Source organism: Bubalus kerabau, chromosome 5 (genome assembly GCF_029407905.1).
Source record: "Bubalus kerabau isolate K-KA32 ecotype Philippines breed swamp buffalo chromosome 5, PCC_UOA_SB_1v2, whole genome shotgun sequence".
In the NCBI taxonomy this organism is placed as follows: domain Eukaryota; kingdom Metazoa; phylum Chordata; class Mammalia; order Artiodactyla; family Bovidae; genus Bubalus; species Bubalus kerabau.
Genome location: NC_073628.1, coordinates 66,091,659 through 66,235,837, shown reverse-complemented (window position 1 = coordinate 66,235,837; position 144,179 = coordinate 66,091,659). Strand labels below are relative to the sequence as shown.

Below are 144,179 nucleotides of genomic sequence, written 5' to 3'. Positions count from 1 at the left end.
CCTTTAACTGTAAAGGAGGCTCAAAAACTGAGTTTATATCTCTTACAGTCTATGTAGAAGAAACAGGAATGAGTTTTAAAGAGACAAACAGCAGCATTTGACACATTAAGATTAGAACATCTGTGCAACATCCATTTGAAAATTAAGAGTATGAACGGAGGAATATATAGATGGCAATCAAACCCTCAGGAGTGAATGAGATAGATCACTCAAGAAAAGTGGTTACAGTGAAGCCCAGGACAGAAGTGTGGAGAAAGGAACATATGCACACACAAGGAAAAGAAGACACTATGAAAGAAAGTGAGAAAGAAGAAATAAAGCTAAGCAAAAACAGGAAAGTCGATGCCAAGGAAAATAAGTAGGTATCGATCAGTATGGTATTCTATGGGGAAATATAAGTGATTCAGGATTGCTGGAATGTAAACAACAGAGGGTCTGATAGGACTACAGTGCTATCAAAGGCGACAGGGCAGATCCTTAAAAGTCTCATAGTATCTGCTACCACAGAAACACAAGGATCATAATAGAACACTGCTGCTGCTCCTGCTGCTGCTAAGTTGCTTCAGTTGTGTCCGACTCTGTGTGACCCCATAGACGGCAGCCCACCAAGCTCCCTCGTCCCTGGGATTCTCCAGGCAAGAACACTGGAGTGGGTTGCCATTTCCTTCTTCAATGCATGAAAGTGAAAAGTGAAAGTAAAGTTGCTCAGTCGTGTCCGACCCTCAGCGGCCCCATGGACTGCAGCCCACCAGGCTCCTCCGTCCATGGGATTTTCCAGGCAGGAGTACTGGAGTGGGGTGCCATTGAACAACTAAATGACAACAAATTGGACAACTGGAAGAAACGGATAAATTCCTGGAAAATTTCATGAAGAAATAAAAAATTTGAACAGACCAATTATTAGTAAGGAGATTGAATCAGTAATCAAAAATCTCCCAATGAACAAAAGTCCAGAACCAGATGGCTTCACTGGTGAATTCTACCAAACATTCAAGGAAGAGTTAATAGCAACCCTTGTCAAACTTGTCCAAAAAATAAAATAGGAGGGAACACTTCTGAACTCATTTTATGAGGCAAATATTACCAAAAAAAGGACACTACAAGAAAAGAAAAGTACAGCCAATATTCCTCATGAACATAGATGCAAAAATCCTCAACCAAATATTAGCAAACTGAACTCAATAGTACATGAAAAGGATTATACACTATGATCAAGTGTATCATCGCTGGGATTTATTCCAGCGATGCAAGGGTGGTTCAATATTCACAAATCAATCAATGTGATACACTACTAAACAGAGTGAGGAATAAAAATCATTGGATCATCTCAATAGATGAAGAAAAAGTGTTTTATAAAATCAACATTCGTGATTTTTTTAAAAAACTCAACAAAGTGGGTACAGAGGGAACGTAGCTCAATATAACAGGCCATATATGACAAACCAGAGCTAATATCATAGTTAATGATGAAAGACTAAAAGCTTTTCCTCTAAGAAGAGGGACAAGACAAAGATGCCCACTCACATCATTCTATTCAACATTGTATTGGGATTCCTAGCCAGAGCATTAAAGAAATAAAGAAAAAAATAGCAAGAAATAAAAGGCATCCAAATTGGAAAGGAAGAAGTAAAACTGTCATTATTTGCAAATGACATGATATCATATGTATAAAACCCTAATCACACCACCAAAACAAATGTTAGATCTAATGAAAGAATTTAGTAAAGTTGCAGGATACAGAATAAATACACACAAATATCTTGTATTTCTATACACTAATAATAAACTATCATAGACAGAAATTAATAATCCCATTTATAATTTCATCTAAAATAATAAAATACCTAGGAATAAAGTTAACCAAAGAGATGAAAGACCTGTACACTGACTACCATGATACATTCACGAAGGAAACTGTAAGAATACCCAAATAAATGCAAAGTTATTCCATGCTCATGGATCAGAAGAATTAACATTGTTAAAATGCCCATACTATCTAAAAGGAAATGATACAAATGAACTTACTTATAAAACAGAAAGAGACTCACAGACTTAGAAAATGAACTTATGGTTGATGGGGGGAAGGGACAGTTAAAGGAGTTTGGGGTGGTCCTATACACACTGCTGTATTTAAAATGGATAACTGACAAGTTTCTACATGGAACTCTACTCAATGTTATGTGTAGAAAGTTACATGTAGAAATGTTATGTGTACACATAACACACAATGTTATGTGTAGAAATGCTTGTTTCAATGTTAGGGGAGAATGGATACATATATATGTATGGTGAGTATCCCATCACTGTTCACCTGAAACTATCACAACATTGTTAATCAGCTATATTCCAATATAAAACAAATAGTTAAAATAAAAGAAAGCCTCAATACAAAGTAAAAAGTTCAAAATAAAATAAAATGTCGATACAACAACACTGTTAATCAGCTATAGTCCAATACAAAGTAAAAAATTCAAAATAAAATGTCCATACTACCCAAAGTAATCAATAGATTAAAAAAAATTGTAATGGCATTTTCACAGATATAGAACAAACAATATTAAAATTTGTATGAAAACACAAAACATCCCATATAGTCAAACAATTTTGAGAAAGAACATAGCTGGAGGCATCAAACTCTCTGATTTCAAACTATGTTTACAAAGCTACTGTAATCAAAATAGTACATTATTAGCCTAAAAACAGGCACACAGATTGGTGGAACAGATTAGAGAGCCCAGAAATGCATCCACATATATATAGTCAATTAATTTATGACTACAGAATCAAGAATATACAATGGTGAAAGGGCAGTATCTACAAAAAATGTTGGGAGAAACTGGACACCTACATGCAAAAGGAGGAAACTAGAACACTACCCTTGGGTTCATACTCTTGGGTTCGAACCCAAAATGGTAAAGACTTGAATGTAAGATCTGAAACTATAAAACCCCTAGAAGAAAATATAAGCAGGAAGCTCTTTGACAATAGCCTTGGTGATGATCTTTTTGATTTGACACCAAGTGAAAGCCACTCAGTCGTGTCCAACTCTTTGTGACCCCATGGACTACAGCATTCCAGGGCTTCCCTGTCCTTCACTTTCTCCCAGAGCTTGCTCAAACTCATGTCCATTAAGTCAGTGATGCCATCGAACCATCTTATTTTCTGTTGGCCCTTCTCCTCCTGTCTTCAATCTTTTCCAGCATCAGTCTTTTCCAATGAGTTGGCTCTTTGCATCAGGTGCACAAAGCATTGGAGCTTCAGCATCAGTCCTTCCAATGAATGTTCAGGACTGATTTCCTTTAGGATTGACTTTAGGATTTCCTTTAGGATCTCCTTGCAGTCCAAAGGACTCTCAAGAGTCTTCTCCAACACCACAGTTCAAAAGCATCAATTCTTCAGCACTCAGCCTTTTTTATGGTCCAACTCTCACATCTGTACAAGACTACTGGAAGGACCATCTTTTAATTTCATGGCTGAAGTCACCATCTGCAGTAATTTTGGAGCTCAAAAAATAAAATCTGTGACCGTTTCCACATCTCCCCCCTTCTATTTGTCATGAAGCAATGAGACTAGATGCCATGCTCTTAGTTTTTTGAATGTTGAGTTTTAAGCTAGCTTGAATTTTCACTCTCTTTCACTCTCATCAAGGGGCTCTTTAGTTTTTCACTTTCTGCCATTAGAGTGGTATCTGCAAATCTGAGGTTGTTGATATTTCTCCCAGCAGTCTTGATTCCAGTTTGTGATTCATCCAGCCAAGCATTTCACATGATGTACTCAGCATAGCAATTAAACAAGAAGGGTGACAATATAAACCTTGTCATACTCCTTTCCCAGTCTGAACCAGTCCATTGTTCCATGTCCAGTTCTAACTGTTGCTTCTTGACCCACATACAGGTTTCTCAGGAGACAGGTAAGGTGGTCTAGTATTCTCATCTTTTTAAGAATTTTTCACAGTTTGTTGTGATCCACACAGCTATATACAGTATAATGTTATTTTAAAAGTAGGGAAAAGGTAAAAATAAATGAATTTAGAGATCATTCTTTAACACATTTGTTGTATAGGTAGGGGATCCAAGTTCCAAGGCAGTTGTCTGATTCCACACTGCTGGTCAGTGGCAGAGTCAAGAACAGACACGCAAGTATGTAAGTTTTACTTTATGGCTCTTTTCCATGAAACTGCATTGGAAAATACAATCCCTATTCTGAAGGAGCATGTCTGGTTGTCCAAGAACAGATAAATTCACAACCCTTAAATAATTAGAGAATAATTCTAAGGACATATATATAATTAAGTCAAAGACATGGATTACCCTCAGACTAGTTAATTGGTACTTGAACAGTTGAATAATTCAATTCTGATGATAGCAGTTTCTTACTTTCTGAATCTAATCTTACTCTTCTAATCTAATTAAAATAATGGTGAGTCTTATTGTCATAGATTATACAACAGATTATCCTCAATTTGTTTATCTTGAAACTGCATCTCCCTTCGGGTAGCAAAGTTAAGCCAAAGGTTGAAGACATGTTCTTAAGTCAGTAGAAATCTGAACAAGGCCTGTGATGTAATATGTGTTTTGCTCAACCCCAGGGACTTAAATATCTTAAGGTTTGTTCATATTACATTAAGCAAATAATAAATGGGGGTAAAAAACATCAAGGTAGATTATTTGGTATTAGTGGGCAGGAAAAAGGCTATCAAGTTAACAGAAAAATGAAGTTCTTTTTTCTAAAAATTATAAAGAAAATGTCAACTTGAGATAAAACATTGTTTTCAAGACTTCTATAATGCAAGTACCATAATTAAACCTCCATTTCAAAATGTTTCTTGTTATCTCCTGTTTCTGGAGAATCTGCAGTAAACTAAGTTTGTGGCTTAACAGCCTCTCAGATTTGTATACAGGGTTTCAACTGCTTTCCAATTACTTATAGTCAGTTGGATTCATTACATTTAATTCATTTTTACCAACACTGCAAAACCTGAGGGGTCACAAATATGAGTAAGACGTAGGCTCCACCCTCATGCTTTAATCAGGAAGTCAAATATTATTTAAACTGAAGTAACATTTACTTAGAACCTTCTGTGTACCTTTAATGTGCTACCATATATTTAATAATTTCATAATATACCTCCAACATATGACGGAAGAAGGAAAATGAAACCCAGTGAGATGAATGTGGCTGGACAGAGACACAGAGGTAGCAGCAGGAGGGCTGAGATTTGAAACCCAATTTTCTTTTTCCAGGTTCAGTTACGCTTGACAACACTACATTTACCTTCAAGGAAGAGTAAGAGAAAGAGAGAAAGACAATCAGCTCTGGAGACCTGAGAACAGGAAGAATATAGATTAGGCCCTGAGGATAAAATGTGAACTGGAACCTCATTGGGCATGCTCCTCTGGGAACAAGCAGAAGCAGCAGCACTTATCAGCTCAGGCTAAGAATCCAAGTGGGAAAGGGACTTGAAGAGTTGAGGGAGGGGGTAGGTAGGAAGAAAGGATTCCATGAGAAATGGGATTTACAGAGAACCTGCCTATGAACAAGACCTTGAGGACTGGCATAATTTGGGTAAGTAAAGAAGAGAAGAAAGGAGATTGGAGATGATCCAAGGAGCATATCCTTTTTAACAAACTCTCCCCAGTAATTCTTGTGCAAACTAAAATCTGAGAACCACTCATTTAGATATTTGGCAAATATACTACTACTATGTCGCTTCAGTCATGTCCGTCTCTGTGCGACCCCACAGACGGCAGCCCACCAGGCTCTGCCCACCAGGCAGCTCCCCATTCTCCAGGCAAGAACACTGGAGTGGGTTGCCATTTCCTTCTCCAATGCATGAAAGTGAAAAGTGAGTGAAGTCACTCAGTCGTGTCCGACTCTTCGCGACCCCATGGACTGCAGCCTAACAGGCTACTCTGTCCATGGGATTTTCCAGGCAAGAGTACTGGAGTGGGTAGCCATTGCCTTCTCCACATATATATACACACACACACACACACAAAAGTACATTTTAGTTAAGACTAAAGCTTTGATTGAAGTACTTCAAAGTTTTAATATAAGTACTTTTGATGTAAGTTCAGTTCAGTTCAGTCACTCAGTCGTGTCCGACTCTTTGTGACCCCATGAATAGCAGCACGCCAGGCCTCCCTGTCCATCACCATCTCCCAGAGTTCACTCAAACTCACGTCCATCGAGTTGGTGATGCCATCTAGCCATCTTATCCTCTGTCGTCCCCTTCTCCTCCTGCCCCCAATCCCTCCCAGCATCAGAGTCTTTTCCAATGAGTCAGCTCTTCGCATCAGGTGGCCAAAGTACTGGAGTTTCAGCTTTAGCATCATTCCTTCCAAAGAAATCCCAGGGCTGATCTCCTTGCAGTCCAAGGGACTCTCAAGAGTCTTCTCCAACACCACAGTTCAAAAGCATCAATTCTTCGGTGCTCAGCTTTCTTCACAGTCCAACTCTCGCATCCATACATGACCACTGGAAAAACCATAGCCTTTGATAGAAGTACTTTGATATAAGTTGAGTTGCTGGTCTCAACTGAAATTTATTTATAGACTGTGTGTGTGTGTGTGTGTGTGTGTGTTTGCGCGCACGCGCATGTGTGTGTGTTCAGTTGTTCAGTCATGTCAGACTCTTTGTGACTCCATGGACTGTAGCCTGCCAGGCTCCTCTGTCCATGGGATTTCTCAGGCAAGAACACTGGAGTGGGTGCCATTTCTTCCTCTGGGGGATCTTCCTGACCCGGGATTGAACCTATGTCTTCTGTATTGGCAGGCAGATTCTTTACCACTGAGCTACTTGGATAGAGGCATGATTTCCATTTATATAATATCTGGTCCCAAAAGGACTATGTTAAAAGACTGATAAGGATATATTAGGTGTTTTCTCTGTCATTAAATATATCACTGTCTGTTAGGAGAGAAAGACATATAAGTGACAGTTGACTTGCAGGGTGATTAAGTGCTATGCTATGTTAGTCACTCAGTCATGTTCAGCTCTTTGTCTATGGGATTTTCATGGGATTTGCCCATGGCTGTCTGGCCAGCCTCCTCTGTCCATGGAATTTTCCAGGCAAGAATACTAGAGTGGGTTGCCATTTCCTTCTCCAGGGGATCTTCTGACACAGGGATCAAACCCAGGCCTCCTGCTTTGCAGGCAGATTCTTTACCATTTGAGCCACCAGGGAAGGCTGATAAGTACTATACACGTGACTTATGTACAGTGTGGAACAATGGAACTACAATCATCTCTGTTCAGTTCATGGTGGGGAAGGGCCAGGATTCAAGAGAGATGTTCTCCAAAGATAGACTTAAGCTGCACTCTGAACAATCAGAAGGTGTTTACGAAGCAAATAGAGGAGGAATTTATAACTTCAAAAACCAACAGGGGGAGAAAAAAATAGAGTGATTTAACAAATAAAAAAAAAAACTTAAATCAAAAGAAGGCAAGAAAAAAGACACTTTTAAAGAAATATCAATTGGATGAGACAAGTAGAAAATGAAACTAAAGTGGCAGATTTAAAATTCCTCATATCAGCAATTATATTAAATATACTAAATGCTCCAAGTAGAAGTCAAATATTGAGACCCTAGATTTAACTTTTGCTATGTATGACTTCCAAAACATAATTGTACAGAGGATTGAAAATTTAAAAGTGGGAAAAATTCAAATACTAACTACAATAATGTTGTAGTAATTATATCAAAAGCAAGAGAAATACATTACTGAAAATAAAGAGGTTTTCTTCATTATGATAAAAGATTTAATACTCTGAGGATTAACAATATGTGCTTCAAAAGAATAAATACAGTATTATTGTATTTACAAGAGTTAGAATGGGCAACATTGCATTTTATTCTTTAGAGGTACATATATGGTTTGTAAGACTATATTGAACAAGCAAGAAAGACTTTATCACAAACACCACAATAATACTTCCAGGAGAGAGGAAGGGTCATATAGTTAGTAAGGAATATCCAGGAGCCTTCAGCAGGGCTGAAAAAGTTCTGTCTTTTGAAGGGTATGTTTCCAGAGGTGTCTATGTTTTAACTGTTCACTACCCTGCATGTTTATTTTTCATCTATTGCTGTTTTCTTTTTTATTGGAGTATAATTGTTTTAGACCTGGTGGCTCAGTTGGTAAAGATCTGCCTGCAGTGCAGAAGACCCAGGTTCGATCCCTGGGACGGGAACATCCCCTGGAGAAGAGAATGGCTACCCACTTCCGTGTTCTTGCCTGGGAAATCCCATCGACAGAGGAGCCTGGTCCAAGGGGTCACAAAGAGTTGGACACAACCGAGCAACTAACAATTTCACTTTTCATAATTGCTTTACAACATTGTGTAGTTTAAGCCGAACAATGAATTGAATCAGCTATATGTATATACATATATTCCCTCCCCCTGGGCCCACCCCTCCCATTCCACCCATCTAGGTCATCATCACCAAACATCAAGCTGAGGTCTCTGTGCTATACTGCAGGTTCCCACTAGCTATCTGTTTTACACAGGCTAGTGTATACGTCAACCCTAATCTCCCAATTCATCTCTCCCTTCACTGGGTCCACACATCCATCTTCTACATCTCTATTCCTGCCCTAAAATAGGTTCACCAGTACCACTTTTATAGATTTCACACATATGCATTAATATATGATATTTTTCTGTCTGACTTACTTCACACTGTACAACAGATTCTAGGTCCATCCACAGCTCTACAAATGACCCAATTTTGTTCCTTTTTATAGCAGAGTAAGATTTCATTGTGTATAGGTACCATATCTTCTTGCAGCACTATTTACAAAAGCTAGGACATGGAAGCAACCTAAAGGTCCATCAACAGATGAATGGATAAAGAAGATGTGGTACACTACACATTTATGATTTGTGCACTTTTCTGGCATACTATATTTTGCATTCTTTAATTAAAAAAAAAATTTTTTTAAAAGACTGGCAATTGTCCCTTAGGTATTTAACGTCCAGATGAGGTTTTCAGAGAAGCCTGGGCTGAAGAGGCCAACACTGGAGCTATGCTCTGAAGGCAGCAGCAGAGCCATGAGCATGAGACTGTACAGAGAACACATGGAATGAAGTGAGCTCTCCAGACAGAGGTTTAGGGAGCACAAACATTTAAAAAATAGGCGGCCTTTAAAAGGAGCAATCTCAGAAGTTTCAGAAGAGCAAAGAGAAAGTCAATGCCAGAAACTTTTAGGGGTAGGATGTTTCCTGAGGAGGAAATAATCAACACCAAGTTCACTAGCAAGGTGAAGTCACACAAGAAATGACAGGTAATTATGGACATGGCAATTTAAAAGTCAGTGAACTTAGTAAGAATAGTTTTAATTTGTATCAAAATCAACATGGAAATCATCTTATTTTCAGTGATCATAGATCAACTGTGTGTATCTTAAAGACTCACAGGTTTTACTGTATCACATGAGTCATTTTACCTTCAATCTAAATACCTGAGAATACTGATTCACGGTTTGAAAAACCCAGCCCTTAACTTTTTGAGATTCTAGTAAAGGAAGTGTTAGTAATCCAGCAGTTTAATCGCATACTATAATGGAGATTGTCAATTTCCTCTCCCTATTCATTCTGCTTTCCTTTTATAATGAAAGTACTCCCATTTTTCAGATATATTTTGCCACCCAACCCAAAGACTACACTCCCCAGCCTCCACTGCAGGTGGGAGGGACTGATGACTAAGTTCTGGCCACTGACACGTGGAATAGAGACTGCTGACCATACCCCAGTAACCATTCTCTTTTTCCTGTGGGTAATACAAACTTCTCACCAAGTTAAATTGTAGTCACAGACAGCCAGCCTCAGACATTACACTGTTTGACCATCACAGTAAGACTGGAGTGATGTGTCAGCCTCCCAGGATGATTGCCCTGGTCTCACTACAACTACCTTTCTCCTTGTTGGCTAAGAAATAGCCACAGGCAACATCTGTGGCAGCCTTTTAACCCTCGTGTTGATGGTGGCAGGGCCACCTCACCAGCCTGGGTCCCTTGGATTACTTCATGGAGGAGAGTCCTACCTACCTGCCGCTATATGTTGACCTCTTTTTATTAAGTAATTGGAACAATCAAAATAAACATTGTGTGGTATTTCCCAGGAAGGACTTTACTTAAAAGGGAGGGAGAACTATCTTCTAACTCTCCCTTTCCTCCTTCTGGGACCATGGTTGTTATGAGTTGGGCTCCAACATCCAGGTGGAACTGTTAGGGGAACCACTGACTGACATCGTCCATGCTGGCCAGGCCCAATAGTAACTGCTTGCATGAGTTATCTTAAACAGGAGGTCCTGGTAAGGAGTGTGAAACTAACAAGCTACCACCATCCAGAAGAATTCCAGAAAGGTCAAATGGAGAAAGGCGACTCCAGTCCATATGTCCTACCAATCTTCCAGAATCTTCACTGGAATCCCTCTAGGCTGAGTGATGTATGTGCCATCAGGAAGGACCATATGTGGCAGAGACAACTTGGAAACTAACCCAATTACTATAAAACCTGAGACTGTGAGCCACGTGGCAGAGCAGTTCTCCTGGGTTCCCTTATGCTTCTGCTCTCTGCCCAGGAGCCCCTTCCCAATAAAGTCTCTTGCTTCGTCAGCATGTGTATCTCCTTGGACAATTCATTTCCGAGTGTTAGACAAGACCCCAGTCTTGGGCCCTGAAAGGGGTCCCCCTTCCTGTTGTAGAGCTCCCAAAAAGGTGACCTTGGGAGGTGGAGCCATGTTTGACAGAATAACAAACTAGAAAGAACCTCTGTTTCTGATTCCATGGAAACACCATACTGCTCAGGCCTACCTTCCTCTGCAGTTGCTGTCCTTTTTAAGCCATTCCTCTTCATGTATGGCTACTTTCAGTCTCAGGTAATCATTATTGTGTATATATAGTGATAGGATAGTCCTCTGTATGGAAATGAATGGCAACAAAGGCAAAATGTTAATTTAGCCTTGCTTCCCATGACCAAGATATACAACACAACAAAACTTATGCTATTATATTCATTCAGAAGGGAAACAGGACAAAACACTTGTTAAGAGCTTACATTTATCATTTAAACAGAGATTAAAATCTTCACCACAACTCTACAAGGTAGACAACATCACCGCTAGTTTAAAGAAGTTGAATGAGGGTGGGTGGGAGAGAGGTTCAAGAGGGAGAGGATATGGGTATACATATAGTTGATTCACTTAGTTGTGCAGCAGAAACCAACACAACATTGTAAAGCAAGTAAGTATATATCAATAATAAAACTAATAAAATTTTTTAAAATTAAGAAATTGAGACCTAGAGAGAAAGTGAGTGACTTGGCATCACCCAATGTGTAAATAAAATGGGATTTGAATTCGTTTTCATGAACAAAGTCCTACTCCACTCTCTAATTGTGGGCATGTGTACGTGCTCAGTCGCTCAGTCGTGTCCAGCACTTTGTGACCCATGGACTGTAGCTCACCAGGCTCCTCTGTCCATGTAATTTTCCAGATAAGAATACTGGAATGGGTTGTTGTTTCCTACTCAGGAGATCTTCCTGACCCAGGAACTGAACATGTGTCTCTTTACCATGTTTTATTTCCACAAAACAAAAACAGAAATGAAACAGAAGACAAATTAACTAGAACAAAGATTGCTTTTGAACACATAAAACTGGCTCCATCAAAATAAAAAGTGTTCTGACTCACCCTAGATTCAATAAGGCCTTTTTTTAAACCTCAGGTTACCAAACTTTAAAGAAATAAATTATTTTGCAAATTTATGAGAACAGAATTGTGTAGTTCCCAGAAGAGTTTCTTAGAGCAGTTTGTTTCTCTGAGTCAAGGTGCAAAAAGATCCTATTTCATCTAGCACATTGCTTCTTATTTTCATTCTAGAACAAAAGTGCCTTTTTGAACATTGAGGGTAGGAGTAGGGAACAACCACATGGGCCATTAAAATAGCCCCTAATGTCATTGTTTCTGTTACTTCATATTTCCCTTGGAATTTCTCATTGGTGAGTGTTCTTAAAGGCCCTAAATGTTATCTGCTTCCGTTAACGGAAAAAAGGAAAGACTTGGGAATGATTGCTATAAGTTTCATACCTCATCTGAGTATTAAAACAGGGCAATACATTTATTAAAAGTAATAAAATGCATTCCAATCTTTGCAATGAAGTCATGTAAATTAGGACATGATTATTTACTTTTGATCAAAATAAATACTTGTTTTTAGTCATTAGTATCTGTAGGTAGGGCTTCCCTGGTGGCTCAGTGGTAAAGAACCCGCCTGCCAATGCAAGAGATGCAGGTTCAATCCTTGGGTTGGGAAGATACCCTGGAAAAGGAAATGGCAACCCACTCCAGTATTCTTGCCTGGAAAATGTGATGGGCAGAGGAGCCTGGTGGGCTACAGTCCATGGGGTAGGAAAGAGTAGGACACAACTTAGCGACTAAACAACAACAACAAATCCTTAGGTAAGGCATGTAAGCTTTCTCAACCTTTAGTTTTCTAATCTTAAAAATTATCCAGTTCACTTTTTCAAAAATTTCTTAATGTTTAAATATACAGAATAACCAAAATAATTACAGTCGTCTTTAGGAGCTGGGGCAATGGAAAAGCACTTTTTATATTTTCTTTATTTCTAAACATTTTCTAATAGGCAAATATTACTTTTATAATCAGGAGAAATCTCTTTATTTATATCCATAGTAGTGATTCTATAGTTAGAACAGTTTCCCCATTCCAAGGATGCACCTTAACATCATTGATTATTTTCCCAAAGTATTAACGATTCCAAATTTACTTACACTTTTTGAAAAACTATAAGAAAACTAAAATAGTTGGTGCTGGCCTGGATAGTTTATTTTTCAGTTTATATCATCAAGGTTTACTTGACCATTAGGATCCTTTGTCAAATTTGAAAGCCTCTTTGTTGGAACAAAAGCTTTCAGTGGACATAGGCAGTTAATATCTCACTGCCTGAATACTCAGGCATATGATTATGGAGTTTCAGAAACTCATGTCTTAGATATAAACAATTCATTGATCTTACACAAGTACTTAAAATGATAGAAGTTTTGGAGCTAGATTTCACCACTTTTTTAGCCATATGATTTAGGATAACCCCCTTAACCAAATTTAGCTTCATGTCTTCACATGTAAAATGAAAATTATAACAGTGACCTCATACACTGTTGGAAGGAATGAAAAGTGAAAGTGAAGTCGCTCAGTCGTGTCCGACTCTTTGCAACCCATGGACTGTAGCCTACCTGGCTCCTCTGTCTACGGGATTTCCCAGGCAAGAATACAGGAGTGGGTTGCCATTTCCTTCTTCAGAGGATCTTCCCGACCCAGGGATTGAACCTGGGTCTCCCACATTGTAGGCAGGCACTTTACCATCTGAGCCACTGACAAATCTATAAAATTTCTAAATAGTGACTGGAACAGAGTTCCTCAATAAATGTAAGTTCCTCCTACACAACTCTTATAATGAAAACTTCTAACTTCCTATCAGAAAACAGCTAGAAGACTTTTGGGGCTATACCTTTCAGTTGAATTCAGTGTTAGTCTCTCAGTCATGTCCAACTCTTTGCAACCCCATGGACTGTGGCCCGTCAGGCTCTTCTGTCCATGGGATTTCCCAGGCAAGAATACTGGAGTGGGTAGCCATTCCCTTCTCCAAAGGATCTTCCCACCCAGGAATCGAACCCAGGTCTCCCACATTGTGGGCAGATTCTTTACCAGGTGAGCCACAAGGGCTATTCCTCAGTCAGTTCAGTCTCTCAGTCGTGTCCAACTCTTTGCAAACCCATGGACTGCAGAAGGCCAGGCTTCCCTGTCCATCACCAACTCCCAGAGACTACTCAAATTCATGTACATTGAGGCAGTGATGCCATCCAACCATCTCATCCTCTGCCATCTCCTCTCCTCCTGCCTTCAATTTTTCCCAGCATCAGGGTCTTTTCAAATGAGTCAGTTCTTCTCATCAGGTGGCCAATGGATTGGAGTTTCATTTACAACATCAGTCCTTCCAATGAATATTCAGGACTAATTTCCTTTAGGTTGGACTGGTTGGATCTCCTTGCAGGCCAAGGGACTCTCCAGAGTCTTCTCCAACACCACAGTTCAAAAGCATCAATTCTTCGGCACTCAGCTTTCTTTGTAGTCCAACTCTCACAACCATACATGACTACTGGAAAAATCATAGCTTTGACTAGACAGACCTTTGTTGGCAAAGTAATGATACCTATATGATGCCAAACACAGATGAAAACTAATCAACCCATTTTATCATTTAAATGTTTCTGAAGAGTAAGTTTCCATTTCATACATTCACTGAGCACTTTCTACATGCCATGACCACTAGTGTTCACGGTGCCTGTCCTGGGAGGTTATTTTTATCTGTTTTGCAGATGGGGAAACTGAGGCTCAGGGAGATTAACTGACTTGCTTATGGATACACAACAATGAAAAAGTCATGACTCAAATCCAGCTGTCTCTCTCTTCAAAGTCTATAATCTCCGAACCCAGCTTTATCTCTCTTCAAAGTCTATGATCTCAGTCCTACACCAGTTTTATTTTCATATAGTGGTTAATTCAGTGATTAATAGTGATTACTTCAGATAGAGAAGGAAAATCAGTTACCTCCCTAGCCACTTCCCCAGAAGGGGTTGCTGGAACACTGTCAGAAAGGATGTTGAAGTTCAACAAGGCATTTACAGCCAAGAATGCCCCATCTTCCTGGACTGTGTGCACTAGCAGGTGTGCCTGCTACCCGCCACAGGCCTGTCAGGCTGGGTCCCTGCCTTGGGCCAGTAATGTAGTTTGTGTTCAATAAATACTGGTTTGCTGCTGCTGCTGCTGCTGCTGCTAAGTCACTTCAGTCGTGTCCGACTCTGTGTGACCCCATAGACGGCAGCCCACCAGGCTCCCCTGTCCCTGGGATTCTCCAGGCAAGAACACTGGAGTGGGTTGCCATTTCCTTCTCCAATGCATGACAGTGAAAAGTGAAAGTGAAGTCGCTCAGTCGTATCCGACTCTTAGCGACCTCATGGATTGCAGCCTACCAGGCTCCTCCGTCCATGGGATTTTCCAGGCAGGAGTACTGGAGTGGGTGGCCATTGCCTTCTCCGAAATACTGGTTTACTGACTGACAAAAGTACTGCCTTCTATGTTACTTAGTTCTTCTCAGGAGCAGACAATTGTATTATTAACATTTGTAATATGGGAGAAGCTACACTTTACTTTTTGCTATGATGTTATAATTTATGCCTGCAATTTAATTTTTTTAAATGACTACGATGGTGTTACACAAAACATATTAAAGTTTCCTTTGATTCTGATGAGTTGAGAGGGGAAGTGTTAACTGTTTTATTTTCTGCAGTAGCAAGTATAAATGCTAGCAAAAGAGTCCATTCTAAAGGAAATCAAACCTGAATATTCATTGGAAGGACTGATGCTGAAGCTGACACTCCAATACTTTGGCCACCTGATGCAAAGAGCTGACTCATTAGAAGAGACCCCGACGCTGAGAAAGATTGAGGGCAAGAAAGAAGGGGACAACAGAGGACAAGATGGTTGGATGGCATTACTGACTCGATGGACATGAGTTTGAGCAAACTCTGGGAGATGCTGAAAGACCAGGAAGCTAGGCGTGTTGCAATGCATGGAGTTGCAAAGAGTTGGGAATGACTTAGCAACTGAACAACAGAGCAAGTGGAAGTTACTGATTCCACTGAAATAGCCTAAAATCCAAAAATACTTGAGAAATATATAGAAGGGACTCTGCTCTACATGTCTCTGCATAACCTTGGGAAATTGATGTAAATATGCCTTTCTCTGTTTTCTTCAGTGGTAAAGTGTGTTGAAAAAATGGTTATTCTCCCATCTCAAAAGGCAAACATGGACTTAAAAATTATTTAAAAAATAAAGGTGAGATGATTTTCAAAAACCTACTGAATTTCTCAGAAATGGGCAGAATACATCTATACCATGTATATGCTATAAACAATCTGGCTAATCACCAGAAGACTTTAGTCAACACTCAGCAGCTGGTTTGTGACAGAAATACTCCCCATTCTCCCTCAAATCTACTTTCTTCTCTCCGGCAAAGAAGGAACCCTCATTCTCCCTAAAACAGAGGGGTTCTGGAAGTCTTTCTACCCCAGACTTGTTCCAGGCTCACAGATTCTCACCCAGTCCTGGGGTGAGTGTTTGGTTTCAGAGTCGGGCAGCTCTGTAGCTGTTGGCAAAGAGTTTTCAGCATTAAAAAGACACAGAGAGAAAAGAGGAGAAAAGTGTGTTATAGGACAGAAGAAAAAATACTCTCCACTTACTTGTGATTTAAAAAATAAAAAAGATTAAAAGGAAAGTGAAAAGGAGCACCCAATGATGGGCTCTGGACTGCTTAGTAAAATGGAAATTAATCTCACTCACTTGCCCTAAATCTGCTAGGTCCAAGCAAGACTTTTCTGAGGAAGCAATTCAATATTTTTATAAATGTGGAAGCAGCAGACACTTAGTCTGAAATTCAACAGCATGTGGGAAGAGAAGAATCTGGTAAGCAGAACTTACTTAAAACAGGTGGGAAGAAATTGAAAGCCCAAGCCAGAGTTCAAGTTTAGAAAAAGTTGGCACTCGGCTTCATTTGCATTCCAACAAATATCTGGGACACCTTTGGTTCTGAGTCTTGGTGAACTTCTGGAGAGCAGCCCAGAAATATAACACGAGCAGCCTATAAACCAATCACTTTTTTTTTTTTTTTTTCTTTTTGGCCCCATTGTGTGACATGCAGGATCTTAGTTCCCCAACCAGGCATCAAACCCGCGAGCCCTGCAGTGGAAGCGCGAAGTCTTAGCCGTCTGGTTAGTTTATGTATTTGGTAAGAGAGAGAGCATTTCCATTTTCCTGAGAAGAAAAGAGTTCTGATTGGGGAAGATTAATTTAAAGAAGAGAATAAAGGAAAGGGAAATATATGCAGTTACAGAATTAAAAAGCAAAATATCTGTACTAGTCTGGGTAAGGCTGAACTCTGTCCACTAAGTTAAGGCAACAATAAAGCTGAGATAGCAAGAAAACAAAAAGTTCACTGTCAGTGAATATATACAGAATTTTGGTTTCATCAGTTGTGTCTCACACTTGCTTTTGCTTTCATAAATTCTAGTAAATTATTTCTAAAATTTCAATGTGCAAGTTAAGCTTCCTATGTTAGAGTTGAATATAGCTTTATTTTATTTTTTAAGGGTTCTTTTTTAATGTGGACCATATAAAAAGTCTTTTATTGAATTTGTCATAATATTGCTTCTGTTTTATATTTTCAATCTTTGACCACAAGGCATGTGGGATCGTAGCTTCCCACTAGGGATTGAACCCACACCCCCTGCACTGGAAGGCAAAGTCTTAACCACTGGACTGCCAGAGAAGTCCTTGGCGTAGCTTTACATTTGAGTATGGCTCAGGGAAGGAAGGAACCTTAAAGCTTTAAAGAGAGCCCTGCCAGTGTCAGGGTGGTGGCATAGGAAATGCAAGCTAGTGATGATAAGCCATTACAGAGGCAAAGTATCTCCTCAAGACCTCCACAATGAGCAGGACGAGAAGGTAAAAGGAACTCAAACAGGACTATGACTTTTCATTTTGGGTGTCTAGTTACCAGTAAGGGAACAGATAAGTCAGGAAGGAAGATGTGAGTGTATTTTCAGCCACAATGGTTTTGAGATTACAGAAGACCATCTAGAAAGAGAAGTTCAGCAGTAGTTGGACAGCACTTGGGAGAGGAACCATACCTTGGAAGTCATCTAGATCTCTGTGTTGAACCTGTAAGAATGGAGGAGCCTAACAAACAAAATAGAACAGTGTGAGAAGAGAATAGTGAGGAGAGGTAAGAAAGCCTTCCTCAGTGATCAGTGCAAAGAAATAGAGGAAAACAATAGAATGGGAAAGACTAGAGATCTCTTCAAGAAAATTAGAGATACCAAGGGAACGTTTCATGCAAAGATGGGCACAATAAAGGACAGAAGTGGTAGGGACCTAACAGAAGCAGAAGATATTAAGAAGAGGTGGCAAGAATACACAGAACTACACAAAAAAGATCTTCATGACCCAGATAACCACAATGGTGTGATCACTCACCTAGAGCCAGAAATCCTGGAATGTGAAGTCAAGTGGGCCTTAGGAAACATCACTACAAACAAAGCTAGTGGAGGTGATGGAAATCCAGTTGAGCTCTTTCAAATCCTATAAGATGATGCTGTGAAAGTGCTGCACTCAATATGCCAGCAAATTTGGGAAACTCAGCAGTGGCTGCAGGACTGGAAAAGGTCAGTTTTCATTCTAATCCCAAAGAAAGGCAATGACAAAGAATGTGCAAACTACCACACAATTGCACTCATCTCACACACTAGTAAAATAATGCTCAAAATTCTCCAAGCCAGGCTTCAACAGTATGTGAACCGTGAACTTCCAGATGTTCAAGAAAGGCAGAGAACCAGAGATTAAATTGCCAACATTGGTTGGATGATCGAAAAAGCAAGAGAGTTCCAGAAAAACATCTATTTCTGCTTTATTGACTACACCAAAACCTTTGTGTGGTCACAACAAACTGAAAATTATTAAAGAGATGGGAACACAAGACAATCTGACCTGCCTCCTGAGAAATCTGTATGCAGGTCAAGAAGCAACAGTTAGAACCAGACACTGAACAACAGACAAGTTCCAAATAGGGAAAGGAGTACGTCAAGGCTGTATATTGTCACCCTGTTTATTTAACTTATATGCAGAGTACATCACGCAAAATGATGGGCTGGATGAAGCACAGGCTGGAATGAAGATTGCTGGGAGAAACATCAATAACCTCAGATATGCAGATGACACTACCCTTATGGCAGAAAGTCTTTGAAGTAGAACTAGAGCCTCTTGATGAAAGTGAAAGAGAAGAGTGGAAAAGTTGGCTTAAAACTCAACATTCCAAAAAGTTAGATTACGGCATCTGGTCCCATCACTTCATGGCAAAAAGATGGGAAAACAATGGAAACAGTGACAGACTTTATTTTTTGGGGTTCCATAATAACTGCAGATGGTGACTGCAGCCATGAACGTAAAAGACACTTGCTCCTTGGAAGGAAAGCTATGATCAACCTAGACAGCATATTAAAAAGCAGAGACATTACTTTGCCAACAAAGGTCTGTCTAGTCAAAGCTATGGTTTTTCCAGGTCATGTATGGATGTGAGAGTTGGACTATAAAGAAAGCTGATTGAGACTAGCAAGAGGGGTAGGCCCAATACCCCTCGCCGCCCCAGTTCAGCAGGAAGTAGCCAGGAAGACCTCGACGCCCCTATTCCCAAAGAATTGGGCCTCCCATCTCTTGAGGGGGGAATGTTAGGTAGGTAGAATAGGGAAAAGGAGCCCAAAATGGCGGTGGCTAAAAGACAAGGAAGGTCAAAGGAAGGTCCGAGGACCAGAGTGAAAACTTCAGGCAGAACAAACAGCACTCCTGGCTAAGCCCAATTTGCATAGGGCAGGCCCAGGTGGAGGAAAAAACATATAAAAGGAGGAGCCAAAGTGCTTTCTCTGGGACTCTCTCTCCCACGTGCATGCGCGCGTGCGCTCTCTCTCTCTCTCTCTCTCTTTCTCTCTCTTTCTCTCTCTCACTCTCCTGCTATCTTCTAAATAAAATGGAGCTGTAACACTGAAAAAAAAAAAAAAAAGAAAGAAAGCAAGCTGGGCACTGAAGAATGGATGCTTTTGAACTGTGGTGTTGGAGAGGACTCTTGAGAGTCCCTTGGACTGCAAGGAGATCCAACCAGTCTATCCTAAAGGAAATTAGTCCTGAATATTCATTGGAAGGACTGATGCTGAAGCTGAAACTCCAATAATTTGGCCACCTGATGTGAAGAATTGACTCACTAGAAAAGACCCTGATACAGGGAAAGACTGAGGGCAGGAGGAGAAGGGGGCGACAGAGGACGAGATGGTTGGATAGCATCACTGACTCAATGAACATGAGTTTGAGCAAGCTCTGGGAGATGGTGAAGGAAAGGGAGGCCTAATGTGCTGCAGCCCATGGGGTCAAAAGGAGTCGGACATGACTGAACGACTGAACAATAACAAATGTGTGTTTGTGTGTGTTTATCTATATGTGTGTGTGTGTGTATCTATACATATGACTTTTTCAGGTTTGTCAACCTCACTAAAGAGCAAACTTAATGAAGACAAAGGTCATAACTTGTTTTTACTATTATATGCCCAGAACCTCATTAAGTACCTGATGCTTAGTATGGTGAGTACATATTTAGAGGACACTGTCTCCAGCACTATAATGAGACAAATATCATTAGCCTTAAGCCACCCATACCAATATTCCTCCTCTTTATTGCTTTCCTGATAGCTCAGTTGGTAAAGAATCTGCCTGCAATGCAGGAGACCTGGGTTCGATCCCTGGGTTGGGAAGATCCTCTGGAGAAGGGAAAGGCTACCCACTCTAGTATTCTCTCATGGAGAATTCCATGGACTGTATAGTCCATGGGGTTGCAAAGAGTCGGACACGACTGAGTGACTTTCACTTATTGATGGAGTAACCTGATGGTTTAGAAGCTCTAGAAATAAGATTTTACCATTTCTTATAAAATGAACATTTCTTAATATCTAAAAAGCTATTAAAATTTCTAACATTAATTTAAAAAATATTAGCACATCAATAGAAAAAAATGTATTAAATACATAACAGGCAGGTACTTCACTTCACTAGCTAAGAAATACAAATGGCCATCAAACACATAAAAGATGAACCCCACTAGTAATCAAAGAAAATGGAAATACAAAGTATGCCACTACTGCAGAGATAAGAACTACATATATTTTCATTGAAATTATTCTCAAGTTTTAAAAATAAGTAAGAACTACTAGTTGGAATCTAAAAAGCAAGACAAAACAGAAACAGATTCATAGAGACAGTGAACAAACTGGTGGTCACCATGAGGTAGGGGCCTGAGGGTGAATGAAACAGGTAAAGGGGATTAAGAGGCACAAATGTCCAGCTCTAAAATAATTAAGTCACAGGGATGTAATACAGGTAATATAGTCAATAATATCAAAATAACTTTGTATGGTGACAGATGATAACTAGTCTTATCATGGCAATCATCTCATAAAGTATATGTCAAATCACTATATTGGATAGTCGAAACTAATATAATGTTGTATGTCAATTACATTTAAATTAAAAAGAACTCTACTAGTAAACCTTGACAGTCTTTACATGTAGAAATGAACAGAGAAGGAACTTCATTGTCTAGTAATGCTATTCTGGTACTGGACTAAATCTCCTGCTTAGAAAAACTTTAAACAAAAAACAGTGGATGAAATTATCCAAGTATCAACAAGTTAATAAGAAATTACCAGGGCAAAGAAAAGAGAGATAAGAACCCATGAAAGATGCCTTTGCTCTTTACACAAATGTCAAACTTGAAAATTTAGACTAATTGTTATGGCCACCCAGGTCAACAGGAATAGAAATCAAAGCCCTGTCTTCTGCACAATAAGGATTCAATTGTAAATTCTTCCCACAAAAAAAAAATTGGACTCCAAAGTATGACACGTACTTAAATCAGCCTTTGCGCAATCCAATAGCCCAGGTCTGCACCATTCAGGAAGCTCAAGAAACTGTGGTCTTCAACATAGATTAAGCTTATTCCAAATTTGCTGAGCCTTGGGTACCTGGTATACGTGCGTGTGTTAGTCGTGTCCAAATCTTTGCAACCCCATCTGTAGCCCACCAGGCTCCTCTGTCCATGGAGTTCTCCAGCCAAGAATACTGGAGTAGGTTGACAGTCCTTCCTCCAGGGGATCTTCCCTATCCAGGGATTGAATCCACATTGAAGGCAGTGTCTTTACCACCTGAGCCACCAGGGAAGCCCTGGGTACCTGGTATAAGCAATGTAAACCTCTTCTGGAGGAAACCTGCAGCCCAGGCCTCAAAATTTTCCTACAAATAACTTTTCAAGAACAATGAGATAAGGAACACACACGGCAACTCAAGCTAGCACTAAAAGAAACCTCAAAAAAAGATCCAGTAAGATTCCAGATTTTGGAATGATCAGACTCATTATGTGGCAGCAGCAAAACCTTATTATCAAAATCAAAGCAAAGTAGTAAGAGAAAGATAAAATAAGACCAATATTACTCACAGATATAGAGACAAAAATCCCAAGCAAAGTATTAGCAAATGGAATCCCGTAATATATAAAAACACCTACTATAGCAGGAACAAATTAGGTTTTATCCAAGAAATGCAAAACGGGTTTAACATTAGAGATATCTAAGTGCTGAGATCAGAGACACCCAGGCATTTAGTGGTAAGCCTTCCTCCAAACGTAATTCAATATATACTATGACTCTATTACAACTGCATGTCTACAGTTGGCCATTCTTTTTTGACTAACTCCTTTTGAGTGAGCTATGTTCATAAAATATTACTACATTCAATTACGTTATAGCTGAGGTTTTAAAGTGGAGACTGGGTCAAATTCAGCCCACAGATGGTTTTTGTTCACTGCATGGTGTTTTAAAGGAAACTGAAATCAACATTGCCAAATTGAGAAATTCTAGTAAATCCTGGTTTGGGGGCTTCTTTCAAAAACAGAAGATCTGCAATAACAGCCCTGGTTTTCACCTGAAACAATCAGCTATGTCTGAGGAATGGCTGTTTCCCCTCAGGTAAGGTGTGAGTTCTCCTGCTCACTAGATTTCTGCCACTCCGGCCACGGGTCACCTGCCATTAATCTGTTTGTGTTCTTCTTTCTCCCTCTTACTTGAGAGAAAAATAAAATATGTGCTGTTCTATCTCACAGATGAGAGAGAAAAGGAAATTGAACAAAGAGGGGCACATATGTCAAAGAACAGTAGAGGAAGCACATATTTTTGTGAAAAGTGAAGACTATCACTTTGTGTTCAGCATATTAAACCTGATCAGCTTCACTCTATGACCTGCCTGGGTCTGCAGACCCAAGTTTGTGACCTCTGGTTTATGTCATATCCAAATGGACTAGAAACAGTCTGCCTCATTCTGGAGACTGTCTACTTCAATATTCTGTTATGGTGTTGACCTTACAATTTAACTTGCAGAATGCAATCTTATTTCCTTAATTCCACAGTTCCTGGGGAGCACTTCTCTAGCCCCCAAATGCTGACAGAACTTAGAAGTCACTATTGTTGCATATTATTTATCTAGAACCTAAACTGAAAACCAGCTAACACCTCTATTCTTTTTTCTCCTCTTATTTCTTGCCCCCCACAAGAAGCTGTTACTGAATCTGAAAAAAGAAAAATGTTGACAGGAGTATTTACACCATGACCACAACATACAATAGTAAGTCGGTATCTGAAGTGGAAGTTGATTCTCATAAACATTTGTTCAAACTACATAAATATTATTACTGCATGTGCGGCAGTAACTAGACTTCATTTAGACTGTTTTGTCTAATGGGTGGGTAATAGTTACTTATCATCATGTTGTCCCTGCTCTCTGGGGAAGTTATCACCAGTGTCTATTATAATCTCTCAAGATTAAAACCCAACCCAAGACTACAGAGCAAGACCATGTCTCTTCATCCATGTTTTCCCAACAAAGCAGTGAACCTCAGATTGAATGAGCCAGTGAATGGGCAAGCAGAGGGTAAAGCCTATTCTCAATCTTGCTTATATTAGAATACTATCATGCAGCATTTATAAAATCAGAGCTTCTGTTCTGACGTTTACTGACGCTAATATATAGAATTCAATTCTTTAAGTATTTATTTGTTTGGCTGCACCAGGTCTGAGTTGCAGCACAAGGGATCTTTTTAGTTGTGGAAAGCAAACTCTTAGCTGTGGCATGTGGGACCTAGTTCCCCGACCAGGGACTGAACCTGGGCCCCCTGCATTGGGAGTGCAGACTATTAGCCACCAGCCAAGTCCCTCAAATTTTTTTAAATGGTAGTTCTACCCCAAGGCCCCCGAATTGTTTGCATTTATTGAAAGACACATCCAGAAAGCAGCTGATTTTCATTTTGGTGAATACATTTGGAAAGAAGCTATAAAGATGGTATGTACAAACAACTGGGGGTCAGATTGGAGATGCTGCGTCAGAACGCATAGTTTATACAGCTTATACTCAGATGCTTGATTTCTTATGTTTAGACTCAACCATGAGAGCAAGAGAGGGCCAGAAGTGTGTGTCTAAAACAATGAAGCTTTAATAAAGCAGTATTTGTTTTAAGGGTTAGTTGTATAAACGGATGTGAAAGCCATCTGTTTGCCCCATAAGGGCTACTTGAAATGTATAACAAAGGACAAAGTACGTTTTAGCAGAAAACAAACTATAGGTCATAGTCACACGATAAGTTAGTAGTGTGGGAAGACTAGAATCCTAGGCCTCTCAAGTCCAAGCACAGTAGCTGGCAATATTTTGCATCAGGAAGTTACAATCTGGGAAAAAAATTTTATGCAGAAAGGTCAATGTTTTAACTGTGAAGCTGTATTTACCAGCTTTGAGCAAGTTAGCAACTATGCTCAGTTCTTAGGATGACAGTAGAGGCTACAGTGACCAAGTGATTCACAGAAGATATAAAGAGGTGACTTACGTGGACACATCGGTGTTTGTGATCGCAAATGGTCATCCAAGTAAGGTTTTTCAAAAAATCTGAAAAAGTAACTGTGTCACCAAATGTCCACAGTATTAACCACTATTCCAATTAACAACCTTGTGTGCTCTAAGAGAAAAACTTTCCAAAGAAGTGTGCATGGCATTCCAAATATATAAATTAGATATAAATTGTCTCAGTAAGGTGAAAGGTCATGCCGGCCATGTTAGAACAGAAACACTGATTCCATGTCCATAGGTGTTAAATGTGTTTGTGTGTTCAGTTGTATCTGACTCTTTGCAACCCCATGGACAGGCTCCTGTATCCATGGAATTTCCCAGAGAAGAATACTGGAGTGGGTTGCCATTTCCTTCTCCAGAGGATCTTCCCAACCCAGGGACTGAACCCAGATGTTACCTAGGTTATAGGAAATAGTACCCTTATTTGGAGACAGTTAAAAAAATTAAATTTTAAAAAATATAAAAGCTCCCTCCACATGTCATTGGAAGAAACCAGATTAGAATAACATTGAAATAAATAAACCTAAATTACAACATATTTGAAAATGTGTGATATGAGTAGTAGGAAGATATCAACCAGTGATAATTGTGGAGTTTAAAACTTTGAGTCCTAGCAATGTGTAGGAAAAAGATATAATAACTCTTTGACCAAGGAGGTGTGTAGTGAACCAGGCAGATCTGGTTGACATTAAGTATGGCAAAACATGTCATAGGCCACAACAGCCAGTACCTCTAAAAAACAAGTCCTTTTGGACCACTTCTAATGGGTCAGGAAGATCCTCAGGATAAGAAAATGGCAACCTACTCCAGCACTCTTGCCTGGGAAATCCCATGGACAGAGGAGCCTGGTGGGCTATAGTCCGGGGGTGGGGGGCCAGTCATCACAATAGTTGGGTACAACTTAGCAACTAAACCACACCACCACAGTCAACCAACCTCCTGGTCTTAATTCTGTTTTCTTGGTAACCCGAGAGAATGTACTGATAGGCAATCAGGAATATTTGGCTCTCTTGGCAGTTTTAATTGTAAAGTAAATTAATAAATTGTCTTTCAGGTGTACATTAGCCTCCTGCAAGTTTTATTAAGTTGTCTCAACTATCCAATGTCCTTATTACCTGCAGTGTGTATACTCTCAAAGCCTCAAATCATAATCCTAAAGGGCAGATTTTGGACTTTGGTAATCTCACTAGGAAACACAGCCCAACGTGGAGAGTTTGTTAGTCTCTAATCAGAATCATTATAATAACCAGGCCCCAGAGCTCATGGTTACCACTTATGTGCATTCCTTAATAACCCAGCAAAGGTCATCAGCATCTCCTGCAAAGCGTCTAATAAATCCAGACATAATTTTCTCATGGGAGTGCTTCTACTCTGTGCTTTGTAATAATGCAACTTCACCTCTTTTGAATTGTGGTGCTAGAGAAGAGTCCTTTGGACAGTAAGGAAATCAAACCAGTCAACCCTATAGGAAATCAACCCTCAATATTCATTGGAAGGACTGATGCTGAAGCTCCAATACTTTGGCCACCTGATGCGAAGAGCTGACTCACTGGAAAAGACCGTGGTGCTGGGAAAGACCGAAGGCAGGAGGAGGGGGTAACAGGATGAGATAGCTGGATGGCATCACTGAGTCATGGACATGAGTTTGAGCAAGCTCCTGGAGATGCTGAAGGACAGGGAAGCCTGGTGTGCTGAAGTCCACGGGGTTGCAAAGAGTCAGACATAATTCAGTGACTGAACAACAGCAATGTCACCTCTAGGAATGGGAGGTGGGCAAGAAGAGAGAGAGAAGGAAGAGGAGAGGGAAAAGGGGGCTGGGAGGAAGAGTGGGATAGGGAAAAAAAGGAAGAAAGAGGGAGATAGAAAAGGAAAGAGAGAAAGGGAGGAAAAAAGAAGAGACAGAAGAAGGAGGGAGGGAGAGAAGGAAAGAAGTATGAATTGAACAGTCTCAGCTTGAGTTTGAATCCTAGGACCACTCCTTACTAGCTGTGTGAACTTGAGCAAGGAACTATCTTAGTGCTTTAGTGTCCTCATCTGAAAAATGGGTATAACAGGATTTACTTTGAATCTTGTAGGGAGTTAGAGCTGCTATGTAAAAATACACAGGACAATGCCTGGCACATTGTGGATGGTTTTGCATTTTATTTCTAATAAATTTTCTAGTCAACTGCACTTTTGTATTTTGCCACAGAAACTGTAAAAGTCCTAAAACCAGTTTCTTAAGTGCAACAAATAAAGCCCAACACCCATTGATTATAAAAACATTTCCATAAACATAAAAGTAACAAGTGAGGCTGTGCTTGTTAAATTTTCATGTGCATAGGGAACAACTGGGCATCTTGTTAAAATACGGGTTCTGATTCCCTTGGTCTAGGGCAAGGAGATTCTGCATTCCTTACAAGTTCCCAGGTGATGCCTGATGCTGCTGGTCTGTGAGTAGCTAAGCTATATACAGATGGTTTGCTTCAAAGGAAAAAATAACTAGGCAGAAGAAAGTAAAATCAAAGAATATATTTAAAATGTGAGGGGAATGGTCACCAGAGGGGAGAACTCTATAATCCGCTGTATTATTATTGCTCGGAAGCCATTCTAGGTATGCCTTAGATTGCACAATAAATATATTTATTTTAAATATATGTGTTATTTGTATGTGTGTGTATATATATATGCATATTGCTACATTTGTTTGTTTTGTTCATATTTAACTGTACTTACGGAGCATCTTATTGAAAAAAATTCTGCCAATACTTTTGTTATGACAATAATTAGCTAATTTACTGATAATTTACTTATTGTTTAGAATACAAAAGTAATATATTCTGGTAGGAAAAACTCAAGTTATCTCAGAAATCTATACATTTAAAATGGAAAAAATTCCCCACTTCACCCTTAAAGTTCTAAGTTCCTAGACTGAAAACTTTGAAGAGTTTGGTATGATACTTTAAAGTATTTTTTCTTATATACCCATCTAAGATTTTTCTTCAGAAAATGAATTCTTACTACATCACTATAATGCAACTTGCTCTGTCTTCAAAAATATATCACAAACATCCTTCCATGCTAATACATAAAAATTCACCTCCTTCTTTTCAGTGACTGCACAGTATTCCAACATACTATAACTCATTCATTCTTCCCTATTGCTATGTGTTTAGGATGTCTCCAATTATTTGCAATTACAGGTGGCTCAATGGTAAATAATCCATCTGCCAATACAGAAAATGCAAGAGACTCAGGTTCAGTCTCTGGGTTGGGATGATCCCCTGGAGTAGGAAATGGCAACCCACTCTGGGATTCTTGCCTGAGAAATTCCATGAACAGAGGAGTCTGGTGGACTATATTCATGGGGCCACAAAGTGTCAGACATGACTGAGCACACACATACACACACACACTCACAAAGAATACAATGATGAATTTTCTTAAACATGAGAATTGCCAAACTGCTTTTCAAAACAGCTTCTATCACTGTTTCAGGAGCCTGTCTTATGTTCACACTGGGAAAGAGACATTGGCAATCACTTTAACTGCCTTCATAATCAGGAAAAAGGCATCCCTTTATTATCTTAACTTTCATTTTCTTTTTTTTTTTAATTTAATTTTTTAACTTTACAATATTGTATGGGTTTTGGCATATATCAAAATGAATCCGCCACAGGTATACATGTGTTCCCCATCCTGAAACCTCCTCTCTCCTCCCTCCCCATACCATCCCTCTGGGTCGTCCCAGTGCACCAGCCCCAAGCATTCAGTATCGTGCATCGAACCTGGACTGGCAACTCGTTTTATATATATTATAATACATGTTTCAATGCCATTCTCCCAAATCATCCCACCCTCTCCCTCTCCCACAGAGTCCAAAAGACTGTTCTATACATCAGTGTCTCTTTTGCTGTTTTGTATACAGGGTTATTGTTACCTCTTTCTAAATTCCATATATATTCTCTTAATCACTAGTGGGATTTGCTATCTTTTAAAATATCACTAGCCATTTTAATTTCTTCTGTGAATTGTTTGTTCATATTACTTGCCAATTTTTCTCCTAGGTTACCTTTTTCTTTTTTTTTGTAACAGCTCTCTGTATATTAGATGTTATACTTCTAATATATATATATTACATTTTTATGGTAAGATTTTATTAGCTTGCTGTCTTTTTAAGAAGAGTTTTATGGTGTATGTTATTGTACAGAAGTTTTCATAGAATCAAACATTTCATTTCTGGATTCTTTATGTTTTTTGATGTTCTATTTCTTGCTTAGAAGTTTTTCCTGACTCCCAAATAATAAAATATTCTCTCACATTTTTCTAGTACTTTCATTTTAGTTATATTATCTAAATCATTATTAATCATATCTCAAATTATTTTTAAAAATACATTTGCATGAGGCTTTTACCACTGGATTTACAGTTTAGTAGTACTATATTATTACTGTTACAAGAAAGAGTTAAAGGAGTTTATTATGTAAAATATCTGGATAGCCTAAAAAGCACTGGCCAGCGGTCCTAGCCTTTTCTCAATGTAACTTTTATTCAACCTATTATTTTTACCTTGACACCCCAAATCAACTGTCATCAAACATTACTGAAAATTAATATTCTGAATTATCACATTAGTTCTGCTCATATGCAATTCACTTTCATACTGCTGAGTCAGTACTTCAGAAAGACAATTCTCTTCATTCAGGTCTCTGCTTAAATATCATCTCTTTAAAGGGATTTTCCATGGCCATCCTATTAAGCCTCAACTCCCTCCATCCTTTTGTCCTGGTTTCTTTTTATACTTCTCACTACTACTTGAAAGATGGTATTATACAGGCTTGTCTATTCCTCGTTTTACCATGATAGTGGGGCCTTATCTCTTTCGCCAGTATATCTCCAGCATCTAGAACAATTCAGGTATGCTGAATAAATGACCATAAGAATAAATTACCAAAGATATTAATGTATTTAGAAAGATATGTCAAGACGTTAACATATCAAGTCAAAATCAAAACTCCTAGGTAAATCCTAAGAGTGATAAATCTTTAGTTGGTCAGTCACTGGCTTTACTGCCAGTAACCATGCGATAAGGAAAACAACAAATTAAAGATATGTGTGATTGACTCATCTAGGAACTGAATTTACTTTAAAAAATAAGGAACTTCCCTGGTGGTCCAATAGTTCCAATAGTTAAGACTTTGCCTTCCAGTGCTGGTGGTGCTGTTCGATTTCTGGTGGTTTAGTCACTAAGTCACGTCCTGGTGACCCCATGGACTGCAGCCCACCAGGCTTCTCTGTTCATGGGATTTCCCAAGCAAGAATACTGGAACAGGTTGCCATTTCCTTCTCCCGGGGATCTTCCCGACCCAGGGCCTGAACCAGTCTCTTGTATCTCCTGCACTGCAGGTGGATTCTTTATCACTGAGCTACCAGGGAGGCCCTTGATCCCCGGGGGGGGAACCAAGATCCCAACATGCTTTGCATGAAAAAAACCAGAACATAAACAGAAGTAACACTGTAACAAATTCAAAAGACTTAAAAAAAAAAAAAAGCATTGTTTAAAAAATGAAAATGAAATTTCTCCCTAAAAACTGAGGTATCCAGTTTGCCCATTTTATTTCTAAGTTTTATTCCTTATAAGCCTCCATGGGGACTTGTTAAATACATTAAAGTTTAGATAGTGGAATTCTAAGCAACCATTGAAAAAAGGTGTGGAATAAACATAAATACTAATATGAAAAGACATTTGGGGTAAAAGCACATGCAACATAGTCCCATTTTCAGAAAAAGAAGAAACCTATTACATGTGTGAGTGTAAACACACAGTCTCTGGAGAAATCTGTATCAGAACACTATTAATCTCTGGGTAATGGGATTAAATTGGATTTTTATACATTTTTCCTTCTCTGTATTTTCTCATTTCTCTAAAATAAACATGTTCCACTCATGTAAAAAGGAGTTATTCTGGTGGAGAACGTAACAGTGTGTGATGAAATGGATTTGTACCCAACACCCACATCGATCTCCTCATCCATCCTTGGGATGCCTTCCTACTCTGCAGACTGAAGGGCTAAACACTTAATTTCCCAGACTCTCTTTGCAGAAAACCTAAGACCTGGAGGAGACAGGTAAGGTGGAGCCACCTCCGTGGCGTGTGCAGCCATGCAGAGGTGGCGGTTTTCTGCTTTCCCACGTATGGTCACTCGTTACCTGTAGATGGTGCAGCAGTTCCCTCTCCCAGAACACAGCCACCGTAACCTGTTCTGATGTCAGGAACCCAGTAGAGAGCCCCTTGACACTGCAGCAGCAGCAGCTGCCCTGGTTGGCCAGCAATTTCACTACAAGTCATTTCTGGGGACCCAAACTTGAGCTCACGCCTCCATACCTTCTGATGACTTTGTAAGGAACTAAGTAGTTTCAAAATTCCCAATATTAATTCCCATTCCTCTTAAACTAGCTAGAGACGTTTATTTCCTGCAAGGAAGTTATCAATGATACAAAAAAGTGTCATTAACTTTAAAAATAATGTATATTACATAAATCTATTTCAGAATGTGGAAAGGGCATGTTAAGACTAACACATAAAAACATGTAGGGAAAAGGATCACTTTTGTTGTTGTTCAGGCACTAAGTCGTGTCCAACTCTTTGCAACCCCCTGGGCTACAGCATGCCTGGCTTCCCTGTTCTCCACTATCTCCAGGAGTTTGCTCAAACTCATGTCCATTGAATCAGTGATGCTATCCAACCCTCTCATCCTCTGCTGCCCCCTACTCCTTTGCCTTCAATCTTTCCCAACATTGAAATCTTTTCTAATGAGTCAGCTCTTCTCATCAGGTGGCCAAATTATTGAGGCTTCAGCTTCAGCATCAGTCCTTCTGATCAATAGTCAGGGTTCTAAAATGTTAACGTAGTCATCTCTGGTGGTAGAATCAAGAATAATTTTATTTTGCTTATCTTTCTTTAAGTTTTCTTTTAAGGGGAAAACTTTTAAAAGCCATTTTCCCCCGCTCAAACATAAGCAACAGTATAATCTTACAGGAAAAGAGCAATTTCTTAATGTATCTTGAAATGTTTGAGGCAACTAGGATTAGTAACTAAATGGCATTAATCTACATGTAATACCACAAGACACACAGGAGTATTCATCATGATCTAAATAGGGGAGCAAGTCCCCACAGCACATGATCTCAGAACAAATATTTGTCTATTCCAGTGACACAGTCAAGCTGACTGCTCTCTGCTAGAAAAAGGGCAGCTATCTTGGGAACTAAACATATGAAGTGAGACTAGCCAGTACCGCAGCTGTTGGCAAGCTTTCTTTGTTTAAAACAGTAGAAGTATATCCCTTACGACTGGCTATATTAAAAGGAATAAAACCAAATGGAAGTGCTTTTATCTACTCAATCACTAAACCGTATTTTAGACAAGAAAGGGCAAAAGTGAAATGAACAAATAAGACTTTCTTTTTAAAAACTTCAAAAAAAATTTTCCACATAACCAATGTTTATATATTATTGCTGCTAAGTCACTTCAGTCAGGCTCAACTCTGCAACGCCATAGACAGCAGCCCACCAGGCTCCTCCGTCCCCGGGATTCTCCAGGCAAGAACACTGGAGTGGGTTGCAATTACTCCTTATTCCTCTATTTTCTCCACTAGCTTCATGATTTAGGACACAGAAAAGGATAACATATTTCTTTATTCACTGCCAGAAATTATCATGCAGGGTTACAATGCATTTGCATTCATCAAAGAAGGAACCGATAAAATAAACCATTCTTAAGGTATGGACAGGCCTATCAAGGAATTTTATTAGAATTAGGTTAATAAGAAAATAACCTTATAGCTATTAATTCAGTGGCTTTATACAGCTAATTTTTTTTTTTTTAACTGGGGTATAGTTGCTTTACAATCTTAGTTTCTGCTGTGTAACATCATGAATCAGCTCTAAGTATACATATATCCCTTCCCTCTTGGACTTTCACCCCACTCCTCTAGGTCATCACAGAGCACCGAGCTGAGCTCCCTGTGCTATACAGCAACTTCCCACTAGCTCTCTATTTCACACACGGTAGTGTGGATGAATCACTCACAATCTCCCAATTCATCCCACACCTGACTCTTCCCCAGTCCGTTTCCACACATCTGTTCTCTACATCTGGGCCTCTATTCCTGCTCTACAAATAGGTTCATCTATACCATGCAAAGATGGGCACAATAAAGAACAGAAATAGCATGGACCTAACAGAAGCAGAAGATATTAAGAAGAGGTGAAAAGAATACAACAGAAGAACTGTACAAAAAAGATCTTCATGACCCAGATAACCATGGTGGTGTGATCACTCAGACATCCTGGAATGCAAAGTTAAGCAGGCCTTAGGAAGCAACACTACAAACAAAGCTAGTGGAGGTGATGGAATTCCAGTTGAGCTATTTCAAATCCTGGAAGATGATGCTGTGAAAGTGCTGCACTCAATATGCCAGCAAATGTGGAAAACTCAGCAGTGGCCACAGGACTGGAAAAGGTCAGTTTTCACTCCAATCCCAAGGAAAGGCAATGCCAAAGAATGCTCAAACCACTGCAAAACTGCACTCATCTCACACGCTAGCAAAGTAATGCTCAAAATTCTCCAAGCCAGGCTTCAACAGTACATGAACAATGAACTTCCAGATGTTCAAACTAGATTTAGAAAAGGCAGAGGAACCAGAGATCAAATTGCCAACATCTGCTGGATTATCGAAAAAGCAAGAGTTCCAGAAAAACATCTATTTCTGCTTTATTGACTATGCCAAAGCCTTTGACTGTGTGAATCACATAAATTGTGGAAAATTCTTAAAGAGATGGAAATATCAGGCCACCCTACCTGTCTCCTGAGAAATCTGTATGCAGGTCAAGAAGCAACAGTTACAACTGGACATGGAACAACAGACTGGTTCCAAATCGGGAAAGGAGTACATCAAGGCTGTATATTGTCACCCTGCTTATTTAACTTCTATGAAGACTATACATCATGCAAAATGTTGGGCTGAATGACGCATAAGCGGGAATCAAGATGCCGAGAGAAATAAAATAACCTCAGATATGCAGATGCACCACCCTTATGGAAAAAAGTGAAGAACTAAAGAGCTTGATGAAAGTGAAAGAGAAGAGTGAGAAAGCTGGCCTAAAACTCAACATTCAGAAAACGAAGATCATGGCATCTGGTCCCATTACTTCATAGCAAATAGACGGGGAAGCAACAAAAACAGTGACAGACTTAATTTTGGGGGGGCTCCAAAATCACTGTACACAGTGACTGTAGCCATGAAATTAAAAGATGCTTGGTCCTTGGAAGAAAAGCTGTGACAAACCTAGAAAGCATATTAAAAAGCAGAGACATTACTTTGCCAACAAAGGTCCATCTAGTCAAGGCTATGGTTTTTCCAGTAGTCATGTATGGATGTGACAGTTGGACCGTAAAGAAGGCTGAGCGCTGAATCAAGGCTTTTGAACTGTGGTGTTGGAGAAGACTCTTGAGAGTCCCTTGGACTTCAGGGAGATCCAACCAGTCCATTCTGAAGGAGATCAGCCCTGGAATTTCTTTGGAAGGACTGATGCTGAAACTGAAACTCCAATACTTTGGCCACCTGATGCGAAGAACTGACTCACTGGTAAAGACCCTGATACTGGGAAAGACTAAAGGCAGGAGGAGAAGGGGACAACAGAGGATGAGATGGTTGGATGGCATCACCGACTCTATGGATATGAGTTTGAGCAAGCTCTGGGAGTTGGTGATGGACAGCAAAGCCTGGCGTGGTGTAGTCCATGGGGTCGCAAAAAGAGTCGGACACGACTGAGCGACAGAAACGTACCATTTTTCTAGATTCCACATAAATGCATTAATATATTTTTTCTGACTTAATTCACTCTCTATGACACATTTTTTTAAATGTCACTTGATACTAGTTACTTTTGTTAAAAGAATCTTTCAATGACAAGTTTTTAATTTTCATGAACACTAATTTTAGATCTTTTATGGTCACTGCTTTCTGTGACCTAAGATAGTCACATGTTGTTTTGTTATAAAAAGCTTTGTATTTTAGCTATTCCATGTAGGTCTGGGATTCACCTCAAATTCATTTTTGTGAGGTAGGAGAGATCATGGTTCATCTTTTCCATGGGAATATTCAGCTTTTCTGGCTCCATTTGTTGAAAAGAATTTCCTTCTCTGTTGGATTACTTTGCTATCTCTGTCAAAACTCAAGTGACCTTATAAATACAGATTTGGTGGCTAAGTGGTAAAGAATCTGCCTGCCAATGCAAGAGACTGTGGGTTCAATCTGGGTCGGGAAGATCCCCTGGAGAAGGAAATGGTAACCCACTCCAGTACTCTTGCCTGGAGAATTCCCTGGACAGAGAAGCAGGGCAGGCCACAGTCCATGAGGCTGCAAAGAGTCAGGGACAATTTAGCAACTAAATGACAACAATGCTAGTATCACACTGTCTTTGGTCACTGGATAATACCTACTATAATACTCTTTGCATTGCTTTACAAAATACATAAAGTTGAGATACATGTATAGATCAAGATGAACCTAGAGTAATCCTTATGAAATCATTTTTAAACTGTATCATGGTTTTGAAAACACTCCATAATCACTACTGTATCCAAAGCAAAATGTATTTACTCATGAACAAACGCAGAACAAAAAATTTTATGACCTTTAATTGAAATTATGTATGAAAAATATTTCATCAATTTTACTACTCAATTTCCCACTAGGTTTCCTCATATTATTTTAAAAATACCACAATATAGTAAGCATAAAACCAATCCTTAAGCAGTGCACTTGGCTACTTGGGGATGTGTCTCTTATTTCAACAATGTTTGGACAGAACAGACCTAGGGACGCCCCCAAACTCCAGCTTTCGACTACCCTCCAAGCTTTTATTCAGTTTCAACCCTCAGAATCAGCCACTCAGTCTCCGGAACCAGCCAACTCTATTTTTTGAACTGAACTCCTTGTTACTGGAATAGTCATGAGTTCCCAGATTCACCTGATTTCACTGACAGAGAGACCATGGTTCACCACCTGTCAACACGCACCGGGTCTCTTACACTTACCTCTCTGGGCTTCTACACCCACCGCAACAATGTGGTTCTGGAGGGTGTGGGCCACTTTTTCTGTAAATTGGCCAAGATGAAGCACCAGGGACCCAGTGACTCTTGAAGAGTGCAAAACAATTGGGGCGGCCACACCCTCTTTCATGAGGTGCAGAAGCCATCCCAAGATGAACAGTGCAAAACCCAGGACGCTGTGAACCAGGCCCTTTTGGGTCTGCTTGCTCTGGATTCTGCCTGGGTGGACCCCCACCTCTGTGACTTCCTGGAGAGCTGCTTCCTAGACGAGTGGGCGAAAGAGCCAGAAGATAAGCCACCGCCTGGCTAACCTCCCCAGGCTGGAGGTCCCCAGGCTGGACTGGATGAGTGTCTCTTTAAGAGGCTCACCCTTGAGCACAGTTAGGAGACTCTGGAGCCCAGTAGCCTTTGAGAAGCTCCACTGGTGTCAGGACTTCTGCATAAAGCCCCTCTTTGCTGCCACTAGGCAGTTTTTTAACCACCCTGGGGCCCTCTTCCAAGCCTTGGACCAAATGGAAACAATAAAGCTTTTTGCAGCAACGAAAAAAAAAAAAAAAAAAAAAAACCTTAAAAAATTCATGTCTCAAATTAGAGGATGCATACAGTCTCTCTACTTATATTTAAATTTTTCCATAATAAAATACTAAAGAGTCATGGATCAATTTTATAAATGTACCTAGTAAAGAAAAAGTAGATTATTTCCTTTATAAATAGAAGTTTTATAAAATTTCCTTTAAAGTTTAACTTGAAAAAGAAGATTTAGAGCAAGAATACAGTATCATTTCATAAAATAAAGAACAAAGCAACTCTAAAAAGAAATAGCAAATTCCACTGTGGGCAAACTATAGATGGCTCTTATAAACTACTGGGCTGTACTAATTTTGTTCAAATTGGCAAACAAGGATCTTCTATCACCACCATCACCTGTCTTATAAAAAAGCAGATAATAGCCAAAATTGATCAACCTTTGATTTTTTATAAAGATACAGCTTAACAGCTTGAAAAAACATTGCCAAACTGAGTAACACCCAAAATCTTGAAGATTTCACAATTTGCTCTTCATCTAAAATTTTGCTTTGACGCATAATACACCTTCCTGAAACAATTCTACAATACATAAATAATTCCAAACACTGAAAAAAGTTTGCTAAAATAAAATTGGGATGTTTATTACTTTTTCTACTCATAGCAATGAAAATCACTAGAAATTATACTTTTGTTCTTTTCAAATGATCTGCTTAAAAATCAAGCTTTTTTAAATAATTGGTATAGAAGATAAAATCATTTTTAAATCTTCAAAATACTTAAGATACTATAAGATAGAAATATTTATTTTTTTTCATTAATGATGAGAAGAAAAGAGATTCAGTTTAATCAAGATCTGACATTTATAAATTTTAAGCATTTAACTGAGCTGGAAGATTGAATGAAAGATTAATTATAACAATTACAGGTAGAGAATAGCATTTGTCCATTTTCTACGCTCATTATGGCAATTATCTATCCAAAGAACCAACAGGAGTTCTCAGATCCAATGTTAAATAATGGAATTTGGGCCAGTGCTCTGAACACCGCTTTTATTTAGTACGCACCACATGCACATGATGCAGGTAGGGAGAGTTTATGAATCCATGCATTAAAGACAAGACAGACTGGTACTATTGCCAAACGTGCACTGAGTCAGTGAGAAAGTTGCTCAAGGTTCTTTATACTTAATGGTTTCCATGAAGATAAGTGCAGAAGCAGAAATGTATGCACATCCCAAAGCATCTTCTTCATTTGGTTTCCTGTGCTTTCTTTGCATTCTGCTTTTCTTTTGCCTAGAAATTAAAGACAGCATACAATAACATCTTAAAAGTATGTTTCAGTTCATATTAAAATGTGTCTAAGAGGACAGTCTTAAGCTAAAAGGATGTCTAAAGTATTATCTTTTATAACTTGAGACTCACAACAAACTCCTCCTGGACAATTATATAGTGATTCTTTGTCCTCAATAAAAACGATCATATTTGGTTTGCAGTTATTTCTTACCTGAAGTTGAAAATGTATTATTATAATGGTAATAATTTTAAGATAAAAATGTACTCATTCCATAAAGACATATTCATTCATAACTATTTCACAACAATATATTTACGTATGTGTCCACTTCTCATACAAACTGAGTATAAGAAATATCCTATATTGATTTCTACATATTTGAATAAATGAGTTTAACATAATAGTTTAAATGAGTTTAACTTAACTAAAGGATCACATACCCGGAATGTTGATAAACCTCACTGCTGCTAAGTCATGTCAGTTGTGTCCAACTCTGTGCGACCCCATAGACGGCAGCCCACCAGGCTCCCCCGTCCCTGGGATTCTCCAGGCAAGAACACTGGAGTGGGTTGCCATTTCCTTCTCCAATGCAGGAAAGTGAAAAGTGAAAGTGAAGTCGCTCAGTCGTGTCCAACTCCTAGCAATCCCATGGATTGCAGCCCACCAGGCCCCTCCGTCCATGGGATTTTTCCAGGCAAGAGTACTGGAGTGGGGTGCCATTGCCTTCTCCGGATAAACCTCACTAATATGACTCAAAAAACATTTTCAAGAGCTGTTCACTTGAAGCTCATAACAAGTACAGAGCTTGAACACAGTAATTATATTTCACTTTTCAGCAGAGCTAAAAGTGTTATCAAACTAATAACCTGGAAACTGTGTCAAAATGCAGACTGACTCAATAAAATGCCTGAGGATCTAAATTTCTAACAAACTCTCAGGTTATGCTAATTCTGCTGGCCCTCAGGTGACACTTTGAGAAGCAAGCTTTTACAAGACTAGAATATAATGCTCTTTACACTATGGCACTTGAATTAGAAAGGATCAAGTAAATTAAACCCTTGATATTATACAATTAAGGAAAAAACCTTCCTTGATTAGAACTATAATCTTTTTTTGTTCTGCACTAGGTAATAAAATTATTATACAACTGTATGACAAAACTGAGTGCTATGCCTTACAATATATTAAGAGTAAATACGTTGTATGTACCATATAGTTTCTTAAATTGTGTATATAAACATTTTCAATTAAAAAGAATAATTTGTAATTTGATGCGTATGATTTCTCAAAGAAGTTTTCTGTTTCCAAATAATAAAAACACAATTCCATTTTTGATGTAACTGGGAAATAAAATGTGTACTTCTTTTCTTAATGATGTCTGAATACACAGGTACCTTACTAGGATTAATAAGAATGAATTAACTGGTTAATAACAAATTTTACAACATAATTAAATAAGCAAAGACATGTAGAGTATTCATTCATGTATTAAAATATATAATTCAGATAAAACTAAAGGTAAGTTAAATAAAATAAGTTAAAAATAATTATATACTCTGACAAATAAGATCTCATTTAATCCCCAAGAATGTGAACTAAGTATGATTCTCAAATTATACATGAGGAAATAGATTCTATAGTAAAATAAATAACTTGCCTAAAAGCAACAGCTTATAATAAGTAACATTTCTGAGATTTAAACCAAAAGTTTGTATTCTGGCCTTTATTGAAAAATAAAAAATACTGTATTTCAAAATAGCATCGAAAAAATGTTCACGGTTCAGAAATATGTTCCTTCTATTTAGTGTGCTATTGAGATATTAAAAATTGTTGACTCAAGTCAGATAATTCTGTAATCATAAGTATTAACATAGATATTATTGTGAACAACTTAACTATGTTCTACCTTGTTTCTATTAAGGGCTAGAAAAAGTAAATTCTGTACATTAGTTATTTATTACCAATTGAATTATAATGTCTTTGTAAAATTTGGACAAAATTCAATACTGTGAGGTTGCTCTGAATCCCCCACAGTAACAAAATCCATGATTTTAAATTATGGTAGGTATTGGTGGCTGCTAAAAACCTGAGATAGAAAATGATTCAGAAACATATATAAAAGGTGGGATAAAATTTTTAAAGAATTATAAGTATATCTGAATCAGTAAAAGTTTAACAAGTGAAACGTTAATCTGCTGATTTTATTTCATACTTTAAGGAACAGATTTGATGTATGGCACAAGAAATTTTATAACTATACATTTTTATATTACCTCCTGAGCAGTTTTTATTTAACATACATCCAATGAACTAATCAGATAAGAATAGAAGCTTCATAGAACAAGAACACTTATAAGGCAAGATCTTAACCTAATTCATTAAAGGCATAGGCCCTTGGGAGAATCAAAGTCTGCACTCTTTATTATTTTGTAAAATGAACAGATTTTCACAGCTCAAATATTTCCAAGCCATCACAGGCAGTAAGTAAATGCCGCTGTTCCCAAAAACTGGATCCTGGACAGCTTTAGCTCTTAGCAACACTGCCAAGAGTAGCCATACCTTCCTGTTCGGTTGCTTCCACCCCTTCCACACTTCGTCCCTAATTTTTCTTTCACTTGGCATTGCAGGGAAGAAGGGTGGGTTTCAATGTAATAATCCATTTCTGAACTCTGCATGTAATTTTTTCTCAGAAGTGTTATTTATTAAGTAATTTTCACTGCTGAAATCTTTATATTGTATATAACTATAAAATTTAATCTTGATCTGTTGTTCTTAATTTTTAACATTTGCAGTTATCAGCAGAAACTGATATTTCAATACAATATGATTTTTTCAAAATAAGATGAACAAAAATATATTTGTGTACTAAAGAAGCTGATTCACTGGTAGAAATTAAAGCATCTAATTCTAACAACAGATGAGGGAGGAGGGAGGAGGGTTCAGGATGGGGAACACATGTATACCTGTGGCGGATTCATTTTGATATTTGGCAAATCTAATACAGTTATGTAAAGTTTAAAAATAAAATAAAATTTAAAAAAAAAAAAAAAAAAAAAAAAAAAATCTGAGGATGTGAAATTTTAAATGGCATAAAGTTAATATTTAGGAGCTACCCCTGTGCTTCCCCCAGAATCTCTTGCATGACTTTATTCTGGCACTTATCAGAATAATACTATACAGCACAGTACTATAATTATGTATTCCTATCCTCTCCCCAACTAGGTTGCTTAAGACAGAGATGTGTCTTATGTGTACATCTGTTGACTTTAACAGACTGCCTCAAACACAGTTTCAGTTAGATAAATGTTGGATAATCAAAACATCTCAAAAACTTTAATCAAATAATGAATCTGAATTCCCTTCAAAATCTATGCACATAACAGATGGTGCATATATATAAGAAATAAATATATCTCAATATTGCCTGTGCAGTATTAGTAGTCAAAGAACAAGAAAGTCAGTAACTACTCTTTCAGTAAAACAAATACAAATGAAGAACAGACTGGGTTGGTATTCCACTAACACCAGGCATTCATATACTGCCACCCTGTGTCCAAAACAATGTGAACTAAGGAATTATGGTTCTAATGCAAAAGTTGGAAAGTTGTTTTAACTGTGCTTTAAAAAAAAAATTATGGAAATATACTGTCATTAAAGTCAAATAAAAATGGTCCTATTCTTAAGTTGCACAAAAAAGTTTACTCATGGACCAATTTTAAAGCAAAATACATACATTTAAAATTTCTCTAAAATATTTGTCTGGTCCCTGATAATATTTATCTATATTTAATACCTGATATATCATATAATTTGCCATAGCAGTCTATAGTCTAGTATTTTCAACAGAGAAATATTTCAGTGTTTCATACAAAGAATATTAATATCTAGATACTCAGTTAATCAGGCAATCTTGAGGATTACAGGACCCTAATTGTTTCTAAACCTTTAAAAATTAGTTCACATTTTGGACTTTTATGATTTTTACTTCCTTGAGATACATGAACAGAAAAAAATCTATATGGGTAGAAGAGAAGATTTAGCAGTGTTCCTGCAACAATTTTACTTTTAATGCTAAAAGCTGAAGCATATGTTCAGGATCTTCCCTGAACATATGCTTCAGACTTCCTTGGTAATTCAGGCTTCCCTGGTAGCTCAGCTGGTAAAGAATCCGCCTGCAACGCAGGAGACCATGGTTCAATTCCTGGGTCAGGAAGTTCCCCTGGAAAAGGGATCAGCTACCCACTGCAGTATCCTCGGGCTTCCCTGGTGGCTCATACAGTAAAGAATCTGCCTGCAATGTGGGAGACCTGGGTTTGATCTCTGGGTTGGGAAGATACCCTGGAGGAGGGTATGGCAACCCACTCCAATATTCTTGTCTGGAAAATTCCCATGGCCAGAGGAGTTTGGCGGGCTGCAGTCCATGGGGTTGCAAAGAATTGGACACAACTGAGCAACTAAGCACAGTACATAGCATATTCAGGATCTATATAATAAAGTATATACAAAAACCTGAACACACATCTTGAATTATTCAGATTTCATGATGGTATCAAACAGTTGGGTTGAAATGTATCTGTGCTTCATTAACGTCAAAGTTAATAAGAAAAAACATCTACAATGTATTCTGGTCTTTAAGTTAACGGTCCAAAATTGTACTTGCCTGGTACTATCTTCTCAAAATGTGGTAAACTGACCAGCTTCATTAGAACCCCCTGGGAGAACTTATTACAGATTCCCTCCCTAAACCAGACTATCTGGGGAGGGGCCAGGTAACAAGTGTTATAAAGAGATCTACACTGTGTCACAGAAACCAATACAACATTGTAAAGCAATCATCCTCCAATTAAAAATAAAAAAAATAAATAAAAGTATCCAGTGGTCACTTTCAGAAACACTGATTTACTGTATAAACTTAAAAAACAACTACGCTTTATTTATTCAAAATTTTTCTTAAAATGCCTTATATGGAAGGAAAAAATCCTAGTAATCAGAATTTTTCACTAACCTGTAGTAGTGCAAAGGGTAATAGGTTGGGAATAAGGAAACCTATTTCTCAGGCTAGGTTATGCTTTTCCCCCTTTCAATGCTCATTCTAGTTCTAAACTCTCTGATAATTCAAATTTTTGCTAAATTAAATGAGAAACATCTATTACTTCAATAATTAAAATTAATAATTTGTTTTCAGCTAAAGAAAGAAAGACGTTTTAAATTTCATTCTAATATAGCACAATCTGAATTTCTAATATTAAGGACTCCGGAAAGCTAAAGCAACAAAGCAATTCCTTATTTTTATTTTGCAATATGACACTGACCCAGCATTTCTCAAGCTGAAAAACAAGTAAGTAAAAGCAAAGCTTCAACAAATTTTATCTCTACTCAAGTCAAGTAACATTTTTTGGAGACTCTAAATCTAATTTAAGTACTCACCAATAAAAGACTTACCTTTTCTACTAGTGGTATTAACTGCTGGTGTTCTGCTAAAGTCTTTAACAATTCCATAATGAATGGCAGATAATTGTGCTTCCTTCTGATATTTTCAATCTGAAAACAAAACACATATCAAACCACACTATTTTCACTAAGCTTCTGATATTTTAATTTTTGGATCCAGCTCAAAATAGAAATGAAAGAAAATCCTCCATTATCATAAAAAAGCATTAGAAATAATGAGATTTCCATTGCCACTGAGAATAAAGATTAATTACGATAAAATATGTGGAGAGAGTTCTCTGGGGTACAGCATCCTACTCTTGGCTTAGCAAACAACAGAGGCTTTTAAAAGTCTAATCTGAGATAATCTATGAAAACATAACTCATGAAAGCAAACTAAAAAGGCCTACAAGATAAATGAACACTTCTGCTACTACACCTATGCAAACAATAAGGCCACACTTAATAAGACCAGTTTTAGTGTGTGATTAAGAACAATCTTTCTTTGATTATTTTTGACCAAAAAGGGAATAGCTGTAGGGAAAAATCTGTGCTCCGGTGGAAAACTATGTATTGTCTACACTCTCCCAAGTTACGTGACTGCAGCCTGTCACTGTCTGGTAGAGGTTCAATTTACTTCCCTTTCCATAGGAAAAAAAAATTTTCCATCTTTTGCAAATTCATTCTGGCATTCCTACAGTTCATATAAATTTGAGCTTCTTTGACTTCTCCTTTGAACTAGTTGTGACATCTTACAGGTTTGCTCAATTAATGAAGTAAATAAAATTTTAGCATGTTCATTTTATACTGGTCTGAGAATTCTTTTTGGCTAAATTCTTTAGCCCCATTTTTGAACAAAGCATTCTCAAACAAAGCAAACATTCTAAAACTCAGTGTTATACTTAAGGCAAACATGAAAAATTAGTTAATTATGTAACAACACTACACCAGAATACATAAATAGTAGGCAGTTTTTTAATACCACATAAAAGAGAAGATAACATTCAAGCTTTCATCCCTTACTTTCCTGTCTCTGTGAATTTGGCCCTTCTTTTTCCTGTCTGGAACACTCTGGAGCCAGATCCTACCACCTCCACATAAAGAAATCCTACTTGCCCAGGGTCCATGTATTTTAACAATCACATTGTTGGCTGTTAAGTATGTTACAAAGCAGCATTCTCACACTATGGTAAACAACAGAAAGAAGAACAATCCCTGCCCTCAACTGAGCTTCAGATGAAAAGCTGCTTTTTCTACTGTGACAAACATGACAGATCACCTAAGTACTGTTTCCAACGTCCTACAAAATTAAAAAAGTTTCCTTCACTCTTCTCCATTTCTGAAAAAAGTTTATCAGACAGACTGCAAATGAAGAAAAATAACATAACTGAAGATAGGCTTGCTCAGTATTTCACCCTGAGTTATACAATGGTTGACATAATTTAAAAATTTTAAAACCCTAAAAAAAATTGGAAAGAAAATTTAAAAAATGAACCCAGCTATGTACTAAATTGGAGACAGAATGACACCAGGAGAAAAGTTTTCCAAGTGAATTTTAAAATATGCTAGTTTGACTGCACATTCAAAATGAAATATATCCTCAGGAAAAAAATTACGAGAACACTTCTCAGTTGTTAACACTACTAGCATTGCTATTCTGAACCTTTTCATACATATATACATATACATATAGCACAAAGCAAGTAAGTATATGTTAATGCTGATAGAAACCAAGATTTTCAAATGAAAAGACACAAATGCTTAACTTCAAATATAAAGCCCTTTAATCCTTAGTTCAAGTATTAACATGAATTCCAATTGTATTTTCTCTTCAAAGATAAAAAAAGAAACTAGTAAAAACGTATTTCTTAGCTCTGAAAAGTCCTGGAAATAATGAAGAATCAATATCGCTAAGCACCCTGAGCAACCAATGGTTGCTAATGGTTTCTAAACACCATTTCTCACCAAAAGCACTCAGGACTTCTTGAAAAAAATGGCCAATTTCAACTCTGAAGCAGGAAATGCACAAGATAGAGTCTGAAATATCTTATCATGCTAGAAAGCAAGGAAGCTATCAGACATGAAGACAGTCACATCCAAAGAACTTGGGAGATAGCCTGATGTGGCTCCTAACGGTCAAAGACGGGGTAATTTGAGCATTAAAAATAACTGCAGTGAACATTAGCAACAGATGTGTTAAATATCTGTTCATAATAATAACTTGAAGAAAAATAAAAAGGAAAGAAACCTTACTAGTTACCTCTGTAGGGCGCCAGGCGAATCAACACATTCTGAAAACATGTAAATAATGGGGAGAAGAGCAATCAAGCAGTTCACATCAAAATACACTACACTATGTTAAAACATTAAGGAACAAAAGAAAAACACCTACCTTATATCTTTTTAATTTCTGTACTTCCTCTTCAATAAGCATCTGATTTTTGGCAACCTCTGACTGAATAGCACTTAACATATTACTGCCCTGATCTGTATCCATGGGTTCCTCCTTGGGGAAAAGAAAAAGAACCAGCACACCCTAATAACTGAGGCTTAAGTCTAAAACATTTTTAGATGATAAACATAGTACAGTCATTTCCCAATTTTGATCTTAATATTGGTGATGGAGTATCAGCTTAATAACTGTAATATTAAAGGATGAAAGAAATACTTATTTAGGGCCTATAAGTAAGCATAAGGAAGAAGTAGTATTTCTCCCAAATTTCTGTGTTCTATAATATGTATGAATTTTTACCTAAAAACCATCCATTGTATAATGTACTGAATTGCTACAATCTTCTGTTAGCTATAAAATAAATGTGCTTAAACATACTCAGGAAAATGTGATCAAAGAAATGTAAACAGAAGTCTTTGTCTATTACTAATTCTCTTTGCCAATCATATTTACTGGGAAGATAATCATCATAAGGAATAATAAAGATTACATGTGACTCTAATGTGCCCAATTAATTCTGTAACAAATATATTCTAACTTGCTTAATTATATAATTAAATTACAGTAAATAGTTAATTGTGAACACTTGGCACCCCACTCCAGTACTCTTGCCTGGAAAATCCCAAGGATGGAGGAGCCTGGTAGGCTGCAGTCCATGGGGTCGCTAAGAGTCGGACACGACTGAGCGACTTCTCTTTCACTTTTCACTTTCATGCATTGGAGAAGGAAATGGCAACCCACTCCAGTGTTCTTGCCTGGAGAATCCCAGGGATGGGGGAGCCTGGTGGCTGCCATCTATGGGGTCGCACAGAGTCGGACACGAATGAATGACTTAGCAGCAGCAGCATTTAGTACATACTATTTGTCTGTCACTTTTTTGAAGTGGTCTGTATATATATATCATCTCAGTTATTCTTCACAACAACATTTAAGGTAAAGACTATTATTTTCACTTTACATGAAGAAACTGAGGCACAAAGAAATACACTCAAAATCATACTTTCACTAAGTGGCAAAGGCAGGAGCTGAATTTAGGAAGCCTGACTCCAGGGTGCATTATCTTAACCACCACTCAGGATACTTGATTAAATCTGTATTTTAAAAAAAGAAAGGAAGGAAAGAAGAAAAGAAAATAGTTTCCCTGAGAGAATAACTAGAACTTTGTACATAAAACACATGGCCACAAACCTCAGCAAGTTGTCTTTGTAACTCTGCTATCTTCTGTTCATATATCATTTTTCTGTCAGACACAATGGCCATTAAGTTAAATCGAATTTCACCTTCACTGTACCTAAGAAAAAATGACAGTTTATAATGTAATAAAGAAATGTAACACTGTTATAATTAAGATAATCTATTCTGATTACTCCCTTATTCTCTGGGGTAAACACAAATCTACCAATTGGCTAACCATAAAAACTGACATTTTAAAAAAGCTTTTGTAAAGAAGAGACATTACAACCAATATCACAAAAATACAAACAATCATAAGAGAATACTATGAAAAATGATATGCCAACAAATGGATAAATTCCTAGAAACAACCTTCTAAGACCGAATCAGAAAGAAATAGAAAATCTGAACAGACAGATTACTAGTTATATAACTGAATGAGTAGGGTTTTCCCTGATGGCTCAGTGGTAAAGAATATACCTGCCAACGCAGGAGATGTGGGTTCGATACCTGGGTTGGGAAATCACCTGGAGAAGGAAATGACAACCCACTCTAATTCTCTTGCCTGAAAAATCCCATGGACAGAAGATCCTGGGATTGCAACAGAGTCAGACATGATTTAAAGACTAAACAACAAACAATAACAATAGTTGAATCAGTAATCAAAAAAAAAAAAAAAAATCCCAACAAACAAAATCCAAGACCAGATAACTTCACAGGGGAATTTTACCAAACATTTAAAGAACAGCTAATATTAATACTTATATTTCTCAAACTATTCTAAAAAAAATTAAGAGGAGAGAATACTTCCATACTCATTCTGAGTATGGCATTACCCTGATAAAAAATCAGAGACACTTCAGATAAAATTACAAGCCAATATCCCTGGTGAACACACATGCAAAAACTCTCAATAAAATATTAGTAAACTGAATTCGACAATACACTAAAAAGATCATACATCATGATCAACTGGGATTTATTCTAGGGATGTAAAGATGGTTCAACATACACAAATCAATTAGTGTGATAACTGCATCAACAAAACAAAGGGGAGAAATCACATGATCATCTCAATAGAGGCAGAAAAACTATTTGACAAAATTCAATATCCACTCATGATTAAAAACTCTTTAACAAACTTTGTACATACGGAACATATCTCAACACAGTAAGGGCCAAGCCTACTGCTAACTGCTAACATCATACTCAATGGTGAAAAGCTAAAAAGCTTTTCCTCTAAGATCAGGAACAAGACAAGGATGCCTACTCTCACCACTTTTATTCAACACAGTATTAGAAGTCCTAGCCACAGCAACCACACAATAAAAAGAAATAAAAAGCATCCAAATTGGAAAGAAAGAAGCAAAACTCACTATTTGCTGATGACATGAAACTAAATACAAAATACCCTAAAAACTATCAGAAAACTATTAGAGCTATTAATAGTTTTAATAGCTAATAAAAACTACTGCATTTCTATATACTAATAATGACTATCAGAAAGACAAACCAAGAAAACAATTCCATGTACAATTACTTCAAAAAGAATAAAATACCTAGGAATAAAGTTAACAAATATAGTTAACCATATCTACAGGGTGAAAACACACTGAATAACTGAATTTATCAGCAGAAACCATGGAGACCAGAAGGGAGTGGCATAACATTTCTCAAGTGCTGAAAGAAAAGACTATGAACCAGAGATAAAGTAAACTTCAGAGTAAAGAAAATTACTAGAGAGGGACAGCATTGCATAATGGTAAAAATGTCAATCCACCAAAATCAAATAGTGATCATAAGTGTTCATGCACCAAACAACAGACCTGCAACAATATATAAAGCTTTAAAAACTGATAAAACCAAAATTAGAAACAGGCAAATTCAAAACTGTCTCTATTTGCAAATGATCTGACTATCTATGTAGGAAATGCCAAGGAATTCACAAAAAGCTTCTAAAGCTGGTGGGTGAGTTCAGCAAGGTTGAAGGATGCAAGACAAAGAAAGAAAAAAAATTAAACTTTATTTCTATACACTAACAATGATCACATGGAAATTAAAAATTAAAATACAGTATCATTCGTTATCAGTCAAAAGAACATGATCTACTTGGGATATAAATCTGAAAAAATATGTATGGAATTAGTATGCTAAAAACCACAAAATGCTGATGAAAGAAATTAAAGAAGATCCAAGTAAATGGAAGGTCATATCATGCTCATGGATTGGAAGCATCAGCTGAGTTTAAAAAAAATACCAATTCTCCTAAAATTGATGTTTGACACAATTCCTATCAATAGCCCAACAAGAACTTTTGTAGATACAAAATTACACTATAATTTACATGGAGGGCAGAATAACTATAACAGCTAAAACAACTTTAAAGAAAAAGAATAAAGTTGGAGGCATCAGTCTATTCTAAGACTTATAATAAAGCTACAGCAATCAAGACTGTGAGGTACTTGCAGAGAAGAGAAAAACAGATCAGTGGAACAGAAGAGTGAACCCAGAAACAGACCACACAAATGTGCCCAACCGGATTTTTTTTTTTTTATAAGGGTGCAGGAGCAGTTCAGTAAAGGATAGCCTTTTTTAACAAATGGTGCTAAACCAATTGAAAATATGAAGCAAAAAAATGAACCTTGACCTAACTTCACATCACACAAAAATTAACTCAAAATACATCACAGACTTGTACGTAAAATATTATCCTATAAACCCTTAAAGAGAAAAAGGGGAAAATCTTTGGGACCTAGGTCTAGGCAAAGATTTCTTAGGTTGGACAACAAAAATACATATTGGGAAAACTGATAAACTGGGCTAGACTGGAATGGAGAGCTTTTACTCTGTGAAAGACCACGATGGGAGGATGGGTCGATGGGACTGGGATAAACTGTTTTCAGTCAAGTGTCTGAGGAAGGACTGGTGGTATAAAGAACCTCAAGGCTCCACAGTCAGAAAACAAACAATTCAGTTACAAAAGAAACAAAAGGCATGATCTTCAACATTAGTCATCAGGGAAATGCAGATTAAAACCACAAGGAAATATCACTACCCACCTATTAAAATGGCTAAGAGAAAAAATTTTGACAAAACCAAATCCTAGCTAGCTTGTGGAGAAACTGGATCACTTATACTATACTGCAGGTGGAAATGTAAAATAAAATAGTACAGCCACTCTGGAAGAGTTTGTCAATTTCTTTAAAAAAAATCAAACATGCATTTACCATACAGCTAGGTATTATCTCAGAGAAACAAAAATTTATGTTCACATAAAAATATGTACACAAATGTTTACTGCAGCTTTATTCATAATAGCAAAAACCAGAAAATAATCCAGATGTCCTTCAATAGGTGAATGGGCAAAAAACAATAATAATAATAATAATAGACTATCCATACCATGGACTCCTACTCATCTATAGAAAAGAAGGTACTACTGATAATACTAAACATCCTGGATGAATCTCCAAAGAATTATACTAGGTGAAAAAAGTCAATTCAAAAAGGTCATATATTTTATGATTTCATTTATGTGACACTCCTAAAATGACAAAAATTATAGAACTAGGGATTAAGGATGGGGGGTGGCAGAGCAGGGGTGTAGTGGTTGCAGCTATAAACGGGCATCATGAAGAACCACTGCGGTGATGGAATTCTCCTGCATCTTGACTGTATCAGTGTCAGTATCTGGCTGTGACACTGGACCACAGTTTTACAAGATGTTCCTCCAGAAGGGTAGAGGGTACACAGGATCTCTCTAATTTATTTTTATAACTTAATGTGAATCTATAATTATCTCAACATAAAAATTAATTTAATAAAAAAGACAGACAGTCCTGAAACAATAAACTTCACAAAATAACTGTATAAAATATCTACCTGAACAGAGATGTGCATATTTAGCTTCTATGAAGACAAGATAACTTATTATTATGTAGAATTTAGAAATTTTTCTGTATGATTTCCTGAACACATTAATCCAAAGAAAAAGTTCAGTAAGTATTGTTAAAACAACAATAAAAAAAAAAGCCTTAAAGAAATGTTTAAAAATGAGGACATTCATTATGCCAAAGAGATAAGCTGAGCATTTACTTTTGTATCCTTTTTTCTATGACTGGCCTCACTGCGCTGATCCAATCATCTTGATTGCATGCACCTAGGAAGAAATGCAAAAGCATTTACTTCAGATTTGACATCAATATTATTTCAAAAGTTTATTCAAAGTATTTTTTATTAATATTTTGGCAAATTCATTATAGTAAAAAACTTTTTAGCAAAACTATGTTAAGCTTCAACTCTTACTTTCTCAGGAATGATTAGGGGGAAATGATAAGTTATCATAATTTGCATTGTCACATTATTGTGTCCCTTAGCGGTGCTAGACAAATGTTTGAGAAAGTAATGAATTAGGGAATTATTTCATTAAAACTCTTGTCTCTGTGAGATAAGGATGACTGCCTTTCATATTACAGATGATGAAACTGAGGGCTAAGAAAAGCCCGCTCATATGTTAGTGACAAAATAAGGATTCAATCCTTATTTGACTCCCCACCATCACAACTATAGAAAAAAAAATACTGAAATCTACACACAATGCAAAACTGATTTTACCCAGTTATTTTAGTCCTCCCTTTTTACCTATATTTTAGCATGGCCACCAGCTGTGTAGCAAAACTGGTCGTTCTGTTTTATAGTTAATGTCCTTTATAGCTGATGGATCCAATGAATAGAGAATGGCTGACCAGACAGATGCCAAGAGAAAAAATGCAGAGATCAGATCAACCCTCAACCAGAGTGAATCAACTTCTACATAATTAAAAGAACATTCTATTAATTTTCTTTAAGAAACATAGAAAAATAAATATTTTTAAACATGTAAATCTGCATTAGCTGAACTACTGGTTCCAGGCATGGGTGTGGGCAGTTAAGAACAGAATAAGCAAAATAAAACTGCAAATTTTATTTTTTAATCTGGAAGTATAAAGTTTTGTGAACAGCAAATAACATTCAGTTCAGTTCAGTTCAGTCGCTCAGTCATGTCCGACTCTTTGCAACCCCATGAATCGCAGCACGCCAGGCCTCCCTGTCCATCACCAACTCCCGGAGTTCACTCAGACTCACGTCCATCAAGTCAGTGATGCCATCCAGCCATCTCATCCTCTGTCGTCCCCTTCTCCTCCTGCCCCCAATCCCTCCCAGCATCAGTCTTTTCCAATTTCATAAAAACAGGTTTCCCTGAACTTAAACCGAACTTTAAAAAGAGAAAAAGAAAACTTAATGAGGTAAAATACGGAGTTAAACTTCTTTTGTGGGTCTGTTAGTTCATTACTAGATCAGAACCACCTCAGCCTCACTCAATAACCATTTATCATGAGCTCAAGGCTGGAGCTGGGGTGGGATCAGGACAAATCCACCCTTTGGCACAAAGGACAGCACAGTACTGCACTATTTAAATAGAAGCTTTGAAGAAAAACATTTCTATAGACTGTTGAACACTGAATTACAGAGATTCTGAAAGATCTAAATTCAAGGGAAAATATTTTACCACAGATGACAGGGATGGGATCATATTTCTTATCAATAACAAGTTAAGTTCACTGAAAGAAGTAGTTTTTAAAAGTTAACTGAAAAATCAAAAATAAATTATGTAATCTAGGGACTAAAAACACTTTTCTCATAGGAAAGAATTAAAGGTCCCAATGAAACTACAGTAGTCAACATGTCCTCACTGTCTATTACTTAGTTTCATAAAGGACTGAAGAGCTTAAGGACATCACCTCCCCTTTCAAAACCTACACAGCACTGGGACTGAAACAAAGGTGAACATCTAATCCTTTTTTCTTCATCAAAATGGAAATGCCAGAAATAGGAACCACATTACCTAAGTCAATCGGTCCTTCTCTTAATCCATCTAGTTCATACAGTCTTCCATTAACAGGAACATAACTGACAAAGTGAAAAGCATCTTCTTCTTTTGCTGCTGTCTTAGCATCAAATTCAAACATTTGCTGTCTACAGGGAAGAGAAAAACAATGAGAAACAAATCGGCAAAGATAAACCAGCAAATATTATATTTAATATAAAGTCCCTTTACCTGGCAAAACTGTTGTGCACTTGTCGGATGACATCTGAATTACTCAGCGCCAAACCTTTCATCTGAAATAAGTTTTAAAAGTAGCCTATTAAAATAAGAACCACCACAAACATGATATTTTAGGAATAATAAGATTGTACTCACAGCTGCATCAAAACTTTGTGAAAATTCTTTAAACTCTGATAATGTCTCTCCTAAATGGACATCTTGATGTGTGCAGTTCAATAACACACTTACTATGGCTTGAGTAGCACAAGCATTATTAATTACCTATAAAATATAAAAGGAAAAATATTATCAATGTGTTTAAAAAAAACCCAGCTTTCAACTGGTGACACTGACCCCTAAAATATGAAAAAAATAATAGCTTCCAAATTTTACTTAATATAGTATTAGCATAAACATAATAAACATGAGTAATTTCCATTTTTAATCTATTTTCAGGAATTTTATGCAATTCTGGAGCTGAATCAAATAAATTAAATGAACTCATAATTGAAGACTAGTTAGAGTAATGAAACCAATCTTTCCTGCTCTAAAATATACCTGATAAAACCAAAAGAGCCTATCCTTCCCTCTTATTCACTTCCTAATAAGCTTGTCTCTACCTACAAATATTCAATCCAAATTTCAGAATCCAGTGCAAACTCTAACTTACCTGTGTAATTTTAGAGAAATTATGCAACAATCTATATTAGTTTCTTCCCTCATTTGAATTCCTAAAAAACGACAGCACATACAGCAGTAGTATACTGTCCACATATTTTTCAATGCAATCTTTACAGCCCTAACCTCTAGCTATTAACTATTTATTTAACAAATTGTGAGGACCTTACATTCTACTGAGAGAAGAAAACATTCAAATAGCACTTCTGTGCCAAGTACTTTTCTAGGCTTCTTTTAATCCTGTCAGTCAACAGTTTAAGAAGAAGGAGTAATATTATTATCCTCATTTTACATTTGTGGAAGCTGAGGAACAAAGAGGTTAAGTAACTTGCCCAGAGGGCACAGAGCTAAAAGGCAGGTGATCCGGTGTGAGAAATCCCTGTACTTAGCCAACACTGGAGGCTGGCTCCATACACACTTGTGGTCTCTCCAACGAGATTATAACCTACTTATGGACAAGGGCTTCTGCCACACTCCCTACAGCACCTACTCAGAGTTGAGATTACAGAGCTGGAAAGAGCCTCAGACCATCACTGCAAACGCCAGCTAGATTCATTGTAAAGTTAAACTTGATAAATTATTTTTTAAAATACAATTTATTCCTACTGCTGTATTTCATTACTACACTGTAATTAAAAACCATTTTCCAAAAATGTTAATTCATTTATGATCTGACAATTTGATAAATTACTTCTATTTTGCCTGATTTCAAAATAAAATCCTTCAATCATCTTCCTTCATTAACTCTTACACTCTTACACTTTTTTGTGGTCAGAGACTTTTGAAATCTTATAAATATTTGTGAGTTCTTACACTTTTGACTGCAGTATGTTTAAGAAATTCCTTGATAAGCCTGCTTTTTCCATTAGAGAACACTCTCTTACTCCCAACTCTCAAACAGTAATAACACCACACTCTTCGAATTCCCCTTACAGTATTTTGTACTCAAAACTATCCTATGGTTGGTGATTAGAGAAAAGTAACAGTAGATCTAGAATCCAATTAACATTGCCACTGACTTCTTTTAATATGTATTCTGATCTGAATCACAGTTCTTCAGTAAATTTGGATGAAAATTTGTAATGATTAAAGGAGACATCATAAAGGTCATTAACTAAAATAAGACGTAGGGCTCTCTTATCTTGGGCCAAAATTATCTGGGGATGGGTTGGTAGGAGTGAAGTCAACAGACGTTAAAATTTATACTCATTCACACATTCTTTCAAAATGATGACACATTAAAGACACAGTCTATACCCAATGCTAGACACTAGACACTGAGGCTATGGCAGGAAATACTAAAAAACACTCCTATGATCTAAGAACTTCAAATCTGTAATCTATCTCTTCAGAAATTTTTTTTAAAGGATTAGTAAAGAACTCTATGTAAAATCATCAAACTGTATACATTAAATATGTAGGTTTTTTGTATATGTTATATTTCAATAAAGTTGGATTCAAAAAAAAAAGACAGAGAGAGAGAATCATGTGGTTACTGATACTCCTCTTCTGTAGTTAATAAGGACTTAACAGTATCCATGATTTATTACCAGCCTGTTTTGTGTTTGTGTGAAGAATAGTCATTATGTGTGTGCATGGGTATAAATATGCCTCTTCAGGTTTTTAAATGAGTTTAGTGCCACCAACTGGCAAGGCTATAAACAGCACATGAGTCTCACTCGGGGGATCTTCCAAGACCCCCAGGGGATGCCTCAAACATGCACAGTACCAACCCCGAAAAATAAAATGTTCTTTCCTATGCTAATGGGCTGGTAGCATCCACGAGGGGCAAAGGGATGCATCACACCCCATGTGGGATGGAGGACAGCATGAGATTTCGTCACACTATTCAGAACTGCACACAGTTTAAAACTCATGGTTTACTTCTGAAATTTTCCATTTAATATTTTCAACTAGAGCTGACCAAAACCATGGAAAGTAAAACAGCAGATAAGGGGGGGAATACTGCACAGAAGTAGCAAAAATTTCTTTTTTCAGACACTAAAAAGTGCACAGCCATTCAGTTCAAATATTTACTGAAACACCCACTGGGGGCCAGACACTGTGATAATGCTGAACACACAGTGAACGTAAGAGATGCGGTCCTTGTCCTCATGAAACATGTAAAAATCACCTTATATACATCCTTTCGGAAGAACTTAAACTTATTTCAGAAAATAATTTCTGCAGTATAAATTATGTATACAGTCCCCAACTGCTTAAATCTTTAACTAGTCCTGAGTGTTCTACTAAAAGCATTCTGACTTGTAACACACTTAAATAAAGCAGTACAGTTTAACAACAGAAGGAAGGCTAGACCAGGAGGTCACAAGAAGGGTTGCTCCAGAACCTTAGGAATTTGGTCTGAATTCCTTGAAGAGGCCATATATTCTCTAATTCATCTGAGCTCTTCCACTCTCTACCTCTTACACAAAATCCAATTCACACATTCATGCTGCCAGCTACCTGACTTCACAACACACGGGCTAGAGAACAACTTCTTATCCTGGTGTACAGAAAAGAACATGGCAGATGCCTAGAGAAATACATCTAAAACTGCTTGAAGTACTGCATTATAAATTATAGTCAATCTTCACTGAGTCATAGCTATAGGATAAATTAATAATTTTTTTAATATTTATTAACAGACTTTATTTTCTTGGGCTCCAAAATTACTGATGGTAACTGCAGCCATGAAATTAAATGACGCTTATTCCTTGGAAGAAAAGCTATGACGAACCTAGACAGTGTATTAAAAAGCAGAGACAGGACTTCCAGTTCAAGATGGTGGTGTAGAACACATACTCATCTCCCCCCTGCAAGAGCACCAAAATCACAACTAGCTGTTGAGCAGCCATCGACAGGAAGACACTGGGATCTACCAAAGAGACACCCCACATCCCAAGACAAAGAAGAAGCTGCAGAAAGACAGCAGGAGGGGCACAATCATGATAAAATCAAATCCCATTCCCGAAAAGTGGGTGACCCACAAAATAATACCAAAGAAGTTCTCCCACTGTTGTGAAGGTTCTGAACCCCATGTCAGGCTTCCCAGCCTAGGAATCCGACAAAGGAACTTAGAAACCCCAGAGAATCTGAACTTGAAGGCCAGCAGGATTTGATTACAAGATTTTCACAGGCTAGGGGAAACAGAGACTCTGTCTCAGAGGGCACAAACAAAACCTTGTACGCACCGAGACTCAGAGGAAAGGAGCAGTGACTCCACGGGATACTGAACCAAAACTACCTGCTACTCTTGAAGGGTCTCCTGTGGAGGTCTGGGTTGGCAGGGGCTCACCACAGGGATGGGGGCACTGGCAGCAGCAGTCTGGGAAGGTCCCCTTTGGCATAAACCCTCTTGGAGGTCGCCATTAACCGGACCACAGAGCCTGCAGACCAGAGGGCTGGGCCAAAAAAACTACCAGGGAGGGAATCCACTTGGATTAAAGCTTACTGAGCAAGGCCCTGCCCACTAGAGCAAGAGCCAGTTTTTCCCACCACCACTTTTAAGAGAGCACTGAAAGCATAGTAGAACCTAGAGAACGGAGAAGGGAATTCACTCTAGAAAGAGAAAAGGGTACAAAAAGGAACAAATTGAGATGAGATGTTTGATAACAATAAGTATATCGGTCTGCCTGTATTAGTATGCTTGTAGTCAAGAATATGGGGTCCTTAGTCATCTACTAAATCAGTATTGATAAGCAATCAGGAGCTTACCCTAGGAGTAAGATATTTTAAATAGGAAATAGCAGTAAAAACAGTGATTCAGAAAGGTTCGGTTTAATACAATTTACAGGAAGGACTGAAAATAGCTAAAAACAAACAAGATCCACTGGGTTGCTACCCTAATGCTGCTGCTGCTGCTAAGTCGCTTCAGTCGTGTCCGACTCTGTGCAACCCCATAGACAGCAGCCCACCAGGCTCCTCCATCCCTGGGATACTCCAGGCAAGAATACTGGAATGGGTTGCCATTTCCTTCTCCAATGCATGCATGCTAAGTCGCTTCAGTTGTGTCCGACTCTGTGCAACCCCATAGACAGCAGCCCACCAGGCTCCTCCATCCCTGGGATACTCCAGGCAAGAATACTGGAATGGGTTGCCATTTCCTTCTCCAATGCATGCATGCTAAGTCGCTTCAGTCGTGTCCAACTCTGTGCAACCCCACAGACAGTAGCCCACCAGCCTCCTCCATCCACAAGGTTCTCCATGCAAGAATACTGCAGTGGGTTGCCATTTCCTTCTCCAACCCTAATGCTCGTGGTTGTTTAGTCACTAAGCCATGTCTGACTCTTTTGTGACCCCATGGACAGTATGCCTGCCAACCTCCTCTGTCCATGGGATTTCCCAGGCAAAAATACTGGAGTGGGTTTCCATTTTCTTCTCCAGGCAATCTTCCTGACCCAGAGATCAAACCCATGTCTCCAGCATTGGCAGGCAGATTTTATACCACTGAGACACCAGGGAAGCCCCATACATAATGCTGCTAAGTCGCTTCAGTCGTGTCCGACTCTGTGTGACCCCAGAGACAGCAGCCCACCATGCTTCCCCGTCCCTGGGATTCTCCAGGCAAGAACACTGGAGTGGATTGCCATTTCCTTCTCCAATGCATGACAGTGAAAAGTGAAAGTGAGGTCGCTCAGTCGTGTCCAACTCTAGCGACCCCATGCACTGCAGCCTACCAGGCTCCTCCGTCCATGGGATTTTCCAGGCAAAAGTACTGGAGTGGGGTGCCATTGCCTTCTCTGCATACATAATGCTAGTATGAAATAATAAAGGGCAATAGGTTAATGGAGCAAACAAAACCAGGATCACGCAAATGTGCAAGTCAGAACTCAAGGTGTCAGGTATATAACTAAAAATAAGATTAAAACAAAATAAGGGGATACGAATAACAATCATACAAAACAATTTTGTAAACTTAAACTAAAATGGAGAAATTAAAAAAAAATCTTACCAGAACTAAGTCAAGAAAAAATAAGTAGCCCAAATAAGTCTTTTAACTAGCACATGGCTACAGTAGTTAAAAATACATTCACAAAGAAAAAACCAGGCACAGATGATTTCATAGGCCAATTCTACCAAAATTTGAAGAAACAGACCATTTAAATTTTATACAAATTCTTCAGGACAATTACAAAACAGAAGAAATTTCAACCCAATTCATGAAATAAGCACAGCCTTAATATTAAAACTAGCCAGTCATTACAAGAAAGGAAAATTGAGGCCCATTTCATTCAAAAATATAGATGCTAAAAAAAACTCTAAACAAATATTGAATTAAATTCAACAGTGCATAAAAAGAGAATATATCATGACCAACAGGGCTTATCTTAGATATGAAAGAATGATTTAATATTAGAAAAATTCATAAATGTAACTAATCGTATTAACCTATTAAGAGGGAAAATAAAAGTGATCATGTTAACAGATGCAGAAAAGCATTTGAAAAAACTTAGTCCTTCCATAATAAGGACACTTACTAAATTACTAAAAGAATGTCCTTACCCAAAAAAAAATATTAAGGACAAAAAAAATCTGAAATGGAAAATGGTAAAAGCATTCCCTCTAAAATCACATTGATTTTATTGGAGGTTTAAACCAGGCAATAAGATAGGAAAAATAGAGACAGAGGGATTCAAAATAAGGAAATAAGTCTGGTATTATTGATAAAGTAATTTAGATAGAAACACTTCTCTCAAACCAACAAATAACAGAGATAACAGAGTTGAGGAAGATGGCTAAATAAAATATTAAGACATAAAAATTAATTATCTTTTATACTAGCAGCAAACATCTAGAAAATACAACTGAAGAAAAGATGATTTATAACAGAGATATCAATAAATTAAAATAACTCTAACAAAATATGTAAAAGACCTTTATCAAGAAAATTATGCAACATATTAAAGATAATAAAAGCTTAAATGCACATATAAAAGTAAATAAATAAAAGCAGGTCTAAATAGAGAAACATATTATGTTTGTGACTTAATACCATGAAGATATAAATTCTCCCCAAGTTGATATATATATTCAATGTTATTGGAGTCAAAATTCCAATACAAGTTTTCATACAGTTTGATAGTTTGATAAGATGTCTGAAATTTATATCAAGAGCACAGGAAGGGTATTTCCAAAAAAGAGCAGGTAGGGGAGACATGACCTATTAGATGTAAGAACTTACAAAGGAGTGAAAAGAATTAAATCAGGGTGGTATGGGCACAGAGACAGACAAAAGTGATCAGTACAACTCAGGAAACACACACACACGTATGGAACACATATACAACAGGGGTGGCATGTCAGGTAAATAAGGAAATATGGATGTTCAAAAAAAGGGTGATCCAGGTGGGAAAAAGGTAAAATTGAAACCCTACCTCACGTGATATACCAAAATCCAATTCCTGATGAATTATGGACATAGATATCAAAAATTAAAACTTAAATGTATAGGTAAATATCTTTCATAACTTCAGATAGATAACACTTTATTAAACAAGATACAAAAAGCACAGGCTCTAAAATACAAATTTCCATCATCAAAAAACACCCATAAAAAGTAACACAATAAAGTACCAATTTGAAGAAGCAGTATCATGAATATATAAACAATGCCTATAAATCAAAAAGAAAAGTACATTAATCCTACAGAAAAGTAACTTAAGACTTTCACAGAAGAAACACATATGCCACTAGGTATCAAGACCCTATCAACAGGATTAGTGACCAGGGAGATGTAAACTCAGACCACGAAGACATACCATTTTAGAATGAGCTGGCTGGCAAAAATCAATGAGGCCTAACAATACTGCATATTGGAGTACGTGGCTACACAGTAACTCAGATATTGCTAGTACAGGTATAAACTGAAGCCTCTACTTCAGAAAGCACTTTGATATTTCCTCCTTAAGTTAAACATTTACCTATCAGATGAAGTAGTATGGTACTTCTGGTTACACATCAGGAGAAATTCACACATATACAATAGATGTACAAAAATAAGTAGAGCTGCACAGTTCAAAGTGATGCAAATGAAAACTAAAACACTAATTTATGAAGAGAAAATAATTATTTAAGCTTCCCAGGTGGCTCGGTAGTAAAGAGTCTCCCTGACAATGCAGGAGCCATGGGTTCCATCCCTGGATCAGGAAGATCCCCTGGAGGAGGAAATGGAAACCCACTCCAGTATTCTTCCCTGGGAAATCCCATGGACAGAGGAGCCTGGTGGGCTACACAGTCCATGGGGTCACAGAAGAGTTGGACAGGACTTAGTGACTAAACAACAGCAAACAACTGCTTACTCTTCATGCATGTTCATGCAATCACTATTGTACACCATGCAAAATAAGTTGGATAAATCTTAATAATATAAAATTAATCCAAAAAGTAAGTCCCCCGTAACTATTAATAAATACACAGAACATGATACTTTTTATAAAGTTAAAATTTTATACACATGCAGCCATTTCAGGATTAGAAAAAATTATATAGAGTAGAAAGCAAGGAAATGAGATATAGAATTCAACATGCAGGTTACTCAGATGAAGGGACGGAGGATGAAAGCCATGTGGGGGGACACAGGGAATGACAGATGGTAGGTTTACTTGGCAGGTTTACTAGGCTGAGTTCTGAGGTGCTTACTAGTTATAAAGTAGCCAAATGAGTAAAGTAAAGGAGGGCAGGAATGTATGTCATGAATCAGGGATAATCGTAATTCCATTTTGTGTACTGGAAGGTCAATCTTCTAAAAAGGAGAAAAGAAAAGTACAGGCATCATCATTGACTGATATGCTCTCTTCCTTAGTCACTCCCAATCGTTACACATTAAAGGTGCTAGTTACTTTATCTCTTGAGTGTTATTCAAATCTGTTCACATCTATCCCTACTAGGAGTGTTACCTACCCTGGCATGGACTTCTACAGAAGTCTATTAACTGCTATGTCATCTCATACCCTATACCACTCCTTCCTCAAACACATTGCCCACACTGGAGCCAAAGTGATCTCTTCTAAATGAAAATCTAATCGTATCACCCTTCTTAAAACACTTCAGTAACCTTCTACTGCTCTTAGGATACAGACAAAGGGCTCAAGCATGATCCGCCTCTGTCGGCACCTTGGCAGGAAGCGGGGAGTCAGTCTCTAATATCCACCTTCTCCCTCTTCCAGAACAAAGGACTCACATATATCTGGGTCCACATTCACCTGGAATGAAGACAGCTCCCCAGTCTCCTCTGCCACCAAGTACAGTCATATGACTGAGTTCTAGCCAAAGAGAAGAAAGCAGGTGGCACAGGCAAATTCTAGAAAACGTCCGTCAAAAAGGAGGGTGCTGTCCTCTCCTACTGTCGAGGATGTGGAGTTGAGAAGAAACAGCTGAAACTCCAACTGTCATCTCGGACCAAGAAGTAACTGGAATAGAAAGCACATACAAAGGAACAGTAAAAGAGCCTGCCACCCTGCTGGCTTTGACAGTGGATGGGAAAGAGAAAAACCTGTCTTTCTCATAAATTGTTGTTTCTCTACAGCTGATCATACTAAACCCTGACTCATGCGCTGCTTGTATCTCTTGCCACCCTGCCCGTGTTCTCTCCAGTCCAGCTGTACCGGCCTTCTTCCAGTACACGCTACCAGCCCTACTCCTTTCCACCATAATGTAGTAATCTGGGATGATCCTCAACTTCCTTCTCCCACTTAACACCTACTTAACCTTTAGATTTCAGCTGAATTGTCCCTTACTCAGGGAAGCTTTCTCAGATCTCCCTGAAAGGTCAGTCCCATTTTCATGTGTGTAGTGAAGAATTCAGCCTCACCCTAAGGGAGGCCTGGCTCCTGGGAGGTGACCTCCAAGCTCCTGAAGACCCATGCCTGGTAAAAGCATCTGTGTTCACCTGGGGGCTGGGCACCACACAGACAGTCTCACAATGTGACCGGGGTGGGTTCTGGATCAACAGCTCAGCCTTCATGTGGCTGGAAACTGAGGGCCAGTAAAAACTGGATCCCAGGAATCAGCTGAGATGGCCTGAACACTGTGCACTTTGTCACAATCACTGCCAGTGAAGTTGGTGCTGTCTGTGGCTCCCCTGGGAGAAGACAACCAGAAGCAGTGTACAGAGAACGCTCCTGGCCTCTGACCCACGTGTCTCTTCACATGGCTGAGTTTAATGTGTCCTCTCACTGTAATAAAGTCATCATGTGACTGAAACATAGTTTATTACACAGCTTATGGTGAGGTCTATGACTAACAAACTACAGAACCTGAGGATGGGTTTGGGGACTCCCCAAACTTGCAAGTGTCAGAAGGGAAGGTGGACTGAAGACCCAAAACCCTGCAGTTAGTGTCCAAAGTGTGTGTACTCTTAATAGATTATTTTCAAACTTCACAAGATGGTTCACTCCATGCAGCATTTATTTCCACTATAGTTTTTCATTTCACTGCTTAACCAATCTCCTCCACTAAACTCTAAACACCTTCGAGGGCAGGGATCCTGACTGTCGTTTATCTCCCAAGCACCCGTCACAGTGTCTGGCACATTGCAGACACACAACCGATCTTTCCTGAAAGACTGAACAGGTGGAGTCACACACACACCCAATACCATCACAGCATGACCTTAACAATACATCAAACAGACCTCAGCTTCTCATCGGTGAAACAGTAGCAAGACAACAATGTTTTGCAGAGAAGCATTACCAAAAAGGTCTTTCCTGGATCCTTAAATACAAATTATCATCACCAGAAGACAATTTCTTTTCTCAATATTTTGCTAATCAATGACCCCCACACCTGCATACTTCCAATTACAGCATATGATTAGTGTAAGACAGGCAGTAACATTCTCTAAATTGATGTGATTCCATATGGAAATAACTATATATTTAATTAATCCATGTGACCTTATCACAAATAGATAAAATTTTAATTAAATTTTTTAAATGTCTGAAAATATTCCTCAGAGTCCAGATTAGAAATCATTACTATAAGCTCGTGAAGCCTAGAACCAAGGATTATATATTAGGTAATATATACTATGAAAGTTTCAACACAGGCTCACAGGATACATACCCTAAAGGAACTGATATTAATGTTAAGTTACTGACCAGGAACTGTTGGCACAGTACAGAATAAAAAATATGACATAATTAGGAAATCACTAATCTGGAATATTAGTAAACATGGCAGTAATAATGTAATACAAATAAAACATTAAATTATAGTAAGGTAGAAATGCAATACAGAACTAGAAAAATATCACAGAACTCCAGAAAGTATAAATTCATACTCTAGTAACATTTTTTTTCTTTATAGAGGGTTTTCTTATACCTTAAAAAAACAGCCAGGCTTCTATAAGTCAGACATCATTAGTGTTTTAGTGTTAGTGAATTCCAGTGCTCTTTAATTATAATATTCTTTCTACATTTAGTGGATACTGACCACATGCCAGGAAGTATACATGAAAACAAAATACCTGACTCCTGGGTTTACAATTTAGTATGAAGAAATATAATTAAATAGACACACACACAGAAAAACATCTTGAAAAATATAAATTGTTTTAAGTGGTTATCTCTGGAGTAGGGATTTTAAGGGTCTTTACTTTCTACATCATACAACCGTTATGCTTACATTTTTGTATAATGGGTATAGAGTCTCATATACCTTTAAAAAATAACAAAAATGTTCTTAAAAATTAGAAAAATCACCTGAAGGATGAAACTATCTGTTCCCTACTTCTTCTGTACTATCTAGAATATCACACATTATGATTATAATTATATTATTATAATTATTGTAGTACAATGGTACTTATATAAATACAAAATATTACAACTCATAAATGGATTATTCGCATTACATGAGAAGAATCTCAAAGTGTTTATCCTTAAGAAGTGAGTTAAAAAATTACAGGATACTTATACTAAGGACGACAGAGGATGAGATGGTTGGATGGCATCACCGACTCAATGGACATGAGTTTGGGTAAACTCCGGGAGTTGGTGATGGACAGGGAAGCCTAGAGTGCTGCAGTCCATGGGGTCGCAAAGAGTCGGACACGACTGAGCGACTGAACTGACTGATCTATGCTTTTAAAAGAAGTGGTGGAGTGATATGGGATGGACTTTAAGTTAGCAGTGCCTTGGTTTGTACCCAGCTCTGCCACTGACTAGCCACATAACTTGGGCAAGTTTCTTAATCTCTCTGGGACTCAGTTTCCACATCTGTGAAATAACGAGGAAGCTATAAAACCACACAGGGTTGTTGTGAGGATCAGTTACTACAAGTAAATTAATAATAAAAAATAAGATATATAAAGTACCTAATAAACCTTCAATATGTTATCTAATACTGTTATGTGCACTGAAATGGAACAAAATCAAATTTTAAGTAAAAAAGAAGCAAAATATTTTGCACAACAGTCCAACTTCAGTTAAAAAAATGATAATAAGAATGTGTCAACAGATGGATAGAAAATGTGGGAGGTAGTACAGAATGTGAAACCACAAACCTGGGCTTTAGACCTGGGTTTAAATTCTGGATCCACCATGTACTAGTTGTGGGACCTCAGCCAAGTAAATTTTTCTAGGCCTCAATTTCTTCATCTGTGAAATGAGGATAACAACCTCACAGGGCTGCTGCAAGGATTAAATAAATAATATAGTCTAAAGCACAATATCTGGCACACAACAGGAATGGTAAATATTGGCTTCCATTGGTACTGTTATCATGACAGTAATAACAAATCAAAGAGACATGCCTGTCTTACCCACCATTATACCCCTAGTATCTAAAATAAAGCCCAGCACAAAGGAAGTGCTCAGCAACTATTTGATGATTAAATGAATGAGTCAAACTGTTGGGAGGGATTAATAGACACAGGTGTATATTCACTCATCATGACATTTTTATAACTTAAGTACTTTAACTACACGATAAAATGTTTTTCTAATCCTTGAAGTAAAGCAAGAAAATTCTAATTTCTCTAAAAACACTCCATTCTTAAAAGTTGGTAGGAAAACAAAGAAGTAATAAAAGAAGAGGAAAAAGTAAAACAAGTTACTAACTGGAATAGGAAACGTTTGGTTAAAAGGGCAGTAATGAGAATTAGCAGTTTTATTGTTTCCACCTTTCTACAGGTTTAACAGTTTATCTTAATCTTTTGAGTCTTAGAAAGAAGTGCTATTTTCAAACAAATGTAATCATCTTTAGCTTAGATTTTATATATTAATCAAGCCTCTTTCAGCATTCTCTTTTCCAGCTTTTCCAAACAATGGACTCTAGATCTAAAATATGTAGGCATCTATTAATGTTGCTTAAATGTTTATTGTATACACTAGAACTGCAGTTCTCAAAATGGGATACATGGATGCCTGGGAACTCCTAAGACCATTTGCAAGGGATTTGTGAGCTCAAAATTGTCTCCATTATAATTCCAGGACAGTCTTTGGTTTTCCTCGCTTACATATTTGCACTGCAGCACAAAAGCAATCGTGGGTAACACTGCTGCTATTTTATTAACATACTTAGGCAGTGGCACTAAATTCTTTCACTGACACATAGGTATAATTCTAAAAACTAGCTGAACAAAAACCAGTTTTTACTGAAGAACGTCTTTGATGAAGCAGTAAAAATTATTTTTATTTCATTTTGACCTCAGAGTACAATTCTTTAATATTTGCTGAGTGAAACAGGAAATACAAATAAAGCACTTCTACTATAAACCAAAATATGCCAGTCAATTCCAGGAAAGGCACCCTTGCTACTGTTTGAACTGTCAGCTAACTTTTCTCCAGGAACATCATTTTTACTTGAAAGGACATATGGCAGATAAATACAGTTGTTCAGACTGTATCTGGCAGATATTTTCTTGAAATGTGTGAATTGAGTCTGTCACTTCAAGGAAAACACCTGATAATATTTGGTATCCTTGATAAAATTTGAACTTTAAAGTGAAAATTAGAATTTTCTAAGACTTAGATCCACCACTGTGAGTTTAAAAGTTTCATGATACTTAACAATTTTTCTGACTATACAGATGATGATATTAATAAATGTGACTTGTTATAATGTGTATAATCATATGTACTAACATTTACAAAATCAAAATCAGTTGGTAAATTTTCAAAATGACCAATGCACAATGTTATCAGATGCTGCATGAGTAAAAGATCCTTTTGAAGAGCAAGATAAACCTGAGGATTTTAATAAAACGAAGTACAAAGTTTACTAATATGAGTTCAGATTTCACATTGCAACCAATCTTTAGAAGAGAAACATTTTTGGAGTTTTGATATGATATCAAAGAATATCCATAATTTCCTAGAAAAGAAATGAACATACTCCTCCCTCCTCAACTATATACATGTGTGAGACTAAATTTTCTTCATATATTTCAACTGAAAACAAGACAAAACAAAAATATTGCAATAGACTGAATAAAGCTGATAGGAGAAGCCAGCTGTGTGCTATTAACCCAGACATTAAAAAGGTTTACAAAAATGTAAAGCAATGCAGTCTTTTCACTACTCTTTTGCTTTGGTAAATATACATATGTTTTATTTTAAAAATGTTATCATTTACAGAATTTACTCTTTTAAATCAATTAATACTTTAAATGTCTCAGTTTAATATCTAAATGATAAATATTAATAAATAAAATTCAAATAAAGATCTTTGGGGATCTCAATAATTTTAAGAATGTTAAGGAATCCTAAGACCAAGAAACTTGAGAACTGCTACACTAGAGACACACAGGTGGAAAAGAATCCTGTTTATAAAAAGCATCGCTCTTGAGACTTCAGAGTCCAAGGACCATACCTGCTTGGCAAAAAAGATTGTGTCCAGTCTGGAGTCCTGAACCACAGAGCCTGCTGGTTCTTCTCCTGGTTGCCACTTGAAAAGAAAAATCAACCCATGAACTGGCCTACAAAATAAAATACAAGTTAGTGACACCAAACCCTGCTTCCTATATGTGCTGTGTTTAGTCACTCAGTCATGTCCAACTCTTTGTGACCCCATAGACTGTAGCCTGCCAGGCTCCTCTGTCCATGGGGGTTCTCCAGGCAAGAATCCTGGAGTGGGTTGCCATGCCCTCCTCCAGGGGATCTTCCCAACCCAGGGATCAAAGCCAGGTCTCTTGCATTGCAGGAAGATTCTTTACTTTCTATAAAACGTTGTCAATATATTAAGTTTTAGACATTTACTTAAGAAATACAGTGCAAATGAAGTAAATGTGAGAAAATGTTTTACGATTTCTATTGCTACTCATAGGAGAAGGCAATGGCACCCCACTCCAGTACTCTTGCCTGGAAAATCCCATGGACGGAGGAGCCTGGTGGGCTGTAGTCCATGGGGTCACTAAGAGTTGGACACGACTGAGCGCCTTCACTTTCACTTTTCACTTTCCTGCATTGGAGAAGGAAATGGCAACCCACTCCAGTGTTCTTGCCTGGAGAATCCCAGGGACAGGGGAGCCTGGTGGGCTGCCGTCTATGGGGTCGCAAGAGTCGGACACGACTGAAGCGACTTAGCAGCAGCCGCACTGCTACTCATAGTTACTAGAATGTTGCCCAAGATAAGGCTGCTACTGCTACTGCATACACATAATAAAGTTACCCAGTTCCCTACATGGGTGTTACCACTGAACAATTAAATCACCACGTGAGGAGTTTCTCCAGTCTTTCACCACTACCTTCCACACAACAAATTCTTTCCTATCCCGCAAAGACAGGTTAAATGATACACTTTTAATTAAACTTCCCTGATCATCCTCTTACTCAATGTAAAATGATTTTTCCTTCTGTGGGGAAGGAGAAAATGGGGGGGGGGGGAGTTGTTAAACTATTTCCTTACTAAAGATATTAAAAGCATATCCCTGGAGTCCCCATTCCAGGACTCTAAGAACGCTCCCCACATCGAAAACTCTTCTAGCCTTCTATCTGTAATACAGGGTTGGTGCTTGTGGACACAGAGGTTTCAGGGTTAGGGAGAGACAGACAAGTAACTCCAGTCAGAAGGACGGGGTAAGAGGAAGGTACTTCTGGGCATCAACATTTGGAATCTGAACTGAAACCTCCCCAAGAGGCAATGTAATAATAGGGGAAAAAAGTTCTGAATTATCATCAATATATTGGGTTAGCAAAATACATTATCTATTAAATACAGTTTTGTAGACTGACCTATTATTCATGTGTTTTGTGTTTGTGTTAAAATGTGTTCCATGTTCTAACACTATTGATCTATAAAGTGAATGTTGCTAAAAAAAAAAAAAAAAAAAGTTGACCAATCAGTACTTTGTTGATACAGAATTACACAGACCTAGTTTTGAATCCCTTGTGAATTACTTATCTATAAGCATGGGGTTCTTGGTTATAAAATGGGAATAATATTGACCTTTTTTTGTTTTTGAAAGTCACTCAGTCATGTCCAATTCTTTGCGACCCCATGGACTACACAGTCCGTGGAATTCTCTAGGCCAGAATACTGGAGTGGGTAGCCTTTCCCTTCTCCAGGGGATCTTCCTGACACAGGAATCAAACCAGGGTCTCCTGCACTGCAGGAGGATTCTTTACCAGCTGAGCCACAAAGGAAGCCTAAGAATACTGGAGTGGGTAGCCTTTCCCTTCTCCAGGGGATCTTCCCAACCCAGGGATCGAACCCAGGTCTCCTGAATTGCAGGAGGATTCTTTACCAGCTGAGCCACAAAGGAAGCCTAAGAATACTGGAGTGGGTAGCCTATCCCTTCTCCAGGGGATCTTCCTGACCCAGGAATCAAACCAGGGTCTCCTGCATTGCAGGAGGATTCTTTACCAACTGAGCTATGAGGGAAGCCCTTTACACAGTTGAAAAAAATAAAGGAGATAATGTGCTTAAGTTTGCTTAAGTATAGACATATTTTTAACATAATTTAAAATATACTTACTTTAATTTTTCAAAATTCTCGGGCTCTAAACTCCATATTTCTTCTACTTGGGCGCCTCGGCAACCTGAAATAAGAAATTATTTCTTCAGAAGACAAAACAACGCATTTTTCCCTTCACCATTAAATAAAATACCAAGGGAAAGAAATGTACATTTAGGCACAATACGACATGACAAATTAAAATGGTAAAACTGGTCAAGTTCAGTCAAATCCCAGCCCTTTCTTTACTATTTTCTAATTATTTACAAAGGGAGTATATTACTTTGACAACTTTAAAAACTTTCCCCATTTATTTTCACTGAAGCACCACCCATGACTGTCCCTTCTCAGTCTCTCTCTATCTCTGGCTCCTCTTCATCCACCCTCTTCACTCAGCTGCTAAGTTTCCACAGTTCTGCCCGTGGCCCTCTTTCTTCCTTATTGTCCACTTGATCCATAAAGTAATATGTAACCACCACTTAACAGTGACTTTCAGATCACGTATTCAGTTCTGATCCCTTTCCAAAATTCCAATACCATACATTTTAAAATACAAATTACTATACAAATTAAATTAAAATTTTATACTATACAAATTAAAATTTTAATTTAATGTTAACTACATCAGAGTCCCCCAATGGTTCTCAACCAAGATAGTCCCCCTCTCCCTCACAGAACATTGCAAATGTCTGAAGACATTTTTACTGCCACTATTGCCACTTGGGGGGGCAGGCAGCATCTAGGAGGTAGAAGCCAGAGATACTGAACATCCTACAATGCACAGGATAGCACCCAAAAACAAATAATTACCTGGCCCAACAGGTCAAAACAAAATGAATTATCAAACCCAAAGTGTCTAATCCAGACAAGGCAAGAGAACAAGGTGGAGACTCCAGCTCTAGCAGTTCATATCGTGGTAATGGTTAAAACGTGGCCTCCAAACTGCCAGGGTCTGAACCCTGCCTCCACTACCATTGATTTCTCGCTCCCCATACTCACAGAGCTGTTGTGAGGAATAAAGGAGATTACTTATTATCTCATAAGATAATTTATTATGAATGACATACACTCAATACAGCGCCTTCACACACTTTACGGAGAAGGAAATGGCAACCTGCTCCAGTATTCTTGCCTGGAGAATTCCATGGACAGAGGAGCCTGGTGGGCTTACAGTCCATGGGGTCACAGTCAGACACGACTGAGTAATTAACACTTTCACACACTTTTAGGGTTCACTAAAGGTCAGGTAGTAGTATTATCACAAGAGAAAAAAACAAAAACAAAAAAACAGTCATATTTACCAGTAACTTCAATGGGTATAGAGCTTTAAATGGATTTTCCCTAACTCCTACAAAGCAAGTATTATGTGAAAGAGGCTTAGGGATAGTAGGTGTCTTGCCTAAAATCACTACAACTAACATATGCCAAAAAATTAATTAAAACATGTCTGGTTCCAAAGTCTGGGCATTTTTCTAATACTCCAGATTATTTTCCAGTCAGAGCTGGAGAAGCCTTTAGACCAACTGCAAAAATGAGTGGTTTAAAAAAAAAAAAAATTGGACCAACGACCACCCAACTCTGTGACTTTGGGCATTTATACCATTTACTACCACAATTTGCTCTGTTCAGCAAATATCTATCAGCACCCACTCAGGTATTAAAGTTACAGGTACGAGCAGAGTTACTATGTTATTTGTCTGTGTGCTTAGTCACTCTATTGCGTCCCACTCTTTGTGACCCCACGGACTGTAGCCCACCAGGCTCCTCTGTCCACAGGGATTCTCCAGGCAACATTATTGGAGTGGGTAGCCCGTCCCTTCTCCAGGGGACCTTCCTGACCCCAGAACCAAACTAGGGTCTCCTGCATTGCAGGTGGACTCTTTACCAGCTGAGCTACCAGAGAAGCCCTATGTTATTTGTAGTAGAGAAGAACTAGAAACAACCCACATGTGTATAACAGGTTGCTAGATGTCCACATAATTAAGCTGGGGGAAAAAAAACCTTACAAAACTGGACCTATAATTATACGAGTATCAAGAAAGGGCACAAAAGGGCACTGATGCAACTGTTAACACTGGTTATGCTATTGGAAATCTACCGTAAAAAGACCAAACATTAAAACATTGCATGTATCACACAAAAACCCACAATGACAAAAGTCACTGAATTAAGAGTCCCAAAATCTTTTGCAAAGGTATAATTTCAAGTAGTGGCACTGTTTAAATAACCTTATGCTAGACACATATACATCTTTGTAAAAGGAAAACACAGTACTCAACTTGATGTATAAGGAGATAGATGTTTCTAATCTATCTAATATTGCCAACGTCTGCTGCATCATGGAAAAAGCGAGAGAGTTCCAGAAAAACATCTATTTCTGCTTTATTGACTATGCCAAAGCCTTTGACTGTGTGGATCACAATAAACTGTGGAAAATTCTGAAAGAGATGGGAATACCAGACCACCTGACCTGCCTCTTGAGAAACCTATATGCAGGTGAGGAAGCAACAGTGAGAACTGGACATGGAACAACACACTGGTTCCAAATAGGAAAAGGAGTACGTCAAGGCTGTATATTGTCACCCTGCTTATTGAACTTATATGCAGAGTACATCATGAGAAACGCTGGGCTGGAAGAAGCACAAGCTGGAATCAAGATTGCCGGGAGAAATATCAATAACCTCAGATATGCAGATGACACCACCCTTATGGCAGAAAGTGAAGAGGAACTCAAAAGCCTCTTGATGAAAGTGAAAGTAGAGAGTGAAAAAGTGGGCTTAAAGCTCAACATTCAGAAAACGAAGATCATGGCATCTGGTCCCATCACTTCATGGGAAATAGATGGGGAAACAGTGGAAACAGTGTCAGACTTTATTTTTGGGGGCTCCAAAATCACTGCAGATGGTGACTGCAGCCATGAAATTAAAAGACACTTACTCCTTGGAAGGAAAGTTATGACCAACCTAGATAGCATATCTAGGCCAACAAAGGTCTGTCTAGTCAAGGCTATGGTTTTTCCAGTGGTCATGTATGGATGTGAGAGTTGGACTGTGAAGAAAGCTGAGTGCCAAAGAATTGACGCTTTTGAACTGTGGTGTTGGAGAAGACTCTTGAGAGTCCCTTGGACTGCAAGGAGATCCAACCAGTCCATTCTAAAGGAGATCAGCCCTGGGTGTTCTTTGGAAGGAATGATGCTAAAGCTGAAACTCCAACACTTTGGTCACCTCATGTGAAGAGTTGACTCACTGGAAAAGACTCTGATGCTGGGAGGATTGGGGACAGGAGGAGAAGGGGACGACAGAGGATGAGATGGCTGGATGGCACCACTGACTTGATGGACGTTGAGTCTGAGTGAACTCCGGGAGCTGGTGATGGACAGGGAGGCCTGGCGTGCTGCGATTCATGGAGTTGCAACGAGTTGGACATGACTGAGCGACTGAACTGAACTGAACTGAACTGAATAATCCCCTTGTGAAAAAGTATAAGTGTTAGTTGCTCAGTCGTGTCCGACTCTTTGCATCCCCATAGACTGTAGCCCAAAGGCTCCTCTGTCCATTAAATTCTCCTGGCAAGAATACTGCAGTGGGTTTCCATTCCCTTCTCCAGGGGATCTTCCCAAGTCAGAGATCAAACCTGGGTCTCCTGCATTGCAGGTAGATTCTTTACCATCTGAGCCACCAGGGAAGGCCAATAATCCCTTTATGTACATTCAATTGCAAATAATGCAGGTTATAATGGAAATAAAAATAAGCAATGATTCAAGAGGCCTGGGTTGTAATCCTAGCAATGCCTTTAAGTTCTTTGCCTTTAGCAAGAAAATGTCTTTGAGCCTCACTTTCCTCAAATTTAAAATGAGAATACTACCTGCTTCATCTAATCCACAAAATTCTCTAGTGAGGTATACATTCTCAAATACCAAGCACAAAATATCACCACGCTGACTTCTCTAATATTTATTAAGTAAAATCTTGAGTGGGAGTTGAGCTTTAAAAAGTTAATGAATTGCTGGTATTTAACAAATACATTCAGCACTTTGTATCCATAGGTTCTGTATGCATGATTCAACCAAACACAGGTTGAAAATATATGCCAAGCATGGTATTAGGCCCTAACAAGGACAGAAAATAATAAACTACTTTACCAATATTTAAAAACTTCAACCTGGGGCTTTCCCAATGGCTCAGCAGTAAAGAATCCATCTGCAAGTGCAGGAGGTGCAAGAAACACGGGTTCGATCCCCAGGTTGGGAAGATCCCCTGGAGAAAGAAATGGCAAACCACTCCCGTATTCTTGCCTGAACAATCCCACGGACAGAGAAGCCTGGTGGGCTACAGTCCATGGGGTGGCAAAGAGTGGGACACAATGAGCACACACAGACACATACAAGAACTTCGACCTCGTAGGAAGCAAATATATATGACTCAGAGACTATGCAGTCTGCAGACTTTGCATATGAAAGGTACAGGGGCTGCGCTCTGCAAGTTAAGAGGTAGCAGACTACCACTGCAGGTCAGAAAAAAACTTTGAAGAACAGCTAACCTGGGCCTTAAACAGGATAACCAAATAATCTGCCATTCAAACCAGAACACTGCTTTTATCGAATTGATTTTACTTAATAAAACATTAAATAAATTTTTAATTAAATTAATTCATTAAACTGTTTAAAAATATTTATATATTGACAAACACATTTGTACTATAGTGCTGGAGGCTCCATAAAATAGCTCTATTGAGAAACTAATTCTAAAAATAATTTTCTCAACAACATACCTGGAGTCTTTCTCCCCAAGAAAAATACTCTGGGTAGGCACTCCCAAACTGTTGTGCATGGTCAGTTGTGTCTCTTCGTGACCCCATGAACGTAGCCTGCCAGGCTTCTCTGTCCAAGGGATTTCTCAGGCTAGAATACTGGAGAGGGTTGCCATTTCCTACTTCGAGGCACCTTCTCTACCCAGGGATTGAACCAGAATCTCTTGTGTCACCTGAATTAGCAGGTGGATTCTTTAACACTAAGCCACTATCAGTGACTTAAATTTAATTGGCTGCTAGGGATGGTATCTTTCAACAAACAGCTTGGACACATTGATTGCCAACCCCATGACCGTATAAACAGCTCCACCAGAAGCAGCAGGAATGGCGCCAGCTTCTGCACCTCCCACAAAAAGCAGCCCCAGATATCTTTCCCAACCACATTTTCAGTTATTACATGGCACAGACAAATGCCATTCAACTGGTGATGTGACAAAATAGGAAAAACTGTATGGTCAACTCTTAGGCAATCTCTCCAAAAAGGACTAAAGTCAGTTATTAAAAATGAACAAGGAGCCCTAAGTTGGAGGCACTATTAATGTATACCCCTCTGGTAGCTCAGTTGGTAAAGAATCCCCTGCAATGCAGGAGACCCTGGTTCGATTCCTGGGTCAGGAAGATCTGCTGGAGAAGGGACAGGCTACTACTCCAGTATTCTTGGGCTTCCCTTGTGGCTCAGCTGGTAAAGAATCCACCTGAAATTCAGGAGATCTGGGCTCGATCCCTGGGTTGGGAAGATCCCCTGGAGAAGGGAAAGGCTACCCACTCCAGTACTGTGTCCTAGAGAATTCCACGGACTGTACAGTCCATGGGGTTGCAAAGAGTCAGACACAACTGAGCAACTTTCACTTTCACTCATAAGAAGGTGCCTTTTTGGAGGTCCCAAAGACTGGAGTCAACACTCACTTCCAAGTGTACCACATGCACATTCAACTGTTCTTTTATTTCCTGTGTAAATGCCAGGCATTAACTCACCTCTCTCCCCACAATAAGGGACGTGCACCTTATGAGTGTTTGAAATAGACCTCCATGTAAAGGAAACACCACACTGGCCCTGAATCCCTCAGATATGCCTCAACTCATGGGCCAGAGCTGTAGATGATAGAATTGTTTTAGACTTCCTCCCTGCAGACCCAGGTAGGGTCTGTGCAATCACTAATACATACTGTTATGCCTGATTTAATGCCTTAAGCCAGGAGGAAAGGCCAATACAAAAACTTGAGAAAGTCACCTGGCTTCCTAACATAAACACCCCAAGGGATAAACAGATTTGATACCAGTCCTGCAGGTCCAGTCAGATTAATCCAAGTAGCTGACGGAATGGCATATTTGGTACAGTAAGAAAGGATCGATTTCATTGGGAGACAATTCTCAATCAGTTTCTACTGTTACTGCTTGTCTTCTGAGAGAAATTGCAGGTTCGTTCAGAACTGTCTTTTCAAGAATGTCAAAATAGTAAACAGACTTGAAGATCAGGGATAGTATCTCCCTGTGTGGGGCAGAGAGAAGACTGATCTGCTGTCTATAATATCATCTCCCTAGAGTCAAAGGTTGAGCAAGTTTGCAAGCAGACTCTAAAGCTGAGGCTCCCAAAGGTCAGAGGTTCCTCGGCTCTGACAGAAACTCGTGCCTGTGGCATTACCTTCACTCCTATGGACTCAAAGGATAAGGACACCAATGCAAACACGAATCTCCTGCTGACTACCGTGCCATGAGTGATACTATTATTTACCTCTAAAGTTGAAGCTGTCTACCAGCATCTATAAAATAGTGGCAGGCTCATTTGCTGGCTGGCAAGTAGGCTAAAACCTAACACTTTGTAATTCTTAACAGATGCTGGATTTTTGTCCAATGTCTTTTGCAGTTATTGAGATAATCTAATCATATGGTTTTTCTTATTTAATATGATGAATTACAGTGAATCCCAAATGTTAAACCAACCCTAAATTCCTGGGATAAACCCCTCTCATTCATGACATACTGTCTATTTAATATATTACTGGATTTGATTTGATAACATTTTGGTTAGAATGTTTGTTTCTATGTTGACAATAGATATGGGTCTGCAATTTCCTTTTCTTACAATGTCTTTGTCTGATTTGGGTGTTAAAATTAATGCTGACCCTCATAAAATGAGATGAGGAGTACTTCTTCTCCAATGTCTTTGGAGAAGCCTGTGTAGAAATGGTATTACTTAGTCCTTAAATATTTGCAAGAATTTACTAGTGATGACATTTTAGCTAGAGTTTTCCTTGTGGGAAAATTTTAAATTACGATTTCAATTTTTTTAAAACACATAAGGCTATACTGTTTATCAACTACTTCTTGAGTGAACTTTGGCAATTTGTGTCTAAAGAAATTTGTACACTTCAGCTAAGTTGTCAAATTTATTTGCATAAATATTTATTAGAAAATTCACTTATCCTTTTAATATCTATAGAATCTGTAATGATGTCATCTCTCTTATTCCTGGATATTTGTCATTTTTCTCCTCTCCTTTCTTCCAATCAGTCTGACTAGAGGTTTATCCATTTTACTGATCTTTGAGACAACAGCTTTTGGTTTCATTGACTTTCTCCACTATTCTTCTCTTTTCTATTTTACTAACTTCAACCCTGATCTCTATTATTTCCTTTTATCTGCTTACTATAGGTTTTATCTGCCCTTCCTTTTCTAGTTTATTGAAGGGAAAGCTGCGGTCACTGATTTGCTGTACTAAATCCAGTCCCTGATACTCTATCCTGGCTAGAAGCAGAAATTAACGGCTTCTATTTTTAATTGGTATACTATAATAGTTTGTTTTACTCAATTTATTAATCATGTATGCACTGTATCAATTAAAAATATAGTTCTGCTCCATCAGTTTCTTAACACAGAACTTTGTTTTACCCTGATGTTATATTCCACCAGAATTTTTAATTATATAATCACTGAACTCACAAATAATTTCCCCTTCAGTGAAGAAACTTAAAACTACAGTAGCACCTATAAAACAATAAGATGTTTCACTTTTGAAAGAATAAACTTCCAAAAGCATTTTTAAATCCGTGACGTGAATGAGGAAAAAAAAAAAAAAGACAGAAATAAACTTTTGTCTCTTTGAAGCAGCTGATAATGATGTACAACTTCCATCATTTAAGTTTTGGCAAAGGTCTCCTGGTAATTGAGCCAACCATATCACTTCACTTTTCACAAGTGCAGGTACAGGAGGTGCGGTTCCGTATCAGTCTCTTATACCTGACTTTACTTAAATCACTTTCAATTCCAAGCTTTCTGCACATATGAAAGTGAAGCAACAGCTGTTAATAGAATGAACTAACTTTAAAATAAGCAAATTTGCCTGGTACAACATTTTTTAAGGTTAACTTTAATATGTCATAATAGTTAAGGGTTTGAAGGTAAAACTTCATGGTTAAACCTGTGCACATTTCAAATTCAGTTTATGTCCAAAGTTGAACCTATTTCCTTGTCCATCACACCTACTCTTCTCTTTTACTTCACCAGTCTCCTAAGCTAGATTGAGGGCAGGAGGAGAAGGGGATGACAGAGGATAAGATGGTTGGATGGCATCACCAACTCAATGGACATGGGTTTGGGTAAACTCCGGGAGTTGGTGATGGACAGGGAGGCCTGGCGTGCTGTGGTTCATCGGGTCGCAAAGAGTCGGACACGACTGAGCGACTGATCTGAACTGAAGCTAGAGACTAAAGTCATTATCACCTTTCCCCCTTTATCCCACCAGTTAACTGTCCTGTGGACTTAAAAGCCAAAATTATTGACTACCTCCTCTCCAAATCACTACTCATATTGAGCTAATCTTCTCAGATTCTGACCATCTTAAGAGTTAGCTAGTCTCTCACTTCATTCCATTCCAGTGTACTGCACACTACATGAAGTAAATGTTTTTCAATTATAAAAATGTCATTTCAGCATTGAAATATCTGACAGTTAAGTCGCTGGGGATCACAGGCCAATCCACACAACACAGCATGGCACACAACTGGGCCTCAGTTTATCTTTTCAGTTTGGGATTCAAATACTCCTCTAATCTATAACACTGTTTTAGTCACTTCCCCAGCCCTTTCCCTGGGCTTCTCAGGTGGCGCTAGTGGTAAAGAACTAAGCTAATGGACAGGACTGAGCAGCTGTTCCCTAAGTCATATACTTTAATATCACTACTGTTTATGCTTTTCCTTCTGCCTGTGTTCTTCCAGGACTTCTATGTAAATACTTTAAGGCAGCAGTTAACATGCCATATTATATATTGCTTGTCAGTTCTTCAGAACAGCAGACCTGCTTTATTCACACTAAAAATACCGAAACCCTACCAACGTGTCTGAGATATACAGTACGTAAAAATATATGAGTGATAAATGGTATTTCAAATAGCTATGTACAACAAACAGTGGGCTTCCTGGTGGCTCAGTGGGAAAAGAACCTGCCTGCAATGCAGGAGACTCAAGAGATACAGGTTCAATTCCTGGATCGGGAAGATCCCCTGGAGGAGGGCATGGCAACCCACTCCAGTATCCCAGCCTGGAGAATCCCATGGACAGAGGAGCCTGGCAGGCTACAGTCCATGTGGTCACAAAGAGTCAGACACAACTGAAGCGACTGAGCACAGACGCACGACTATCAATGTTCAATTTCTACCTTCAGTACAAGTTTTAATAACATAGTAGCTAAAATGAATAATACTTGAAAAAATGTAACAGATAAAAATAAACTTACTGCCGAAGTAGAGAACAGGGAACAAGAAGGGCAGAGGCCACCAAGTCGAATACGTTGGTTACTTGGGACCACAGACAAGGAATAGAGTCAGAAAGCAATTAAGAGGCAAGCATGTGGTCTCTAGAACACTCGCTGGAGAATGCACACTTTCCCGGAAGCCACAAGCGAGCAGAACGAGCAAGGTGGCCCGCGCGTCCCATGTAGCCAGCCCGCGCGGACGGCCCCAGGGCCGATCACACACACTCGACGGGTTCTGCTTCGAATGACTCGGATGTCAGGTTCCTGGGCAGCTTGGGGCCCTGGACACCCCACCCTCGACAAGGCACACTTGACTTTTTTTGCAGGACCGATGCCCTCACACGCACACCTGGACACACCTGCCTGGGATGGGGGCGCCGGGGGTGGAAACAGGAGACTTCCAAGGCGTCAAGTGGCGGCCGGGGCGGAGGGTTCGGGCCAGGGAACCCAGTCCTGGAGCGTCGAATCCCGGGGACACGTTCTTGTCACCGAGATGTGGCTCTCAGATCGCCACGGAAACGCGACTTGCCGGGGCTGAAGCCCTGCCTTTCCCCCGCCTCTCCCCGACTCCAGGATTCGGGAGTCGCCTCCTTTCAGACGCCAGGCGGCCGGAGCCGCAGAGAAGCGCTCGTGACCAGCTCCGGCCTCCTCCCGTAACCCGCCACCGGCCCAGGACGGCCCCCTTGGCTCTCACCAAATCCTTTAATGAGCTCGGTGAAGACCCCGGGGTCGCTCTCCATGAGGCACCACTCCCCGGCATTGCCCGTCATGGCCCCGGCCGCGCGCCGCCCCGCTCCACCTCCGGCTCCGGGAGCCCCCGGCCCTAGCTCCTGCCACCGCTGGCCACTGAGCTCGGCAAACCCGCCGCGGGCTCGTCCACCTCACGTCACCCCGCCTACTTCCCGACAGCCTCCGCTGCGCCGTCACCTGGAGCGCGACAGAGCGCGGGCAGACGCTCTAGCCACCCGGGAGCGGGCGAGGCTCCCCCTGGGCCGCGCTGGACCAGGAGCGGATTCGGAAGGGGTTGGGGGCGGGCGGTCTGGGCAAAATCCGAGAAAGGGCGGGGCCTGGGGCCCCTGAGGAGGGAACATCCGGGCCCCTCGCCCGTCTGGGGCAGGGGCGGGGCGCGGCCGGGGGGCGGGGCTCGAGCCCGGGAGCCGAACCCGGAGGCCCTGGCGGCGGCCCCAGAGCAGTCGTCGCGCGTCAGGCCGCCGTGCGTCGTCGTCTTACGGTGGCGGCGCGGTGCCGCGCTTCACTTCTCCCGGTGGCGCGGCGGCGTCGGAGGCTTGGCCGCCGGGCACAGGTGAGGGAACCACGGGCGGCCGGGTGGCCGCGGCCCTTTGTGCGGTCTGAGCGGCGCGGGGGGCGGGGTGGGGGGGTACGCGCAGGGTGCGGCCAGTCCTTCGTGGCTCTCGCCCCGCATCTCCGCGGCCGGAGCAGACCTCCTCCTGCCCCTCCTCGGGGCTCTGTCCGTCTCGGGGGTGGGGGGAGCGGAACCGGCCGCTCCGTGAGGCTCCTCGCTGGCCCGGACCCTTCCGGAAGACCGGGATCCCTCCCGCTGCTGCTTGCGGAGCTTCCTGCCGACCGACGTCCCGAGGACCCGCTTTCTTCCTCCTCCTCCTTCCTCCTCCCGCCGCTGCTGCGCCGAGAGGCGTTGCCCAGCCTGCGGGCTTTGAGGAGAAGGATCTTTGTGAGAAGACCCAGGACGAGTTTGTGCTGGAGGGAATGACGAGGGAGAGGAGAAGAATCTGTCCTGTCGTCCATCGGGGGTGATAGACAAGTGCTGTGCGATGCCGCCTCCAAGATACAGGAGGTTGAAAAATGTAGTGTCTTAAATCTGAAAATATGTATAATGGTCCTAAGACTAAAGGATGCGTTGAACCAAAAATGGCTGTCTTCACTAAATCACGAAACAGCCCTCCTTCACCAACCCCTTACAGAATACTGATGTTAAGATAAAGTCTTTAACGGTGGTATTAATTATGCATCACTCCCTGAATCTCTGAGTTCCAGGAGGGGCCCTTGACTTTCAAGGGGGAAAAAAAAGCTTTACTTGGTAAAACTCTGATTCTTTGCTTCTCAGCTTGGTGGACCTGGAATAAGGGAACCTTTTCCTACAGGGCTGTGTGAAGCCACAAAATAAACGTGATATATTTCATTGAGAAACAACGGGACAGCTTTAATATTCAGACAGACATGGTTGTATTATGGAATAGAAGCCCAAGTTTGTGTCAGGTGTTAGATTTAAAATTTTGGGGGGGAATCTTTCTTGGGAGTTTATACCTGAGAGACTCTGTCCTCAGGCTGGTGGGGGGAGGGTGGCGGAGTTCTGCTGCTGCTGCTGCTAAGTGGCTTCAGTCGTGTCCGACTCTGTGCGACCCCATCCCTGGGTCCCCCGTCCCTGGGAGTTCTGCTAAGTATACTTAAATGCGGAAGTTTGTGAGGCGAGGAGTCTCGGCTTATTTCCTTATGACACCTAGAATGAGTGTCATCAGACCCCAGAGCTGTTTGCAGTAATTTGTGGTACTTTTTAATCTGCAGGATTGCTGTGAACTTGGCAATAGAACTTAGAACTTCAGTGCTAAGTAAATACAGCAGAACTAACATTTGATACTCACTCCACTCAATGTGGTGCCTGTCGTAGAGACCAAACTGAAAATTAGCCCTTGACAGAACCTATAAGTTATCAGAAAAGGGATGGGGGTCAAATTTCCTTAGTTGTATTGTTAAGATTTAAGCCTAAGAGTTCACATAAAAATCCAGATTTCTGGGTCTTTGGGCAAAATGAGAGGATCTGGAATTACAAGGCCCTTACTACATGTTGACCAGTTGGCTGAAAGGGCGTGCCTTCAAGCATGATTGCTGTTATGTCTCCTACTGTTCACTGCTTTTTATTACATCACACTTGACTTGATCCACTCATGTCCATTACCAGTCTGAGTGATACAGTTATCTGAACGTGTGGCCCCAGGTTTTGCAGTATTCCCTCTTTTCCAAACTATCTTGCTCTCTCTCATAGGTGTAAGTCAGTTTTGACTTCATTTAAAAAGAAGTAAGCTACAAACTTGTTTGACCTCTTGGGATGAAAGGGAGCCTTTTCAAGTAACAAATGATCAAGAGACTTTGGAAAGATACTTAGATGTGTACTTTCAAGAAAAATGTAGGAATGCTTAGAAATCATGTATTAGCATTGTTAAAAGGTACTATAGTTGTTCTTGTCTGACTCTTTGTGACCCCATGGACTGCAGCACACCAGGCTTCCCTGTCCTTCACCGTCTCTTGGAGTTTGCTCAGACTCATGTCCATTGAGTCAGTGATGTCAACCATCTCATCCTCTGTCGTCCCTTTCTCCTGCCTTCAATCTTTCCCAGCATCAGGGTCTTTTCCAGTGAGTCAGCTCTTTGCATCAGGTAGCCAAAGTGTTGGAGCTTCAGCTTCAATAGTTGTTCTAGTTCCAGTGAATGAGAAGCAGAAATAAATGCTATTACATACTGTGTATTACTAGCATTCACTGATTTTGCATTTAAAATTAGGAAAAAAAGAACCACAACCAATTTCAAAGTGTGGCTGTGCTTTTAGTAACATTGTGATTTGTTTGATTGCTTCCCCAAATTTTAATTTATAGAAGTTTAATAAAACAAGCTGTATTAAATTTCTTTGGAGGGGTGTGCTTTAAGAATACTGGGTATGTCAGTCCGGCTGAAAGAAGAATTAACTATCTTTGTTAATCTGGATTTACAACACTTGGATGTTCAGGAGTGGATTAACTGATGACCATGCTCTGACCTAACTCACTCCCCAACTGCCTTCTAAACCACTGACACTGGAGCTTAAGCTTTGAGAAGGGCGATGAAAGCAGTTGGGGAAGGAAGAAATTAAGGTCCTATATATGTATGTGTGGAGAAGGCAATGGCACCCCACTCCAGTACTCTTGCTGGAAAATCCCATGGACGGAGGAGCCTGGTGGGCTGCAGTCCATGGGGTCACAAAGAGTCGGACATGACTGAGCGACTTCACTTTCACTTTTCACTTTCATGCATTGGAGAAGGAAATGGCAACCCACTCCAGTGTTCTTGCCTGGAGAATCTCAGGGATGGGGGAGCCTGGTGGGTTGCCGTCTGGGGTCGCACAGAGTTGGACACGACTGAAGTGACTTAGCAGTAGCAGCATGTGTATATGTGTGTGTGTGTGTGTTTGTGTATATGTATATAAAAATATAAATACACATATGTGTTTATATATCAGTTTAGCCTCTCAATCGTGTCCAACTCGTTTGCAGCCCCATGGACTGCAGCTCTCCAGGCATCCCTGTCCATCACCAACTCCTGGAACTTGTTCAAACTCATGTCCATCAAGTCAGTGTATGATGTCATCTCATCATACACACACACACACACATATATTTATATATTTATATATATATATATACACACACACACACAAACACACACACATACGGGCTTCCCAGGTGGTTCAGTGGTAAAGAATCCGCCTGCCAATACAGGAGACGTGGGCTCAATCCCTGGGTGAGGAAGATCCGCTGGAGAAGGAAATGGCAATCCATTCCAGTATTCTTGGCTGGGAAATCCCATGGACAGAGGAGCCTAGCATGCTACAGTCCATGGCATCACAAAAGAGTAGGTCATGACTTAGCAATTAAACAACAACACACACACACACACACATATATATATGTCTATGTGTATCTCAAATTGCTTTCTGAAGACAAATATAAAAAAAGTAGGGTTAAATATCATTTGAATGCTTATCTTTTTAAATAACTTCGCAAATATATTTTGCCTAGTCAATTTAAAAAAATTTTTAAATTAACATTTTTGAGATAGACTTCATACATCCCATTTAAGGAGTTTTAGTATATTCAGAGTTGTCGCACACACACACAGAGTTGTGTAATCGTTACCACTATCTAATTTCAGAACATTTTCATCATCCCCAAAAAGAAACCCCTTACACTTTAGAGAGGAATCTAGCAATCCCACAAAAGGTTAAATATAGAGATATCATATGATCCAACATTCTACATTCCACCAGCGGGGTATGAAGGTTCTAATTTCTCCAGATCCTCACAATGCTGTTTATTATTGTCCTTTCGATTATAGCCATTCTGGTACATGTGAAATGATATCTCATTGCAGTTTTTATTTGCTGATGACCAGTGATACTCAGCATTTTTTGTGTGTGTTTGCCATTTGTATATCTTCTTTGAAGAAACACCTATATAGACTCTTAGCCTGTTTTTTAATTGGGGCATTTATCATTTTATTATGTAGTTATGAATGCTCTCTATATTATAGACAGAAATTCCTTATCATATGTATAATTTGCAAGTGTTTTCTCCCTTTCTCTGGGATGTCTCTTTGCTTTCTTTGTGGTGTCTTTTGAAACACAGTTTTAAATTTTGATGAAAGCCTGTTTTTTTTCTTTTTGTCACTTATGCCTTTGGTGTCTGTGTTTTGAGATCAAGTCTCTGATGTCACCTCAGTGCCTTACATTCATTTCACCTCAGTTCCATTCCAGAGTACGGTTCCATCAGATCTCCCAAGTTAAAAGGCAGAACTCCCAACAGATTGCCCTTCCTTCAGATAGCAGCTTCTGGAAGGGCCCCAGTCTCCCCACACTTCTGCCTGCCCAGGTGGGCATCCCGCAACCCTCTCAGGGTCAGTAGTTCACCTGGATGACTCAACTCCCTGAAAGCACCAGCCTTATGATTACAGTTTTATTTAAAAGGATGCAGTTCAAACAGCCAAATGGAGGACATGCCCAGGCCAGTCTGGAGGCAGCAGCAGGGTCCCTTCTGTTTGTGCAGTCCTGGCACGGCACCCCACCAGTACTGATTTGGACTCTGTGCTGAAGTTGGGGGTCCGCAGTTTGTGTATGGGGGTCTTATAATTAAGCAGGATTGATGAATTCATTGACCACATGGTTGAGCCCAGTGTTTTGCCATCCTCCCCTCCTGGTAGGATGATCTGGTCCAGAGTTCCCAGCCTTCTAATCAGACGGTTGGTCTTTATGGTGATCCTATCTGGAAGCAATCCAAAGGCCCAGAAAGAGCCCTATCATTAGCATAACAAAGACACCCATCAATCAGGATATTGCAAGGTTTTTTTTGTTGTTAACATTGTTTTGAATAAAAGATTCTTTAAATTCTATGCCACTTTACAGTTTTTAAGTTTCACACACATGATTTCATATAATCTCATAATAATTCTCTTTATACATCCTCTGTACCTGTATTGTGCCTCTCCCCTTCTCTCCCCCCACTGGTAACCACTAGTTTATTCTTCATATCTGTGAACCTGTTTATTGTTTCTTCATTCACTAGTTTGTTGTATTTTTTAGAGTCCACATAAGTGATACCATACAATATGTGTCTTTGTCTTACTTCATGTAGCATAATGCCCTCCAAGTCCACCCATGTTGCTGAAAATGGCAAATTTTCATTCCTTTTTATGGTTTATGACTGAGTTGTATTCCATTGTATATACATATACCACATGTTATTTATTCATTCATCTGTTGATGGACACTTAGGTTGCTTCTATACCTTGGCAATTGTAAATAATGCTGCTGTGAACATTGGATGCATGTGTATTTTTGAGGTTTTTTTTAATATAAACCCCAAGTGGTTTTTGAAGCCTTTTGAGACTCATGGACAAAAACCAGATAGTCTAATACTTGTAAAGGTTACAGTCCGTTTATAGTTGTTACAAAATATTGGTTATATTCCCTGTGTTGTACAATACATCATTGTAGCCTGTCTTATACCCAGAAGTCTGTGTATGTGCTGAGTTGCTTCAGTCTTTTCCGACTCTTTTCTACTTCATGGGCTGTAGCCTTCCAGGCTCCTCTAACCATGGGATTCTCCAGGGATTGAACCCAGGTCTCATACCTTCTGCATTGGTGGTAGGCTTGTTCTTTATCACTATCACCACCTGGGAAGCCCCTCCCCCCAGTAGTCTGTACCTCCCACAAAAAACAAATATTATTATACCACTATGTTTTATCACCTCAGTTCAGTTCAGTTCAGTTCAGTCCAATTGCTCAGTCATATCTGACTCTTTGCGACCCCAAGAATCGCAGCACGCCAGGCCTCCCTGTCCATCACCAACTCCCGGAGTTGACTCAAACTCGTGTCCATCGAGTCGGTGATGCCATCTAGTCATCTCGTCCTCTGTCGTCCCCTTCTCCTCCTGCCCCCAATCCCTCCCAGCATCAGGATCTTTTCCAATGAGTCAACTCTTTGCATCAGGTGGCCAAAGTATTGGAGTTTCAGCCTCAGCATCAGTCCTTCCAATGAACACCCAGGACTGGTCTCCACCTGGCCAATTTTAAAGTTAATTTCTATTGCAGTTTCAGTGACAGAGTAGCTTGGAATATGCTGCCAAACATTCTGACTCTGGTATATCTACACAAGCAAGTAGACAGGTGCCATAGCTGTTAATGATGTTATATGTCCACTGTTTTATGTTGCATCCTGGAAAGTACTTTCACAGAAGCATATGAAAAAGGTGAACAGTTTCTCTTGCAGAAATATTGAAAAGATACGTGGTCAGAGTTGTCATTAATATAAGACTTAAGGGAAGATTCCATTGGTACAGCTATGAATAAGTAATTTCATTTCTTATAATAGGAATTATAAAAATTACATTTCTTTTTCAGGCATCTTCCCTAGAATTAAAGTTCATTTTGCTGCTTGGTGTACAAAAGATACTTGAATACCTAATATTAAACATATTAGAAGAATTTACAGAGAAATACTATCCTCAGATGACTATTTTACTCAGAACTCATTACTTTGTAACTTTTTCATGTTTTATTTTTTTAACTGTATTTCTGTTACCTGCATATAGTACATTTATTATTTTATTCTGATTACAGAATTTATGTTAAAGAATTATGTTTTTAATTTTAATTGCATGCATTGAGACTTACTTTTAAAGTAAATGTTACAGGAAAGAAAAGCAAGTCATGCATAATACTTAGATAAATGGTTCAGAGAAATCAACTTTAATGTTACTGGTGCTGTCCTGTGCTTAGTTGCTCAGTCATGTCCAACTCTTTGTGACCCCATGGACTGTAGCCCACCAGGCTCTTCTGTCCATAGGGATTCTCCAGGCAAGAATACTAGAGTGGTTTATCATGCCCTCCGCTAGGGGACATTCCCAACCAAGGAATCAAACTGGGTTCTCCTGCATTGTAGGCAGATTCTTTACTGGCTGAACTACCAGGGAAGCCCTGCTTAGTTATTCTTAAATATATATTAGTAATTATTTAAAAATGATATTCTAGAGGAGTGATACACAAGTAAGACCTGGTCCCCACTCTCAAGGGAACCATTATGTTAGCTGGGCGTGTCACAAAGAATATAATACAAGGGAAAACTTGGAAAGGAGGGGATTTTAGGTTTATACTGGGACCTTGAACTCACCACCGGGACCTTGGTGCAGGAAAGCTGGGGTAGTAGTATAATCTGATAATTGAATGTCATTTCACACTCATCCAACAAACATATCTAGTAAGCAATAATGGCCTGGTTGAAGTAACACCAGAGAGAGTTTTTGTAAAATCTAAAGGAGAGGCCAGTAACATCAAATGCAGTATAAAAATCAAAATAATAGTTTCTACTGGAATTAGTGATTAATGTTATCAGTCTTTGAGAAGGCAGTTAGTCTTTTTGGATTGAAAAGAAGAGGTAAATGCCATGTTGAAAAGAGGTTAAGAATACATAGAAAAAGCACCATCCACCACACCAGGAGTTTCAGCCTATGCTGCTCTCAGTCACTGTAAATCAGTCCCCAGTGACTGATAGAATGACCACCGCCTCTCCGACACCACCTGAGGACACCACCTGAGGCCGAGGCCTGCCCTGACATTCACTGCTTTGTATCAGTTCAGTTCAGCTGCTCAGTCGTGTCCGACTCTTTGGGACTCCATGAATCGCAGCCCACCAGGCCTCCCTGTCCATCACCAACTCCCAGAGTTCACTCAGACTCAGGTCCATGGAGTCAGTGATGCCATCCAGCCATCTCACCCTCTGTCGTCCCCTTCTCCTCCTGCCCCCAATCTCTCCCAGCATCAGAGTCTTTTCCAATGAGTCAACTCTTCGCATGAGGTGGCCAATGTACTGGAGTTTCAGCTTCAGCATCAGTCCTTCCAAAGAAATCCCAGGGCTGATCTCCTTCTTTGTATCAGAGCCGTATTGAAATACTGACACTGCTATTTCCACACAATCCAAATCTCTGTCCCCCTCAGTTATATTCAGAACCTGAGGCTTTCTCCCACTTACTCCTTACCTACCTTCTCCCATGCACTGTGTGTTCCCCGCTCTGAGACCCAGTCTTAGTCACCAGACTTACTTCCCCACTGGGAACGCAGTCATTTCCTTGTTTCTCTTTCTCCCTCAGAGGGGCCCTTACCAGTCACCTTCACCCTTAGGGAAGGGGATAGCTCTTTTGCTGTCAAGGCCAGTCTCCACGTGGATGCTCTGAGCAGCTTTCAGGGATCTCATTGCCTCACTAAACACCCTTCCTCCACTGCCTTCAACTCCCCAAATTAAACTTCCAACCTCAGCCTCCTGTCTTCTCATCTGAAAAGGTAAAAAGATTTGTCCTCTATGTCCCACCTTTGCTTTTCTCTTGCCTTTATAACTTTCCTTCTATAAAAGAGCATTTACCTGTGAAGGCTCTTTCTTGCTGTGTGCCCTCTTCGCCACACTGGAATCCAGCTGTTTCTTGCTGCCATTGCCTCTCTTCAGCATTCCTGTTGCCAATTTCAGCCTTATTTACTTGATTACCAAGTGTTTGACATTACCAGCCTTTCACTCCGTGAAATTCTCTGTTATGATCTATGATAATCACTTCCTCTTGATTTAAAGTCTGTGGGCCTCTCCTATTTCTCTTTCAAAGGACCCTTTTGTCCTTAGCTTTTAATTGTTGATATTCACCAGGATTCTATCTTTAGCCTTCCCTACAGTATATAAACATGCTCAAGCTTTTATCATCTTCAAAAATTTTTTTCTTTTTTTTCTTTATTTTACTGCCTTACTTGTCAGCATTGCTTTGCAATATTCTTACTTCCTTTTCTAAACTTTAAAGACACAGAGCAAGATTACAGATATCCCTTCCTGGAATGCATTCCCCAAACTTTATATACCAGTTTTTCAGCCTTCTGGATTATTGAGACAGCATTAGTTTATCCTCCTCTGCTTATTCATTTTTCTATTAAAGCACTTGATTACAAGTGCTTTATCAATTGGATATAAAGTTGTGCATAATTGTATATAAATTTAAATTGAGGTATAAATAAATTTCTACCACATCGTACAGACTGTGATTTCCCTGAGGGCAGTAAAAGTTTTGAAAATCTTATTTTTAATGGAACAGAAATCTCCTTCATGCCTTACACATAGTATGTAGTAAATGCTGGTTGAGGATTTTTTTTGGCTGTGTCACTGTGGTATTGGCCATGGGGAGAAGCCCAGTGCACTGTAGTGGTGCAGGCAGGAGACCTGAGAGTAAACACTTGAAGAGAGAACAGCAGTGGATGATTGTGGTTACTCTGTTAGGAGGAGAAAAAGTGATACTGCTGCCAGTCAGTTCTGGTGGCTTTAGAGATAATGGAAGGAGGAAAATGTGGGTAGTTACAGATGACACAAACTGTAAATGAGCACTGTTGATCAGGATGTTAATCAGAATGCTGTCAGCTACAGGTAACAGAAAACCTATAAACAATTTAAACAGTAAAGATACATTAGGCTTCCCCGGTGGCTCAGAGAGTAAAGAATCTGCCTGCAATGCAGGAGACCTAGGTTTGATTCCTGGGTTAGGAAGATCCCCTGGAGAAGGAAATGGGAACCCACTCCAGTATTCTTGCCTGGAAAAATCCCATGAATAGAGGAGCCTGGTGGGCTATAGTCCATGGGGTTGCAAAGAGTCAGACACAACTGAGCAGCTAACACTAACACTATGATATATTAGTACATTTCTAAGTTCCAGGTAACTTGATAGTATCAATGGCCTAGACTTTTTTTTTTTTTTTTAAATCTTTTCTGGCTCTGCCATCCTTATTTGTATGTCATCTTAAACTGGCTCCCCCATGATTCAAGATAGCTGACACCACTTCAGGCATCATGTGCTGCAAATGAGTATCTCAAAGCAGAAAGAACATGCCTTTTTTATTTTCCTTTTTTTATTAATTTATTTTAATTGGATTTACTTGTATTTACTTTACAATATTGTGGGTTTTACCATACATTGACATGAATCAGTCACAGGAGTACATGTGTCCCACCTCCCTTCCCATCCCATCCCTCTGGGTTGTCGCAGTGCACCGGCTTTGAGTGCCCCGTTTCATGCATCGAGCTTGGACTGGTCGTCTGTTTCACATATGGTAATATACATGTTTCAATGCTATTGTCTCAAATCATCCCACCCTTGGCTTCTCCCACAGAATCCAAAAGTCTGTTCTTTATATCTGTGTCTCTTTTGCTGTCTTGCACATAGGGTCATCATTGCTGTCTTTCTAAATTCCACATATATGCGTTAATATATCGTGTTGGTGTTTTTCTTTCTGACTTACTTCATTCTGTATAATAGGCTCCAGTTTCATCCACCTCATTAGAACTGACTCAAATGCGCTTTTTAATAGCTGAGCTTACTCCTTGGAAGGAAAGTTATGTCCAACCTAGATAGCATATTCAAAAGCAGAGACAGTACTTTGCCAACAGAGGTCCGTCTAGTCAAGGCTATGGTTTTTCCTGTGGTCATGTATGGATGTGAGAGTTGGACTGTGAAGAAGGCTGAGCACCGAAGAATTGATGCTTTTGAACTGTGGTGTTGGAGAAGACTCTTTGAGAGTCCCCTGGACTGCAAGGAGATCCAACCAGTCCATTCTGAAGGAGATCAGCCCTGGGATTTCTTTAGAAGGAATGATGCTAAAGCTGAAACTCCAGTACTTTGGCCACCTCATGAGAAGAGCTGACTCATTGGAAAAGACTCTGATGCTGGGAGGGATTGAGGGCAGGAGGAGAAGGGGGGACGACAGAGGATGAGATGGCTGGATGGCATCACTGACTCGATAGACAAGAGTTTGAGTGAACTCCTGGAGTTGGTGATGGACAGGGAGGCCTGGCGTGCTGCAATTTATGGAGTTGCAAAGAGTCGGACACGACTGAGCAACTGAACTGAACTGAATATTCCATTGTGTGTGTGTACCACAATTTTCTTATCCATTCGTCTGCTGATGGACATCTAGGTTGCTTCCATGTCCTGGCTATTGTAAACAGTGCTATGATGAACATTGGGGTACACGTCTCTCTTTCAATTCTGGTTTCCTCAGTGTATATGCCCAGCAATGGGATTGCTGGGTCGTATGGCAGTTCTGTTTCCAGTTTTTAAAGGAGTCTCCACATTGTTCTCCATGGTGGCTGCACTAATTTGCATTACCACCAACAGTGTAAGAAGGTTTCCTTTTCTCCACACCCTCTCCAGCATTTATTGTTTGTAGACTTTGATAGCAACCATTCTGACTGGCATGAGATGTGGTTTTGATTTGCATTTCTCTGATAATGAGTGATGTTGAGCATCTTTTCATGTGTTTGTTAGCCATCTGTATGTCTTCTTTGGAGAAATGTCTGTTTAGTTCTTTGGCCCATTTTTTGATTGGGTTGTTTATTTTCCTGGTATTGAGCTGCATGAGCTGCTTGTATATTTTAGAGATTAATCTTTTGTCAGTTGCTTCATTTGGCATTATTTTCTCCCATTCTGAAGGCTGACTTATAGTTTTCTTTGTTGTGCGAAAGCTTTTAAGTTTAATTAGGTCCCATTTGTTTATTTTTGCTTTTATTTCCATTACTCTGGGAGGTGGGTCATAGAGGACCTTGCTGTGGTTTATGTCAGAGAGTGTTTTGTCTATGCTTTCCTCTAGGAGTTTATAGTTTCTGGTCTTACATTTAGATCTTTAATCCATTTTGAGTTAATTTTTGTGTTTGGTGTTAGAACATTTTGTAGTTTCTTTCTTTCACAGGTGGTTGACCAGTTTTCCCAGCACCACTTGTTAAAGAGATTGTCTTTAATCCATTGTATATTCTTGCCTCCTTTCTCAAAGATAAGGTGTCCATATGTGCGTGGATTTATCTCTGGGCTTTCTATTTTGTTCCATTGATCTATATTTCTGTCTTTGTGCCAGTACCATACTGTCTTGATGACTGTGGCTTTGTAGTAGAGCCTGAAGTCAGGTAGGTTGATTCCTCCAGTTCCATTCTTCTTTCTCAAGATTGCTTTGGCTATTTGAGGTTTTTTTGGTGTTTCCATACAAATTGTGAAATTATTTGTTCTAGTTCTCTGAAAAATACCATTGGTAGCTTGATAAGGATTGCATTGAATCTATAGATTGCCTTGGGTATACTCATTTTCACTGTATTGATTCTTCCGATCCATGAACATGGTATATTTCTCCATCTATTTGTGTCATCTTTGATTTCTTTCATCAGTGTTTTATAGTTTTCTATATATAGCTCTTTTGTTTCTTTTAGAGACCATGCCGTTTTAAGAGTCCAGGCCCCTTTTTAAGAGGGAAGGAGACCTCCAAAGTATTACCAGGAGATTTATCGTGTCTCACTGGCAGGAGCTGTGATACTTGCCCAATACCTGTACCAGTCACATGGCAAGAGGATTGAGAACATCACCTGGGGACTCGTAACTGGTACCAAAACTCAGGCCTCAGCCAGACATTCTGAATTGTGAAAGAAACTTGGGGGGGATGGGGCGAATGGGACCCATCATTTTATGTTTAAACTAGCACTTGGAGTAATTTTGATGCCCATAGACTATGAGAACCACTGTTTAGAGCAATCAAGATTCATCCCTTGGGGCTGGGGAATGTCCCCTGCAGGATATTACTACCAGAAAGAGAATAATAGTTAGAAAAGAGGAGGGAGGAACAGATGTTGGGTACACAGGAAGAGCTTGTCTGCAATCACTGCGTCAGAGACCATTACTGCCCCGCCCCCACCCCTTCTCCTCTCCCTCTGCTCCTCTGGACTCCACCCTAGCTGCCTGCTCAGACTCTGCAGCAGCAAACTACATCAAAAATGCAACTTCTTGACTGTCACTTCTGATCGTCATACCATAACTTACTTAAACAATATTTTTAAATTAAAATATTTCATGGCAGATTTCAATAAGCCTAGATTAATAAACGGTTTTTCTTTTTATAATCTTATCATTTCTATCTAGCTGTAATAATATTTTGGTTTTTTTTCCTGGGGAAAATAGTGATAGTGGGGCTTCCCTCATAGCTCGATTGGTAAAGAATCCGCCTGCAATGCAGGAGACCCCGCTTCGATTCTGGGTCGGGAAGATCCCCTGGAGAAGGGATAGGCTACCAACTCCAGTATTCCGGCCTGGAGAATTCCATGGATTGTATAGCCCATGGGGTCTCAAAGAGTCGGACACAACTGAGCGACTTTTACTTTGGGCATTTGTATTTTTCAAAAAATTCCAAGATAATTCTGTTAATGCATCTGGATTTTTAAAGGTGATTACAAGTTTTTCTGTTAAATGGTAGTTTCAGTGATACAGAATTCTATTATTTTCTTGTAATAACATTTTGCTTTTTTATAGGCTTCCTAAAGACAGAAAAATGGAGGAATCGATAAACCAAATGCAGCCACTGAATGAGAAGCAGATAGCTAATTCCGAAGGTGGATACGTGTGGCAAGTCACTGATATGAATCGGCTACACCGGTTCTTATGTTTTGGTTCTGAAGGTGGGACTTATTATATCAAAGAACAGAAGCTGGGCCTTGAGAATGCTGAAGCTTTAATCAGATTGATTGAAGATGGTAGAGGATGTGAAGTGATACAGGAAATAAAGTCCTTTAGTCAAGAAGGCAGAACCGCAAAGCAGGAACCCACGCTCTTTGCCCTCGCCATTTGCTCCCAGTGTTCTGACATAAGCACCAAACAAGCCGCCTTCAAAGCTGTTCCTGAAGTTTGTCGCATCCCTACACACCTGTTTACTTTTATCCAGTTTAAGAAAGATCTGAAGGAAAGCATGAAGTGTGGCATGTGGGGTCGTGCCCTCCGGAAAGCTGTAGCAGACTGGTATAATGAAAAGGGTGGCATGGCCCTCGCCCTGGCAGTTACAAAATACAAACAAAGAAACGGCTGGTCTCACAAAGATCTGTTAAGATTGTCACATCTTAAACCTTCCAGTGAAGGTAAGTATGAGATCTTCATGGCGACAGGTGAGGTACAGATATCCAGTAAATGGCAAATTTTTATTTGCCATCAGACAATTGTGTAATATTTTCTAGAAATAGTCTTTTAGTCTCAAGACACTGATTGACTAATTCATGTTTAATGCCAACCTGGAATTAAACACCTACACATTAATGATTAAGAATCAAATGACAGATTTGCAGGTTGATATTCTAAATCTTGGGGCTTCCTAGGTGGCTTAATGGTAAAGAATCCACCAGCCAGTGCAGGAGATGCAGGTTCGATCCCTGGGTCGGGAAGATGCCCTGGAGTAGGGAATGGCAACCCGCTCCAGTATTCTAGCCTGGAAAATCCCATGGACAGAGGAGCCTGGTGGGCTACAGTCCAGAGAGTCGGACACAACTGAGCAACTAAGCACTTCCTTGGACATACATTCCATTGAACCTAAAGGCTACCTGAAATAGTGCTGAACTTAACAGACTGTCTTCAAGCAGTCATCCAGGGGTCATGGTAACTTGGGGCAGTTTTTCTGTGTCTATTAGAAGAGACTTTTGAGAAGTTATTTGGATCTACAATGACTCTTTAGTCCTTAGAAGGGAAATAAGAAAAACTTTTGCACAGGATTAATTTTGAATGTGAACAGTCACAAAATGAACATGTCCAAAGTTGACATTTTTTCTTACAGCAGAGGTGGAACTTGAAATGACAGCCCCTCAGAGTTCAGATTTCAGTTCTACTTATTACTGTGTGTCCATAAACCAAGTAACTGAACCTGTCTGAGTTTCTATATCTTCATCTATTAAAAAAAGGTAGAAAGGGAATAGCCCTTGAAATCATTGTGACTAACAGTGATAGTGTGTATCAGAATACTTAAACACAGTTTCTGACACAAGTAAAGGGCAGTGTTGGTGCTTCTCCTCCTTCCTACACATCTTGTGTGGTGATGTCTTCATACATGAAATCTCCTCAGTAGTTCCTGTTTCACCACTTTTTTCTAAAACTACAAATGAACTTTTTCAAATGAAATTTAAGCAATAAATTACTGTAAATATTTATATACATAAACACATGTATATTTTGATTTTTTATTAGAAATTACATCCTTGTTGTATTTATTTATTTGGGTACCATGTAGCTTGTGGGATCTTGGTTCCCCCATGAGGAATTGAATCCATACCCCCTGCAGTGAAAGCACATAGTCCCAACGACTGGACTGTCAGGAATTCCAGATTCACATTAAGATGTGTAAGACAGCAGAGTCACAATTCTTTAGAAGTTCCTGCATGTGAATATTAACTTTTAGTCAGATTATTTAGAGTTCAGAAATAGCACATAGGCTCAGTCTGTCTTAGAGGTGTATTTTAGTTGGCCTGAACTATATTTTAGGGGGAAAAAATGAATTATTTGCCAGTGTTATATAAAAATCCATATTGTACCTTATATTGAAAATACATTCCTGTAGCAGCACCAAGCCAAATTTTTTTTTTTCCAATTATTTCACTAAAATATCTGTCAGGTATATTCTGTTTAATTCTCCAGTCATGACCACTATTATATCAATGACCTCTTTTATTTATTTTACCTACCTTCCCCCCATAGACCTTGAAATTTGATAATTATGTCCCCCCACTGTTTTACAGAAGTGGAAACTAAGGCCTCAGATAATCACACATGCATATAGGCTAGAATCCAGATTTCCTCACTCCCCCAACCCAAAGCTTTTTCAACTATTGAAAGGAATTATAGAACAAATGGACACATTATTTAGGCCTGTAATACTTTCTCAGCTATTAAAAATTACAAGATACCTACCTACCTGTCCACTTCACTTATCTCTGTAATTTACAAATGCATGTTTATTTAGCAGGTAAAGGGGCAAGTGAATATGAGATTAACTGAGGTAGATCTATACATTTGTGAATTGAGATTGTGGACCTGAGATAGTTACTGTGTACTAAAGGTTCTAATGCTATTGCTTCCCAAAAAAAAGCTCTGTAATAAAATGACTTTGGAGTCATTAGACTTCAAAACACCTTAGGTTGGAGTTTTACCTCCAGAGTCTCATGGGATAGGCAAAAATTAGTTGACTCCATTTGCTTAAGTGTGTTTGTCATATTATGGGAAGTAGCATCCTGGTTTAAACTCCTATGTATCTAGATGTGCCATTCACATATGGTGTTCTCAGTAACACGTCCAGTTTTTTACCTGCTAATCCTACCTGCCGTTTTAATTCTTTCTTTTGTTGAAGGACTTGCTATTGTCACCAAATATATTACAAAGGGCTGGAAAGAGGTCCATGAAATGTATAAAGAAAAAGCACTTTCTGTGGAGGCTGAAAAATTATTAAAGTATCTCGAGGCTGTAGAGAAAGTGAAGCGCACAAAAGATGAACTGGAAGTCATTCATCTGATAGAAGAGCACAGACTGGTTAGGGAACATCTCCTAACAAATCACTTAAAGTCTAAAGAGGTAAGAAAGTTATAATACATTCCAGCATATGAGTAAACATGAGGAACTTAGGCTGTGTAGTAAAAGGATAAACTTTGCTAATGCTTTTAACATATATTAATACTTAAAATTTTTTTTGCCATACTGTATGGTTTGTCGGATCTTAGTTCCTTGACCGGGGACCAGGAATTGAACCTAGGCCCCCAGCAGTGAAAGTGCCAAGTGCTAACCCCTGGACCGCCAGGGAATTCCCTAAAAACTTTAAATATATCTTAAAATTAACATTTATTTAAAACACCTGGGCACAATGCCCCAGATGTAGTTGGCAATTTTTAAGTATTAGTTCCATTCCAGAAAATGTATTGGTTAGTTTACCTCACTAATTAAATAAATAAAATTCTTATATACAGTTCCTTCACAAAATATAATGTACTTAACTTTATTACTCTAATAAAGAGCAGGTTCCATGAGCCTTTGACCAACCCACACAAATTTTTATTTAGAAAGGGGTCCGAACCCCCAAAAGAAAACCTTAAAGACTATTATTAATTGATATGTCTGTACATGTATTCATTTCCCCTTAATTCCTTTTATTTCTACCTATTTTATTGCAATAGGTATGGAAGGCTTTGTTACAAGAAATGCCTCTCACAGCATTACTAAGGAATCTGGGAAAGATGACCGCTAATTCAGTGCTTGAACCAGGAAACTCAGAAGTGTCTTTAGTATGTGAAAAGCTGTGTAATGAAAAACTGTTAAAAAAGGTAAGTGTTACCTTTGCTATGCTATGCTATGCTAAGTCACTTCAGTCATGTCCAACTCTGTGCGACCCCATAGACGGCAGCCCAACAGGCTCCCCCGTTCCTGGGATTCTCCAGGCAAGAACACTGGAGTGGGTGGCCATTTCCTTCTCCAGTGCATGAAAGTGAAAAGTGAAAGTGAAGTCGCTCAGTTGTGTCCGACTCTTAGCGACACCATGGACTACAGCCTACCAGGCTCCTCCGTCCATGGGATTTTCCAGGCAAGAGTACTGGAGTGGGGTGCCATTGCCTTCTCTGGTTACCTTTGCTAACTACTACTAACTGAAAAAACTAGCTCTTAAATTTTGGAAATGGAGTCAGAATTTTTTAGGTGTTTTGAGACTTTTATCATACCACATTGCATTGACTCTGAAATCTAAGTTTAATATGTCCTCATTTTTCTCTTTATGAAATAGATTTATTAGCTATAAATAACAAATAACAAAATAATTTATTAGCTATAAATAACAAATAAAAAAATTTATTAGCTATAAATAACAATAACAAAAATCTAAGAGACATGATTACTGTTTTTCACTTGAATTTGACATTTGCTTTCTGTCTCTGTCATGTTCTAGGCTCGTATACATCCATTTCATGTTTTAATTGCGTTAGAAACTTATAAGACAGGTCATGGGCTCAGAGGAAAACTGAAGTGGCGCCCCGATGAAGAAATTCTGCAAGCTCTGGATGCCGCTTTTTATAAAACGTTTAAGGTAATGGTTTGATTTTTGTTTGAGAACGAAAACCCAGTTAGGATTTAGAAACACATTTTAAAGATGATATTAGTAGTTTAACCATTTTTGATTAGGTATTCATTTGTTCATGTGAAAATGAATATATAATTATGATTATATTCATAAGCTTATGAATAAAGTATTTGTCTCTACCTTTGGACAACAACCAGACATCAACCATTAAATTTTGATGTTTTAAATTACTGAATTTAAAAATTTGCATTCCTGTGGAGTCCAGGGACTTGATCTTCTGTCCTGTTTTCCCCATTAATCAGTAGTAGATGTCCTCTGTCTTGATAGGGAATAATCTTTTTTACAAATAGAAATTCTATATCAGAGCCATAAGTTAAAAGTTTTTGGTTTTAAAAAAGTCTTGCTCTTGAACAAAGTATTAGCAACCAAATTCAGCAGCATATTAGAGTATACAAGTGAGAGTCACCCTCAACATACAAGGATCATACAATATAAGAAAAATCAATGTAATATAACATCATGTTAAAAGATAACACATGATATCTCAGTTGATGCAGAAAAAGCATTTGACAAAATCCTGTACCCTTTCTGATTAAAAAAAAACAAAAACTCTGAGTAAACCAGAAATGGAAATGAGCTTCCTTAGTGTGATAAAGGTCATGTGTAAAAAACCCACAGCTGTCATCATACTCAGGGGTAAAAGATTGAAATCTTTTCCCTTAAGATCAGAAACAAGACCAGGATGCCCACTTTTCCCACTTTGATTTACATTTACTGGAAGTTCTAGCAGTTACGAAAAGAGAAGAAATATTAAAATGTATCCAGGTTGTTTTCATTTTCATTTTAAAATTTTTTATTAAAAAAAATGTTTTGTCCACTCCTGCAGCATGCAGGATCTTAGTTCCTCAACCAGGGATTGAACCCATGCCCCCTGCAGTAGAAATGTAGTCTTAACCACTGAACCACCAGGAAAATCTCAGTCCAGGTTGGAAAGGCAGAAAAACTATCATGTTCTCAGATGATTTGATCTTACATGGAGAAAACCATAAAGAATTCACAAAATAGGATTTCCCTGGAGTCTAGTAGTTAGGACTCCACCCTTCCACTGCAGGGGGCACAGGTTCTATCCCTGATGGGAGAACTAAGATCCCACATGCCACGTGGCATGACCAAAAAGAATTTTTTTAAAAATTCCACAAAATAATATTAGATCTAGCAAATGGATTCAGCAGAGTTGCAGGATATAAATTCAGCAGGAAAAAAATCAGTAGTATTTCTATACACTAGCAATGAACAGTCCAAAAACAAAATTAAGAAAACATTCCATTTACAACAGCATCAAAAATAATGAGAAACTTTGGAGTAAATTTAACTATGGGGTGTAAGACTGAGTTACTGAAAACTGCAAAACACTACTGAAAGAAATTTAAGAAGAAATAAATGAGAAGACATCCTGTGTTCCTAGTTTGTAAGACTTCATAACGTTAAGATGCTGGTGTACCCAAAGCAATCTACAGATTCAGTGTGATCCCTGTGGCATGTTTAGCAGAAACAGAAATCCCCATCCTAAAATTTATATGGACTCTCAAAGGACCCCAAATCGGGAAACCTAATGTTGAAAAAAAAGTTGGAAGACCCACACTTCCAAATTTAGGATTTCAAAAGTTACTACAAAGCTACAGTAATCAAAACAGTGTAGTACTGGCATAAACACGACATGTACACCAACAGAGCAGAGCAGGGAGCCTAGAATTAAACTCGCACATGTATATGGTCAATTGATTTTTGACTAGAGTGTCAAGACAATTCAATGGAGAGAAGACATAGTCTTTAACAAATGGTGCTGGGGAGACTGGATATCCACATGCAGAAGAGTGAAGCTGGACCATTACTTTACACCACATACAAAAATTAACTCAAAGTGACCTGTAGATAAGACTTAAAACTATACAGCTGTTAGAAGAAGACATATTATAAAAGCTCATGACCCTGGGTTTGGCAGTAGCTTCTTAGATGTGATATCAAAAGCACAGACAACAAAAGGAAAAGAAAAGTAGATAAATTTTGACTTCATCAAAACTCAAACCTTTTGTGCATCAAAGGACACTGTCAAGAGAGTGAAAAGATATCTGCAGAGAAGGAGAAAATATTTGCAGATCATCTATTTTACAGGGGTTTAACATCCAGAATATATATATATATTTATATACATATATGTGTGTGTATATATATATAAAACTCCTACAACTCAACAGTAAAAATACAAACAACCCAATTCAAGACATGAGCAGAGTACTTGAACAGACATTTCTCCAAGGAAGGTAAACAGATGGCCAGTTAAGCACATGCAGAGATGCTCAACATTAGTCATCAGGCAAATGCAAATCAAAACCACAGTGAGATGCCACTTCACACCTAATTGGATGGCTCTGGCCATCCAAAAATACCACCTCCTATGTATATACCCAAAAGAATTGAAAACTGGAACTCATATAAGTACTAATACCCAGATGTTGATAGAAGCTTTATTCATAGCAGCCAAAAGGTGGGAACAATCTGAGTATTCATCAGGAGATGAATGGACAAATGAAATATGATATATGCATATAATGGAGTATTCAGCCTTACAAAGTAGTAGAACTTGAAAGATGCTACAGCAGGGATGAACCTTGAAAACATTATGCTAGGTGAAAACAAGCCAGACAGGAAAGGATAAGTATCCTATGGTTCCACTCATGAGGTTTCCAGAATACACAAATTCATAGATGTAGAAAGTAAAACAGAAGTTTCTTAGGGCTAAAGGTGGGTAAAAATGAGGAGTTATTGTCAGTGGGTACAGAGTTTCTGTTGGGATGAAAAGTTCTGGAAATAGTAATGGTGGTTATATACATACATACATACATACATATGGCTGCTGTTGCTGCTGCTGCTAAGTCACTTCAGTCGTGTCCGACTCTGTGCGACCCCATAGACGGCAGCCCAATAGGCTTCTCTGTCCCTGGGATTCTCCAGGCAAGAACACTGGAGTGGGTTGCCATTTCCTTCTCCAGTGCATGAAAGTGAAAAGTGAAAGTGAAGTCGCTCAGTCATGTCTGACTCAGCGACCCCATGGACTGTAGCCTACCAGGCTCCTCTGTCCATGGGATTTTCCAGGCCAGAGTACTGGAGTGGGGTGCCATTGCCTTCTCCGATACATACATAGATATATAAAAAATACATTGTGAATGTATTTAATGCTACTGAATTATACACTTAAAAATGATTAGAAAGTAAATTTTATGTTGTTTATATTTTACTACAAAAAAAATTCCTTGCTAGAAATTCCCAGTTTACTTCATGAGGAAAAGTTAAAAAAAAAAAAAAAAAAAAAGGAAGACTGTAACTTCTTTACTAGCTACTAAAGTTATTAAATAGGCCATCTTATTTTCATTGTTTTACCTTTAGTTAAAGCTAAGCATTTCTAAATATTTGTCAGTTGGTAAATCAGAAATCAAGCCTTTTATCTTAGTCTTTGAATGAAAATTAAGTAAATATGGTATGTTAGAAATTTAATTTATTTACAGTTTCTGTGATTGCTTTTAACGATTGTTTTGTGTTCTCTTTAGACAGTTGAGCCAACTGGAAAGCGTTTCTTACTGGCAGTTGATGTCAGTGGTTCTATGGACCAAAGAGTTTTGGGTAGTGTACTCAATGCAAGCACAGTAGCTGCAGCAATGTGCATGGTAAGAACTCCTAAGGCAATTCAGGATTTTGCCATACTGAAAATATTTACCCAGTGCAAAACTATAAAGTTGGATATGATCAAAAATTATATTTTCACTTGTTTTAAGCAAAGCTTTAAGTCATTGTATATATATTTGAGTATACTTATATATTCCAGTATTCTTTCCTGGGAAATCCCATGGACAGAGGAGCCTGGCAGGCTACAGTCCATGGGGTTGCAAAGAGTCAGATACAACTTAGCGACTGAACAACAACAAAAACATACTTACATATACTTTAATACTTAGGTATATACGATATTGTAGGTATATTGAAAATGCATGTCTAAAGAAAAATCAGAGTAGAACTTTTAATTTTACAATAACAGATTAAATGTTAACTCGTATTTTTAAAGAAATAGATAATGCTTAAAGAAATTATTAACGAATATAGATGTTAAAAGATCAAGGACTAATAATAACAGACAGGAGACTTCAGTTCTAGCCTGATTCAGTAGTGAGTAACCATCAGCGAGCTTCTTAGCTTCTCTTCTGTGGTTTTATTGCCTATTTAATAAAATAAGAATAATAATATATACTCTGTTTGCTTCAAAGGATTGTTGTTAAAACTACTTTCTTTGTAAGAGTTTGTGAAAGTGCTTTGAAAGCTATACTGTTACTGTATAGTTTTCACACACAGTAAGTTCAGAAATAAATCATATTTTCTTTTAAAGATGAACTTTAAAAGACTGTATTTGTTTCCCCTGAATGTAGTGAAAATTCCTACTATTGAATTTTTCAGGTTGTCACACGAACAGAGAAAGATTCTTCTATAGTTGCTTTTTCAGATGAAATGGTACCATGTCCAGTGACTACAGATATGACCTTACAACAAGTTTTACTGGCTATGAGTCAGGTAAGAAACTATTTCATGTAGTTTACTTAACATGTATTTTATAATAATTTTGTATTGATGTCATGTCTGATATTAATATATGAGAACAAATTGTGTTACATCTCAGTTTTTCTTACGAGCACAAAGTCAAAAATATACTTACAAGCTTTCTGAAAGCATATACATTGGCGCTAAACAAGATGATAACGTGTAAAATAGTATTTTTAAGTATTTAATTATTTCGGACATCTCAGTATGGAAATGAGAGCATTTAAGACCATGTTTTTATTCTGAGTTAGATCCCAGCAGGTGGAACTGATTGCTCTCTTCCAATGATCTGGGCTCAAAAGACAAATACAGCTGCCGATGTCTTCATTGTATTCACTGATAACGAGACCTTTGCTGGAAGTGTCCATCCTGCTATCGCTCTGAGGGAATATCGAAAGGTAAAGCAAATTCTAATATTCATTCTCACCCCAAACAAGATTCAGTTCTAAAACAGTCAATATATTAAAAAAAATAATAATACTGAAGGTAGTTGTGTACCTTTGTAAAAGAAATAAGACACTAGTTCTGGACTCAACAGTACTTGAAATGAGGAAATACTGAGTACACGTATATAATTTATTTCAACCAGTTCCAGATGTACACATTTTAATATCCTTTGCAAACAGTATTTTCAGTAATAATCAAAATTTTTTTAAATATAACCACAAACTTTTTAATGATTCAACATCATTTCTGAGTTTTGCTAAGAACTACATAAATGTAAAGCAAAGCTATAATATAATGTGTGCTTTAAGTGTTATGAGTATTTCTGAGTTCTAGTCAGTGCTCTGCAGTTAACTTTGTGAAATGAGGGAATTGTTCTGTATCTGCACTGTCCAGTATGGAATCTGCTAGTCAGGTGAGAATGTGGAGCCCTTGAACTGTGGCAGGTGTGACTGGAAGTAGAACTAGAACTTGATGAAGAGCAGTGGCTCTCAAAGTGTGGTTTCCCTACCTGCACCTTTTCTTAGCATCACCTGGGACCTTGTTAGAAATGCATGTTCCTGGAGCCCCTGGGAGACCTGCTGAGTCAGGAACTCTGGGGATGGGACCGTGTATTAACTATCCTTTCTGGGGATTCTCATGTGTGCTTAAGACAACAAGTGAGAGAATGGATTTCAGAATCAAGAAGCCTGGGTTCTGAGTCCTGGGTCTTTCTCTTTATACTAGCTGTGGATCCAAGTGAATTATTTAACTGATACATGTCATAATAGTATATCACTGCTGTGGTATGTACCATGTTGGTTAAAAGTACTACTTACCTTCTAGGGTTGTTATAACAATTGTTATTGTTTAGTCGCTAAGTCGTGTGATTCCTTGGACTGTCGTCCTCTAGACTCCTCTGTCCGTGGGATTTTCCAGGCAAGAATACTGGAGTGGGTTGCCATTTCCTTCTCCAGAGGATCTTCCCCACCAAGGGATCGAACCCTTGTCGCCTGCATTGGCAGATGGATTCTTTACCACAGAGCCACCAGGGAAGCCCTCGTTATAACAGTTAATATTAGGTCAATTGTCTAAAGAGCTCATGGTATCTGACATAGTGCACACTCAGTGATTGTTAGTCTTTCTCAAAAACTCAAATATTTTAGCCTTAAATCATAGCTGCAGAGAACAAGTTATTGCACTGACATTATAGTTATGACATTTATATATGCCATACATACCAATGTCATAGAACAAAAATTGATAACCCCAGAAACTGTTTTCCTTATTTGTACCCATACATACTGCCCCAGTGTATGATGTGCTGGTAAAAGTGTCTGATGTCTTTGAACATTCTGACAGGTTTCATGAGTACAGAGTCCCTGTGCTGCTCAGGAATGTATCTTGTGTCCATAAAACGAGTAATAACATCCAGCAGAGAAGCAGGAATTTCAGGCAGGTTGTTCACATGTTTAATTCTCTATACTTCTAAAGATCACATTCTCTTCTTCTGAAGTCTTCTGGCCCCAGAAGACTGACAGATTTTATGGAGGAAAAACAAATTGGCTTTGTAATGAAAAACTGTGATAGAATTTAAAATGTTTTCATTTTGGAGGTTATTCATTTTTGCTTATTAACATACTATTTTTTTTAATGTTTTTGATCTTTTCCTACAGAATATGGATATTCCAGCTAAATTGATTGTTTGTGGAATGACATCAAATGGCTTTACCATTGCAGACCCAGATGATAGAGGCATGTTGGACATGTGTGGCTTTGATACTGGAGCTCTGGATGTGATTCGAAGTTTCACATTAGATATGATTTAACCATACTCACCAGCACAACCTAAGAGGTCCACTGCCATCAGTGATCTCGCTAAAAACACACAGCTACTTCCCAGCTAATCTTAATCCACTGAAAAAAGTCAGACAATGGTACAGTATGTGCATAATGGAAAGGTTACCTTACCAAAAAAAAAAAAGGAAGGAATAATAAGATGAGCCCAAAGTTCTTTCTACTAAACTAGCTTTGGGGAAATAGCTTCAGAATACACTGTAGCCCCCTCTACCTAACAGAGAACTTCTTGTTGAGACACTGTAAAATAGTCCAGCAGTTCTGCTTGGTGAATGATCACATTTGTACTTAAAAGAAGTGAGAGCCAAAAGTGTAAGTAGTCCTATATCATGTCATTTGTTTGAGAAATGCCTTTAAGTTTTCTTAAATGTTTTCACTGGTAAAGGACAGCTTTGATAATGTCCAAATACTCTGAAATGCACTGGACCATGTACTGTGATTGATTATGAAACTCCTTGTAAATTTTTGTACCAAGGGGATAAAACAACAACCAAGACATTTGCTTATGAATGAGTTTTACAAATTGCTTTTAACAGTTTTCTCCAATCACATAAGTAGCAGCATTCTCAGTCAGTGAAAAGATACTCTATTTCTGAGGGTTAATTTACATTTACAGGATTGTTTACCATTAACCAGAAACATAATAGAAACCTTTGAGAAGAAATACTAAAGTTTGTGTCAGCTGAGGAAGTCTATTTTGGTTTGTTTTGTTTGTTTATTGCTGTGAGGGGCATGATTTGATGGTTTCCTGTGGCTTATACCAACATAGCCACATGTAGGGACACATTTTTTCATAAATGAAAACATAAGATGTTTCAAGCATTTAACTTCCCCTACTCTTAATCTGAAAAATATGACAAATAAAATCTCAACTGTAACCATAATCTGGTTATACCTTACTTTAAAATATTTTACCTTACTTTATCTTACTTTAAAATATTGTTTTAATTACTTTTAATTACTTTTTTTAGCTAACTATAAATGGGTTTTAGATATTTCTAATTGTAAACATGTTGGCACCCTCCTCTCTTTGTCTACTATTCATTTGTGGCAAAATATTCTTTTTTGATAGTATAAAAAAATAAGCAAGCTAGGTCTTTCAGGTTTGAAAGGCAATTTTTGAGTGGCATATTACCACTAACCAGTCTATAGGAAATTAAATTTTTCTTATTTGTGTATATTAAACTTCCTATTCATTATAAAGTGCATTATTTCCTTGAGCAAATACCCCTTTTGTGTGAGGAGCTTTAAGCGCTTGAAATGCCAATATATTTGCTCATAATTATATCATGGTTGTCTAAGATAATGTGCACATAAAACTTTAGTTTTTATGTATTGTTCTTTAAATGTATTTAAAGATTTACTGGGGATTTTTAAAGCCTTCTCACTATGAAAAGTCAAACAATAAGTGTAAATCACAGACTTGTGTGCTTGGGGGTTAGAGATTTTATGTTAGGGGGCAGAAGGATTAAGTAATGTTAGAATTTGTATATTCTTCTGTTTGATGAGAAATTTGGGCTCTGGGAGTGACAAGAAAATGTCCCTTTCAAACTTATTTGACATGTTTATACTGGGTTTATCTGATATGTAGCCATCCTTCAAGGCAACTGGTAGCAATTTGTAAATATTGTGATTTACCTGAAATTTTGGTCAACAAAGCTAGTGGCATCACTACCCAACACCCACAAAATACATCGCTTCTGCTATCTTTGGTTTTTTTACCCTGTGTCAGGCATTAGATTTGAAATGGTAGCTACTTTTGATACATTAAAATATTATGCTCAGATTGAGTTTAAAGTTTAAAGAACCTAATAGAATTATGTAATCATACTTGAATTCATTACATAAACCCAAGGTCTTCTTAAATTAAAAATTATAACATGATCTAACTTTTTATTCCTAATAGAAATGTTAAGTGGAATATAATATAAATGCTTATTTCCTTCGGTTAAATACTGTTTCTATATTGTTTTTAGTCAGAATATTCAGGAACTAATATTAATAAATCCATCAGAGAAGTAAGATTAGCTGTGACCTTTTTGAAGTCACATAGAAAAGTCTATTAAATGTTAAGATTTGAGAAAGAAAACTAAAGACCACCACACAAGGTAGCTTTATTTTCAAATCATGGAGCTTTAGAGCTGAAAATAACCTTAGAAATTTCTATGTAAAAGGTAACTTTTTGACTTAGGCTAGGAACCTGAGGTCCGAGAGAGTGTGACATTGGAACCCTAGGTCTAGAAACGGCCTCCTCATTCTCATTCCAGTGTTCATTTCCCCAGAGATGGGAAGACATTTACTTACAAGAGTAAGGGATAAAATAGACTTTTATCTTTTTAGGTATTAGGAAATACTTAATGTATATACATGATTGCTTTAGGAGTAGAAAAACAGAGACATTGTGAACATGTATACTTTTGTAGTTCATAGTGACCCTCAAGCACAATTAATATCTTAGTAACCTGTGTTGCTATATAACATAGTCATATAGAAAAAATAAAAACTTTTACCTCATTATGAATAAAATATTCTCAAGTAATAAAGAAGTTTTATTTTCTGAATTACTTGTAGCATTACCGCTGATTAGGAAAATGTTGCTTTTAAAAAAACAACCCTAAGAAAAATAAACTTTATGTCCCAGAAAATGTGTAAATATTTTCAGGACATAGTTGTAATTAGTAAAAACAAAAACTAATCTTATAATCCTACCCTTTCCTTGTTAGTTGAAATTTCTAGGAGATTCCACTTAGGAACACTGTCTTGTATTATTTAGTTTAGTGATCATCTTATGGGAATATTGGTGAGGAAAATGCTCAATGAATGGGATGTACCATCATCTCCCTGGAGCCTCTTTCACTCTCTTACTGTGTGACTGGAGACAACCAGTTTAACCTGTGTGATTCAACTTTGCTATCCTTAAAAAATAACATATCTGATCCTTGGATCATAGAAGAATCAATGAATTTATATCTGTATAAAAGTCAAAATTGGGAAGAGGGCTTGCAATACAAATTGGAACTTCTTTAAAATTAAAACCTTTAATAGGGTATATGTTTTGAAAAGCAAAATGTTTTAGAATGAGTAATTTTTTAACACACTCCTGATCTGAATGGGAAATGTCATCATTCTCTGATAAGAGAAAGAAGTAATATATTCCAAATCTAAGATCCCATTAAAAAACAAACATACTCTAAATAAGAAGATGGTCTGACAAACATTTGCTTACCTTTTAAATAATAGGTAAATCTATAAATGATAGAATATCAGTTAATCAGGCTTTTTTTCTGCAAAGCAATTTAAAGTTATTTGGGAAATTTAAGACAGGATTTCTGAATAAATGTGAGGATCTGACAGTTACGTGAGAAACATCTTTAGAAGCACAATAAAGCTACATCTAAACAATAAAGAAAAATGATTGTGATCACTTATTGGACTTATTTTAATTTAACTTAAAGGCACCCACACATTTCTCAATAAGGCCCTTACAGTAAGTAATCAAAAATGAAAAATTCTAGTCTTGTCTACCACAGACATGGGTGATTTGTTAAGGCGATAAACCCCTCTAGAGAAATGTCAGATAGCTGCAATGGAAACATGCTCAAGGGAGAATTAGGGAAAAAGGTAAGTCGAACTAGTTAATTAGGTGTACTTACTGTATGCATTTAATCTAGTATATCCCATATACCTGCTCCCTAGTCCCTTACTTGTTGAAAGATTACTTCTATACCTTTTTTTTTCTTTTAAAAGTCCTTTCTTCTGACATTTTGGTTTTTTGTTTTTCTACTCCTGCTCTACCTGAGTAATAAAGTGAATGACAAGAAAGACACCTGTATTTAGGTTTGGGATACACCTTTTGCAGATTGCTTTTTGTTCCACATAGAGTTAAGGGCACATTTTTTTTCAAATTAATAACAGGCAGGTCTCCTGGAACAATAATCAAATTGATAAATTCTCTTCCCAATCTTTTATACCTTTTATATAAGCTGTACGCAGAAATTTTGTGGCCTTTTGAGTAGGGTTAGTTTTTCAGCCTTTGTTTGCAATTATAAGTGTACCTGGCTCTTAGAAAAAGCACTCTTTGAAAAATAAATAACTGAATACTCTCAGAAAGTAGCACATCTCAGTCCTCATATTGCCATAATTATAAAGACTACCCACAAAATCTTTGGTCTACCAAGTACTTGACTATGCTACTATATACATGGCTTGTAATATAAAAGGTCTTATAAATAAGACTTGTATCCACATTGAACATTTTTTTACTTGGTAAGTGTTTTATTTACTTTTGAAAAATTATTATGATGTTAATTTAAAAATTAATCCTATGGTAGTATTTTTCATATAGAAAACTAATAATTTAAAAAAAAGAAAACTAATAATGTAGTTAAACTTACAGTTTGAATAGAAATTATAACAAATGACACATTTTCCTAAACTCTGAAAATACCAAACTATATAGGAAATTGGTAAAAAGAAACATAAATTTAGGAGATATGTTGCAGAATTCTATGACTGAAATTAATGTGATTATTTTCAGTGAGAATTAATTTTGTAAATATAATGAAAACATATAAAAGGTATTTCTGAGCCTAAGAAAATTTTTCCGTTTGCTTCTATTTAATTTAGTACTGCCATGTTATAGTAATTTTATGAACAGAAGTGAAAATATTCCATTTTCAAATATATTTAAGTTTTTCTGCTTTTAGAAGCTATCAGAATCTCTACATGAACAAAAGAAATAGTAAGTTAGGTACATTTCACTTAATGAACACTTGGATTGTTAAGGGTAGTAAATGGGGTTAAAGCCTTGCTATTTTATGTATCGTTACCACATAATTGATGGAACATTATATCAATACAATCATTGTATCGAAACCTCTGTTTAAATTACTTAATAAGCTTTATTTGTAATGCAAACTGTTTAGAATCCATACACAGCCAAATCAAAGATATTATATAATTAATGAACAGTAACCAAGAAAAAATATTTTTGTTGCACTACTACAGATGAACTGCATGTAATTTGGTATGGTGTGACTAGACATAACTTGTAATGCATCTAAATTATATTTTCCTCCTTTTATTGTCAGCTTCTGATAATGAAGAAATTCTCCTAAGGGATGAGATATATGAAATCAACTTTAAAAAAAATTGGCTGAGGAAGAACTGTTATAATCTAGTTATAAAATCTCCATTTTCTTTATATAAAGGCTTTGATTTCTATATTTGACCACTCAGTATTTAAACTATACAGACTAATGCCTGCATAGAATAAAATTGAAGTATATAAGAGCCTTAAAGTGAAAAAAATGAACCTTCTGACTGCCTTAAAATATGACTAGCTCTCTAACACAGGCATTCATACTTTGCTTAGGGTCTGTTCATTAAGTAATGCCTTAATAGTGTCAGTATTTCTGAAGTATAGAACTTGAAGGTTCTTTTACAGCTTTCTCTCTTACATAAAGAATGGAAATCTAACAAGTTTTAAAATCCGATTGTACATTAGTTGTTTAAGCACCCATTAACAGGATAATCTAGGACACTGATGTGTTATACATACATGACTGTTAACATCAGTAATACCTTGTGCTAGTTTAAGGTTTTTTATTGTTTTGTATAACAAATTATCCAAGAAGCTGGACTCTATGTAACATGATCTCCAAGGACCAAGTTGCATATTTAAACACTCTGAGTGAAAAATAAAGTTGTACAGTTCCAAAAATGATTAATTTTTTAAGGGAATTTTTCAAGACAAAAGGCAAATATTTTCCTTCAAGCCTACCAGCAATTCATTCAAAGAAGTGAATACAGTTGTAAAACAGTTGCAATAAGAAGTATCCAGGCCAGTGATATTTAATTACATTCACATTTTTACATTCACTTTGCCTTTTAAAGCAGGAATATTTTATAAAAATGAGAGAAAACTTAAAATTGTCAAGCTGGTGCTTTAAAGTATATAAAGTCTGATTTATAACACATTCCATTTCAAAGGAAAAGGACCCTGAAGGAGGGGTGGGGGTTTCCTAGATCAGTTGATAAACTCACTGATACTCTGTTGAGTCTTCCAAGTTATCACTGTAAATAACACATCTAACAATGTAATTCTGCTGTTTTCTGATAGGAAAATGGATGAAACACTAATGTATGAAATCTGTTTCATGACAAAATAGTTTCCACCAATACTGTGAAATCTGGACTCTCCTGTCTAGCCCTGCAAAACCCATACTGGATAAATCATTTTAGACATCGAGTGCAGGTGGGCACAGTGTGAACTGTTTCTAGCCACTTGTATTATTGTAGAACTTGACAGAGGTACCAAATAAACTCTATGCACATCAAGTATTTGTCTTTTTATTTCTTGAAAGAAGAATTTTAAGGTTATTATTATATGCCTTGTAAGAAGCTTCTAGGTTGGCACTAGTGGTAAAGAACCTGCCTGTCAGTGCAGGTTAGACATAAGAGATGCAGGTTCGATGGAGGATCCCCTGGAGGAGGACGCGGCAACCCACTCCAGTATTCTTGCCTGGAGAATTCCATGGGCAGAGAAGGCCTGGCAGGCTGCAGTCCATAGGCCCACAGAGTGGGGACATGACTGAAGTGACTTAGCATGCATGGCTTACAAGATGTAAGGCTCCTGACCTTACATTTTATAATCTTACAGTATTTGAATATTCAATCTTATAATAGTTGAATAAAATGAAATTAAGGTTTGATCATTAATACTGGTCTTGAAATGCCTCAATGTGTATTTAAAATATGTGCTTGAGGATTCTTTTCCAGTGGGTATTATAGAATCAAAACTAGATTTAATAAAAATACACATTTTTTAAAGAGTTTAAAACAGGATTCTTTTGTGGGAAAAAATCAAAGTTGCCTTTGGGAGGAAGGAAAGGATAAATTAGGAATTTGAGATTAACATATACACACTACTATATATAAAATAGTTAACTAACAAGACCTACTGTATAGCACAGGGAACTACTAAATACTGTGAAATAACCTGTAAGGGAAAAGAATCTGAAAAAACATATACACACACATATATGTAATAGGTATATAATCTGTAACTGAATCACGTTGCTTTATACCTGAAACTAACACAACACTGGAAAGCAATGATACTTCAATTACAAAATTCTAGAAAATAAAAGTTGCCTTTGGGAAAAGGTAACACCAAAACTCAACTATGCAAATAAAAATATTTTACGTGCCAATTTACAGAGATTTCTCTGAATTCCCATCAAACTTTCATATTAAAAGTTCTAAGATCTGAGCCATAGGAATTGAAGAGAACAAGCTACACACGAATATACCCACCAAAACTTTATAAACATTCATTCGATATTAGAGTTCTCCATTTAAAGATGGTAGTGAACAGCTGTATGGAGAATGAAAGATCACAAACTCCAGTTGACCCTTGGAACGTGGGTTTGAACTGTGTGGATTTTTTTCAGTAATACTGCAGTACTAGACAGTCTGTAACTGGATGAATCTGAGAGTGCGGAGGACTGATTCTAAATTACACTTGGATTTTCAAGGTGGTATTTGGAGCCCCAATCCCTGCCTTGTTCAGGGGTCAACTGCAAATATTTCCTCACAGATGAGCAAAACTAAACTTTATTTTAAACCTGAATTAGGAAACTTGCCTTTAAAAACCATTGTTCAAATAGTATTTTTTTTTTTAGTATTAGTAAACAATGAAACTCAAATATATTTAAAAAATCCCGTTTTTCCCAGCAGCTTTTCAGCTTCCCAATTAAATATTTTGACTATTCATGTCTAAGTTGATTAGTGGTAAAAGTGAGGGGGGGAAAAAGGGCCTGTTTTTTTTAAAGTTTGTCTTTCAGATCTTAACATTAGAAATCAAAGACCAAAAAAAAAAGATCATACTTTTTCTTAAACAGATCACCATTTTCTTTCTAACCTATGATTCTGGAAAGAAAGTACAGCTGCCAAAACCTAGTTTTGCCTTAGATTTATATTAAGACTTTTATCCAGCTGTAATTTATGGTGTTATGGACTGAATGTGTCTCCCCAAAATTTATGTTGAAACCCTCATTCCCAGTAACAATTATGCTTTTTTCTACTGAAAACTTATGTCCCCCCACCCAAATGTCTTTCTGTTAATCCTCCACTTGGTAACAAGTCCCTGCATAATCAGACTAAAGTTCTTGGTCATCTGGGACTGGCATGTCACCTGGGCAGCTGCTTAGTCCCACAGGACTGTCCCTTGCAGCACTCACTCCAGATGCCTGTCTGTCCAGGTTGTCACCTATTACCTGCTCCTTCAGTTTTAAATATCTTTTTTACTGAAGAACTGGCAAATAAGATGTTTCCACAGTGATTTATTGTTCATTATTTTTACAACTTTTTCATGAAGATAATTCATATATTTAAACCACCTTCAAATATTTAAAACGCATTATCAGGCAATATCATTTTAAATATATAGTGACATATTACTAGCAAAGTTATATGCACTTACATCACTAAAGTTCTTCCCTCTTACTTTTTTTTAAATGACACTGGTGAACTAGTGGAAGCAATTTCCCTTCTTTGTGAAGCCTATGAGTGTCAGTTGCACCTCCAATAAAAGTTCCATTGACAAATATTCGTGGTACCTGTTGGATAAACAAAAGTTTAGATATCACCCTGGGTGTCAGAAGTCTAAAGCCATTCACAGGATCCTAATACATGCTACTCTGGGTGCTTTTATGGACAAAGCACCATATAAAGCTCTTTGATAATTACCTATTTCAATTTTCTAACCCTTTAGATGGGGCTTCCCTGGTTAGCTCTGTGGTAAAGAATCCATCTGCTGATACAGGAGACAGGCTCAATTCCTGGGTCGGGAAGATCCCCTGGAGAAGGAAATGGCAACCCACTCCAGTATTCTTGCCTGGAAAATCCTGGCTACAGCCCATGGGCTCACAAAGTCTGACTTAGCGTCTAAACAACCACCTTTCAGGTAGGTACTATTTTTTAGTCTTATTTTGGAGGCACAGGACCTTGCCCAAGATCACGAAGTAAGTGACAGAACTGGGGTTTAAACCCAGGACAAACTGACTCTCAATCCCTTTCTCCTCATCGCTTTGGCATATAAATGGCAAAATAAAGCAATCAGCAATCTCTAATGATTAATAATGTTGAAGTGGTTCTTTCTTACCATTGTTTACTAAAGGGGAACAGTACATTATCAACTCCTTAACAGGCACATATAAATAGGAAGGAAAATGGCACATATAAACAGGAAGGAAAAATAATGTTGCCATTATTTTTCTTTTTTGTTCCTTTGGTTTTTTTTTTTTTTTTTTTTTTTTGCCACACCATGCAGCATGCAGGATCTTAATTCTGCCTGGCCAGGGATCGAACCCACTACAGTGGAAGCTCAGAGTCCTGACCACTGGACACCATGGAATTTCCTCTATTTTTTCCACAATGCATATTATGGGAAAATCCTCAGATTTCAAGAATCTAAAAACATGGAGCCCAAAAGCACTCTTATTAGTACAGAAAATGAAGCACCCTTGATCTGCACTGTTCAAGTGAGGAAAGAATTCTTTCATCTTGAAAAAGTCCCAGGAGGATGTCAACCATTTATAGACCACCACTCATTAAAAAAAAAAAAAAAACACCACTCATGCCAACACCATCACCCCACCCATTTCACACAGTCAAACACACATGGTAAAAATTTTTAAAAAACAGAACTCTGTTGTTTCCTGGTCTATGAATCAGTTCCAAGATCCGCCATTTCTTTATCAGTTCAGATTCTCAGAGTATGTCTGGCTCACTTTTCCCTACACAAGGACACAGGCCCAAGGTGACCCAGCTCACCACCCACTTTGGGGCAAAGCACCACGGGGAACGGACTCACGGTTCTTTCGCCAGTCATTTTGTGAAGAGCGTCTTGAAACTGACTTCCATATTCAAGCATGTCCAGTTCCACCACTTTATAGTTAACATTCATGTCATGGAAAAGGTTTTTTGCCATTGTACAGTAAGAACAGGATGTCTTGGAGAAAATCACCACACAATTATTAGAAATGGTCTCCTGCAGTAAAACAAAAACAAAAAGATCAATTTAATTCTAGACATTACCTCTCAGAAAGGAATCATGATACAGGAGATACATGATATAGTAGGAAAGGTATGGATTTTGGAGCCTCACAATTCAGGGCTCAGACTCAGCCTATGTCATCTAATTCTCATCTGTAGATTGAGGACAAAGGAACATTATTAGGGAAAAGGGATGTGATGGGTGCAAAGTGTTGGCACAGAGTAATAATGTAGATAATCAGCCAATTCATAGACAGCAGACACTTCTGTGTGCCAACACGATCCTCAACACTTTACCTTCACTAGTTCACTTAAACCTCACCACAATCCTGAGATAGGTCTTTATCATCGTCTCCACTTCATACATGAGGAAACTGAGGCAGAGAGGAGGGTAAATAACTTATCCCTGGTCCTCAGCTCATAAGTGGGTGAGCTGGGATTTGAACCCGTGCAAGTCTGAGTCCACAGCCCAGGTACTTAATCTCCTGTCATACTACTGCTACTGCTAAGTTGCTTCAGTCGTGTCCGACTCTGTGCAACCCCATAGACAGCAGCCCAACAGGCTCCCCCATCCCTGGGATTCTCCAGGCAAGAACACTGGAGTGGGTTGCCATTTCCTTCTCCAGTGCATGAAAGTGAAAAGTGAAAGTGAAGTCACTCAGTTGTGTCTGACTCTTAGCGACCCCATGGACTGTAGCTAGACAGGCTCCTCTGCCCGTGGGATGCTCCACGCAAGAATACTGGAGTGGGTTGCCATTTCCTTCTCCAATCTCCTGCCATACTACTTCTCAAATATTCAGAAGGTGTTCAGGAGTTAACTCCTTACTTAACTGTCTTTTTAATTTTTTTAACCATCTTAACCATTCTTTGCTTTTTTTTTTTGGCTGAACCACACAGCTTATGGGGTCTTAGCTCCCCAACCTGGATTGAACCCATGTCCCTGGCAGTGGAAGCCTGAAGTCCTAACCACTGGACCACTGGAGAATTCCCTTCTTTGCTTTTTTTTTTTTTTTTACATTGAAATATAACTGACTTACATTATTATATTAGTTTCAGATGTATAGCATGGTGATTTGGTATTTTTATATTTTGCAAAATGATTGACCCACTTCCTTAATGTTCAGTGGTGAAAAATGACGTACACATGCATGCTGAGTCGCTTCAGTTATGTCTGACTCTTTGCAAACCTTTGGACTGTAACCTGCCAGGCTGCTCTGTCCGTGGGATACTAGAGTGGGTTGCCATGCCCTTCTCTAGGGGATCTTCCCGACCCAGGGATCAAACCCATGTCTCTTACATTTCCTGCATTGGCAAGCAGGTTCTTTACCACTAGTGACACCTGAAGCCCCAATGATATGTATGAATTCTCTTCAAAATGTAAGGCTTTCAAGGATCCAGGTATAAACAATAGTTTTTCCCTTCAATTTCCACTCCTTCCTTTTATATCTTTATAGTAAAAAAACAACTGTCATCACTGTTTTGATAAGATATTCCCCAGCATTCATTGTTCCTGGAAAAGCTACTTCCAGAGATGCTGACTCAGTGGGTTTGAGACAGAGGTCAGAAACTATTTCTGAAAAACATTCCAGACAATTCTAACATCAGCCGGAAAGCTATATTAGCCTTGGAAGCTATCCTGCCTGCCTTTGTCACAAAGACCCCGAGGCTTCGCTGTGCATCTGTGTCACAACTTCATGGGTGAAGTTTGTTGAGCTCTGTGCATGTCAATGCCCAGGTCCTTTGGAAATTTCTGAATGGACAGATCTAGCACCCAAGCATCTGCTAGGTTGTCCTAGTGCGAGTCATAAGCAGCACCTTCAAGATGAAGGTCAAAAATCAGAGAGTAGGACAAAGTGGTTCAGAAGTTACATCCGCCCTCGGGGGTCAGAAGGGCTCCAAGTCAGTGTCTGTTCAGTTGTTCAGTCACTAAGTCATGTTCAACTCTTTCGACCCCATGGACTGCAGCACGCCAGGTTTCCCTGTCCTTCACTATTTCCCAGAGTTGGCTCAAATTCATATCCACTGAGTTGGTGATGCCATCCAACCATCTCAACTTCTGTCATCCCCTTCTCTCCTGCCCTCAATCTTTCCCAGCATCAAGGTCTTTTCTAATGAGTCGGCTCTTCACATCAGGTGGTCAAAGTATTGGAGCTTCAGCTTCAGCATCAGCCCTTCCAATGAATATTCAGGGTTGATTTCCTTTAGGACTGACTGGTTGGATCTCCTAGCTGTCCAAGGGACTCTCAAGAGTCTATGTGTCTGCAAATCTATTTCCATGCTTCTCTTCTGCTCACTCTCAATGTTTACTTCAAAAGTCTATCTCAGGGAGAGCTAGACAGGCCAGAGATATACTACTGAATCCATTTTACAGATGAGAAAACTGAGGTTGAGGAGTTCACAGCACTGGGTGGGATTCAACCCACCCTGTCCCAAAACCAAGGCCAGTGCTCCTTCCTCACTGTGCTGCCTCAGGTTAGAGACACACCGAGACCATAAATTTAGAGAGAGAGGGGCACCCTGGCGGCTGAAACATAGTAAAGTGAAAGTCATTCAGTTGCATGTGACTCTTTGAGACCCCATGGACTGTAGCCCACCAGGCTCCACTGTCCATGGGATTCTCCAGGCAAGAATACTGGAGTGGGTAGCCATTCCCTTCTCCAAAGGATCTTCCTGACCCAGGAATTGAACCTAGGTCTCCTGCATCATAGGCAGATTCTTTACCATCTGAGCCACCAGGGAAGCCCTGACAAATAGTGATGTAGAGATTCCTCGGTGATCAATGCAAAGAAATAGAGGAAAACAACAGAATGGGAAAGACTAGAGATCTCTTCAAGAAAATCAGAGATACCAAGAAAACATTTCATGCAAAGATGGGCACAATAAAGGACAGAAATGGTATGGACCTAACAGAAGCAGAAGACATTAAGAAGAGGTAGAAAGAATACACAGAACTATACAAAAAAGATCTTCATGACCCAGATTACCACGATGGTGTGATGACTCACCTAGAGCCAGACATCCTAGAATGCAAAGCCAAGTGGGCCTTAGGAAGCATCACTACGAACAAAGCTAGTGGAGGTGATGGAATTCCAGTTGAGCTATTTCAAATCCTATAAGATGATGCTGTGAAAGTGCTGCACTCAATATGCCAGCAAATTTGGAAAACTCAGCAGTGGCCATAGGACTGGAAAAGGTCAGTTTGCATTCCAATCCCAAAGAAAGGCAATGCCAAAGATGCTCAAACTACCACACAATTGCACTCATCTCACATGCTAGCAAAGTAATGCTCAAATTCTCCAAGCCAGGCTTCAACAATATGTGAACTGTGAACTTCCAGATGTTCAATTTGGATTTAGAAAAGTCAGAGGAACCAGATATTAAATTGCTAACCTCTGTTGGATCATAGAAAAAGCAGAGTTCCAGAAAAACATCAACTTCTGCTTTACTGACTCCACCAAAGCCTTTGTATGTGTGGGTCACAACAAACTGTGGAAAATTCTGAAAGAGATGGGAATACCAGACCACCTGACCTGCCTCTTGAGAAATCTGTATGCAGGTCAAGAAGGAACAGTTAGAACTAGACATGAAACAACAGACTGGTTCCAAATAGGAAAAGGAGTACGTCAAGGCTGTATATTGTCACCCTGCTTATCTAACTTATATGCAGAGTACATCATGAGAAACGCTGGGGTGGATGAAGCACAAGCTGGAATCAAGATTGCCGGGAGAAATATCAATAACCTCAGATATGCAGATGATACCACCCTTATGGCGAAAGTGTAAAAGAACTAAAGAACCTCTTGATGAAAGTGAAAGAGGAGGGTGAAAAAGTTGGCTTAAAACTCAACATTCAGAAAACTAAGATCATGGTATCTGGTCCCATCACTTCATGGCAAATAGATGGGGAAACAATGGAAACAGTGTGAGACCTTATTTTTTGGGGCTCCAAAATCACTGCAGATGGTGACTGCAGCCACGAAATTAAAAGACACTTACTCCTTGGAAGAAAAGTTATGACTAACCTAGATAGCGTATTAAAAAGCAGAGACATTACTTTGTCAACAAAGGTCCATCTAGTCAACACTATGATTTTTCCAGTAGTCATATATGGATGTGAGAGTTGGACAATAAAGAAAGCTGAGCGTCGAAGAATGGATGCTTTTGAACTGTGGTGTTGGAGAAGACTCTTGAGAGTCCCTTGGACTGCAAGGAGATCCACCCAGTCTATCCTAAAGGAAATCAGTCCTAAATATTCATTGGAAGGACTGATGCTGAAGCTGAAACTCCAATACTTTGGCTAGCTGATTCAAAGAACTGACTCATTTGAAAAGACCCTGATGCTGGGAAAGATTGAAGGCTGGGAAAGGGAGAAGGGGACGACAGAGGATGAGATGGTTGGATGGCATCACCGACTCAATGGACATGAGTTTGAGCAAACTCTGGGAGTTGGTTATGGACAGGGAGGCCTGGCGTGCTGCAATCCATGAAGTCGCAAAGATTGGACACAGCTGAGCAACTGAACTGAAAGATTCCAAACTGAGCAAAAACTCAGGATGACAGTGTCACAGTTTCTTGAACCTTCCTTCTCACATTTTCTCAACCCTGTCCTTGCTAAATATTTCATGGTTTCATATTCTTTTCGTTTGTTTGTTTTTGGCCCAATTGCGAGGCCAAATTCCATGACCAGAGATTGAACCTGTGCCCCCTGCAGTGGAAGCATGGGATCTTAACCACCGAACTGCCAGGGAAGTTCCTCATGGTTTCCTATTCGTATTTTAAAAGAGGCAATCCCTCACAACAGGTCTCCAACATTATTGTTATATTCAGCAGCTGTGAGTGAATACTTTTGTAGTCAAATAAACTAAAGGCAGAAATGTTTGTGAGTAGTGGTGTTTGGTGGTGAGGAACAGAGAAATACGCATGTCCTGTAGGCTGCTGCTGCTGCTGCTAAGTCGCTTTCAGTAGCGTCCAACTCTGCGATCCCATAGATGGCAGCCCATCAGGCTCCCCCGTCCCTGGGATTCTCCAGGCAAGAACACTGGAGTGGGTTGCCATTTCCTTCTCCAATGCATGAAAGTGAAAAGTGAAAGGGAAGTTGCTCAGTCATGTCCGACTCTTAGCGACCCCATGGACTGCAGCCTACCAGGCTCCTCCATCCATGGGATTTTCCAGGCAAGAGTGCTGGAGTGGGGTGCCACTGCCTTCTCCAATGTCCTGTAGGCTATAAGGGTAGAAAAACATGCACAAGAGGAATTTTCTGAGGCAGACTTAACTAGGCTTTGCAGTTCAAGCAAGAGAAAGACAAGAGAACACAGCAGTGCACAGTATCCTTGAGAGGATTGGTCATAGAGTAACTACTGCAAACTAGGTTCTATGTTTTAGAAAAACAGCTTTTCAGGGCAGAAACGAACAGTATGCCTGGCTAAGGCACCCAGACTGGTAACAACAGGAAACCTGAGGTGGGGGAGACGGAAAGAGCAGTCAACCTCATAGGCCCAATTTAGAGGAGCGAAGGCACCATTAAGAATAAATCTCATAGGGACTTCCCTGGCAGTTCAGTGGTTAGGATTCTGTGCTTCCACTGCAGAGGGCACACGTTCGATCCCAGGTCGGGGAACTAAAATCCCACAAGCAATTTGGCACGGCCAAAAAAAGAATAAATCTCATAAATTCTAACTAAGAAAATGATCCAGAACTTCTTTGTATCATGCATGATTTTGATAGCAGATTTAAAAATATATTAACTTAGTAATTAATTTACTAGACTATGTCAAGTTTAGATAAGCATATTAAATATGTACAACAATTCTATTTCCACCAAGGAAAGTTTTTTCCTACATGTCCCCCATCACTCACTTGGATCTGATTCACGGGAGCAGTTGCTGCGTTTCCCAAAGATGACGATATGCTGTTCCCCATCCTAAAATGAATTTTAAAGAGCAGTGCAGTTAAACATTAAGGACAATGTATCAGATAAGATCCATTCAGAGCAACCCAATATGCAAATATATATCCAAACATATGAAAGAGAAACGTTTTACTTGCTATCAGTACAAAATAGCATTGTCAAAGTATTTGTTTACTAATATCACAAAGGCCTGCGTCCTTTACTATCTAGCTTTCAGGAAAGAAAATGGAGGTTAAGGGATGAAGGTGTGGACCTAAGTAGGAGCTTAGGTGGAACAACACATCAATCTATTTGTCTTATCAACTAAGAGAACACATCCTTTTCATCTCAGTTCCAACACTTAATTAGCATTCCCAAAGCATCTACTATTTGCATCTACTCTGGAAGCAGGAATTCTAGTAGAACTTTCCTAAGACCATATTTCCTTACGTACTAAGAGGAGGTGGAAGGTGTATTCTGAAACATCACCTTCCCTGCCAAAGAAAAGAGAAAGCTGCTGGAAGGCACTTTTCTCCAATTCAAGAAAGTAAGTTGTAAAAAAAAAAGTAAGTTGTTCAATACACGTTTCTCTTCTCCATTAATGAAGTAGCCACTAGCCATGCCACGTTTATGGAACACCTATAATGTGCTAAGCAGGCAAAGGGCTGAAATGCCTCAGGGATAGTATCACTGTAAAAACACCACTGAACCTCCAGGACTTGTCAAATAGTTACACTATGTGATTGGCACCTTCTGGAGGGGGTTTCTAGTTTAGCAGAGAAGGTTAATCAAGGGGCTCCTCGAGTCGTGCAAAACTGGCAGAAGTTAACAGATTGAGGAGTTAGGAATAACGTCCCAGACAGAGGGATGGATGTACAGATAGGCGAGCTGGTAAGACAGCCCTGACTGGCCTCGCGGGAGGAGGCGGTCTCGCAACGCAGGCCTCGGGGCCGCGGGTATTCACCGACCTCGCTCGAGACAGAGGCGACACCGTCCTATCTCGAAGACCTGGCCATTTGGTAGAAAGCGCCACCTCCACTTCCTGCCGCAGGAGCCAGATTTAGCAAATGAGAATGCAGATCGCTCGGTTAAATTAGAATTTCAGATAAACAGCGAATAACTGTTTAGCCTACGTATGTTCCGTTCAATATCTGGAATATACTTAAACAAAAACCATTATCCGCTGTTTATTTGAAATACTAATTTATTAGGGCATCTTGTATTTTATCTACTAACCGAGGAGGAGGGGAGGTTCAAGCCAGCAAGACTTAGGCTTGTGCAATCTGAAGATCACGTGGTCCCGAAATCGCCAAGAACACTTAAGGCACCTTCTCTCCTGGTCCCTTCCCGGCCTCCCGCCCTCCGAGGCGCCTCAGCGGTTCGATCGACTCGGGGCGTACCGGGCGCCCGGGAAGAAGCCGCCCCAGCCCACCGCTAGGTCCAGACCCCCGCGAGGCCGCACAGCCACGCCCAGCTCGTGCTGCTCGCAGAGCCGCTTACCCGGAGCCCGAAATTCCCGCTGGCCCCTCAAGCCGGCCGGCTGAGCTGCTCCTGACCGGGATGAGCCGAGTCCCCACGAGCGCTGCGCGGCGCCAGTACATGGTCTTAGTGCGGGGCCGCAGCGAGCAGACGGGGCAGCAACCGCGGCCCGGGAGATCCCGACCCAGCCCGCCGGCTCCGCCCTACCCGGCTGCCCACGCCCCCCCCGCCACGCCCCCGCCTCGCCCCCTCTCCGCCCATGGCCCCGCCCCGCCGGGCTGCTCCTCCTCCACCGGCGACCCCGCCTCCACCCTCGGAATTCGCCTATTCACTTGGTTCCGCCCCCTTCCTCCCAGCCCCGCCTCTGTCTTCCGGCCCTGACCCGCCCGCGGCCCTATCCCTGTAGCCAGCCCCGCCTCCACCCGCCGATCCCGCCTCCTCACCCGGTTCCGCCCCCTTCTTCCCAGCCCCGCCTCTGTCTTCCGGGCCCGCCTCCGCCTTGCCCTCGAAGAGCCCGCCTCCGCCAGCCGGCCCGGCCCCCGCTAGTCGGTCACGCCCCCTCCGGGCTGCCCTTGAGGCGCCGGTCTATTCCACGCGGCCGCCGGTCTTTCTCCCCGAGGCAGCCCGGGCGCTAGGTCTCGGCGAGTCCCGCCCACTAGGGGACCACTGTCGGAGTCCCAGCTGATGCCTCACCTGCCCGTGTCCAGGGTTCATCCAGGTCCCGCCCTTATGCTTTTTCGGATCGAGAACGCTCATAAAGGCTTACAGACACGTGCAGGCACTGCCTGGGCACTGTGGCCAACCTTCTGACGAAACGGAAAACAAAAACAATGAGTGTCGGACACGGAATCAAAATGCCTGGGATGTTTACATAGGATGGTAACGTCAGCGCAACTTCCTGTCGGACTGGTCTTTCTGTTGATGAAATCAGAGCCTAAAGATGTCATCTCAAAATTAGGCCATTGATTGAGAACTCATATAAATCAGGAATATTGGATTTTAGAAGAAAGTGATCCAATGTAGAACGTGCATTCCAAAGAAAACAAAATTGTATTTTGAACATAAAATTAGAAAATAAAACTTAAAGAAACCCACGAGTGTTCACTCTGTCTTTGAGAGCTGTTAATGACAGGATTGTGTCATTGAGTCATGGTAATAATAGCCCTTTATGCATAGCTAGGTAAAAAAGAGGCGTGTCGTTCTTTATTTACTGACATTGAAATCTATTTAAGGTCAAAGGTCAAATCGTGTGTCTAAAATTCTAGGCAATTGGTTAGACCACTCCAGACCTTTTTTTCATGGTTCATTTTCAATTAGCTAAATTTAAGATTCATGCTACCAAGTTTCAGAATGAGAACTTCTGTTTCTAATAGTTCTTTTCCTACTTTCAAGTGAACCATGTTTCATTACTTCATAAAGGGATGAAGATTTATTGCAAAATCAAATATCCCAAAAGGGGTAGATCTTTCTTTATAAATCCAAAATTAACTTTAAAAATAAAGATATGTTATCTACAATGTAACGGCATATTGTCTGTGTGTGTGTGTGTGTGTGTGTTTAATCAAATGACAGCTAGCTATTCAGGAAATTTACTATGACTGTTTTTTGTTTTGATATAGAATTTTATGTTATTGTCTCAAATTGTGTATTGTGAGGTGAAACAATTATGTCACAAGTTGATTTTAATATAGTATAGATGGCCTAGATTAAGAGCAAAACTATCTGGACAGATTTTTTTTTTAAGGGAGCCCCAAATGAGAGTTGTTGTTCAGTGACTCACTCCTGTCTACTCTTTGCAACCCCATGGACTGCAGTACACCACTTCCCTGGCCTTCACTATCTCCCGGAGTTTGCCAAAACTCAAGTCCGTTGAGTTCGTGATGCCATCCAACCATCTCATCCTCTGTCATCCCCTTCTCCTCCTGCCTTCAATATTTCCCAGCATCAGGGTCTTTTCTAATGAGTCGGCTTTTCACAACAGGAGGCCAAAATATTGGAGCTTCAGTTTCAGCATCAGTCCTTCCAATGAATATTCCAATAAAGGACTGATTTCCTTTAGGATGGACTGGTTGGATCTCTTTGCAGTCCAAGGGACTCTCAAGAGTCTTCTCCAACACCACAGCTCAAAAGCATCAATTCTTTGGCCCTCAGCCTTCCTTATAGTCCAAATCTCACATACATACTTGACTACTGGTAAAACCATAGCTTTGATTAGACAGACCTTTCTTGGCAAAGTAATGTCTCTGCTTCTTAATATGCTTTCTAGGTTTGTCATAGCTTTTCTTAGAAGGAGCAAGTGTCTTTTAATTTCATGGCTGCGGTGACCATCTGCAGTGATTTGGGAGCCCCAGAAATAAAGTCTGTCACTGTTTCCATTGTTGCTCCATCTATTTCCCATGAAGTGACTGGATGCCATGATCTTAGTTTTTTTTAATTAATTAATTAATTAATTTTAATTGGAGGCTAATTACTTTACAGTATTGTAGTGGGTTTTGCCATACATTGACATGAATCAGCCACAGGTGTACATGTGTCCCCTATCTTGAAAACCCCTCCCACCTCCCTTCCCATCCCATCCCTCTGGGTTTTCCCAGTGCACTGGCTTTGAGTGCCCTGTTTCATGCATCGAGCTTAGACTGGTCATCTATTTCACGTATGGTAATATACATGTTTCAATGCTATTCTCTCAAATCATCCCACCCTTGGCTTCTCCCACAGAGTCCAAAAGGCTATTCTTTATATCTGTGTCTCTTTTGCTGCCTCTTGTATAGGGTCAACATTACCATCTTTCTAAATTCCATATATATGTGTGTTAATATACTGTATTGGCATTTTTCTTTCTGACTTACTTCACTCTGTATAATAGGTTCTAGTTTCATCCACCTCATTAGAACTGATTCAGATGCATTGCTTTTAATAGCTGAGTAATATTCCATTGTGTATATGTATCACAACTTTCTTATCCATTCATAAGCTGATGGATATCTAGATTGCTTCCATGTCCTGGCTATTGTAAACAGTGCTGTGATGAACATTTGGATACATGTGTCTCTTTCAATTCTGGTTTCCTTGGTGTGTATGCCCAGCAGTGGGATTGCTGGGTCATGTGGCAGTTCCATTTCCAGTTTTTTAAGGAATCTCCATACTGTTCTTCATAGTGGGTCTACTAGTTTGCACTCTCACCAACAGTGTAAGAGGGTTCCCTTTTCTCCACACCCTCTCCAGCATTTATTGTTTGTAGACTTTTTGATGGCAGCCATTCTGACCTGCATGAGATGTTTCCTCATTGTGGTTTCAATTTGCATTTCTCTGATAATGAGTGATGTTTACCATCTTTCATGTGTTTGTTAGCCATCTATTTGTCTTCTTTGGAGAAATGTCTGTTTAGTTCTTTGGCCCATTTTTTTATTGGGTCATTTATTTCTCTGATATTGAGTTACATGAGCTGCTTGCATATTGTGGAGATTAATTCTTTGCCAGTTGCTTCATTTGCTATTGTTTTCTCCCATTCTGAAGGCTGTCTTTTCACCTTGCTTATAGTTTCCTTCACTGTGCTAAAGCTTTTAAGTTTAGTTAGGCCCCATTTGTTTATTTTTTCCTTTTATTTCAATTACTCTGGGAGGTGAATCATAGAGGATTTTACTGTGATTTATATGTGTTTTGCCTATGTTTTCCTCTAGGAGTTTTATAGTTTCTGGTCTTACATTTAGATCTTTAATCTATTTTGAGTTTATTTTTGTGTATGGTGTTAGAAAAGAGAAAATTGGATTAAAGATTTACTGAGCATGGCCCCGCCGATCAGAACAAGACCCCTCAGTAAGTCTCTCCCATCAGGAAGCTCCTGAAGGGGATAAGCCTCTAATCCTTCTCCAAGAGAGGGCAGACAGACTGAAAACCATAATCACAGAAAACTAATCAAATTAATCACATGGACTACAGCCTTGTCTAACTCAATGAAACTATGAGCCATGCCATGTAGGGCCACCCAAGACTGATGGGTCATGCTGGAGAGTTCTGACAAAATGTGGTCCACTGGAGAAGGGAATGGCAAAAAACTTCAGCATTCTTGCCTTGAGAACCCCATGAACAGTATGAAAAGGCAAAAAGATAGGACACTGAAAGATGAACTCCCCGGGTCAGTAGGTGCCGAATATGCTGCTGGAGATCACTGGAGAAATAACTCCAGAAAGAATGAAGAGACGGAGCCAAAGCAAAAACAACACACAGCTGTGAATGTGACCGGTGATGGAAGTAAAGTCTGATGCTGTAAGGAGCAATCTTGCATACGAACCTGGAAGATTAGGTCCATTAATCAAGATAAACTTGAAGTGGTCAAACAGATGGCAAGAGTGAACACCAACATTTTAGGAATCAGTGAGCTAAAATGGACTGGAATGGGTGAATTTAACTCAGATGACCATTATATCTACTACTGTGGGCAAGAATCCCTTAGGGGAAATGATGTAGCCATCATAGTCAATAAAAGAGTCCAAAATGCAGTACTTGGGTGCAATCTGAAAAACGACAGAATGATCTCTGTTCATTTCCAAGGAAAACCATTCAAATCACAGTAATCCAAGTCTATGCCCCAATGAGTAATGCTGAATAAGCTGAAGTTGAATGGTTCTATGAAGACCTATAAGACCTTTTAGAACTAACACCCAAAAAAGATGTCCTTTTCATTATAGGGGACTGGAATGGAAAAGTAGGAAGTCAAGAGACACCTGGCTGCTGCTAAGTTGCTTCAGTCGTGTCCGACTCTGCACGACCCCTGAGATGGTAGCCCACCAGGCTCCCCCATCCCTGCGATTCTCCAGGCAAGAACATTGGAGTGGGTTGCCATTTCCTTCTCCAATGCATGAAAGTGAAAAGTGAAAGTGAAGTCGCTTAGTAGTGTCCGACTCTGAGCGACCCCATAGACTGCAGCCTACCAGGCTCTTCCGTCCATGGGATTTTCCAGGCAAGAGTACTGGAGTGGGGAGACACCTGGAGTAACAGGCAAATTTGGCCTTGGAATATGGAATGAAGCAGGGCAAAGACTAATAGAGTTTTGCCATAAGAACACACTGGTCATAGCAAACACCCTCTTCCAATAACACAAGAGAAGGCTTTACACATGGACATCACCAGATGGTCAATACCCAAATCAGATTGATTATATTCTTTGCAGCCAAAGATGGAAAAGCTCTATACATTCAGCAAAATCAAGACTGGGAGCTGACTGTGGCTCAGATCATGAACTCCTTATTGCCAAATTCAGACTTAAATTGAAGAAAGCAGGGAAAACCACTAGACCATTCAGGTATGACCTAAATCAAATCCCTTACAATTATGCAGTGGAAGTGACAAATAGATTTAAGGGATTAGATCTCATAGACAGAGTGCCTGAAGAACTATGGATGGAGGTTCATGAAATTTTACAGTAGGCAGTGATCAAGACCATCCCCAAGAAAAAGAAATGCAAAATGGCAAAATGGTTGCCTGAGGAGGCCTTACAAATAGCTGTGAAAAGAAGAGAAGTAAAAGGCAAAGGAGAAAAGGAAATGTATACACATTTGAATGCAGAGTTCCAAAGAATAGCAAGGAGAGATAAGAAAGCCTTCTTCAGTGATCAATGCAAAAAAACAGAGGAACACAATAGAATGGGAAAAACCAGAGATCTCTTCAAGAAAATTAGAGATATCAAGAGAACATTTCATGCAAAGATGGGCACAATAAAGGACAGAAACAGTATGGATCTAACAGAAACAGAAGATATTAAGAAAAGGTAGCGAGAAGGAGCTAAGATGGTGGAGGAATAAGATGGGGAGACCACTTTCTCCCCCACAAATTCATCAAAAGAACATTTAAACGCCGAGTAAATTCCACAAAACGACTTCTGAATGCCGGCAGAGGACATCAGGCACCCAGAAAAGCAACCCATTGTCTTCGAAAGGAGGTAGGAAAAAATATAAAAGACAAAAAAAGAGACAAAAGAGGGAGGGACAGAGCTCCGTCCCAGAAAGGGAGTCTTAAAAAGAGAGAAGTTTCCAAACACCAGGAAACATTCTCACTGCCGAGTCTGCGCTGAGCCTTGGAAGCACAGAGGGCAACATAACAGGGAGGAAAAATAAATAAACAATTAAAACCCACAGATTACAAGCCCTACAGTAACTCCCCCAGTGGAGAAGCAGCACAGACGCCTGCATCTGCCATTAGCAAGCGGGAGCTGGGCAGGGAGGCGCGGCGCAGGCTGCATCGCTTAGAGTAAGGATCTGGCCTGAATACCCCAAGCACTACCTGAGCAAAATAATTTGGGCTAGCACACCAGACTGTGGGATATCTACCACGTGAAAAGCCAGCCCTAACCTAAGACACCGCCAGGCCAGCGCACAGAACAAAGGACTGTACAGAGATAGCCGGCTGCAGACTGTCCCCTTCCTGTGACAGGCAGCCAGAGCTAGAAGGGGGCCATCGCAGCCCCAGAGAGACATTATCTACAAAACTGTAAGCAGGCTTCTTTGCTAACTAAAACTTCTTGGGGTTCTGGACAGTCAACATCCACCTGAGAAGGTGCGCCGGTTGTACACCCAGATAACCGAGCGGCGGGGAGGTGATAAGTCACAGCAACCACGCTCGCCAAACGCCTCATCATTGAAACACAAGTATATGTCTTGTCTTTCTTGTCTGAGCTGCTCGGACCTGGGAAGGGCACAAAACGCGGGCCCAACCGAGTCTGTGCCTCTGAGGACTACCCGAGTGCCTGAACCTGAGCGGCTTAGACCTGGGAGGTGCAAGCAGCCCAGGGCTGGCCGCGGATGGTTCCTGGCCGAGCAATCTAAAGCCTGAGCAGTGTGGGCAGGGAGGCTACACGTGCCGTGAGCGGGGGCAGGCCCAGTGTGGCTGAGGCACTGCAAGCACACGCCAGTCTTATTTATTTGCAATGTCTCTCCCTCCCCACAGCACGATTGAACAAGTGAGCCTTAAAAAAAAAAAAAAAAAGGTGTCCACCACCACCCCCTTTGTATCAGGGTGGAAATCAGACACTGAAGAGACCAGCAAACAGAAGAAGCTATAACAGAGGGAACTGCCTTGGAAGTGACAGGCAATAGATTTGTGGAGTGCAAATAAGGAAGTGATTACTGGTTAGCCTGCTCTCTCCTCTATTGATTCCACCTCATCTCATTCGGGTCACCTCTAACTCCCTCTTACCTCTTCTCTTCTCCATGTAATGCTGTGAACCTCTCTGGGTGACCCTCACGGTGGAGAAACTTTTCATCTTTAACCTAGATGTTTTATCAATGGTGCTGTATAGAAGGAGAAGTTTTGAGACTACTGTAAAAATAAGACCAATAACTGGAAGCAGGAGGCTTAAGTCCAAACCCTGACTCCAGGGAACATTAATTGACTGGAGCTCATCAAATGCCTCCATACCTACACTGAAACCAAGCACCACACAAGGGCCAACAAGTTCCAGGGCAAGACATACCAAGAAAATTCTCCAGCAACACAGGAACACAGCCCTGAGCTCCAATATACAGGCTGCCCAAAGTCACCCCAAAACCATAGACATCTCATAACTCATTACTGGACACTTCATTGCACTTCAGAGAGAAGAAATCCAGTTCCACCCACCAGAACACCGACACAAGCTTCCCTAACCAAGAAACCTTGACAAGCCACCTGTACAAACCCACACACAGCGAGGAAACGCCACAATAAAGAGAACTCCACAAACTGCCAGAATACAGAAAGGATACCCCAAACTCAGGAATTTAAATAAGATGAAGAGACAGAGGAATACCTAGCAGATAAAGGAACAGGATAAATGCCCACCAAACCAAACAAAAGAGGAAGAGATAGGGAATCTACCTGATAAAGAATTCTGAATAATGATAGTGAAATTGATCCAAAATCTTGAAATCAAAATGGAATCACAGATAAATAGCCTGGAGACAAGGATTGAGAAGATGCAAGAAAGGTTTAACAAGGACCTAGAAGAAATAAAAAAGAGTCAATATATAGTGAATAATGCAATAAATGAAATCAAAAACACTCTGGAGGCAACAAATAGGAGAATAACAGAGGCAGAAGATAGGATTAGTGAATTAGAAGATAGAATGGTAGAAATAAATAAATCAGAGAAGAAAAAAGAAAAAAAATTAAAAGAAATGAGGACAATCTCAGAGACCTCCAGGACAATATTAAATGCTCCAACATTCGAATCATAGGGGTCCCAGAAGAAGACAAAAAGAAAGACCATGAGAAAATACTTGAGGAGATAATAGTTGAAAACTTCCCTAAAATGGGGAAGGAAATAATCACCCAAGTCCAAGAAACCCAGAGAGTCCCAAACAGGATAAACCCAAGGTGAAACACCCCAAGACACATATTAATCAAATTAACAAAGATCAAACACAAAGAACAAATATTAAAAGCAGCATGGGAAAAACAACAAATAACACACAAGGGAATTCCCATAAGGATAACAGCTGATCTTTCAAGAGAAACTCTTCAAGCCAGGAAGGAATGGCAAGACATACTTAAAGTGATAAAAGAAAATAACCTACAGCCCAGATTATTGTACCCAGCAAGGATCTCATTCAAATATGAAGGAGAAATCAAAAGCTTTACAGACAAGCAAAAGCTGAGAGAATTCTGCACCACCAAACCAGCTCTCCAACAAATACTAAAGGATATTCTCTAGACAGGAAACACAAAAAGAGTGTATAAACTCGAACCCAAAACAATAAAGTAAATGGCAATGGGATCATACTTATCAATAATTACCTTAAACGTAAATGGGTTGAATGCCCCAACCAAAAGACAAAGCCTGGCTGAATGGATACAAAAACAAGACTCCTACATATGTTGTCTACAAGAGACCCACCTCAAAACAGGGGACACATACAGACTGAAAGTGAAGGGCTGGAAAAAGATTTTCCATGCAAATAGGGACCAAAAGAAAGCAGGAGTAGCAATACTCATATCAGATAAAATAGACTTTAAAACAAAGGCTGTGAAAAGAGACAAAGAAGGTCACTACATAATGATCAAAGGATCAATCCAAGAAGAAGATATAACAATTATAAATATATATGCACCCAACATAGGAGCACCGCAATATGTAAGACAAATACTAACAAGTATGAAAGGAGAAATTAACAATAACACAATAATAGTGGGAGACTTTAATACCCCACTCACACCTATGGATAGATCAACTAAACAGAAAATTAATAAGGAAACACAAACTTTAAATGATACAATAGACCAGTTAGACCTAATTGATATCTATAGGACATTTCATCCCAAAACGATGAATTTCACCTTTTTCTCAAGTGCACACGGAACTTTCTCCAGGATAGATCACATCCTGGGCCATAAATATAGCCTTGGTAAATTCAGAAAAATTGAAATCATTCCAAGCATCTTTTCTGACCACAATGCAGTAAGATTAGATCTCAATTACAGGAGAAAAACTATTAAAAATTCCAACATATGGAGGCTGAACAACACGCTGCTGAATAACCAACAAATCACAGAAGAAATCAAAAAAGAAATCAAAGTTTGCATAGAAACGAATGAAAATGAAAACACAACAACCCAAAAACCTGTGGGACACTGTAAAAGCAGTCCTAAGGGGAAAGTTCATAGCAATACAGGCATACCTCGAGAAACAAGAAAAAAGTCAAATAAATAACCTAACTCTACACCTAAAGCAACTAGAAAAGGAAGAAATGGAGAACCCCAGGATTAGTAGAAGGAAAGAAATCTTAAAACTTAGGGCAGAAATAAATGCAAAAGAAACAAAAGAGACCATAGCAAAAATCAATAAAGCCAAAAGCTGGTTCTTTGAAAGGATAAACAAAATTGACAAACCATTAGCCAGACTCATCAAGAAACAAAGGGAGAAAAATCAGATCAATAAAATTAGAAATGAAAATGGAGAGATCACAACAGACAACACAGAAATCCAAAGGATCATAAGAGACTACTATCAGCAATTATATGGCAATAAAATGGACAACGTGGAAGAAATGGACAAATTCTTAGAAAAGTACAACTTTCCAAAACTGAACCAGGAAGAAATAGAAAATCTTAACAGACCCATCACAAGAATGGAAATTGAAACTGTAATCGGAAATCTTCCAGCAAACAAAAGCCCAGGTCCAGACGGCTTCACAGCTGAATTCTACCAAAAATTTAGAGAAGAGCTAACACCTATCCTGCTCAAACTCTTCCAGAAAATTGCAGAGGAAGGTAAACTTCCAAACTCATTCTATGAGGCCACCATCACCCTAATACCAAAACCTGACAAAGATCCCACAAAAAAAGAAAACTACAGGCCAATATCACTGATGAACATAGATGCAAAAATCCTTAACAAAATTCTAGCAATCAGAATCCAACAACACATCAAAAAGATCATACACCATGACCAAGTGGGCTTTATCCCAGGGATGCAAGGATTCTTCAATATCCGCAAATCAATCAATGTAATACACCACATTAACAAATTGAAAAATAAAAGCCATATGATTATCCCAGGGATGCAAGGATTCTTCAATATCTGCAAATCAATCAATGTAATACACCACATTAACAAATTGAAAAATAAAAGCCATATGATTATCTCAATAGATACAGAGAAAGCCTTTGACAAAATTCAACATCCATTTATGAGAAAAACTCTCCAGAAAGCAGGAATAAAAGGAACATACCTCAACATAATACAAGCTATATATGACAAACCCACAGCAAACATTATCCTCAATGGTGAAAAATTGAAAGCTTTTTCTCAAAAGTCAGGAACAAGACAAGGGTGCCCACTTTGACCATTACTATTCAACATAGTTTTGGAAGTTTTGGCCACAGCAATCAGAGCAGAAAAAGAAATAAAAGGAATCCAAATTGGAAAAGAAGAAGTAAAACTCTCACTGTTTGCAGATGACATGATCCTCTACATAGAAAACCCTAAGGACTCCACCAGAAAATTACTAGAGCTAATCAATGAATATAGTAAAGTTGCAGGATATAAAATCAACACACAGAAATCCCTTGCATTCCCATACACTAATAATGAGAAAATAGAAAGAGAAATTAAGGAAACAATTCCATTCACCATTGCAACAAAAAGAGTAAAATACTTAGGAATATATCTACCTAAAGAAACTAAAGACCTATATATAGAAAACTATAAAACACTGGTGAAAGAAATCAAAGAGGACACTAATAGATGGAGAAATATACCATGTTCATGGATTGGAAGAATCAATATAGTGAAAATGAGTATACTACCCAAAGCAATCTATAGATTCAATGCAATCCCTATCAAGCTACCAACGGTATTCTTCACAGAGCTAGAACAAATAATTTCACAATTTGTATGGAAAAACAAAAAACCTCGAATAGCCAAAGCTATCTTGAGAAAGAAGAATGGAACTGGAGGAATCAACCTACCAGACTTCAGGCTCTACTACAAAGCCACAGTCATCAAGACAGTATGGTACTGGCACAAAGACAGAAATATAGATCAATGGAACAAAATAGAAAGCCCAGAGATAAATCCACGCACCTATGGACACCTTATCTTTGACAAAGGAGGCAAGAATATACAATGGATTAAAGACAATCTCTTTAAGAAGTGGTGCTGGTAAAACTGGTCAACCACTTGTAAAAGAATGAAACTAGAACACTTTCTAACACCATACACAAAAATAAACTCAAAATGGATTAAAGATCTCAACATAAGACCAGAAACTATAAAACTCCTAGAGGAGAACATAGGCAAAACACTCTCCGACATACATCACAGCAGGATCCTCTATGACCCACCTCCCAGAATATTGGAAATGAATGCAAAAATAAACAAATGGGACCTAATTAAACTTAAAAGCTTCTGCACAACAAAGGAAACTATAAGCAAGGTGAAAAGACAGCCTTCAGAATGGGAGAAAACAATAGCAAATGAAGCAACAGACAAACAACTAATCTCAAAAATATACAAGCAACTCCTACAGCTCAATTCCAGAAAAATAAACGACCCAATCAAAAAATGGGCCAAAGAACTAAATAGACATTTCTCCAAAGAAGACATACAGATGGCTAACACACACATGAAAAGATGCTCAACATCATTCATTATCAGAGAAATGCAAATCAAAACCACTATGAGGTACCATTTCACGCCAGTCAGAATCGCTGCGATCCAAACGTCTACAAGTAATAAATGCTGGAGAGGGTGTGGAGAAAAGGGAACCCTCTTACACTGTTGGTGGGAATGCAAACTAGTACAGCCACTATGGAGAACAGTGTGGAGATTCCTTAAAAAACTGGAAATAGAACTACCTTATGATCCAGCAATCCCACTGCTGGGCATACACACTGAGGAAACCAGAATTGAAAGAGACATGTGTACCCCAATGTTCATTGCAGCACTGTTTATAATAGCCAGGACATGGAAGCAACCTAGACGTCCATCAGCAGATGAATGGATAAGAAAGCTGTGGTACATATACACAATGGAGTATTACTCAGCCATTAAAAAGAATATATTTGAATCAGTTCTAATGAGATGGATGAAACTGGAGCCTATTATACAGAGTGAAGTAAGCCAGAAAGAAAAACACCAATACAGTATGCTGCTGCTGCTGCTGCTGCTGCGTCGCTTCAGTTGTGTCTGACTCTGCGTGACCCCAGAGACGGCAGCCCACCAGGCTCCCCGGTCCCTGGGATTCTCCAGGCAAGAACACCAGAGTGGATTGCCATTTCCTTCTCCAATGCATGAAAGTGAAAAGTGAAAGTGAAGTCGCTCCCAGCCACCCCATGGACTGCAGCCCACCAGGCTCCTCCATCCATGGGATTTTCCAGGCAAGAGTACTGGAGTGGGGTGCCACTGCCTTCTCTGCCAATACAGTATACTAATGCATATATATGGAATTTAGAAAGATGGTAACAATAACCCTGTATATGAGACAGCAAAAGAGACACAGATGTACAGAACAGTCTTTTGGACTCTGTGGGAGAGGGAGAGGGTGGGATGATTTGGGAGAATGGCATTGAAATATGTATAATATCATATATGAAACGAGTCGCCAGTCCAGGTTCGGTGCATGATACTGGATGCTTGGGGCTGGTGCACTGGGATGACCCAGAGGGATTGTATGGGGAGGGAGGAAGGAGGAGGGTTCAGGATGGGGAACACATGTATACCTGTGGCAGATTCATTTTGATATATGGCAAAACCAATACAATATTGTAAAGTTAAATAAAATAAAATTTAAAAAAAAAGAAGAGGTAGCAAGAATACACAGAACTATTCAAAAAGATCTTCACAACCCAGATGATCATGACAGTATGATCACCTAGAGCCAGACATCTTGGAATGCGAAGTCAAGTGGGCCTTAGGAAACATCAGTATGAACAAAGCTAGTGGAAGTGATGGAATTCCAGGTGAGCTATTTCAAATCCTATAAGATGATGCTGTGAAAGTGCTGCACTCAATATGCGAGCAAATTTGGAAAACTCAGCACTGGCCACAGGACTGGAAAAGGTCAGTTTTCATTCCAATCCCAAAGAAAGGCAATACCAAAGAATGTTCAAACTACTGCACAATTGCACTCATCTCACACGCTAGTAAAGTCATGCTCAAAATTCTCCAAGCCAGGCTTCAGCAATACGTGAACCATGAACTTCCAGATGTTCAAGATGGATTTAGAAAAGGCAGAGGAACTAGAGATCAAATTGCCAACATTGGTTGGATTATCGAAAAAGCAAGAGAGTTGCAGAAAAACATCCACTTCTGCTTTGTTGACTATGCCAAAGCTTTGATTGTGTGGATCACCACAAACTGTGGAAAATTCTGAAAGAGGTGGGAATACCAGACCACCTGACCTGCTTCCTGAGAAATCTGTATGCAGGTCAAGAAGCAATAATTAGAACTGAACATGGAACAGCAGACTGGTTCCAAATTGGGAAAGGAGTACATCAAGGCTGTATATTGTCACCCTGCTTATTTAACTTCTATGCAGAGTACATCATGAGAAATGCTGGGCTGGATGAAGCACAAGCTGGAATCAAGATTGCAGGGAGAAATATCAATAACCTCAGATATGCAGATGACACCACGGTTATGGCAGAAAGTGAAGAAGAACCAAAGAGCGTCTTAATGAATATGAAGAGGAGATTGAAAAAGTTGGCTTAAAACTCAACATTCAGAAAACTAAGATCATGGCATCTGGTCCCATCATTTCATGGCAAATAGATGGGGAAACAATGGAAACAATGTGAGACCTTATTTTTGGGGGCTCCAAAATCACAGCAGATGGTGACTGCAGCCATAAAATTAAAAGATGCTTGCTCCTTGGAAGAAAAGCTATGACCAAACTAGATGTCATATTAAAATGCAGAGACATTACTTTGCCAACAAAGGTGCATCTACTCAAAGCTATGGTTTTACCAGTAGTCGTATATGGATGTGAGAGTTGGACTATAAAGCAAGCTGAATGCCAAAGAACTGATGCTTTTGAACTGTGGAATTGGAGAAGACTCTTGAGAGTCCCTTGGACTTCAAGGAGATAAAACCAGTCCATCCTAAAGGAAATCAGTCCTGAATATTCATTGGAAGGACTGATGCTGCAGCTGAAGCTCCAATACGTTGGCCACCTGATGCGAAGAATTGACTCATTTGAAAAGACCCTGATGCTGGGAAAGATTGATGGCAGGAGACAGGGATGACAGAGGATAAGATGGTTAGATGGCATCACTGATGCAATGGACATGAGTTTGAGTAAGCTCCGGGAGTTGGTGATGGACAGGGAGGCCTGTCGTGCTCCAATCCAAGGCGTCACAAGAGTTGGACACGACTGTGTGACTGAACTGAGTTGAACTCTGAGTAGCTACAGAAGTGGTGTTTTGGAGGCAAAATTGTGATGTCTACAATGGCACAAGAAGAAATATGCCAGCTGTTTATTTACATGAAAGCTGTGGCTATAAGAGGGGATGGCCAGTACAGGTAGATCAAGGATACATTGTTAATTACAACCTGTGAGTATGCCTGCTAAGTAGCTTCAGTCGTGTCTGACTCTTTGCAGCCATGTGGATCATAGCTCTGTCAGATTCCTCTGCCCATGAGATTCTCCAGGCAAGAATACTGGAGTGAGTTGCCATGCCCTCCTTCCGAGGATCTTCCCAATCCAGGGATTGAACCCACATCTCTTACGTCTCCTGCATTGGCAGGTGGGGTCTTTACCACTTGAGCCAACTGGGAAGCTCCAAACAATTTTAGGCATTCTATAGTTGTTTTCATGATTCAACATGTTATTCATTAAAATAATTAACATATCTTTCAATGTTTTTTCAAACTTGTTTTTTATATTTTAATTGTCAATTAAAGCTCACACATTGTGTTTACATTAAAAGCAGTGTTTTCCCCTTCCTAGCATTGAAAGTCACCAAGATCTAATGAGATCTCCTTGAAAGAACCTTAAGGGAGTTTCTCTAGATTGGTCCAGCCTGTGGACCTTAGCCATCTAGGAACACTTGTAAATTCTTCCTCCAAAACTCTTCCTTTAAATAGAATGTGATCATGAGTCCTCAAGGATCAGCTATTGTATTGCTGTTGTTTATTTAGGGCTGTCATAAAAAAAACTACCACAAACTTAAAAGAACAGAAATCTATTCTCTCACAGTTCTGGAAGCCCAAAGTCCAAAATCTGGCAGGGCTGTGTTCCTTCTAGGGGCAACTATAGAGGAGAATTAATTTCCTTCCTTTTCCACGTCTGGTGGCTCCAAGTGTTCCTTGACTTGTAGCCACATCCCTTCAATCTCTGCCTCTGTCTTCAGATCCCCTTTGCATCTGTTAGTCTCTTACAAGAACATTGTGAATAGAGTGAGGGCCCAGCGGGATAATCCTGGATGGTTTCACCTCTAGGCCCTTCACTAAATTACCTCTGCAGACTCAGTTTTCTACATAAGGTAGCATTCCCAGGTTTCAGGGGTTTGACCTCCACATGGTGAGTGAAGGACCATTTTGCAGTCTACCACACATAACACAGCCTAGAGAAATCCTGATATTTCGTTGAAGTCCTGTGTGTTTTGTTAAAATCCTGTGGATTTCACGTTATATTCATTTTCTAGGTTTGTTTTACTGTATTACTTCATCTTTTATTATGTCAGCCTCTGTTCTAGACATAGGATACAAAAAGGTATCCCTCATAATGAGGAACTAATAAGAAATAATACTCTATCTTTTCAACAATTTTTATTAAATTTTTATTAGAGTATAGTTGATTTACAATGTTATGTTAGTTTCAGTTGTGTAGCAAAGTGAATCACTTTTATGTATGTACGTAGTATGTATGTGTGTGTATATATATGTGTGTGTGTGTGTATTTATATATATGGGCTTCCATATGACTCAGCGGGTAAAGAATCTGCTAGCAATGCAAGAGACACAGGGTTCAATTCCTGGGTTGGGAAGATCCCATAGAGGAGGAAATGACAACACACTCAGTATTCCTAGCCAAAAAATTCCATGGACAGAGGAAAGACTACAGTTCAAAGGGTTGCAAAGAGTTGCACACAACTGAGCAACTAAGCACACAAACATACATACACACACCTGCACGTGTGCACACACACATATATATATATATTCTTTTTTTTTTTTAGATTCTTTTCTGATATAAGCCATTACACAGTACTGTGAAAGTGTTAGTTGCTCAGTCATGTCCAACTACTCTTTGCCACCCCATGGAGTGTAGCTGCCAGGCTCTTCTGTCCATGGGATTCTCCAGGCAAGTAAACTTGAGTGGGTTTCCATGCCCTTCTCCAAGGGATCTTCCCAACCCAGGGATTGAACCCAGGTCCCCTACATTGCAGGCTGATTCTTCACTATCTGAGCCACCAGGGAATTGACATATACACACTATTATATTTTATGTATAGTAGTGTGTATATGTCAATCCCAATCTCCCAGTTTATCCTTCTCCTCCTTTATCCTCTGGTAACCATAATTTTGTTTTCTACATCTGTAACTCTACTTCTGTTGGTAAATAAGCTCATTTGTACCTTTTATTTTTAGATTCCACATATAATTGATATGATATTTGTCTTTCTGTATCTGACTTACTTCACTCAATATGACAATCTCTAGGTTCATCCATGTTGCTATGGATGGCATTATTTTGTTCTTTTTTATGGTTGAGTAACATTCCACTCCAAACATAACATTCCAAAATCCCTGCAGATGGTGACTGCAGCCATGAAATTAAAAGACGCTTACTCCTTGGAAGAAAAGTTATGACCAACCTAGACAGCATATTGAAAAGCAGAGACATTACTTTGCCAACAAAGGTCCGTCTAGTCAAGGCTATAGTTTTTCCAGTGGTCATGTATGGATGTGAGAGTTGGACTGTGAAGAAGGCTGAGCGCCGAAGAATTGATGCTTTTGAACTGTGGTGTTGGAGAAGACTCTTGAGAGTCCCTTGGACTGCAAGGAGATCTAACCAGTCCATTCTGAAGGAGATCAGCCCTGGGATTTCTTTGGAAGGAATGATGCGAAAGCTGAAACTCCAGTACTTTGCCCACCTCATGCGAAGAGTTGACTCACTGGAAAAGACTCTGATGCTGGGAGGGATTGGGGGCAGGAGGAGAAGGGGACGACAGAGGACGAGATGGCTGGATGGCATCACCAACTCGATGGACGTTGAGTCTGAGTGAACTCCGGGAGTTGGTGATGGACAGGGAGGCCTGGCGTGCTGCGATTCAAGGGGTCGCAAAGAGTCGGACACGACTGAGCGACTGAACTGGACTGAACGTTCCATTGTATACATGTACTATATCTTCTTTATCCATTCCCCCATTGATGGACATTTAGGTTGGTTCCATGTCCTGGCTATTGTAAAGTGCTGCAGAGAACACTGGGATGCATGTATCTTTTTGAATTCTGATTTTCTTCACATATATGCCCAGGAGTGGGGTTGCTAAGTCATATAGTAGCTCTATTTTTAGTTTTTTTATAGAACCAGCATACTGTTCTCCATGGTGGTTGTACCAATTTAAATTTCCACTAATAGTGTAGGATCGTTCCCTTTTCTTCATACTCTCTCCAGCATTTACTGTTTGTAGATTTTTGATGGTGGTTGTACTGACCAGTGTGAGACAATACCTCATTGTAGTTTTGATTAGCATTTCTCCAATAATTAGTGCTGTTGATGTTTTCATGTACTTTTTGACCACTTGTACGTCTTCTTTGGAGTAATGTCAATTTAGATCTTCTGCCTAGTTTTGATGGGTTGTCTGTTCTTTTTTTATATTGAGCTGCATGAACTACTTGTATACTTTGGAGATTAATGCCTTGTTGGTTGCTTCATTTGCAAATATTTCCTCCCATTCTGAGGGTTGTCTGCTTGTTTATTCATGGTTTCTTTTCCTTTGCTGTACAATAACTTTTAAGTTTAATTAGATCCCATTTGTTTTTTGTTGTTTTTATTTTCATTCAATAAATTTTTGAATATTGTAAAGTTCAGTGTAAACTTCATCATTTACAAAGACGTGTCATATTTTTACTTTGACATCGCTGTTAAAAACACCCCCATCTGAAAAGGTAAAAACAAACTTATGTGTGTCCATCCACTGTCTCATTCTGAACAATGTCTCCCCCTTGTGTTTTCCTCCCAAATACACTCCAACTCTAAATTAAAAGCACATTAGTTTAAAACTTGGAGAAGGCAATGGCACCCCATCCAGTACTCTTGCCTGGAAAATCCCATGGGCGGAGGAGCCTGGTAGGCTGCAGTCCATGGGGTCGTGAAGAGTTGGACACAACTGCGTGACTTCATTTTCACTTTTCACTTTCATGCATTGGAGAAGGAAATGGCAACCCACTCCAGTGTTCTTGCCTGGAGAATCCCAGGGATGGGGGAGCCTGGTGGGCTGCTGTCTATGGGGTCACACAGAGTTGGACACGACTGAAGCGACTTAGCAGCAGCAGCAGCAGCAGTTTAAAACTATGCCTGAAATTCATTACAAGCTTTTTGGCATTACAGAGTTTCTCATTCAACAAGTACAAAAATTAGAACACATTATCTCACAGGAAAGCTTGATAAGGGCTCCAGTTTTTCAAACAGCAGCCAGTTTTCCTATGCTCTGACATCAACTGGGTGTTCTGCAATTCTATTTAATTCTGACACTAACTACCCAGAATTGACACAGACCCCAAAGATCAAGGGTTCAGTCCTACAACACTGTCTCCACTTCAAACACGAGCCACTAATGGGGTGTCCAGGCTGCCCACACTTTTGCCTAGCTAGTAACTTACAAGTTACTATGACCTCACCTCAGGTTCAATAATTGACAAAACAAACAAAACTCAGGAGAGCACTGTATTTACAATTACAGTTTTATTATGTAGGATGCAATCCAGGAACCGGCAAATGGAAGCAATTCTTGGGGTGCAGTTGGGAGGAGGTTGGGTTCCAAAGTCCAGTACCCTCTCCAGGAGCAGCACCCTCCCAGCAAATCACCCTGTTCACCAACCTGGAAGGTCCCTGAAACCTTGTTACTCCAGAGTTGTATTAAAGTCCCATTGGGTGGGTGACGCTGATTGGACCACTGACTTAGTAGTACTTGAAACAGTCCCTTCCTTTGAGATGTGTATTTGGGGAAGGGGCAAGAGGTATTGAAAGTCCATCTTTTAAGCAGAGCTAGCGCTTCCCTTTGGAGAAGGCAATGGCACCCCACTCCTGTACTCTTGCCTGAAAAATCCCATAAATGGAGGAGCCTGGTGGGCTGCAGTCCAGGGGGTCGCTAGGAGTCGGACACGACTGAGCGACTTCACTTTCACTTTTCACTTTCATACATTGGAGAAGAAAATGCAACCCACTCCAGTGTTCTTGCCTGGAGAATCCCAGGCACGGGGGAGCCTGGTGGGCTGCCGTCTATGGGGTTGCACAGAGTCGGACACGACTGAAGCGACTTAGCAGCAGCAGCAGCAGCAGCGCTTCCCTTGAAACTAAATGTGGGGCCATCAAGAATAACTTCACAGGGTCTTCCCTGGTGGTTCAGGGTTTAAGAATTCTCCTATCACTGCAAGGGACACGGGTTCGATCTGGGAAGATCTCAGGTCTGGGAAGATCCCACTTGCCGCAAGGCAACTAAGTCCGTTTGCCACAACTACTGAGCCCATGAGCTGCAACTCCTGAAGCCCACGTGTCTTAGAGCCTGTGCTCGGCAACAGGAAAAGCTACGGCCTGCGCATGGCAACGAAGAGTAGCCCCTGCTCACTGTAACGAGAGAAAGCCCGAGTAGCAATGAAGACCCAGCATGGCCAAAAATAAATGAATTAAAAAAAAAAAAACTTCATTAACATAAACTCAGTTATGAGAGAAAGAGACTTGTTATGGATAACAAGACACTTCAATCACTCAGGAAATTGCAAGAGTTTTAGGAGCTCTGTGCTGGGAACCAAACCAGAAGCAAAACTCAAATATATATTTTTTTATTACACCACAAGGACCTATCTGATCTTTTTGTAGAAACCCAGGGTAAGCCATAATGAATGGGCATGTCAAATGTTATTTAAGTTCTTATACTCAGAAGGCATATAGCTAAGGTTCCTAATTCAAGAATGAAATGAATAAGAAAATATCTTTTGATAGGTAGATTAGAATATCAGCCAGCATAGCAAGAAGGGAAAGGATTATGTCAAAAGTTACTCAGGATCTGTAAGTGTCAAACTAAGAGATATCTAAATGCTCTAGCCTGGAGAACAGGGGACAGAAAAACAGATAGGGAGTATTTTATACCCATATGGAAGACTTGGAGAATTCCTCAACCAAGTATGCCCTGGACATACTTAAGAAGGAAATGAAAGATAAATCGTGAATTAGGGGAACTTTTAAAAAAGTAGCTCTACTACTTTAATTCACTGAAGATTTAGCATCCAGTAGGCTCTAATGAAGAGTTTCCTAGGTGGTGCTCGTGGTAAAGAACCCACCTATCAATGTAGGAGACATGAGACACAGGTTCCTGGTTCAGGAAGATCGCCTGGAGGAGGCCATGGCAACCCATTCCAGGATTCTTGCCTGGAGAATTCCATGGACAAAGGAGCCTGGCAGGCTACAGTCCATGGGGTCATAAAGAGTCGGACACAACTGAGCAACACACACACACACACACACACACATGCTCTAATGAAAATATTTATTTAGCTTTTATTTTTTGTCAAGCACTTCTTAACTTCTGTGTCATTTCTACATTCCTAATATGTGTGTTCTTAAGTCTCTGGTCAATAGACTTGGAATGACAAGACCAGAAAATATGTTTTGAAGTGTGAGCAAATTGTTTTTTTAAATCTTGGGTGAACACACAGATACAGAGAACAAACTAGTGCTTACCAGTGGGGAGAGGGAAGAGAGAAGGAGCAAGATAGGTGTTAGGGATTAAGAGGTATAAACTACTATGCATAAATAGATAAGCTACAGAGAGAAGGAAATGGCAACCCACTCCAATATTCTTGCCTGGAAAATCTCATGGACAGAGGACCCTGGTAGGCTACAGTCCATGGGGTTGCAGAGTCAGACATGACTGAGCGACTTCACTTTCACTTTAAGGATATGTTGTACAGCACAGAGAATAGAACCAATATTTTATAATAACTATACATGGAGTATGACCTTTAAAAGTTGTGAATCACTATATTGCATACCTGAAACTTCTATAATATTATAAATCAGCCATACCTCACATTAAAAAAAGATCTTGAGTAGTCTTTAAGCCTTGCACTAGACAAATTAATAACTCAGAGTGCCATCTGGTATTAAACAAACAGCA

The 144,179-nt window shown here is 39.2% G+C and overlaps 3 protein-coding genes across 9 annotated transcripts; 1 reads left to right on the top strand and 2 right to left on the bottom strand.

The window, feature by feature from the left end:
• Positions 1 to 37,282: 37,282 nt before the first annotated feature.
• UCHL5 (ubiquitin C-terminal hydrolase L5) lies at positions 37,283 to 79,731 on the bottom strand. 6 transcript variants are annotated; one of them, XM_055581834.1, is made up of 12 exons: positions 79,509 to 79,731; positions 69,278 to 69,341; positions 67,174 to 67,279; positions 52,837 to 52,962; positions 52,693 to 52,754; positions 52,480 to 52,610; positions 50,691 to 50,754; positions 46,611 to 46,713; positions 46,035 to 46,217; positions 45,363 to 45,476; positions 42,983 to 43,081; positions 37,283 to 37,539 (listed from the first exon to the last, which is right to left on the bottom strand). In XM_055581834.1, exons 1-12 carry the CDS (start codon positions 79,582 to 79,584, stop codon positions 37,495 to 37,497), a joined length of 1,173 nt encoding a protein of 390 aa, XP_055437809.1. In that variant the 5' UTR covers positions 79,585 to 79,731; the 3' UTR covers positions 37,283 to 37,494. The 6 variants fall into 6 exon arrangements, with proteins under 6 accessions (XP_055437809.1, XP_055437810.1, XP_055437811.1 ...); XM_055581835.1 differs by lacking the exon at positions 46,035 to 46,217 and having other exon boundaries at positions 79,509 to 79,728; XM_055581836.1 differs by lacking the exon at positions 46,035 to 46,217 and having other exon boundaries at positions 45,363 to 45,473; positions 79,509 to 79,728.
• A 217-nt stretch (positions 79,732 to 79,948) lies between these two features.
• Positions 79,949 to 105,816, top strand: RO60 (Ro60, Y RNA binding protein). Of its 2 annotated transcripts, XM_055581833.1 has the most exons (10): positions 79,949 to 80,117; positions 92,367 to 92,536; positions 93,457 to 94,055; positions 96,305 to 96,525; positions 97,122 to 97,268; positions 97,883 to 98,020; positions 101,620 to 101,736; positions 102,518 to 102,631; positions 102,910 to 103,056; positions 104,758 to 105,816. In XM_055581833.1, the coding sequence occupies exons 3-10, from the start codon at positions 93,476 to 93,478 to the stop codon at positions 104,908 to 104,910; spliced, it is 1,617 nt and encodes a 538-aa protein (XP_055437808.1). In that variant the 5' UTR covers positions 79,949 to 80,117; positions 92,367 to 92,536; positions 93,457 to 93,475; the 3' UTR covers positions 104,911 to 105,816. The 2 variants fall into 2 exon arrangements, with proteins under 2 accessions (XP_055437808.1, XP_055437807.1); XM_055581832.1 differs by lacking the exon at positions 92,367 to 92,536.
• A 7,488-nt stretch (positions 105,817 to 113,304) lies between these two features.
• On the bottom strand, positions 113,305 to 122,585 carry GLRX2 (glutaredoxin 2). Its single transcript, XM_055581840.1, has 4 exons — positions 122,385 to 122,585; positions 120,854 to 120,917; positions 114,816 to 114,992; positions 113,305 to 113,559 (listed from the first exon to the last, which is right to left on the bottom strand). The coding sequence occupies exons 1-4, from the start codon at positions 122,483 to 122,485 to the stop codon at positions 113,428 to 113,430; spliced, it is 474 nt and encodes a 157-aa protein (XP_055437815.1). The 5' UTR covers positions 122,486 to 122,585; the 3' UTR covers positions 113,305 to 113,427.
• Positions 122,586 to 144,179: the final 21,594 nt, after the last annotated feature.

Bases quoted from the DNA above. Each gene is read 5' to 3' on its own strand.
- UCHL5 (XM_055581834.1), bottom strand. From the start codon at position 79,584: ATGACGGGCAATGCCGGGGAGTGGTGCCTCATGGAGAGCGACCCCGGG. The intron at 43,082-45,362 runs GTAGGTGTTTTT...TTTTGTTTTCAG, and splicing joins AGAAATTAAAAAGATATAAG to ATTGAAAATATCAGAAGGAA. The intron at 37,540-42,982 runs GTAAGTCTTTTA...TTTAATTTCTAG, and splicing joins TAATACCACTAGTAGAAAAG to GCAAAAGAAAAGCAGAATGC.
- RO60 (XM_055581832.1), top strand. From the start codon at position 93,476: ATGGAGGAATCGATAAACCAAATGCAGCCACTGAATGAGAAGCAGATA. The intron at 94,056-96,304 runs GTAAGTATGAGA...CTTTTGTTGAAG, and splicing joins TCTTAAACCTTCCAGTGAAG to GACTTGCTATTGTCACCAAA. The intron at 96,526-97,121 runs GTAAGAAAGTTA...TTATTGCAATAG, and splicing joins ATCACTTAAAGTCTAAAGAG to GTATGGAAGGCTTTGTTACA.
- GLRX2 (XM_055581840.1), bottom strand. From the start codon at position 122,485: ATGTACTGGCGCCGCGCAGCGCTCGTGGGGACTCGGCTCATCCCGGTC. The intron at 120,918-122,384 runs GTAAGCGGCTCT...AATTCATTTTAG, and splicing joins GCGGGAATTTCGGGCTCCGG to GATGGGGAACAGCATATCGT. The intron at 113,560-114,815 runs GTGAGTCCGTTC...TTTATCCAACAG, and splicing joins AAATGACTGGCGAAAGAACC to GTACCACGAATATTTGTCAA.